Genomic DNA, 144,179 nt, shown 5'->3' with positions numbered 1-144,179 from the left:
ATCAGAGGACTATCAAACTGAAGTTGATTTTAGTTTGCAATTTGTATTGTTTTATTTCATTTTATCATTCTAATTTCGCTTCTAAGTTGTCCTTATATTTAGTGTTTGAATGAATTTTGTGTTTGCTTAGATTGTTAAGTTTACATTTCAATCATTTTATTTGCACACATTGTCATTCACATTTCTATCACTAACTCGTTCTCCATCCATCGTCAATTAAGCCTGGGGCATCTTTTCACTTCCTTCTACACATATTTTCTTTCAATCGTCAATGTCTTGTTTTCTTTGCATCGACGCTATTCTAGTACCACTGCAAAGAGGGGCAAAATGTAGACACCTAAATTTGATTAATCCAATTAATTGAATTTAGCTATCCTAAAAGCATTTTAATTAAATAATTATGCATTATTTAATTAATTAGTGTTCCCTCCTTCTAGCTAATTAATTTTAATAATTATGCTATAGTCCCACGTTTTAAATAGTTATTTGACAATCGTAAATCATTTAATTGATTAAAATTTGATCCCTTCTACTAAATAAATCAAATGCATTCTTGTCATTTTCTTCCTTTTTTCCATTATGAAATTATTTAATTAATTAATTTCATTTCCCATGTGCCTCCTAACCTTAACCCCCCATCTAACCTTATCCCTTCTAACCTCCCCCCTCACATGTGTGCACATTTCTAATTTCCTAATTTTGGGAAAAGAATCTCCATTTTTGGGTGCCTCTCTCCCAAGTAGACAAGTGGCTTACCTTCCACTTGTCCTCTTTGCTTAGCTAGGACAAGGATGGAATCTCATTCCACTTGGCATTTTGAGGATTTCCACTCGTCCTATTTGAGGACAAGTGTCTCCTTTTCAAGCATCCTCTCCTTCCATCCTTGTCTATTTTAATCCTCCCGCTTCACAAGTAGACAAGTGGCTTACCTTTCACTTGTCCTCTTTGCTTAGCCAGGACAAATGTGGAATCTCATTCCACTTGGCATTTTGAGGATTGCCACTGGTCCTCTTTGAGGACAAGTGTCTCCTTTTCAAGCCTCCTCTCCCCCCATCCTTGTCTGTTTTAATCCTCCCACTTCACAAATCATCCACTCTTTTGCATTCATATTGTTATCATGCCAGTTTGTATACTCACATCCAACCATATCCCATCCATTTTACCCTAGTTATTTGCATAAATCATCAATCATGGAGCAAAATTTGAGCATCCACAACATCATGAGAACACATCAAATTGGAGGACTATCAATTCGAAGTTGATTTTGGTTTACAATTTGTATTGTTTTATTGCATTTTATCATTCCAATTTCACTTCTAAATCATCCTTGAGTGTTTGAATGGATTTTGTGTTTGCTTAGATTGTTAAGTTTACATTTTAATGATTTTATTTGCACACATTTTCACTCACACATTTCTAGTATGCCCAATGGGACCCACTTCACGACTCAATCACAAGTTTTTTTGTTGTTTTAGTGTGTTACCTTGCAGATTTTGGATGCTTGTAGGAAAGAACGCAAGAATATAGGTAGTTTTTCACCTTGGTAGAAGTCTATTTTACCTCCAATCTGATTTTGAGAAACGGTGGATTCGCACACTGAAACGATGGGATTGACTCCCGAAACAACAGGAACGCATTCTTGCTATCGTACAAGTAGTGTAATTTCAGATTTTTACTCTTGGGTTTTATATTTTTTGTTAGTTTATTTATTTTTTAAGTGAAGTGGTGGGTTTGCTAGGAGAATTTGTGGGTTTGAGGGTATAAATAGCGGTTTTACATATTAAAACTATGAGATTTCTTGTCTGTCTATTTTTTTCCTGATTTTTATTCTCTATGAAATTTATATTTACCAACAAAGGAATGGGTTAATCTTTGAAATAATGGGTTTACAGGTAGTTAGTTAAAATAGTGAGTTTTCTCTATGAAGTGGTGGGAATGCTCTATATTTAATTTCTTGTACTTTTTCTTGAATCTTAATTTCATCAAATTATTGCTAATCTGCTAACATTTTTTATTTGATTGGATTTTAATAATGTTTGTGAAGGCTATCATTGTTTGTTGAAGATCATGATTTAAAAAACTAATGATGTTTTATGCATGATGCATGTCAAAGTTCATTGTGATTTCCAAACAGATTATCTTATATTTAGCTTACATCACATTTTGTTTAGTGCTTAAAAAGAACATTGTTTGTTGTGTTTTGAGCACTTGCTCGATCTGTAGGGTGGACCCACAGTTGCACTAAGTATCCTCTCCCCTTGCCTTCAAGATCCTGTGTGTAAGAGAAAGGTGGCAATGACACCCATTTTTATTTTATTAGCAAAATATTTTGTGGTGATTTCATCACCACATTAAGGTATTTCAAAAAAAATATAGCTTTGGGGATTTCATCAGCTCATATTGATTTCCGAGTAGTATATCTCTTTGGGTCGCTATATAAAAGGATTTTCCAAGGGGTGCCTATGGCCAAAGTGCAACTTGCGTTGAGGCTTTTCCCTATAGGAGTTGTTAGATATTTTAGTAGATTTATTTGAGAATCTATATTGTGAATGTGTTTGTGCTGTGGTGGGGGATCCAATGTCACTAATATCTCTAGCTATCTTCTTTGTTTCAATACTTGGATTTATCCAAGTGGGGACCCAACAAGTAGTATCCTCTTTCCAACCTAGGTTGTATATGTTTACAACTCCTTTTTGTTCACCCATGCCAGTAAAACATTATCACTTGGGCCAATCTAGGCCCTCATCCTTCAGTTGAGTCACACACTTTGCTTGTATATTTATTATATTTCCGTGTCACAATATATTGCCAAAAAGTCTTGTCTCAAAGTCCAAAAACAACGAGTTTATGGTCAAATAAATCATCTTCACTCAATTAGAAATTGTAAATTTATTGTCTCAAACCTATAGGATTTCATCCTAAAGAGATGGGAACACCATTCACTCGAGTTAGTTTACTAGGCCTTCGTAATGGCGGGAACGTTGTTCTTTTGTTGAGTCAGTTTGCTAGAAATCTCAAAAATGGCAGAAACATTGCTATTTCACTGAGTTAGTTTACTGAACTTCTGAGACGGCGGGAACGTTATCTGTCCACAAGTCATCAAATAGCGGGTTCAATTCCAAATTGGCAAAGTAAATTCGACCGTGTTCACATAGTGGCAAGAACTCTACCCTGCTAAGAGTCGGTTTACCTAGTCCAACAATAGTGGGTTTGCATCCATGAATGACGGGAACACTATTCTTAAGAATTAGTTTTACCATTTTGTCAAAACTGCAGGTTTGCTGTCAGAAACTATGAGAACACCAACTATAGCGCCGAGTTTGCACCTAGAAGTGGAGAGAACGCCATTTGTCATGTCATTCTACTCAAATTTTTCCATTTTCAAGTCTTCTACTTACCCAAATTTTCCCATTTGTGGGTTTGCTACTTACCCAAACAAGGTTTTAGTCCATTGCATCATCATTATCACCTACAAGGGTCCCAATTTGCATCATCATTTTTATCATCCTATCTTTTAAGTCATTATCTTGGTCATGATTTCAATCTTGCTTCGTCATTATTGTCATTTTTTTACCCTTCATTATCTCGCATCTCCAAAATCCCATCATCACTAGCTCTTTTCTTAGTAGAGGATTAATCATCAATTATCACTTAATCCTTAGGTCTAGTCATCAAATCAAACAATCAAAATCAGTTGCCTTCCAGAATATGAAAATCAAATCCAAATCAATTCCCCATCCAATTGATCTCATATCATCGATTTGATTTGCAGTTGTCATATTCATGACCTTTTTATCACTTGCACTTTTGACTACATCGTGCCTCAAGCTAGTCTATCACATCATTACAACCATTATCACCTCGAGCCAGAGGTTTGGTTGGTCTCAATTCATCCTATTGCTTGAGTGTGTCATCTTGAGTAACTATCTCGACGAATCATCTTTTGAGCTCATTCAACTCATAATCAGTTATCCTATCGTCTTGATCTTATCATTCTTTCAATCCCAATCGATCAGTCAATTAATCTGTGTTAGCATTACACTATATGTTGTCATTGATGTCAAATCATTTGGTTTGAATTAGGTTTGAATGTGGTATGTTGAACAACAATGTTTGTATGAGATGTTGTTGGGCGATTGGAGATTTCCTGGATGTCTTGGATTTTTGGAAGATGTGTTGTTGATGCTACTCAATTCTATTTTGGGGGCCAGATAGATTCGAAAGTCGAGGTTTTTGGTCCAGACATTGAAGTTGTGTAATGGCAGTTGTATAGCGTGTGGATAATGTCTTGGGTCTATTTTTGGTGATGTACGTAATGTGTTGATGTGTTCGATAAGGAACGTTGTGATTTGGTCCACTTCTCATTCCTTCCCACCACCAAAATTTTTAATGGTGACCTACCTATTTTAGATCTTTGTCTTGGCCAGCTTAGAGGGTTATGTTTTTTTGGAGACAATATATGTAGGAGTATGATCTGGATGAGTTGGTATGGCTTTTTGTGTTGAAGACATGCAAGATTGAAAGAAGCCATTCGATGTGTAAGTGTTGTTTTGCAAATTGTTATCGAAAGTAGTTCCAGTAGTGCAGACTATGATTCAGTAGTGGATTCTCTTTTATCTTTCTCTCTTCAACAGTGAGCCTTTTTCTCAGCAGTGAGCCCTTTGACAGTGAGCCTTTCTGGGTAGTGATCCCACCTGTAGTGAGCATCTTGGTAGTGAGACATTTATTAAAATCACATTAACCGGTGTTTCTATATTGATAATTAGCATTCTCTGTGGTTTTTCCCTTCTTGGGTTTTCCACATATATTCTGGTGTTCTCTTTGTCTGATCTGTTATGTGCATATGCTTTCATGCTTTATCTGTTTTGATTAATTCAGTTAGTTGTTTCAGATATGTGAATGAAAGTTTAAAGAATTTTTTTATTGTCAACTGATTTAATCCCCCTCTTAGTTTCTTGGATATTCAACAATTGGTATTAGAGCTATAGTTCCTTGATATAGAGCTTAACCACATGATGTAGATCTTGATCTGATGGCACACAAATTATCCATTCCTATTTTTGAAGGATTTGACTATAGTTTCTGGAAAGTAAATATGAGAGGTTATCTGGTTTCTCTGGGTTACAACACTTGGAAGGTTGTGGAGACTAAGTATGTTCAACCGTTGAATGGTCTTACTACTCCAAAAGAGATTCAATTGTATGAAAAAAATGAAAAGGCAAGCTATTTTATCTTTAGTGCATTATCAAAAACTGAATTGACAAAAGTTATCTGTTTGAAATCTTCTTATGAGGTTTGGTAGAACCTAAGAGACATTTATGAAGGAAATGAGAGAGTTAAGTTGACAAAGAGGCTAACAACTAAGTGAAGGTATGAAAACCTAAAGGTGGAAGAAGGAGAAGACATAGTAAGCTACTTTGAGAAGGTTGACATCACAGTTAATGATATCAGAGAACTCAAAGGTACCTTGAATGATCAAGATGTGTTTGACAAAATCTTGATGACTTTACCAGTGAGTTATAGTGATAAAATCTCAGATATTGTAGAAACCTATGATCCAAAGAAGGTCACTAGAGAGTAGCTATTTGGTACTCTGACTGCATTTGAATTGAGAAAGTTTAGAAAGGACAAAGACAAATTAGAGACTACATTCAAAGCATCTGAAGATGATCCAAATGGTGTTGAGAGCTCAGATGAGATGGAAGAAAACTTTGTAAGGAAACTAAAGAAAGGCACCAACAATTACAAAGGTTTGTTACCCTTTAAATGTTTTAGATGTGGAAATATTGGTCATATAGCTACTAGATGTACAAAAAAGGGAACAAGACAAAATTTTAAGGAAAACAAGAGAAAGTTCAATAAGAAAGCCTATTATATTAAGGATGATGTTGGCGTTTCAGATGATGAATCAGACTATGAGGAAGGTAATTGTTTCTTTCCAGTAGAAAAAGGATGTTTCTAGGTTTGATATTTCTAAGATTGTTGCTAATCCATTTCATGCTAGAAGAGACATGAATGAATGGTTGATTGATAGTGGATTCTCAAATCATATGACTAGTGATAAGAGAGTTCATAAAGCTTGAAAAGTATGATGGAGGTTCTATTAGGTTTGAAGATGATAAAACATCACAAATTGTTGGGATTGACTCAATTACTTTTGACATGGAAAACATAACATTGATAATGTTTACTATGTGAATGGTTTGCATAATAAATATTTTGGGTCTTGGATAGATGTGCGAAAAAGGATATAATGTTGGTTTTCAGGATAATGAATGTAAGATCAAGGAGTCCAAAATGGTTATTACAGTTAGAAGAAGGACGAATGGGAATATGTATCAGTTGGAAGGAGCTACAAGACACTGTTTAATATCACAACTTGATGACAATTGGCTATGGCACTGGAGGATGTGTCATATCAACTTTGACAACCTGGTGCAGATCAGTTCAAGGAGTACAGTGAGAGATTTACCAAAATTGACTAAACTAGAGAATAACATCTACAGGGAATGTCAAGTAGGAAAGAAGAAAAAGAGAACATTCAAAGGAAGAGAGTACTTGTCCACCAAATTACTGGATTTGGTCCATATAGATATATGTGGCTTGACCAGAACAAGGAGCTTGCAAGGTGAGAGGTATTTCATGTTACTGATTGATGATTATTCTCGGATGACTTGGGTTGCATTTTTAAGAGAAAAGTCTGAGGCAATAGAGAAGTTCAAGATTTTCAAGGAAAAAGTTGAGAATGAGGTTGATAGGAAAATCAAGTGTTTAATATCTTACAGAGGTGGAGAATTTATTTTTGATGAGTTCAATTATTTATATAAAAAAATGGCATTAGAAGACATTTATCTACCCCCCAGACACTGCAGTAGACTGGTGTAGTGGAAAGAATGAACATAGCTATACAAGAGGCAGCTAGAACTATGATAAAAGCAACAAAACTACCATAAGTTTTCTAGAAAGAAGCAGTTCACACAATAGCATACACTCTTAACAAAATTTTGTACTGGTGGAAATATGGGAAGACATCCTATGAACTTTGGCAGGTAGAAATCCGACAGTGAAATATTTCAAAGTATTTGGAAGCAAGAGCTATATTTGGAGAGATGGGGATAATCTTGGAAAGTTTGATCGCCGAGTAGATGAAGCTATATTCTTAGGCTATTCAACAAAGAGAAAGGCATACCAGTGTTACAACAAAAGGCTAAATAAGATTGTTGAAAGTGGAAATGTGAAGGTTGATGAAAGTACTTCAAAAGACTCAGAAATAGTGGCAGGATATGAATCTGATGAGTCTAGAGAAAAGAAAAAAGAAGAAGAAATCAAAAGTGAAGAAAAGAATGATCAAGATGCTCCGACATCTACATCCTAGACTCCAAGGTATGTTTGGAAGAATCATGTAGAAGACTAGCTTATTGGAGATAAGAGCAAAGGTATCATCACAAGAAGCAAAGCGGCTCGAGAACAAGTTTTGTTGTGTTTACTATCTGAAACTGAGCCAAAAACAAGAGAAGAAGCTTGTAATGATGAGAACAAATTGAGAAAAATCAAAGATGGGAGTTAGTCAATAGACCGGCAAACAAGAATGTAATTGGAACTAAATGGGTATTCTAGGACAAGCTGGATGAAGATGGAAAGGTTGTAAAAAATAAGGCAAGGTTGGTTTGCAAAGGCTATACTAAGATTGAAGGCATTGATTTTAATGAAACTTATGCCCTGGTTGCTCAGATGGAGGCAATCTAGATGTTCTTATCATTTTCAACATTTAAGGACTTCAAGGTCTATCAGATGGATGTGAAATCAACATTCTTGAATGGAGAAGTGAAATAAGTGGTTTATATTGAGCGACCAAAAGGTTTTAGGTTGAAAGATGATCCAAACATTGTCTGCAGTTTGAGAAAGGCTTTGTATGGATTGAAGCAAGCCCCTAGATCCTGGTATGGAAGACTAGACAAGTATTTAACTGATCAAGGATTTCAAAAAGGTTCGGCTAACAATAATTTATACTCGAAGACTGATTCAGGTAAAATCCTAATTGTTGTAGCATATGTTGATGATATAATCTTTGGAGGAATCAAAGGTATGCGCAGAAGATTTGCTAGTGAGATGTAAAAGAATTTGAGATGTCCATGTTTGGTGAGTTAAATTTCTTCCTCGGTTTGCAAGTTAATCAGAATGATAAATGAATTTTCATTTCTCTGTCTAAGTACATCAAAGAGCTGCTAAAGAAGTTTGGGTTGGAGAATTTCCAACTGGTGTGTACACCTATGACCACTAGATGTAAGTTAACCAATGATGATAAGTCTCTTGAGATAGATGCAAGTCAATACAAGTCAATGATTGGAGGACTGTTATATTTGACTGCTACTAGACCAGATATCATATATGTACTAAAGAGTTTGGTTTGTGGTATCCCAGGAACTCAAATTTTACCCTAACAACTTATACAAATGCAAATTGGGCTCGAAGTGTTGATTGCAAAAAAAGTACTACTGGAGGAGCATTTTTTATTGGCTCCCAATTGGTTGCTTGGTCAAGTATGAAGAAGGACTTTGTGTCCCTATCTATAGCTGAAGAAGAATATATTATAACATTTTCATGTTGCACGCAGATCTTATGGATGAAGCAGACTTTGAAGGACATTGGTGTAAAGTTTGATGACCCTATCTCAATCAGGCGTGACAATACCAGTGCAATAAATATTTCAAAGAATTTGGTACAACATTCCAGAATGAAGCATATATCTACTTGATACCATTTCTTGAGGGAAAAAGTGTTGGACAATGATGTTAGACTTGAGTATGTACCTACAAAGGAGCAAATTGCAAATATCTTTACTAAGGCATTGTGCAAGTATAGTTTTGAGTATCTTGAACAAACGCTAGGGGTATTACCCCTTTCTAATTTGAACTAATGTGCATTGGTCCAATGAGCAACTTGCATATTTTTATCTGGATTGATGCATGGGTGCTTCCTCTTACGGGGAGCAGGAGTGAGTTTCACAGGGGGAGTTTTTGCTCACCTTTGTCATTTTTGTCAAAGGGGGAGAGAGAGTATGTTTATATGGTTATTTGTTGATGGATGTTGTCATCAATGACAAAGGGGGAGATTGTTAGCATTGCGCTATATGTTGCCATTGACGTCAAATTTAGTGCTCCAAATTAGGTCCAAATGTGCTATGTTGAGAAACAGTGTTTGTATGAGATGTTGTTGGACGTTTGGAGATTTCTCGGATGTCTTGGCTTTTCAGAACATGTGTTGCTGATGCTACTTAGTGTTATTTTTGGGTCAGGATTGTTCCAAAATTCAAGGTTTTTGTCCAGACGTTGAAGTTGTGTAACGAACGTTGTATAGCGTGTGGATAATTTTTTGGGTCTAGCTTTGGCGATGTACATAACATGTTGATGTGTTTGATAAGGAACATTGTGATTTGGTCCACTTCTCATTCCTTCCAACCACCAGAATATTTAGTGGTGAGCTATTTTAGATCTATGTCTTGGCTGACTTAGAAGATTATATTTTTTTGAAGACAATATATGTAAGAGTATGATTTGGATGAGTTGGTATGGCTTTTTGTGTTGAATATATGCAAGATTGAAAGAATCCAATTTATGTGTAAGTGTTGTGCTGCGGATTATTACCAGAAGTAGTTTTGATAGTGCAAATTATGTTTTAGTGGTGGATTCTCTTTTATCTTTCTCTCTTCGGTAGCGAGCCCTATGACAGTGAGGCTTTCTAGGCAGGGAGCCCACCTGTAGTGAGAATCTTTCCACTGAGGCATCATTTGTAAAAATCACCTTAAGCATTGTCACCTTAACCGATGTTTCTATATTGAGAATTAGCATTCTGCATGGTTTTTCCCTTCTTGGGTTTTCCACATAAATTTTGGTGTTCTTCGTGTCTAATCTGTTATATGCATATGATTTCATGCTTTACCTGTTTTGATTAATTCAGTTAGTTGTTCTAGATCCGTGAATGGAAGTTTAAAGAAATTTTTTATTGTCAACTGATTCACCCCCCCTCAGCTGCCCAGATATTCAACAATCCAATCCTCAACTTTTGTGTTGCATTTTCATCATCATCTTCTTTCTCTTCACGGTTCATGCTTGTCACCACTTAGTCTAAATCAAGGCAAGCAACAAAGAAACTACCTTCCCAATTGAGTCTAGGATTCCTTGATCCTCAATTAGATCCAAATTGGGGTGTTATGACCATTGTGTTAGAAAATTCACCCTTTGATATTTAGTCGCTTAATCAAATATCTTTTGAAGAGACCATGGTAAATAAACTTGATGACACTGATGTCGAGGTCAATCCCATTGATCAATTCCTTCAAAATCCTGATAATGCTCAAATGGTGGAGGACATCATTGAAAGTCATATGGATATTATCTTTGCAAGTATGGTTGCTCAAGGGATAAATATTGCCTCTTCAATTATGCCAGTGATTGATAATCCCGAAGAGTCACCTCAAGCACATATTTCCCTCGTAGTGTCATCATAATTTCCCCAACAATAAACATCGCTTCCACTTTCTCATCAACAAGTTGTGATATCCTCAGTACCACCTCAATCACAGGTTCAATCATCAGTTGTACATCCTTAGCAAAGTAACCCAATCATATCAATGGGATTGTCATTGATGGGCACACTTGGCGAACATTATCAACCCTTTTATGCCAATTCGACAATATTCACACCACCTATATCCTCAAGAAGCATTACTCAGTCGATTACACTAGCAATGTAGATCATCACTTCCATACCTATGGTAATTCAAATGACTACGACTTCCAGCATGATTCATGTTACTCCCTTTGTCGACCCATTCATGCATCCATTGAATGTATCTTTAGCCTAAATGCATACCTTGACCATTGGAATGTTTGGCTATCCTCTGCCACCTCCAATGCAAGATATGGTTGGGGGCATGAGTTTCACCATTATCGCATCTTCTGCACTTCCTCCTGTGAAATCAATGCCCTAAGTTTCTAATGTACTTCCATTGTGCAATCCTTGCCACAAGTTGTTAATGTGTCGCAATACCAACCATCTGTATCGATGCAACCTGCAATATCACACCAATGGGTCAGCTATCTACAAGCGCCTTCTTCTTCTTCTTCTTCTTGTATTGAACACTTACCCATCATTAGGTGGTGCTAATTTCAATCTCCCACCTCAAAATAAACAAGGGAATCCATATCCTCCTACTTATGTTGTGGGAAATTATCTTCAAGGTGGTACGTCTCAAATCGATGCATCTCAAAATCCTTGACACCAACAACAATATATAATGAAACAACCAAATGTCACTACTTACTAGCAACATTCACTAGTTCAATCACATGGTCTTATGTATCAAGAACTACCTATTTATAAAAGATGGAAAACTATAAACAACAACCCTATCATGGTCAATCACACTAGGTTGCATCTCAAATTCCATAATATAAATCTCATTCACCATCACCAGATCCGTTTCCTGTCAATACCGAATGGGAGGAAATGAAAGCAAATCTTAAAGCTTTACAAGATATGAACTCCAATCGAGTTTTAAAATTTGAAGAGCTACACCCCTATCCATTTGATAAGTCATTTATTGCTGTGCCATTTCCTAAAGATTTTGAAATGCTAAAATTTAATAAATACAAAGGAAAGGTGATCCTAGGAATCATATCAAAGAATTTTACATGGCTAGTCAAATGGTGGCCCATTAAGATAATTATCTATCGCGGTTGTTTCCCAAGGGTATCAATGGACTTGCCTTAAAATGGTTCTCCAAATTACTATTTGGCACAATCACTTCATATGTAGACTTGTTGGAGAAGTTTGTAGTACATTACCATTATAATGTGGAAAGCGATATCTCTATGATTGACCTCTATCAAGCTAAAAAAATAAGAGGTGAGAGTCTTTTAGATTATATTCAACGTTGGAGAGCTCTCACTATACGCTTCCCATGTAAGGTCTTTGATGCTCAGTTGGTCCCACTATTCATCAGTAACCTTCATTCAAATATTTCTTATCACATTTGACTCAACTGTGCAAGAACATTCCATGATATCACATCCAAGGGACTAGTAGTTGAACATGCTTTAATTTATGAGGGGATCATCAAACTCTATAAGGATCATTCAAATAAGTCAACCAACGATAAATTGAAGTATTGGAATAAAAACAAAAATATGATCAGAGATAGAGTGACAAATTCTAAGACCATTCAAATGATTATGGATGCTAAGTCAATAGCTCAACCAACTTACGTCACTCCATCACAACAATCATATCTTAATCCCTCTCTACCAAACCTTGTAAATCCTCAACCACAAGCACAACATCCTCAACCCAATCAGACCAATGCTATCACTATTCCTCAAGCTCCACAAAAACCACACCTCATAACAACCCAAAGAGTCACTTCACCCTATTGGGGGAACCCCACGAGGCTATCTTTAAAAGGATGGAGCAACACAATTTGGTTATTGTGTAGGGGAAAAAGCGAGACTCGGCTAACATGTCCTAATCCTACCTTTTGACACACATTGTGGAATACGAAAGAGCCTAGAGGTATCACACAATTGGCTACTTCTTTTTGTGGAAGAGAGAGCCACGGGCTACCTATTAGGATTTCTATTCCTTTGTTGTAATTGAAAGATAAAATGATCCAAGTTCAATTCCTAATCCCAAAGTGCAAGTATGAACTAATAACAAGATTGCAGAATTAAGGTTAAACAATGGAAAGCTATAAACGCAAGGACAAGACAAGAATGCAAATGCGTACCCGGAGTTAAAATTTGAGTGAAAATGTTCAGGACAGGGGCGTGGGCGCCACTGTCCTAATTCTGCTCCTGAAACTGCTGTTCTGCAACCTGAAAAGTTGTCTGAAACTTGCTGTCTGACAGAAGGACCAGGGTGCCCAACGCCCCTGTCCTGGTAGGACCAGGGCACCCCACGCCCCTGTCCTGGTCTTTTGCCCTAAAATTTAGTGTGTTGTTCTGTCTCAGTCTGCTTCCGTCGGATCTGCAACTTGCGGCGTCGTCCGAATCCTGAAACCTGCACTTATATCTGAAAAGGTATGGTGGGCGGCTATATAGGGTTTTGCCTTAGTCAAACCCCCACTTTGGTGGTTTCCACCTCCACGAATAGCCAAGTTGTATTGTAAAAGTAGTGTGTGCAGACCTTGTGTGTGTGCAAGATCCTAAAATGCAAGTAAGCAAACTAGAGCAACCTAGAAAGTAAACCCTAATTGCTTGTACATGATAATGTAAATGCTCCAAATCGAGATGCAAAGTGATCTAAAGCATGAATACAAATGATATAATGAAGCTTATGCAAAGACATGAAAACAACATGAAATCATACCTAACCCCAAGGGAGGGGTACAAGCCAATCTTCAGTCGGTGATCCCTTATTGTTCTTCAATGCCTTCAAAGCCCTAAATGGATGAATGAAATTGATAGATGCTTGACGGATGGAGGTTGAATGTTGTTGAAGTCTTCAAAGATCTTCTCTTTCGCTGCATAGAAGGTCCTTGAAACCAAAAATTCTCCTCCTTTCAAATGAAGAAAGAGAGCTCTTATATATGAAACCCTAGGTCTTAATTTCAATTTTTGGCCGACCTAGAGATTGAATCTCCCGCCAATTTCTTGGGGTTAAGCTTTATTTTATGATTGGATTGCGCTCCTAAAATTTCGAGAAAAATGTCCGGGACCATGTGCATGCCGGGCGCCATGGTCTCGACAACTTTTCACCAAATTTTCAGGGTCGTCGGATATGATGATTTTAGAGAGAATCTCGAAGTTACAGCTGATTTCAAGATGTTTTGACCCCCGAAATCAAGCCCCCAAGTTCAAAATAGGACCTAATTAGGGTTTTTGATTAAATGATGTATTGGAAGAATAAAATGAAAGGGGCACACTTTAATGAAAAGGGGCCAACTTTATGATATGGGAGATGATAAAATAGAACCTTAGACCTAATTAATTTAATTAATTAAGTGCTAAAGGGGAAATGCAATGCAAAATGCAAAATGCGCCAAGGCGGGTGCTAAACTAGGTGTGAAATTGTACCACCCTAGCAAGTGCGTACAATTTACGATGCTACATTTAGCCCCCACTTTAGCGATCATATGGACACTACGTGCATATGCAAGCTAAAGTACAGAAAAGTAAACATTATTTGAAAAAGAATATATCCATAAGTCTGTCGAACGAAGCCCCCAGCGGTATCTGCAGTACACAGTTAGGAACCGCACCCTACAAAGTCGAACGAAGCCCCCAGCGGTATCTGCAGTACACAGTTAGGAACCGCACCCTACAAAACACACGTGTTAGATCACAAAATCACCTAATGCTTACTAAGGAAGGTGATGAAAATTCGAGGGTAGCTACATGCCCCCCCCTATTTCGGCTTGCTAATTTTAGTGAGTTGAAACAGGGTATCATGTTTACCACTTCGAATTGTTAAAGAATATTGATGACAAATGCTCACAAGAAGATTTGATATGAGATCAAAAACTAATGGAGAATCATTTGGTAAGAAAGAGGACTAAATCTCAATTCCAACACAACAAAGAGTGTGAGGATTTGAGAGTTCTCTAACACAAGATGAAGGATGCAAATGGAAACAAAATGCAAAGAGAAGAAAAGAAAGGAAAAAAGCATGAATACACACATTGGTGATCCATGAGAAGAATAGTGAGGGAGAAAACATGGACTTCTCGCCCCTAGATCTTGTCTAGGTGATCCATGGGAAAAAGGACATGGAAAACTAGCCCCTAGAGTCTGTCTAGGTGATCCATGTAAGGGAGGAGAGTGAGAAAGTCTAGCCTTATGCCGCTAGTTCCACTCAACCTCATGCAGGTGTGTGTAAGGGAGGTTAGAAGCACCTCATAGGAGTCTATGCCCGAGTATGCTACAACCTGTATATGTATAGTGCAAAAGCGTGACATCTCGCTCTAAGAGTCTGTGCTCTGGTTCCGAGAATGATCACCTTGCATAAAAGAAAAATGGAGACATCTCGCTCTAAGAGTCTGTGCTCTGGTTCCGAGAATGACCCATTGCTCAAAAAGTGTAATGTTTATGTCATAAGCAAAGTAGAACAAGGATACCTACCTTCATCACAAAAGAAGATACCCCAAAAATCAACAATGTCATAGATCCAAGCAAGAGAGTTTTTTACTCTTTAAGCAAGGATAAGATAGTTGAAAAGGGACATCTTGTAGTATGTGTAAAGGAGATCCTTAGAGGAGAAGAGATCTATGTACAAAAGACACCTATCCCTGAGAGGAATTGTCTTAGACAAATATAACATTTTCTAGAATAAGACAAAGAAGAGAATAAGAATGCAATACTTCCTTCTTTTGCAAGGTGAAAATGATTTTTAATGAAGGATGACGCTCTTTTTAACCCAATTGGGAGAGTGAATTCATTATGGATGTATTTTACCAAGTGCAAAATAGGTTGTAATCAAGGACTTACACCTCTTGTAAGAGAGAATCCTTGAACAAACAACAACAAATGCATACAAGGAATAACATCAAGTAATAAAGTTCACACCATCCATGAAATAGGAAAAAGTGGATCCTTAGATAAAAATAAGGAAAGATCATTGCCTCCCAAGGATAAGGACAATGAGAAGGACTGACACAATCTTCTAGGGAGAGATTTAGACATAAGCAAAATGTACTACATACTCACATGAGTTCATGCAAGCAAGACATTAGTGTATGTAAAATGCTCCTCACAAGAAGTGGGTAGGATAAGAAAGAGAATACACATCTTCTCCCATATCTAGGAAAAGAGGATTCTAAAGAAAAGATGATCAATATTTCCACACTATTACCCCATAGGAACAAGAGATAACATAGAAAAATTAGGCTATTATGTTGCTTCAAAAATATGATTGCACTTGAAATTGTACCATCACGAATGACAATGAGCCCCCAGTAAATGAGCTACCAATGTCACATAATGATGAGCAACATAATAGCCATTAATGTTATTTAAGACATGATAGACTAAATGAGGTATTTGAATATGACATGCTAAATGCTCAACTGTAAGTGAGATCAAAAACATGTATAAAATGATAAAAATTGAAGAAGAAAAGTCACAAGAAATCTTAGAAGAGGGATGAGTGTAATTTATTAGAGCCTTATCCCTGGAAGAAAGGACTTTATGATGAATAGGAGATAAAGATTCATAAGTGGATTTAGAAATTTGAGGGGAGTCATAAAGAGATTTGTTCATCGCCAAGATTTCCTTATGAGGGGAATGAGAGTTGATAGAAGTAGAAGATGATTTAGTTGAAGTGAGATCATCATCACTACTAAATATAGCATTCACACTGAGAGATGGTCTTTTAGATGCTTTGGTGGGCTTAGAAAGATTATATCCAAGTCCAAATGAATATTCATGCATGTTATGTTCTAAAGGAACTTTAATTCCTTGTTCATTTGCGCCACAACCATTTCCACTATAGCCACTCTTAGCCAGAATATGGAAACCACGACCATAACGATTAGCCATTTCAGAAAGAAAAGGTGGTTTTTCATAAGACAAAGAATCAAATTCTTCAGAATTAGAGGTGTGAGGAGAAGAAGTTTGAGAAGTGGCCACAAAATTATTGCTCATAGGTTCAGGTAAGACTGATTGATCTCTAGTTTCTTCCTTCTTTTTAACTTTAAGCTCTCTAAGAGGAACCCTATACTCACCTACAAAGGTGGGATTAAAATCAAGAGATCCCCAATCGTCTTCTGTGAGAACCTTCTCAGGATCAAAAACCTTTTCATGTGTAGATGCAAGTTGAGAAGAATCTTCTTCAGGAACTTCAGACTCATCCAAAGAATTTTGATTATCAGAGGGTGATGATTCATCCATAGGTATCTTGTTTAACGAGTCATCACTAGAAGAGGAAGGCTTAGAAGAATTCCCTTTGGAAGTAGATGTTTGAATACAAGCTTGAAAATTAGTATCACCTATCAAGGTATATGTCTTATTATTATGAATAAATTTAACTTGTCTATGCAATGTAGAGGGGACGGCTTGCATACTGTGAATCCAAGGTCTCCCTAATAACAAGTTGTATGTTAGATTTCCCGACATAACATGGATAGGAGTAGGCAAAGTAACAGGTCCCACTGTGATGGGTAAGGTGATAATACCTAATGAAGACTTAGCCACATTATCAAAGCCTCGAATGGGACGAGAGTCAGGCTCAATAAGGGATGTATCCACATTCATCTTATGCAATAGATTAATGCTACACACATTAAGGCCAGAACCATTATCTACCAGTGTTCGTCTTCTAGCAGTGTCATTTATGATAACCACAATCATCAAGGGATCATATTGATGTTGAATTTCACTAGTAGGCAACTCATCTTGAGTAAACACAATTTGAGCTTTAGGATTCATCACAGAGTTAACCAAAGACACTATATTACTAGATGTATTAGGTGGAGGAACATTCAAATCTTTCAAGGCATCTTGTAACATTCCATGTTGAGTGGAAGAAGTTTGAATCAAATCCCAAAGGGATATCTTAGCAGGGGTAGCTTTAAGTTGTTCTATGAGATCATAGTCCTTACTAAGCATTTGTGAAATACGAGGAGCTTGAGGAAGAATAGGTTGGGAAAGAGGAAGTGAAGTTGGGATAACTAGAGGAGGATTAGGCTGCCTATTATTTCTAGTATTATAAGTATGGGCAACCGCATGATAACTCTCTCTAGTCAGTTGCTTAGCATACTCATAAGGGCTCTTAGAATAACCTCCTTGCATAGTAATAATAGGTTTCTTAGGAGTTCAAAAAGAATCATTAGCATAACCACCTTGAACCACTAAGATAGGCTTATTTAAAGGTTGAGAATTTTGAGAAGGACAAGCACCTTGGACAGTGAAGAGAGGTTTGTTAGGTGTATGTATCAAATTGATTGAGGATGGTTTAGAGGAATGAACAAAAGTGTTGGAAGAATTATTGATAGTCTTCTCTTGCACTAAAATCTTATCACGGATTAAATCAATTTTAGGAGAGAGACAAGGGGTAGGCATTGATGTTCCAGTAGGAAGAGTAATACTAGGAAAGGTCATATCATCCTCTATCATCAAAGGATCTACATGGGGAATAAACTCTCTAGGAGAAGGATCAACATTACTCTCTAAAGTCTCACTTTTGAGAGGGAGATCTTTGAAAGAGATGTTAACCATCTTGCTTTGAACTAGGGTTTCCTTATAAGTAGAACCAAGTTGAGGAGAGGTAGATGCTTTATTTTTAGAGGGAGAATGATTGAGATTCAAGGAAGGTGAGAAACTATCAAGGGATTTTTCAATCTTGATTTCATCCCCTTTGGCTAGGGGTAGAGAATAATCTATACCTTCTTCTAATGGTTCATCCCAAATAGTGAGGTTGTTGAAAGGAATGTTTGAAGTATTGTCAATTTTGGGAGAGGAGATAACATTGTTTATTAATTCCTCATCCTTAGGAGGGAGAGCATCAATAGATGTGTTAAACTCATCCTCTTTCCTCAAAATATGTTCAATATGATCTTTAGGGGAGAGAGAATTAAGGAAATTGCTTTTTATTTCATCTTCTTTCTCTAAGGGATGCTTATGGGTAAGACAAAATTTAGGAGAAGGGTAAACATTTATCATTAATTCATCATCTCTAGTGGGAATTTTGTTGGAAAAGGAAATGCCATCACTAGGAAATGTAGGGATAATGTCATCTTCTTGCACAAAAGGATCCTCATGAAGGGAGTGTTTTTTAGGAGCCACAAAGTCATCAAGAGCATCATCCAACAAAGCATGATCATATCTATTAAAAGGTTTATCTTTTGATTCAAAAGGAGATATCTCTTCATAGAGGGGATCATTGAAAACAACCATGTTACTAGATTTAGTGGAAGAGTTGATAGGAATGTACCCTTGAGAGGAATCATTCGACTTATCTTTCTCATCACAACGAAATGGCATAGTAACAATGTTTATGAGTTTTTGGTAAAATGAAGGTTTGGTATCTTTAGGTTTCAAAAAATCATCTAAAGCTTCATCTAACTCATAATCATCACAAATATGAACATCTTGCAAATAAAAATTTGACATTTTGAAATAAAAATTGCATACAATGCAAAGAAACAAAACACACTCTTTCTTTTCCTTCTTTTTTTTTCCTTTTTTTTTTATGAAAATGAAACTTAAATGAAACACGCTAAATCTAGATTTAGATATAACAAATGTAATGCAAGAGAAAGCAATAATAAGATTCACGTTGGGTTCACCAAAATGTGTAGGGGAAAAAGCGAGACTAGGCTAACATGTCCTAATCCTACCTTTTGACACACATTGTCGAATACGAAAGAGCCTAGAGGTATCACACAATTGGCTACTTCTTTTTGTGGAAGAGAGAGCCACGGGCTACCTATTAGGATTTCTATTCCTTTGTTGTAATTGAAAGGTAAAATGATACAAGTTCAATTCCTAATCCCAAAGTGCAAGTATGAACTAATAACAAGATTGTAGAATTAAGGTTAAACAATGGAAAGCTGTAAACACAAGGACAAGACAAGAATACAAATGTGTACCCGGAGTTAAAATTTGAGTGAAAATGTTCGGGACGGGGGCGTGGGCGCCACTGTCCTAATTCTACTCCTGAAACTGCTGTTCTGCAACCTGAAAAGTTGTCTGAAACTTGCTATCTGACAGAAGGACCAGGGCACCCAGCGCCCCTGTCCCAGGGACTAGGGCGCCCAGCGCCCCTGTCCTGGCAGGACCAGGGCACCCCACGCCCCTGTCCTGGTCTTTTGCCCTGAAATTTGGTGTGTTGTTCTGTCTCAGTCTGCTTCCGTCGGATCTGCAACTTGCAGCGTCGTCCAAATCCCGAAACCTGCACTTATATCTGAAAAGGTATGGTGGGCGGCTATATAGGGTTTTGCCTTAGTCAAACCCCCGCTTTGGTGGTTTCCACCTCCACGAATAGCCAAGTTGTATTGTAAAAGTAGTGTGTGCAGACCTTGTGTGTGTGCAAGATCCTAAAATGCAAGTAAGCAAACTAGAGCAACCTAGAAAGTAAACCCTAATTGCTTGTACATGATAATGTAAATGCTCCAAATCAAGATGCAAAGTGATCTAAAACATGAATACAAATGATATAATGAAGCTTATGCAAAGACATGAAAACAACATGAAATCATACCCAACCCCAAGGGAGGGGTACAAGCCAATCTTCAGTCGGTGATCCCTTATTGTTCTTCAATGCCTTCAAAGCCCTAAATGGATGAATGAAATTGATAGATGCTTGATGGATGGAGGTTGAATGTTGTTGAAGTCTTCAAAGATCTGCTCTTTCGCTGCATAGAAGTACCTTGAAACCAAAAATTCTCCTCCTTTCAAATGAAGAAAGAGAGCTCTTATATATGAAACCCTAGGTCTTAATTTCAACTTTTGGCCGACCTAGAGATTGAATCTCCCGCCAATTTCTTGGGGTTAAGCTTTATTTTATGATTGGATTGCGCTCCTAAAATTTCGAGAAAAATGTCCGGGACCATGTGCACGCCGGGCGCCATGGTCCGGACAACTTTTCACCAAATTTTCAGGGTCGTCGGATATGATGATTTTAGAGAGAATCCTGAAGTTACAACTGATTTCAATATGTTTTGACCCCCGAAATCAAGCCCCCAAGTTCAAAATAGGACCTAATTAGGGTTTTTGATTAAATGATGTATTGGAAGAATAAAATGAAAGGGGCACACTTTAATGAAAAGGGGCCAACTTTATGATATGGGAGATGATAAAATAGAACCTTAGACCTAATTAATTTAATTAATTAAGTGCTAAAGGGGAAATGCAATGCAAAATGCAAAATGCGCCAAGGCGGGTGCTAAACTAGGTGTGAAATTGTACCACCCTAGCAAGTGCGTACAATTTACGATGTTACAGTTATATATTCCCAAACACAGCCATTTGATGAATCAAAGCCTAAGCTTGGTTGGTATAAAGAAAACAAGTACTGCACCTATCATCACATCAAAGGTCATTCTACGAATGTGTATTGTGAGACAATGCTTGAAGCAACCATGATCAATGAGAACAATAGATAGCACAATGACAAGAGAGATAAAATATGACAAGAATAAATTATATTCCTATCAAGATGCAAAAGAGATCAACTGGATCATCAAAAATTGTTACATACAATGTAGATGAGTCTGCTTATAAAGGCAAGACTAAGAGACAAGAGAGCACACAATGATGGCATGTGGCTCAATGAGATGCAAAGGTAGGTAGGGGTAGGTAGGAGAAATAGTAAAATATTCCACATGAGGTGGATCAACCACCAAAGGTGGAATGTAACAAGATCATGCCATAAAAGGTGGAAATTATCCTACATACACACTCCCAATGTATGCACATCTCCCTAAGTGTCTCATATGCAAACTACAATGTTATGCATGTACCTAAGTAAACTTAAGTAAAGTGTAATTATATCTGTAGACGTATAAAAATGACCATATTCCTAAATGAATATTTTATGTTCATTTCTCTATTTGATTAAATCTAATTTAATTAAATTATCCACATTCTTCTATTTAATTAAATAAATTATTCAATTTATTTGAATTAAATTCACTATACCATTTAATGAATAAATCATTTTATTCAATTAAATCCCCCTATCCACTTTTAATTAAATTCAAATTTAATTAAATAGTTATCCCAAATTGAATAAATCAAATTTATTTAATTACAACCAAATTGAATTAAATTACTTTATTTCAATTAAATCCTATTATCCCTTCATCCACTTGCAAAATCCCAAACCCCTTTCTAAATCCCTTCTAGAATCTTCTAATCGCTTCTAATTAACCTAACCCCTCCTCTAAACTTTGTCACATCCCTAAGCAAAGGGAAGTCACTTCTCAAGACCCTTAAAGTCTTTGATAACCATTAAAGGTTTTCAACCTTCAACCACCAAAACCCTTAAAGTCTTTGAAAACCATTGAAGGCTTCTAACCTTCAACCACTTAATCCCCAAAGTCTCCAATAACCATTAATGGTTAATTCAAACCCTCCCACATGGTTAAAACATTTGTTTTGACTCAACCTCTATCCAACCCAAGGGTCTCATCAGGCCATTAATGCTTTGACCATGATTATCTCTTAATCATTTGCACAAAGGTTTATCCTTGGGTTAACTCCTAATCCAGTGGGTAAGCCTAACTTAGACTTGACCCTTAGCCTTTAGATAACCATGAGGTCTTCTCAGGCCTTTAATGCCTCCAACCTCTTCTCTCAACCCAATCCTATGTTGACACTTGCCACCTTTTCATTGGTGCCAATTGTGCACATGGATCCCCAACTTTCAAACTTGGCCATTGATTAAACCATTCAATCTTGACCATCCATTGCCCTATTTATGCTATAAATAGAGCTCTCATTCCTCCATTCCGAACAATCATCCTCCAAATTTGAAGCATCATACTTATGCTCAAATACTTTCAAGTTTTCTTATATCATTTTTATGCTCATCATTTAGCCTCTTTTAGAATAGAAATTAGTCTAAATATGCATGTTAGAGTACTTTCTTTATCATTTTAGCTCAATCATAGACTAAATATAGTATGCTAGGATAGTATTCATACTAACCTCGTCATCTTATCATCTAGTTTATCGCATTTTTAATATCATACATAGCTTAATCTCCATTTCATACTAAAATCTATCAAAGCATCTCTCGTTCTCATATTTGCCATCCCTAAACCATTTTGCTCAGTGATCTGAGAGCAAAAACGTTGGTTTGAGGGACATTGTGAGATAGAGAACCATGGGACCCTCCTTGGGAAGCTGAGTAATACGTTATTACTCCATAGCTTGCACCAAAAAGTCTTGTGTGTGTGTGTGGATAAGTCATTTAGTCATATTTTCACATATTGAGTTTTATTGACCCACTTTTCCCGCATACATTTCTGGCGCCCACCGTGGGGCCCGACCCCAAATAACAAATCAGTTTTTCAAATTAATAACTTTTGCAGGTCCGCGGGAAACAGGAATCGGCGCGTCGACAACATTCCATAATGCATCTGCTCAACAGTCTAGCGCATCCAGCTCACTGTTTAGCGCGTCGGCCCTATACTTTAGCGCGTGAAGGCATTTTCTTAGCGCATGACCAAACTAATAATTTCCTGTAGGTCTCGACGCGGGTAAAACTCAGAGTAGCGCATACAGTAAACATAATAGCGCATCCGATCCCCAGTACAGCGCTTATAGTCCATCATCAAGCGCGTGAACCTTAGAAGTTAGCACATCATATTTCAAATTTTGTTGCAGAACTGAGCGCGGGAGAAAGACAAAACACAGAGCAGTGTTTCTAATTCACAGATTAGCGCATCCAAGAAACCGTATAGCGCAGAGGAACATAATTTTAGCGCATCTAGCTTTTATTATAGCGCGTATAGTCAATTCTGTAGCACATCACAGACAAAAACAAATTTTTTTTTTGTTGTAACCGAACTGAAATTTTAGACTTGTAGAAGTCCTCCAGATCACCTGACGTTTTATCTTTGTTGTTTGCTTACAGGATGCTAACGGTTTCTTGCAGGTAGAGCGGGGGATTTTATGTTAAAAACGATTTCTTTTGTTGACCTACAAATCAGAAATTTTGCTTTGTTGACCATTTCTTTTTTATAGATCAGACAATCTTTTCTTTTAAAAGTTAAAAAGAACATCATGCTTGTTGGAGCAACATCTCCAAATAGAAGTTAGAAAATCATTGTCTTGAAAGCTAAAAAGAACTTTGTTTGCTTTGTCTCGAAAGTGGAAGGTATATGCTCTCCCCTTAACTGGGTGATCAAAAATCCAGACCACTCTTACAGCTTTCCGTACTTCAAGCATTTACATCCTTTAGCAGGCCTGCCTTCCTGAGGAGTTGCAATCAACTCTTAAAGCCGTTTATGGCCGGTGTGAAGGGAACGACCTAAGTGGGGAACGACTTTGACGCCAAGAATTCCAACCCACTATAATCAAATGTGGAAAGTGACGAAAGTCCTTTTCAACGGTTGCGCGCAGTGATTAGCCTTCCCCTAGTATCCTTGAGATACGTAAAACCTTTGTTCTAAAGGTTGGGAAGCCTCCTGAGGGAGTTTATCACTGACGGCCGAACAGGAAGCCTGATTAAGAACCATAGAATTAGAAACTTTGAACCGAGTCAGTAACCAAACATTTGTAACATCACAGTGCAAGGGTGGGGAAGAATCCGCCCCCAAGATTACTCACCATATATCTCCCAAGATAACTACTCAACTGTGAAGCAATTCACTTTGGGTTAACTTCTGGCAAAAGGCAAAAAAATGGGCGCTCCCTAGGGGGTGATACGGCTGTTTGAGTTGACAGAGTATCGAGACTAGTGGGCTATGATGTTATTTATGACCCTTGAATAAAGAGTCTTTCTGAAGTGTATTACTTGTATCCAAACCTATTAAAACATTGGGGATTTGAACACATCCTCGCAAAACATACACTTTTTTGTTAGATTAGGCAAAATGGTTGTACTTTTTGTGCCGTGCTTGTAGTTATTACTTCAGAAAATCATCCATCGCACTTGAAAATTTCTCAACAAAAATCAAATACCTCAAGAAATCACTCAAACGGAAAAATCAGGGCAGTCTAGCGCATAAGAACAACATCTTAGCGCGTGGAAGACTTTTGTTAGCGCATCCAAACCTCACATTAGCACGTGAAATTAAAACAGTAGCATTTTATCCTCAGGCAAAAATAGTAATAATCCTTCAGCGCATCCACAACACAGTCTAGCGCGTCGCAGAAACCTTTTAGCGCGTGGGAATCAAGAATTAGTGCATAAAACAAAATAGTTAGCATTTCATAGGCCCAGTGTAGCGCGTAACTTTTTCAAAAAATTCAACAACAAATTTCAATAGTCCTAACTTTAGTGCCTGGAAGAAACAACTTAGCGCGTAGGAACCATATTTTAGCGCATATACTCCAACAGTTAGTGCGTGTAAAGCCCAGTGTAGCGCGTAGATTTTCCACCAGTTAAACAAAAATTTTCCAGAATCCAAACTTTAGCACGTATCTAGGGGCAGATTAGCGCGTGTGCTCATTACTTTAGCGCATCAGGTAAATTCAGTAGCGCATGTAAACTCTGTTTTAGCGCGTGATCCAAGGCCGAAAAACAGAGAGTCCAAAACCGAAATTTTTTGAAAATTTCAAAAACATTTTAGAAGAATTTTTCATCAAAAATCGTCTTTTATCAAATCAGAGTGACAAAAACAAACTATTAAAAACTTTTCTCAAGCTAAATTTGTGTCAAATGAAGTTGTCTGAATCCTAAACAAATCGCACAATAGAGGATGTCTCTCCTATCATAATCCGGAAAATTTTCATCATCAGTGTCATCAAAATCCTTTACCATCTTACGGATTTCTATCTCAAAACACTTGTTTAAAATTCTCAAATCGTCAAATCCAGTTTCCAAATCGGGAAGCTTTTATCCATATCATTTGACACGCTTTATCGTGAAGGGGCAACCTTCACTCTGATAAAGTAAGATTTGAAATTTCCAAAACAAGAATCAACTGAATCCAAACCAATCAAAGGAAATCATTGATCACTCTTGCATGACTAATCCCCTTATTCTGAGAAGAAAGAACCTCTATCGTAACATCACGTTAAAGAAACGACAACCTAGTTTTTCCAAATTCATCAAGCGAAATAAGTTTTTATACATCAATCGTCAACTCTTCAAATCTCATCGGGTATTTCTTCATCATGTCAAACGTTATATCCAGAACAAATCTAGCGAATTTGACAAGGAACCCTTGAAGACAAGAGCATACTGTCAAAAGTCTGCTTTTAATCAAACCATAAACCGCGGCGGAAAAATCAATCCAACATTCTTACCCGACGAGTGCATCACATATAACACATCTCGACCAGAACCACCAACGCCCGAGCAACACATTGAGGAGGCTTTTGTCCCTTTCATCACTGAAAGCTTCTACTAAAATGCCTGTTACTCGCTCTCAAAGTAACAAACAGAGCGAGACACCCGCTGAGTCCAGTATGAACCGAAGATTATCAAATCCTTTTGAAATTCCACCCGTAGAAGAAACTGAAATTACTGAAGCCCTTCTTCGAGAATGTCAAGTAAATCCCTCCTTCCAAAAACTTGTCGAAAAGCTCATGGAAAATGACAAAGAAAAATATCTGTTGATGCTCACAAGCAAGGGCGTTAAACTTCCTGAAGATTTCGACCCAAACATTTTTCAAACCGGATCTCGGCAATATGCATATCAAGAACAAAACAGAGAAGAAGAAACTCGCATACCTGAACAACATAACTTTGAACAACACATTCCAGAACAACACATACCAGAAATGCATATACCTGAGCTAGAAACACCAGAGCAACATATACCATTTACCACTCCTTTTCAGCTGAGAACCAATACAAGGCAAGAACTTTTTCCTCGGCAAGACAATGCACCTTTGATTGCTCTTACTTAACAAATGAAAATGTTGCAAAGGCAAATACAGGATATGCAACAAGGGACAACAGTGTGGTATTCTCTAAATGAAATCTGTCCTTATCCATTTGACCGAAGCTTGAACATGGTGCCTTTTCCTCCAAACTCAGACGTTCCCAAATTTGATAAATATGATGGGAAAAGTGATCCCAGAGATCATGTATGGGAATTTTGCACACTAAGCCTTGAATTCGCTCATGATGACACCTATTTGATGAGGTTATTCCCCAGAAGCTTGGGTGGGCAAACTATGGAATGGTTATCCAAAATTTCGCCACCTGTTAGATCATTTGATGAATTGGTTAACAAATTCATAACCCACTATTCCTACAACATCCAACATGCCATAACCATGCTAGATGTTTGTAACACCAAACAAAAGAACAATGAAACATTCATGGCGTTCCTTCAACGTTGGCGACGCATGGTCTCCAGATATCCTCGAGATATTCCTAAAAAAGAGAAAATGGAAATCTTCATTGATAACTTGAATGGCGAAATGAGTTACAGACTAAAACTTCAATGCATACCATCTTTCGTTAAATTGATTGAAAATGGCATTCAAGTAGAGGAAGCATGTGTCAAAAAGGGAACACTCAAATTCTACAAGGAAGGAACAAACTCATCAAACTACAATAACCAAAACAACACCAACTTTGACAAATCTCGATTTTGGACTCGAAACAAGAACGAAGGCAACAAAGAATCACATGATCCCAAATCTAAGCAACCAGTGCTGGCATTATCCGGAAATCCTCAAAATCCAAAAAATCCTAAAAATGCTGCACCAAATGCTAACACATATGCACCAAACACTGATCAAGGATAGCTCAACACAAATAACACCAATGATACTCAAAGCAAGAACGTGAATCCAGGACCTAACAACAATTCACGCAACACAAACAATTTCCAAAAGCGTATTTTGACACCACTGGGACAATCATTAGAATCAACATTCAGAGAACTTTTGGCAAACAAAATTCTTTCTTTGCCTCCAATCAACAATTATGAACCCCCAATCAAACCACCTTGGTGGAATGATTCACACTATTGTGATTTCCATCGCAACAAGGGTCATAGAACAAACGAATGCATGAGATTGAAACACATAGTCCAGGACATGATTGATCGAGGTGACTTAACGGTTGATGGTCTCAAAACAAATGGTGATCACGGAGCCTTTAAAAATCCTCTCCCAAATTACAACAAAGATGGAGCATCTACTTCAGATGATACACGCGGAGCTCGTATTAATCACATCTACAACAACACCATCAACCACATATCAGCTGAAGATCATCAAGTAAATGTCATCACCATCCGAGATTAGCGTGATCATGAATCTATCAATGTAACAACCCGAACTCAGAAATATGTCTTGAAAGGACATACTGCACCTGCAACTGCCACACCAAAAATCCAATATGACTTGGTTAGCCAACTACGCAAGACTCCAGCTCAGATATCTATCCTGGAATTATTGAAACTATCACCCAAGCACAAAGACATATTGGAGCAAGCACTATTGGAAACAAATGTACCTCAAAATCTGGATACAGACAGATTTCAAGCCATGGTCGCCCATATGACAGGACCTCATAACCTCACCTTCTCCGAGCATGACGATGCTTCCTTGATCCATCCACATAATACTCCTCTCCATATTGAAGTCATTGTTTGCAAACACCGAGTCAAAAGAGTCCTAATAGATGGAGGAGCCGGTCTTAATATATGTACTTTAAAGATTATCCGTGCATTGGGCTTCTCAGAAGAATCTATTGACCCTTACAAGAAAATTACCATAAAAGCATATGATGATGAAGAAAGGTCCTCTAAAGGCACAATGATATTACCTATTCAAGTCGGCCCAGTACAAAAGGATATTATTTGTCAAGTTTTAGATATTGATCTAACCTACAATATTTTGTTAAGACGACCCTGGATACATGAAATGCAAGCAGTACCTTCTACATATCACCAGTGTGTCAAGTTTCCCTATGATGGACAAGAAATCTCCATATCTGCTGATCACAATCCATTTCAACATTGTAATGCAATGGGGGCAGCCCAGGACAGTTTGGTTCCTCATAATAGAGAAAAGCAGCAATCTTCAACATCAGATCCACACACAGCAAAATCCAACTCCTTATGGGGAGACTTCAAGCAGGAAATGCAAGTCAAAGACCAAGGTATAGGAGAATACTCTTTGGAGCCTTTATGTTTGGCAAAATTGTCGACCTCACCTAGATCACATGGTTTGCCTACTACATCAACACAACTGGCTACTCAGCCCATCACTAAATTTGATGGTACCTTCATCCAATTGGGTACTCTAGCACATGAATCAGAGGACAAGGACGTTCTTAGCTGGTTATACAAAGATGAAGAAGAAAATCATAGAGCAACCGCTTTGGACATTGTTCCACCCACACACATGTATGGAAAAGGCTACTTAATCATGAAGCAAATGGGATATGGCGGTAAAGGACCTATTGGCAAACGCAAAGAAGGAGTCACTGAACCTATAGATCTTCCTTCACAACCTAGCATAAACAAAGCAGGATTGGGTTCTAAACTCACGTTCCTATTGAAGCGGCCGCCTCACCTACCTATCAAACCTCAATGGAAAGTAAAGACACCGTACAAAGAAGAATCCTGGCAGGAAGCACTTTTTGAATCAGCAGAAGCAATCCACAAGGCACGGGAACGTCAAGATCAGAAGTTACATTAGGAAAAACTTCTAAGTCATAAGAAGGCCCTATCTGCAGCAGTAGCTCATATTCAAACACCAATATCTCAAGAACAAATCAAGTCATCTCCAGATACCGTTATTTCTCCCCGAGAAAGTACAGTCTATGAACAAATCCAGCAAGTAGAAGACGGATCTGATACAGAATCTACAAAAACCATCAAAATGGTATCCATCATCAAAGATTTGTTTTCACCATACAACACACCTATTTACAGTACAGATAGAATCTAGGATGATGCCTATGAGACAGATTCAAATGAATATGAATGGGGTACCTGCTCCAATGCTACTACTGATACCTTGGATGATACTGATTCTATATCCCTTTCTCCGAAAGAACATAATGCAGAAGATAGACCTCTTGAATTTGGACCGCAAAATATCTATGACGCCCATGAAAGTGAACAGAAACATTATGAACAAGTCTATGTGGAAGATGATACCATCGAGGACCTCGACGAAATCCTAAATTTCTTTAAACCCAAAACCCAGCACGATGAAAACTCTATCCTAACACTCACGGTCGCCGAACTTGATCCACCCAATGATTCTTTACCACTTGTCTTTCCTGACCTCATCGACTGGGATGAACTTGAAACAAATGATATACCAATTTTCCCAGATGATGCATCTATTGTCCATTACTTATGTACCATAAATCCAGAAACAGGCTCTACTAGTGAACAAAATAATGATATCTGTCAATCAGGGAGTGCCAAGTCTCTCAGTCGCAAAAAAGAATCCAATAAAGAATCTAATGCTGAAAACCAGTCAATGGCAGCTCTAGATCATAAAAAAGTAAAAATAAAGGACGCATCGGAGGGTGAAAACCTTTTTAAGGCACCTAACGATGGGAGACTTGACACTCTTCCTGAGCACTTTCATGAGAGATCGCCCATATTAATTGAGCCCACTCAATCAATCAACATTGGTACCATAGAAGCAGCCAGAAATATACACCTTGTAGAATCTCTGACAGAGGAAGAAAGATCGGCATTCATCATCTTCTTTAAGGAACAACAAATCAACTTTGCTTGGTCATATGCTGATATGCCCGGAGTAGATCCACACTTAATTATGCATCATCTGTCCATCTCTACAGGAGTTAAGCCAGTCAAGCAAAAGCTACGAAAAATGAATCCACAGGTGGCACTCATGGTCAAAACTGAACTAAAGAAATTATTAGACGTCGGATTCATTCGACCCATTGACTATGCAAAGTGGATATCCAATATCGTTCCAGTATCAAAACCAGATGGTAGTATCAGAATCTGCACTGACTTCAGAGACGTCAACAAAGCTTGTCCAAAAGATGACTTTCCTCTGCCAAGTATCGACATAATTGTAGATCTCACAGCAGGCCATGCAATGCTCTCACTAATGGATGGTTTCTCAGGATATAACCAAATCAAGATAGCTCCTGAAGATCAAGATAAAACAGCATTCACCTGTCCTTGGGGGACGTACTGTTGGAATGTTATGCCTTTCGGCTTAAAGAATGTAGGGGCCACTTATCAAAGAGCAATGACCACAATATTCCATGACACGATGCACACATTTATGGAAGACTATGTGGATGACCTACTAGCTAAATCCTTCACTAGAGCAGAACATCTTGACATCCTAACAAAAATCTTTGATCGATTGGAGAAATTCCAAGTCAGGCTTAACCCTAAGAAGTGTGTCTTCGGGGTTACATCAGGCAAGTTACTAGGCTACATAGTCTCCACGAAGGGTATTGAAGTTGATCCAGCAAAGGTACAAGCCATTATGGACATGCCACCACGACAGAATATCAGTCAACTCAGATCTCTACAGGGACGACTTCAATCAATCCGACGATTCATCGCTCAGCTAGCAGATAAAAGTCTACCATTTAACCATTTGCTACACAAAAATGTACCATTCAAATGGGAGGCTAAGTGTGCAGAATCTTTTTATCAAATCAAACAATACCTGATGAATCCACCAGTTCTAGTACCACCAGTCGCCGGAAAGCCACTTATTCTATATATCTCAACAACAGATATTTCACTGGGGGCATTATTGGCACAAGAAGATCAACAAGGAAAGGAACGCGCCATATACTACATCAGTAGAACATTGAATGGCTATGAGCTCAACTATACCTTTATTGAAAAGGCTTGCCTAACAGTGGTCTTTGCATCTCAGAAGTTCCGACATTACTTGCTAGCACACACCATCAAGCTAGTTGCGAAAATTGATCCTCTCAAATATCTACTCAGCAAGGCAGCTCTTACAGGCCGATTGGCTAAATGGGTCATGATTCTCAGTGAATTCGACATCCAATACACAGAAAGACGAGCCATCAAAGGACAAGCAATTGCAGATCAGTTGGCCGAAGCACCGCTACCAGGCAAACAAACCATGGAGATCGAATTCCTAGACAGGGACGTTCTTGCTCTTTCTACTAAACAATGGACCCTATACTTTGACGGATCCTATACTCAACATGGTTCAGGGGTCGGCATTCTGTTCATCACTCCTGAAGGACACACTATGCCAAAATCATACCGGCTTATGTTTCCATGCACAAATAATGTGGCTGAATATGAAGCACTGGTCATAGGCATCAAAATGGTCGTAGAATGGAAAATCATAGAGTTAAAAGTCTATGGAGACTCACAACTGGTCATTAATCAAATCAATAACAACTATCAGACAAAGGACGACAAGCTACTACCCTACAAACGAATGGTGGATGATTTCAAATAGTATTTTGTGCACATCACTTTCGAGCAAATACCAAGGTTGAACAACAAAGCAGCCGATGTAATGGCTACAATCGCTTCGCTACTACAAATTCCTGAGCAACAGAGTCGTTATGAGTTCCTAGTAGAGCAATTGTTCTCCCCCGCCTATGACCACTCTGAATCCCATGTTATCTATGCCTTAACTGGTTCAGATTCTCCGTTATATGGACCAATATACGACTACCTCAAGCATAATATCTTACCCATTAACCAATCCCGTAACCAAAAACGTAACTTTATTCGACAAGCTGCCCGTTATACCCTTACCGCTAATACTTTATATCGTCGAGGTCTCGATGGTACTCTTCTTCGTTGTCTTGATCGTAATGATTCCAATTTGGCTTTACATGAGCTTCATGAAGGTATTTGTGGCACACATTCAAGTGGCACTACTCTTGCTAAAAAACTTCTAAGGATGGGATACTACTGGCCTACAATGGAGAAAGATTCATATCACTTTGCCAAGAAATGTCCTAAATGCCAAATCCATGGAAATCTAATACATGCACCAGCACAGGAACTGCAACCCTTTACAACATCATGGCCCTTTTGCCAGTGGGGACTGGACCTAGTTGGCAAAATTCATCCGTCATCTTCAAATGGACACAAGTTCATTATAACAGCAACAAAATACTTTACCAAATGGATTGAAGCAGTTCCCATGACCACGGTGACCGGGAAACAAATTGCCTCTTTTATCCTAAATTATCTGATCTGCAGATATGGTATCCCAAGTTCAATCATTACAGATAATGGACGGCCCTTCAAGAATCCAGATGTCCAAGAACTATGTGAAAAATTCAAAATCCAACATAGGTTCTCTACACCATATTACCCACAGGGAAATGGTCAAGCAGAAGCATCTAACAAGACAATACTGAAAATCCTCAAGAAAACAGTGAATGATGCAGGCAAAGATTGGCATGTACAACTCAATCCAGCACTTTGGGCATACAGAACCAGCATCCGCACACCTACAGGAGCGACACCATACTCATTGGTATATGGATCAGAGGCTATTTTACCCTTGGAGGTAGAAATCCCATCTCTTCGAGTCTCTTTGAAAGGCTTAATCCCAGATGAAGAGTATCGAGTTAATTGTCTACAAGAACTTGAGCTATTAGATGAAAGACGCCAACATGCTTATACTCATCTCAAAGCATATCAGCAACGCATGTGCAGAAGCTATAATCACAAGGTCATTCCCCGCAACTTCAAGGTTGGTGACCTAGTCCTTAAAGAAAATCCAAGGAATCAGCAAGATCGAGAAAAGAAAGGGAAATTTGAACCTAACTGGTTGGGTCCCTATGTTATCATATTCGTTTATGGATCAGGTGCTTATCAGCTAACAAATTCTGAAGGAGATGTGCTCGACGAACCAACTAACAACATCCATCTGAAAAGGTACTATACTTAAAGTAGCCTAGTGCACGGAAAAAACCCAAAACCAACAAAAAAAATAAAAAAAATAAAAAAAAATCAAGAAAAAGCAAAAAAAACAAAGTACACTAAAAACCAAGGGTGAAAACTTGGTAAACAGGCGCCCTTGCGAAAGAACGGCTCCTCTATCTATTTCCATACCATGTTATCCATACAAACACTATCGACCATCGCCCGACACTTAGCAAACATCCATTCAGGACATACTTAGCGTAGTCACTATCTTGATTTGTCTATAAATATCCTCCTACCACTAAAACACCATGGCTTGGAATCACTGTATATATTCACATCAAGAGGCACACTCCGCTAGGGGCATGACAATAGTATTGCAAACACTCAAAGACATCAGGACTAGATGCAAAACTCAACAGCATGACATCCAACAAACAACACTACGCTTCATCGCAAAAACCAAAACAAAGACAATTCACACAAATATCAAGGATGGATGATTTTCTGAAGTACTAAATGTTGCACTATAGCATAAAATCTTAACTAGTTTTGCATTTTGAACTTTGTGCATTATTGGATTCTCTTCCTTGTCTCACTAAATGCTTCACAGCTAGATATCATGGGGAACTTCCAATATTTTCTTAGTCTTCTGTCTGGGAGGCGATCACTTGTACTGTGTGAATACATGCCTCGCGACGTGATACGTCCAATATCACTGAAGGCTTGATTCCACTTCACGCATACAAATGATCAAATCTTGTCTGTTTACGCAATATGCACTCAGGTCGGCCTGGTTCAATTATACCTTGACGCTTGTGCTATCTTGCAAAATCAAATATCATGTAAATTTTTCTTAGGTCATTATGGTTCAATTATACCATTATGCTTGTATAAATTTTCAACATGTCCTAAACAAATCAATGCTCAATGATGATATCTACAAAGAAAGCAAACAAATGGCTATATCGGATGGCAAATGCAGGATGAGGATGCTCCAAAAAAAAAAAAAAAAAGCATTAGTTGCATATCATTTTAACATAGTTGCATATCATTTTACAATTACTTGCATATCATATCATACATCTCATTTTCAAAATATCATTCATCATTCATCATTGCATCCCTCGCATGCATATCTATCACATCATCATGGAATCTTTCTTCACTTTCATATCTTCTATCATTCTTCCAAACTATCTTCCATCATTCTTCTAAACTATCTTCTATCATTCTTCCAAACTATCTTCATCATTCTTCTAAACTATCTTCATCATTCTTCCAAACTATCTTCTATCATTCTTCTAAACTATCTTCATCATTCTTCCAAACTATCTTCTATCATGTCTTATACAGGTGGTATCCTTCTTGAAACCAGATGCTTGATCATCCATATCTTATACAGGTGGTATCATTCTTGAAACCAGACGCTCGATCATCCATGTCTTATACAGGAGGTGTCATACCTGAAACAAGACTTGCTCTCATTCCAATCAATCTAATCAATCTTATCAAACCCATGCATGCCATCACTATCTACTCTTCCATCTTTCAAACAACATTCTTCTTCTTTCGAGAGATCATTCATGCTTTGTGTGCACGAATGATCTCCCGAGGGGGCATTATCATATCAAATCTCAAAACAAATCCAATATCAGTTTCCACATCAAAACAAAGATATCAAAATCAAACTTACATCAACAACATGAAACAAATTTGCTCATCTACATCAAGTTCAAAAACCTATCATTTCATATCAACTTGTAACACAACTCAAGTTCTCAAAAACCATATCAAAACTTGTAAAACAACTCAAGTACCAAAATCACATAAACTTGTAAAACAACTCAAGTTTCCCACCCATATCAGCTTGTAACACAACTCAAGTTTCCAACCCATATCGGCTTGTAATACACATCAGGCTTCCCACATCGAACTTGAAATAGAACACGCAAATAAATCATATTTTGATCAAAACAACACATTGATATCTACATAACTTGAAATATCTTACATCAAAACAAGTTATACCGACACTCATATTGGACAACTACATAAAATCATGACAGCACGACACAAATATCGAATCTGGGGCATCACACATCAAATCAAATCTGGGGCATCACCATCAAAATATCGAATCTGGGGCATCACACATCAAATCAAATCTGGTATCACACATCAAATCAAATTTGGGGCACAACTTACAAATCATAAGAGCGACACAACAAAAATTGCATTTGATCATAAAATCACAAAAACACATCATTTTCTTTGAAATAACATGTGCACACACGTCACTTCAAAGAAGGGCAAAATGTAGACGTATAAAAATGACCATATTCCTAAATGAATATTTTATGTTCATTTCTCTATTTGATTAAATCTAATTTAATTAAATTATCCAAATTCTTCTATTTAATTAAATAAATTATTCAATTTATTTGAATTAAATTCACTATACCATTTAATGAATAAATCATTTTATTCAATTAAATCCCCCTATCCACTTTTAATTAAATTCAAATTTAATTAAATAGTTATCCCAAATTGAATAAATCAAATTTATTTAATTACAACCAAATTGAATTAAATTACTTTATTTCAATTAAATCCTATTATCCCTTCATCCACTTGCAAAATCACAAACCCCTTTCTAAATCCCTTCTAGAATCTTCTAATCGCTTCTAATTAACCTAACCCCTCCTCTAAACTTTGTCACATCCCTAAGCAAAGGGAAGTCACTTCTCAAGACCCTTAAAGTCTTTGATAACCATTAAAGGTTTTCAACCTTCAACCACCAAAACCCTTAAAGTCTTTGAAAACCATTGAAGGCTTCCAACCTTCAACCACTTAATCCCCAAAGTCTCCAATAACCATTAATGGTTAATTCAAACCCTCCCACATGGTTAAAACATTTGTTTTGACTCAACCTCTATCCAACCCAAGGGTCTCATCAGGCCATTAATGCTTTGACCATGATTATCTCTTAATCATTTGCACAAAGGTTTATCCTTGGGTTAACTCCTAATCTAGTGGGTAAGCCTAACTTAGACTTGACCCTTAGCCTTTAGATAACCATGAGGTCTTCTTAGGCCTTTAATGCCTCCAACCTCTTCTCTCAACCCAATCCTATGTTGACACTTGTCACCATTTCATTGGTGCCAATTGTGCACATGGATCCCCAACTTTCAAACTTGGCCATTGATTAAACCATTCAATCTTGACCATCCATTGCCCTGTTTATGCTATAAATAGAGCTCTCATTCCTCCATTCTGAACAATCATCCTCCAAATTTGAAGCATCATACTTATGCTCAAATACTTTCAAGTTTTCTCATATCATTTTTATGCTCATCATTTAGCCTCTTTTAGAATAGAAATTAGTTTAAATATGCACGTTAGAGTACTTTCTTTATCATTTTAGCTCAATCATAGACTAAATATAGTATGCTAGGATAGTATTCATACTAACCTTGTCATCTTATCATCTAGTTTATCGCATTTTTAATATCATACATAGCTTAATCTCCATTTCATACTAAAATCTATCAAAGCATCTCTCGTTCTCATATTTGCCATCCCTAAACCATTTTGCTCAGTGATCTGAGAGCAAAAACGTTGGTTTGAGGGACATTGTGAGATAGAGAACCATGGGACCCTCCTTGGGAAGCTGAGTAATACGTTATTACTCCATAGCTTGCACCAAAAAGTCCTGTGTGTGTGTGTGGATACGTCATTTAGTCATATTTTCACATATTGAGTTTTATTGACCCACTTTTCCCGCATACAATATCCAAGATGAATAAATAATTACACCAACACCCCCCCTTAAGTGCAACTTAGGGGAATGCACTTAAGTCTACAATGCAACTAAGCAATGCAAGATGGGTCCCAACTACGAGGCCATGTTAGGTACCCATGTATAAATGCAAATGCAATCTCCCATAAAGTGGGGAAAGAGAGAAAAAACCAATGGGTAAAAAACCCTCCCCCAAAAGAGAGATGAAAACTATATACAAAGGAAATCTCATAGAAGTATGTGAAGGACCAAATCCCTTGTGAGGAAAAATTCCCCCCCATATGAGATAAGAAGAGAGAGCAAGGAGCCCCCCCTCAAAGTAGAATCTGCACCAATGGTAGAAGCTCGAAGCTGAAAGAAGAAATTGCTCCATGAACGTCGAAAAAACCAAAGGTGTATCCATGAAGACTCCCCAATCATGAAGGGAAGATGTAGGAAAAAAAATCATGATGAATGAAGTCTCTGAAAACTGCTCAAGTGTCCCCATGTCGATGCTGAAAGTTACCCCCTCCAAAGGTGGTGTACTGATCCACACTACTGAAAAAGGCACTCCAAGATCTAGTGGAGAATGTAGAACACGATCCAAAGACTCACATGTCTCCTCTAAGGATAAAGAGACCTCCTCCAACTATTGTACATAAGAATCCACAATCATGTCAACCTCGAAAGAATGATCATGTAGAGAATGAACAAGAGGGTCAGATTTTTCTCTCGCAATAATCAAAGAAGGATCATCTTCATCAAAGAGAAGATATATAATCAATGATGTCTCCCAAATCTCTAATGTAGGACTCCACAAACAAACCTGCAATGTCTGTCAACTAGTCATCCCAAGAAACTGAAGTTGTAAGACAAGATATATCCTGTTACACTGAATCACAAGAAGGAAAAATTGTCGCACTATCCGCATCATCAGGTGCAAGAGGTGATGTGATATAAACAGGAGGAGATGAAATGCAAGGCTCAAGAACGGGGTCACATGTGAGAATCCCCAAGTTCAAGTACCCAAAGTTCTCCTCAAAATTTGAATCATCACAAGAAGTGTGATCATCATATGCAAAATCATCCTCATCAATAGGAACAAAATCTGAAAAGGAATATAACCGAGATGCATGATCCACCACCCCAATTGCAATGATATCACTACTCTCCAAGTCTCTAATGATAACTATCTCAGGTGTGAGCTCCACAATTTTCTTTGTTGCCCCATGTGTGATTTGATAGATGGAAAGAATATTGTTTGTCAAATGGGGTACACACAACACATCATTGAAGGCATTATCCCCAATGGCAATAGATCCTTTCCGAATCACATCCATGTATGTATGATTTCCCATCAAAATCTGCGGCATGGTGCAAGGCTCAAATGTAGAAAACATAGACTACGAAGATGCCATATGATGAGAAGCCCCTGAATCTAGAAGCCATCTCCCCGAATCATGACTTGAAGTAGCACGAAGAGCTTGTCCTTTTCTTGTCCCAAAAGAGCGAGTCTTACTTGTTGCTGCCATAAATACTTGTCCTTTCCCCTTTGATTGTGAGGAAATGGAAGGTGACGAATCCTCCTTCTTGTAGGCATTAGACAAATCAATGTTGTGCTTTTTGAGGATATGGAGGAGCTCATCAATCTTCTTATAATGGAAATGATGCTCCTCATGACCAACCTTTTTACAATAGGCATAAGTAAGTTTCTCCTTCTTTGGTGAATTGTCCTTCTTGGAAGAGGATGAATCTCCTTGTTGTGGAGAAGGTGGTGCTTTGTCCTTAGGCTTTGATTGGCCTTTCTTCTTGTTTGAGTTGTCCTTTCCTTGATTTCATTTGTTCCCTTGAGTTGCCACATATGCTTGAGACTTAGAAGTCTTAAGAATGCCCATGCTTATCAACTTAGTTTGTTCCATCATCAACATGTCGGTGAAAGCATCAAATGTAGGCATTGTGTAGCTTGAACCCATTGTCATCCTATGGGTTTGGAAACTAGAAATAAATGCTGCATATTCTTGTGTAAGCTTGCCCATCAAACTGAAGATCAATTGAGTATCCTTCTTATCAATGCCACAATCCTTGAGTTGTGCCCTCAACTCTTTTGCTTTAGTGACATAATGTTGTATTGTATCAAAGTTCTTGGGATCTAACATAGTGAGATCACTATCAATTTGATATCCCCTAATCTCATCAACTTGACCATACAAGTCTTGAAACTTTTGCCAAGCATCCTTAATTAAGGTACATTTCTCAATATGAAAGATGAGATCCTTTGATACATACTTTCTTAAGGTACCAATTGCCATGATGTTCTTAGTGAGCCAATCCAAGTGACCATTGGGATCAGCCTTAGGATCAGTAGGAGAAACAATAGTTCCGTCAATGTAGTGATTTAACCCTTTTTCCATTTGTTTACTCCATGCATCAATTTTCCGAGTAGAATAATTATGTAGAGTTAAGAGAGGAAACTTAGGAGAACCCATAGCAGGAAAATGAAAGAACACAAGAGAGAAAGAGTACAAGAGACACCCCCCCCCAAATTCACTCAATCAAAGTACCCCCCCCAAAAAAATAAAAAAAAAAATAAATAAAATAAATAAATGATGATTTTGGCACTTTATATGTAGTGCGTGTACAATAGGCCACTTGCAAACAATGGCAAGGTGGACTTCTGATTTTATTTTACAACTGCCCCAATAGGCTGAGAACTAAAATGCAAAAGACCAAAATGATAGATCTATGCAATACAAGTGCCAAATTGGCCAGGAAAATGAAAGAACACAAGAGAGAAAGAGTACAAGAGACACCCCCCCCCAAATTCACTCAATCAAAGTACCCCCCCCAAAAAAATAAAAAAAAAAATAAATAAAATAAATAAATGATGATTTTGGCACTTTATATGTAGTGCGTGTACAATAGGCCACTTGCAAACAATGGCAAGGTGGACTTCTGATTTTATTTTACAACTGCCCCAATAGGCTGAGAACTAAAATGCAAAAGACCAAAATGATAGATCTATGCAATACAAGTGCCAAATTGGCCAAAAAATACCATATGCTAAAGTTAAATTTCTACTTAAAATCACTACAAACTGATGAAAGTTGCAGAAATAGGGATTGGACATGTACACTCACCAAAAACTGAATTTTTTGAAAAATATATCCACCCAAATCAGAAAATAAAACTACCACGTGAAATTACATGAATACTTAGCCCATTTCAAAAAAAAATTGCACTCAAAAAGGAGCTAAAATGACCAAGATATGGGCCTTCAAAGTTGGGCCAAAAATCAAAACTGCTCAACCGAGAGGGGCTGGATTTTTTTTTTAAAAACGTTGACGCAGTGTTGACATCACCAAATCACGGGCTTAAATTTGATGGTCCACTGCCCTTCAAAAAAATCATCGCACCCCTCGCACAGGCTGTCCGTACAGTATGGAATTGACACATGGTGCGCTGTGATAGGTTTCGTACTTTATAGTCCGTACAAAAATGTTGATGTGGCTATATGTGACAGTGTACGGTCGCTTATGTGGCACTGACGTGGAAAATGGTCTTGATGACCTGGTGAAATCCGATTAGTTCGTACAAATGGCGTGTCGTATGGAGGTGTTTACGAGGATGCTGAGGTGGTAGGTTGTGTGGCTTGCCAACTGGGTAGGCCGTATGGATGATGTGGTGTAGATTGTGTGAGTTGAGTGGCTCAGTGACTGGGCTCCACATGTTTGATGAGAGGTTGTCGCGTGGCGGCTTGCATGGCACCTTGGTCATCGAGGGTTGACGCATGGGGTTGTCGGAAGTCGGGGCCTTGAGTGTCGAAAGAAGCAGCGAACGACGGGGTCGGCAACACAGGTGGTGGAGTGGAAATTGGCAGGTGGTGGGCGCGGCAACCGACATCGGATTAGAGATCACGAGCGACAGACCAAAGGTTGGGTGGTGGTACCCAACAATATAGCTGCTGCAGTCAAACCATGCAGAAAAGCAGAGACGGTACGGGGACCCCCCAAAAAACAATATATATTTTTTGATTTTTTAAAATAAACTTTTTACAATAACTTCTAAAAAACTGCGATTTTTTTTTTTAATTTAAAAAATGGAGATTAAAATTAAACTCGCAAAAAAATAATTATATATTTTTTTAATAAATTGTACCGTACAACCTTATAGGCTAAATTTTTTTCTCCAAGTCCCAAAATCGCACTTTCACCAAAATAGGTTGAATTTATAGGCAAAATTCAGGGAAACAGCCACCCGGACGCAATGGTGAGGTCAGATCTGGTCTAGGATGCCTCTAAAAGATGCTTCTCTCAGGATTTCCTCTTGACCTCCTTCAAATATCTCCAAAGGCTATGCAAAGGCGCTCCAACTGCTCTAATACCATGTGAGATTATGCTTGAAGCAACCAAGATCAAAGAGACCAATAGATAGAACAATGACAAGAGAGATAAAATATGACAAGAATAAACTGTATTCCTATCAAGATGCAAAAGAGATCAACTGGATCATCAAAAAATGTTACATACAATGTAGATGAGCCTACTTATAAAGGCAAGACTAAGAGATAAGAGAGCACACAATGATGACATGTGGCTCAATGAGATGCAAGGGTAGGTAGGAGAAATAGTAAAATATTCCACATGAGGTGGATCACCCATCGAAGGTGGAATGTAACAAGATCACACCATAAAAGGTGAAAATTCTCCTACATACACACTCCTAATGTATGCACATCTCCTTAAATGTCTCGTATGCAAACTACAATGTTATGCATGTACCTAAGTAAACAAGTAAAGTGGAATTATATCCAAGATGAATAAATAATTACACCAACATGTATGAAGCTTAAGCATTTGGTCCAATATTTCATTGACAATGGGAAAATTGCCATTGATCCTATTACAGGAAAATCTCCAAATGCTCACCTTGGAATGTACAAGAATGCCTTTCCTAAGCATCAAGGTGAAGCTATCACTTCCGAATTTGGTCAATCTAATGCAACCAATAACATCAACTATAACGCAATTATGTTTGACTACAACAACACCATTGGTTGTATCAACTATTTTGAAGGGCATGTCAATGTGATTCGTGTCAAAGGGGCAGACAACCAATGCACTTTCACCACTAGAAAGGCTCGCATGACTATTTTAGGTCCTGAAGCTCCTACCCCACCTCAAGCTCCAGTGTCCACATAATACAATATATTAGAGAATTTAGGGAAGACTCCTGCATAGATCTCCATCTTGGATTTGCTCAAATTGTCACCTACTCATCTAGAGATCCTTCTGCACACTTTTCAAGAAGCCCATGTTCCCAAAAATATTGATCCTACCCAATTTCAAGCTATGGTAGCACACTTTTCTTCTATGTATCACCTACGTTTCACCAAATATGATGTTGTGGTTCTCGATCCTAATCATGTTCACCCACTAAATATCGAAGCTATTGTCAAGAAATTCAAAGTGAAATGGGTTGATTGATAATGGTTTGGCCCTAAATCTGTGTGAATTGAAGTTTGTTACTTGAGTGGGGTATACTGTCACTGACATGCACAATCAATGCATCAATATAAAGGCTGATGATAATACTGAAAGAAGTTAAGTGGGTATGATCAATTTCCCTATTCAGGTGGGTCCAGTGACGCTGAATACATTGTGCCACGTCGTTGATCTTGACCTTCTATTTAATATCCTCCTCATCCATCCTTGGATTCATGCCATGCAAGCCATCCCATCTACCTTCCATCAATACTTAAAATTACCATATCAAGGTTGTGAAATTGCCATTTGTGGAGACTCCCAACCATTTGAGTATTGTTGTGCTCTCAAAGCCTCATTGCCCTACGCATACCATTGCCTTAGGATTAACATTGACGCCTCTCATGCTGCTTCATCCCCCTCCTATGTTGACCCTAATACAATACTTGTTGCCACTAAAGAAAATACATCCATTTGATCCTTTATTTCCCAATTGAATATCAACGATGCTTGTTGTGGAGAAAATGCTTTGTAATGAACCTTTAGTGTTGGGGCTCTCCCATTAGATCCCCATTCTCATGGAAAACCCACCAAAGACAAAAACAGAAAGAACCTACAATTTTGACATTTGGAAACACCACATTTCAATCCCATGAAGAGCTAAATAGAGAAGTTATAGAGGGAGAAATCAATCAATGTCTCTATAATGATCCTCTTGAAGATAAGGATGCCCGTCTTGATTACTTCAAGGATAAGTACCTACCATCCCACAATCTCGCTACCAGACAATGGGATTATCAAGGTGGAGGACTGGGACATGAAGAACAAGTGATCAAGAGACCTATGGACTCGACTCCTAATGTGCATCATCAGGGGCTTGGTTTTGAATGTTCTTCTAATGAAGCCTCAACTTCAGCTAGTACTTCTCGAAATGATGAAAGTAGCTTCATTGGCATCAAAGACATGAGGAGGTTTTTAAACACATGAATGACGATATAAAGAACTCATGAACCTTTGGAACTTCCAACCTTTTTGACACATATATTCTTTTGATAGACCTTCCCCTTCACCATTATGAACTTATCGATTAGTGTCAAGTTGTTGCACACCTTAGCACTTTCCAAAATGATGCAATGCTCCTAGAATTCTTAGGTGCAACTGAATGTGCATCGTATGAAGATCCAACTCCAAATATAGTCTAAAAGTTAGATTCTCAAGGCTATTTTAGGGAAGAGGATATCCTTAACCGCAAAAGTGAAAAAGAAATAAAAAAGCAAGAGTCTCTTGGTGAAAACCTCTCTGGGGCACCTCTAGACCATAAAATAGTAAAAAGAAAGGGTGTATCTTCTAGTGAAAACCTCTTTGAGGCACTAGAAGATGAGGATTCTCCCCTTTCCTTAATGGATATCATCGACCAGATAGATCTTCTACTCTTATTGATGAAACTCTATTCTTATTGATGAAACTCAACATGTTAACCTAGTAACCACAGAAAATACGCGCATCACACATGTTGCTGCCTCATTAACCGCATATGAGATTCAAGTGTTCACACAAATTCTTCAACGATGGCCTATGAACTCTGTCTGGTCCTATGCTGATATGATAGGCTTGGATCCACTTGGATGCAGATCTGGTAGTGCACCATCTTGTTGTCAAACCTGATACAAAGCTAATTTAACTAAGAAAGATGCACCCTCAAGTGGCATTGTTAGTCAAAGCAGAGCTAGAAAAGTTATTGGAAGCTAAATTCATCTAGCCTATTGATTATTCAGAATAGATCTCCAACATGGTGCATGTTTCCAAACCCGATGGAAACATTAGAATCTGTACAGACTTTAAAGATCTCAACAAAGCTTGTCCCAAAGATGAATTTCCACTTCCCAACATCAATATCCTCGTCGACTTAATAGAAGGACATGAAATTCTTTTCCTCGTGGACAGTTTCTCAGGTTATAATCAAATAAAGATTGCAGAAGAAGATCAACACAAAACAACATTCATGACTCCTTGGGGAACCTTTTGTTACCAGGCCAGGCTATTTGGTCTCAAGAATGCAGGTGTTACATATCAACGCGCTATGATAGTGATCTTCAATGACCTTATGCACAAGATATTGGAGGACTACGTGGATGACATATTAGGCAAATCTAAGATCAAGGTTGAACATCCAACCATATTGGAATGCATACTTGAGTGTCATGCGAAATATCAACAGCGCCTGAATCCAAAGAAGTGTTTTTTAGTATTACATCAATAAAACTCCTTAGCTTCCTTATTTCTGGATGGGGAATCGAATTTGATCCCAAGAAAGTCAAAGAAATTTTAGAGATGCCTCGCCTAAAACATTGAAAGATTTGTGAAGCCTGCAAGGAAAACTATAAGCAATCATAAGATTCATTGCCCAACTTGCAGATAAGTGCCAACCTTTCTTTCATATCTTGAAGAAGGGCATGGTGTTCAAATGGGACATCCCTTTCCAACAAGATTTTGATAAGATAAAAGAGTATTTAGCTAGTTCCCCAATATTAATGCCCCCATCCTGGGCAGGACCTTGTTATTGTATATTTCAGTCACATCAATTGCACTAGAGCCATTACTCACCCAACATGATGATCAAGGAAAGGAGCATGCCATATATTATATCAGTCGTAATTTGGTCAATTATGAGCTCAATTGCATGCCCATGGGGAAAGCATGTCTGGTAGTTGTTTTCTACACTTAGAAGCTTCATCACTACATGTTGAACCACACTGTTCACCTAATTTACAAAATTGACCCTTTAAAGTACCTATTGACAAAGACAACTCTTATAGGTGACATGGAAAAATGGGTCATCCTTCTTAGTGAATTTGACATTCAGTATGTGGACCAAAAGGTTGTTAAGGGATAGGTTATCATAGATAAATTGGCTAAAGCACCACTAGTAGATGCTTATCCTATGGTTATTGAATTCCTTGAGGAATATGTTTGCACTGTCTCAACTTAGCCCCCATGGAAACTCTATTTTGATGGATTACACACATAGAAAGGATCTGGGGCCATTTTTTTGTTCGTTACTCCCGAAGGAGACCTTATTCCAAAGTCTTTCAAGTTAACCTTCTCATCTACAAATAACATTGCTAAGTATGAGGTTAGATAATAGGTCTCAAAATAGCCATTTAATGGAATATAAAGGATTTACAAGTTTATGGGGATTCTCAACTAGTCATAAGACAGGTTAATGGTGATTATAAAACCAAGGATGATAAATTGCTACCTTATAAATGGATGGTCAATGATCTCAAAAAGAACTTCTAGTCTATTGTGTTTGACCAAATTCTAAGGGTACATAATAAAGCCGCAGATGCCATGGCTACTATCGAGCCACTTCTTGATATGGAGTCTAACACACTCAACTATGAATTCTTAGTTGAGTATCTCCTTCAACCTACATTTGAGACATCTCACATGGAGATGGTGTGTAATATTATTGGTCCTTAATCTCCCTGGTACCAAGACATATATGCATACCTTAAAGATGGTACCCTCGCCCCAAACTTATCCCATTTTGAATCCTAAAACCTTATACGTCGAGCTACCCATTTTACAATTATATTAGATAATCTTTACCCTTGACGCTACCATGATATACTCACTCGTTATCTCAATGCCAATGAAGGTAGTGCACGCTGGATCAATGGTGCTCATACGAGTGGATATGTTTTGGTCAAACAACAATTGATAGTGGGATAATATTTGCCCACTATGGAACATGATTACTGTGAGTTTGTCAAAAGGTGTGTGCCCTGTCAATGAAATGAAGATTTGATTCATGTCCTTGCACATGATTTGCAGCCTATTGTAGCATCATGGCATTTTTCTATGTGGGCTCTCAACCTCATTGGTAAGATTCATACCCCTTCCTTTGATGGCCATAAGTTTATCATTGCAACTACTGAATATTTCACCAAATGGGTTGAAGCTATCCCCCTCACTTTCACTATCGGGGTATAGATTTCCAAGTTTATCCTTTGTCATATTCTTTTCCGCTATGATGTTCCCTCCACTATTATCACTGACAATGAAACCCCTTTTAAAAACTAATAGATGGGCATGTGATCTTTGTTCTACTTTCCATATCTAGCATCATCGGTCCACTCCCTATTATCCTCAAGGAAATGGCTAGTTGAGGTAACCAATAAGACCTTGTTGCATATCCTCAAAAAGGTTGTCAATGAAACTAGTCGTGACTAGAATGTCCAGCTCAACCCTGCCCTTTGGGCTTATCGCACCAGCATTAGAACCCCATCTTGATCCACCCTATATTCCCTTGTATATGGTGCAAAAGTTGTCTTACCAATCGAGGTCGAGATCCCATCTTTACGCATATCATTGAAAGACTTTATTTCTCATGAAGACTATCGAGTGGCGATCCTATGATCAGCTGTACATTTATCAGACCTGACTCAAGAAGTAGTATTAGAAGAAAGTTCACTCCCATGAGTTTGAAGTTGGTGACTTTGTCTAATGGGATAATCCTAGAAATCAGCAAGATAAAGAAACAAAAGGAAAGTTTGAGTCAAACTGGATTGGTCTGTATATAGTTACTACTAAGTATGGTTCGGGGGCCTACTAGTTATCCACTCCAGAAGGGGAACCTCTTCATGATTCCCTCAACATCATGCACCTGGAACGATTTTATGTATAGTCTATGGTAGGATGTGTCATGTCCCCATTCAAGACCTCAGAACAATAAGATTCAATATATGATTAAATAAGTTTTAATAAAATATTTAAACTTATTATTAATAGAACAAGCACGATATCACAGAACCATCAAGACTGTTACCAGTCCATCATCCATATTCTCAAGATTAGACATGAGTATTGTTATGCTGATAGATAGATTACTCATGGGGGAAGACTAAGTATATACCTGAATGGAGATGATTACAAGTTGATCCGTCGATTTGTATTCACAGTCAACAAGGCATCGGTAGAGATAATCCTATAGAACATTAAGCTGAGAGCCGAGATGCCATCCCATGGGACACCCATCATACGCACAAGACATATGTTATCTGTTAAGATAATAAACATTATTCATAAAGGTCTCATTATAATATTGGTTATGGTTTAGGAACATTCATTATCATATCGATTATGAAAAGATAACAAATCAACCTCTTATATAAAAAGATATGATCATAGTTAAGATCGTGATTAAATAAGTAATAGCATTGCAACGAACTTGTCAAGAAGAAGAGGCACGACCTTTGGAATGAAGAGTTACCACATCTTCAAAGGAGGCATGAAATTATATTAATACATCTGGAATCCATTTGCAAAGGAAGGGGGAAAGTTTATTGGACAATATTATTCCAGTTTGGAGGCGTGAGAGTTACCCAAGTCGAAGGCCCAAAATTGACAGCATTCACTAATCGGAGTATATCTGAAATAGCCCATCATTATGGCATGTTAATAGCGTCAAGATCAAAAAAAGGGATATTCCACATTGTTGGAAATATATATTTCCAAATCTGAAAACAACAATCTATTACTTTGAGCAATACTGTCATATTCATTCATTGCATGTTGATTTGATAGATCAGAAACAACATTCCAGACCATCATTACTAGTCAACCATAGCATATAAGTTAGATCATATCCTCAACAATTCTAAGGAAGTCATCTTTGCAAGTTTATAGAATTACAATTGGAGCAGTATATCATCAAACTTCCTGGTGATCGGTACAAGTGATGTTGAGCATATATTATTAAATATCAAAGGCACCCACTGTCTAATGGTCATAATTATATAAAGAAGCCATCATCACTTGCTAGTCTTACTATTAAGATCAACCGAGTATACTTGAATAATAATCTCATCATTGATATATATATATATATATATATATATATATATATATATATATATAAAATAAGTCCTCTTGCATATATTTGCTTGATTGAATTAGAGACAATAGTGATCTTGTCTAAAATATTACATCTGTTGCATTAACACCAACATTATAAGTGGTATCATAGAGTAACATCCCCTGCAATATTTGAGGTTTTGAAGAGAAGAATTATCTTGCAATTGATTCTTATAAGTGAAATGTCCCTATTTCATAAATCATCACAGAAGGGGACATTACAGTGGTTGGGCTATATATAGTTACTACTAAGTATGGTTCGGGGGCCTACTAGTTATCCACTCCAGAAGGGGAACCTCTTCATGATTCCCTCAACATCATGCACCTGGAACGATTTTATGCATCGTCTATGGCAGGATGCCCCACTTTTCAAAAAGACAAAAATACAAAAAAAAATCATAAAAAAGAAAAAAATACAAAAAAAATCAGAAAAAGCAAAAAATCTAAAAAAAGAGTCAGAAATAGTGAAGAGAAATAAATTTGCCCTATTGTGAAAACCACTTGTTGTGGCACCTTGGGCATGTACCCATGGTGAAAACCTAGAAACAGGTAATGTGTGTAAAGGGCATTTCCATTATCCATTAGCTCCTCACGTCCACCTTACCTGGCATGGTATCTTTCGTTACCCACCTTTATCAACATCTCCTCTGCATCCATCTTTCCCAATGCAGTATCTTTTTCTACTTGCATCCCTCCTTCTATGCCTTGCATCCATTCGCCTCACCTTGTACTTCTCATCCTGAGTTTTTGTGTGATTGTCTCTTGTCCATAGCTATTTGTACATAAGTGTCGGTTCTTTGTACATAGTGTCAGTCTTGTCTTGTATAGTCATTGCTTTTCTTTACGGTTTTTGTGTCAGTCGTATAGGTGTGTGTGCCTTGTATATAGGTGTCGGTTCTACATTCGCATGGATTGTGTCTTCCAGATCATGTCCCATTAGCTAGTTCTTCAATAATTATCCTTGAGCATCTTTGTCATCGTGATCATATCAAGTACCTTTTGTTGTCCAGTCTCGTCGATCCCTCATCTAATCATCAATCTGCACATGATGTATCCTTCCTCTAGTCAGATAACATCAAATCCTCATCCATCAATTCTCCTTTTGGCAAAAGATATTTCAGGCACTCTTGTTGGCTTTGATTCTTTTTTATCTTTGTTTATCTTTTCGAGCTTCTTGGTTTTGTCTCCTCCTAGTCACCAATATCCTTCCTATCAAAGTGTTCTATGAATGATGAAACTAGGGGCAAGGTCTTGGTTTTGCTTGTTTTGCTTGTGTGTGGTTTCTTGATGCGTCCCTTGTTGTTCTCTTATGATGTCTTGGCAATCTCATGTTACACTAGGCCATATCTTCTACTTGTTCTTCTAGCATCATTTCCCTCAAGGTTCCATATGACTTGTATGGTTTTGTACTAACCTTTTGCATGTTTGTTTGTTGAGTCACTCCATGCATTAGTTGTGAACTCACCTTGGTTCCTTGTACCTTGGTGCATCACATATAATGCTAAATTAAAATAAGTGCTCACTACATTAGCAATTCGTTCCAAGGGTTCTCACACTCCACGATCTCTTCATCTACATTTTTTGTTGAATTTTGTACAAACGATAAATGTGCACGTCTGTGCCTCTTCTATCCACCATGGTGTCCTTGTTGAATATCCCTAGAGCATTTTACATTCATCATCATGGTAGTTCTGCATTCACTGCATTTTCATCTTCGAATCTATCACGTGCATCCCATTCTACATCACAAATGGGTTAGCACATAATCCATACATCACATATCATTACTCATCCACATCAACCCAACACATCCTACATCACAAATCCATCAATGCATAATCACATCATATAGCATAAATATCGTGCACACACATTGCATCCTGCATCATACACATGTTAGCACATCATATCATATGCATCCATACTTACATCATGATCCATACATACATGGATCAAAACATAAAAAAGTGCCATACACATAATGGGTCGAATCAATCTCCATCATATATATATCTCAGATCATCAAAATGTCTGTCAAAACTATATGTAAAAGTTTGTCTGTATATACATCATATATAATGGAATAAAGTACATCATTACATCATTATAAATAAATGAATGGATTATACCACTCATGCTCAAAAATTGCATCTGGTGAAAAGAATTAATGCAATCAATGAATAGTGTCATGTGTATGGTACATCAAAAACAATTATCTGCATCGTTTGTACAAAATGCTCTGGGAAACTAGGTTGGTCCCTATCCTGTAGGCCCCTACCCATGGGATCCTTGTGCAAATCCTAATGTTGACAATATGTTGTAACCACTCTGTTGCAAGTGGGTCCTCCTATTAGATCCACCAATGCTTCGGTTGGATCTCTCTATTGGATCCCCTGTTGTGGGAGGAGTTGGCTCATCTAGCTTGATGGGGTGCTATATATAACTCTCTCTGATGAGGGACTGTAGTCTCATATCGTGCTTGGTACCACCCTACCCGATGTGATAACTCCCGAATATCCTCAAGCTGTCACTTGATGACTATGACCAAGGCTCCCTCTCCTCCTCCTCCTCCTCTGTCGGTAGATTATCGTGCCATGTCCCTCTCTTGCTAGTATCGAGAGACCCTATCATCCATCCACTATCATGCATGGTCCACGACATCCCTTGTAATTAGGGTTGTGTCCCTCTCTTGCTACAGTTTGTCCCTATTAGCCTATAGTTTGTCTTGCTTTCCTACCAGTACATCTCTCTCCCATCTCAGGTTGTCCCTCTTTGCAATGATCAATCGTATCCTCTCCTCTACCATGGCTAGAGCCTCCTAAAACGAATATATACGGGCTACCTGATTAGGTGGTTCCCCTTATCCCCCACCCCTCTCCTCCCTTCTGTACCTCTAGGGATTTCTCTGTGTTTGGGTCCCTTGTCCTTGTCCCTATGTCTATGCCCTTGTAGCCTATGTGGGTACTTGTGCACCATCGTCAATATCCATGGCTTGGGCTCTGTCTCCGCTTCCATCCCCTCTTGTCTCTGCTCCTATCCCTACTCCCTGCATTCCTCTGCCCTCTCCTAATGGGCATCAATGGTACTACAAGAATCCCCCTTGCCCTCCTCACAAATGTGGTTGTTGTTGCCACTGCACTCCCTCGGGCTAGTTAATATGTGTCCAGTCTGACCCCCCTAGCCCGTGCTACCCTCCTTCGCGCCCCTAATGTCGCTAATCCTAACCTACCAATTGGTATGGGCCTCATCCCAACCCACCATGTTTTATACCCATCTGTGACACTTGGATCCCACTCAATCCAACAAAGGACCAAAATATATAGCCCTCTCTCTAATGACCCATCTGAATCAGTGAGGTGCCTCTGGTACATCTTGAACAAAACCAAACTGTCGCTGGACCCTATCGGGTCTATATCTCTCTACTACATACTCCCACCTATCGATAATGTACATAGGTGTAATAACATATGGTATATGTCTAGGATCCTCAAGACAACCTGCCAAGTCCATATATGGTCATCATGTAACCTGTCTTACATCTAATCTATCAAAAACAACCCTCCAATGGTCTACATCCTTAGTCTCCTCACAGTGGAGCCCATCGTGATAGCTATATACAACAGGAAGATCTGGTGTCTTATCTGTCTTCCTTGTTGGTCATGTAATCGTTATATGCTCCCACACCCATACCTGACCTGTAACAATGTTACGTATCCAAAACTATGGCCATGGTGATAGCATATGTCATGTAGCTCTTTGTACAACTCAGTCAAAACCAAGGTCCCCTAAGCCATGCGTTGGCCTCCATCAACTGCATCTATCACAACCTATATCATGCCTAGTACAACTGATCGACCACCTTTGTCCTATAGAATGAAGCCGCTGACCAGTGTGCATACAAAAAAGTAAATGCCTCTGTCGGGAGCTGCCTGCCTCAATGCCTGCTCTAGTGACAATTGCCCATGCCGCAACTCCACACCAACTCTTACCAACCTCTAAATAGAATCATCTGGTGGTTCTCTCTCTACGATAACTCGCACTTCCTTGATCGACGGTCTAAGGATTTGGTACACATCCTTGCCTATCACTATGATCTTCCCTATAGGTAAATGGAAGGTGCAATGTCGCTCCTCCACCTCTCTGCAAGCGTCATCAACATCATCATGTGGGATCTAATGTGGGGCATCCACACTAGATGTCCTAGTCCAATGGTGTCTATCCTCGCCCACTTGTTAGATCCAAATTGATCAACCACTCGAAGAACCACTGATCGCCTCTCCTAGCTCACCAGAATGTCCACGCTCCATTGCACCCAAGCAAATCAACATGTCAAACCTACTAACCTATATATTATTTTCTTCTTAGCCTTGTTCCCCCTTTCTTTTCATTTGTTTATGTCGTTCCCGCCATTTATTCTTTTCTCAGCCTGCGGGAATATGATCCCACCAGTATCCAGTTGCGGGAACACGTTCCCACTATCATCCCCTATGCTTTTGCTAAGGCGAGAACACAATCTCGATTCGTGCTTTTTTTCCCTCTACCCTAGACCACAGGAAGGCAATCCCACTAGTCCTTGGACTGCAGGAGCGCACTCCCGCTATTATCCTGCACATACCCATTGTTGCGGGAATGTGTTCTCAATTCTCCTCCTAACCTAGCCTAGCCTACCCACCCCCGCTCCCTTGCACTTCGATGCACATTCTCGTGGGACATCAACCCACGAGAATGCTAATTTTCCTACTAAGGATCATAAATGCAAAAAATGGCATGAGAGGTCCTAGTTTTTTTACTCACCTGGCGATCGGATCATTGACGATGCTTGACGCTCATTACCACATCTGCATGGTGCCTTAGAGCCTCCCTTGCCACCATCTCATCCACTGCTCTCAATTCTCTAGAATGCTCAAAGGAAATTTAAAGGCTCTCAATTCTCTCCTATTTATCTCTTGTGTGTCGTCAAAGTGAATAGTATATTTTGAAATTTGCTAATATAGGGCCCTATTTTCACCATCCTGATCCCTTCGAAACCATTTTCCTCCCCATTTTTTCTTACGGACTCCTTTTTTAGTGTCGTCTTCACTTATTGGTTTCATTTCTTGTTGCCTTTCTTCCCATCTACCAAGGCAACCTTTCTATTGAGATGCTGCCCAAGCCTGTGTTTCCCATGCACCTTCTCGAGGGAGCATCACTAACTCATTCACCATTCGCCATTAGTTCAGTCTAGGGCATCTTCCCAGATTTCGCCCAATCATTAGTGTCTTGTTTTCTTTGCACTGACAATATTCTAGCGCTATTGCAAAGAGGAGAAAAATGTAGACACCTAAATTTGATTAATCTAATTAATTGAATTTAGCTATCGTAAACGCTTTTACATTCAATAGTTACACATTATTTAGTTAATTAGTGTTCCCTCCTTCTAGCTAATTAATTTTATTAATTATGTTATAGCCCTTTTTTAATTAATTATTCAACAACCATAAATCATTTAATTGATTAAAATTTGATCTTTTCTATTAAATAAATCAAATGCATAATTTGGTTATTTAATTCATTTCTTGTCCTTTTCTTCCTTTTTTCCATTATGGAATTATTTAATTAATTAATTTCATTTCCCATGTGCCTCCTAACCTTAATCCCCCATCTAACCCTTCCTCTAACCTAACCTAGTAACTAACCTTGGGTTTTAAATAACCTTATCCCTTCTAACCTCCCGCATCACATGGGTGCACATTTCTAATTTCTTAATTTTGGGAAAAGAATCTCCATTTTTGGGTGTCTCTCTCCCAAGTAGACAAGTGGCTTTACCTTCCACTTGTCCTCTGTGGCTTAGCCAGGACAAGTGCGGAATCTCATTCTACTTGGTATTTCGAGAATTGCCACTTGTCCTCAAAGTGTCTCCTTTTCCAGCCTCCTCTCCTCCCATCCTTGTCTATTTAATCCTCCCACTTTTCTTCACAAATCATCCACTATTTTGCATTCATACCATTATCATGTCAATTTGCATACTCACATCCAACCATCTCCCATCCATTTTAGCTTAGTTCTTTGCATAAATCATCAATCATGGAGCAAAAATCAAGCATCTCCAACATCATGAGCACACATCAAATCGAGGAATAATCAAATCGAAGTTGATTTTGGTTTGCAATTTGTATTGTTTTATTGCATTTTATCCTTCCAATTTTGCTTATAAATCATCCTTATCTTGAGTGTTTGAATGGATTTTGTGTTTTCTTAGATTGTTAAGTTTACATTTCAATAATTTTATTTGCACACATTTTCACTCACACACCTATCATAATACTACACTTACAATCCTTCATTTCCATCCCACATTTCTCTATCTAATTCATCCACCAAAGCCACTATAAGCTATTTGATTCAAAATGTTTCATCTTTACAACAACAATTGGCTTCCATAACCCAATCCAAACCCAATTTTCATACATGTTCTACCACTAGTCCACTTTCTCATGAAATCCTTCATACTCCTCTCCCACAACACATTGAGGTTACCTGTTTGGAGATGTTGGAATCAAGGAACACTGAGAGGAGGGGCGGGGGGGGGATCAGTGTTCCGCAATGTTTAACTTTACTAAACTGATCACTTAACCACATAGCATGTATGAAGAAAAGAAAGATGCATAACATTAAGCAAGTACTCATAATACCAAAACACCAATATTTTTACGTGGAAACCTGGTTAAGGGAAAAACCACGGTGGGATTGAGACCCACAATATTAATATACCTTGTTAAAAGTATAATAATATTACAAAGGGGAATACACATGCATTCAGGCACACTGCCTAAAGCTCACTGCTCAAATACAAAAAGGGCTACAACCCTGAGGAAGGCACACTACCTTACAGATCTACTACAATAGATAACTAAGATGGTTGAACTAATAAATAGCATCTAAAAATGCCTAGAAATAGTTTCGGTTAAGCTCATATATCAAACTGCACACTCTGCAACACACTCTGCTCTGATATGATGTTCTGCTGCAATCTGGAGCACAATCTTCCACTCGCGCATGAAGAACTACACACACTTGATTACCAACTCTCACAACATAACCACCGATCACAAAAATGACACTACCAGTCGTTCTTATATATCCGCAACATCAAATCAGATCTTCTACATGTCGGCCCAAAAACACATAACACGCAAATGAAACCTATAATATCAAGTTGGCTCAATCTGATCTCCAATACACATGTGGACCAAAACAATGTCAGCTAAGACATAGTCTGGATTCAAATCACCATCGCAAATATGAAACACCATCAAGAATTACACCTCAATCATCCACAACACGCTAAAATCACCAAGAATGTCGCATAACACGAAGAACATCACCGGACCAAGGAAATCTTCAATAACACACACAACGATCAGTGCGAACCACCAATATGCATAAAACACGATCTAGAAATATTCACAAGCAATGTGAATTGCACTACAACCGCAACAACTTGGATTACTAGAATCATCATCATCTCTTTACTGGAGCTCAAGAACACCAACATAATAGGCTGTCAACCTTAAAGATTCACTTGCGGACTTCCAAATCATGAACCACCAGAATTGAGGACACACCCGAACGTCCCAAATACTGTCAAATCCGCACACAAAGATATTGCAATTATGGAGCAAGCGAAGCACAAACTAGAACACTGAACAACTTAACCATAGTACTGGACCTCACAGCTCAATCAATCATCATGTGGACCACTGAAACTTATGTTGAATCAACTAGAGATAAGTATCTCTAAACCCATTAAACCGCATCAACTCAATTGCAACACACTGACCAAAATAACTCATTTAATCTAACTGCAACACTGGAACATAGAAGAATATGTTGACATCAAAGACAAAACATTATTCCAACAAAATTCTCAACAATATCCAATAGGAGAAATATAATGGACAAGGTGACCCCAAACTCATGTGAAAATATTTTCAACTTTGTGTAGTGATTCTTTATATGGTCACAAACTCATGGTGAAACTATTCACCGATACCTTTAGAGAAAAAGCTTGCAAAGGTTTTGCTCCTTATCTCCTTATTCAATTGATTATTTTAAAAAATTGACTAATGCATTTGTTCAACATTTTCAAAACAATATTGGTCAACAAATTACTTTGACTAATTTGATGCATTATAAATAGGGTGTTAAAGAGGTGACTAATTTTTTTGGTAGATAAAAACATTCCTATTACAGATTGCTTATCTTGTACCCGATGATGATGCTCAAATATTTTTCATTAATAATTTGCAAGAAGACATTAGATAGAAGCTTTTGTTATTTGATTATGCATCTTTTACACTTATGCACAACGCTTCATAATTATCAACTTCAAGTGAGTCAATATGAACCTTCTTCGTTTTTTACTCTAATTGAAAAGAATGAAGATGCTCATCAAAAATTTCAAAATTTAAAAAACAAAGCAAGAATTTGATCAACATCAATACCAACAACAATTCTTCCAATTATATTGATTCTCAAGTGGCAGCCACAACCTTCGTTGTAGCTACCTTCTCATCAAAATTTAGACATCGCAATTTCACTCCTTTCCAAATCATTGCATAGCATCATGTTCAACTTAATTAATTCCAATGTAATGAAGGTTCCTCCCATTCGCCCCGTAGATACTTCCAAGCCTAATTGCCAATACCATTGTCAAGCTAGCCATAATTTTGAGAAGTTCTATAGATTGAAGCATGAAATTCATGATCTTATTGATTCCAATACTATAGTAGTGGATGGTGTGAATGATAAAAGGGAATAAATTTGTGGCACCTCCTAATCAAAATTTGCAAATCCTTCCAATCCTTTGCCTTCTCACTCCAACGTTGTTGAGCTTAAGGATCCAAGCTCTATAGTTGCTAATGATATTTATAGTGAAGCCAACAATGTTGTGACCTTTATTAAGCAACATAAACCTAAGTGTGACTCTTGCATCATCTTTGACTCGAGAGATATCATTAGAGCACCTCATGAACCATTATGTATGGTGAATGTTAACACAAAAGAACATCTTTGTACACAACAATTATATTAAGATACATATGATAAATCTGATGTTGTGATTAAGGTGCATCATGGTTTTACCTTTATCGTTATCCCTAACTCAAACCAATTCTTTGTAAAGTTGGGACACCCTTGGCTTGATTCCATGAAAGTTATATCTTCTACCATTCATAAGTGTTTGAAATTCCCTCACAATGGGTGTGTTATAATGATCAATCATAGTCTTCTAAACTCTTAGCCAATCGTGGAAACTTCACCCTTGATTAATTTTGGCCTCAAAAACCTCATTCTTTACAACCTTGTCAAGATGTCCTTTTCCTATCCTATTAAAAGTTCAAATCTGAAAAGATATTGACCTTAAGTAAACCCAATGATTCTTCTCCCATGGATATTGATATTCCACCTTCGCATCCCAAACCTAGACTTCAATCTACCCCTCCTACCTGCAATTTTGCCTCCTAAATCATATAAAGGTCAAAGAGACAAGTTCCCAACATCTTATATCTCTCAACCTAGTGAGGTTTCTTCTATTCCTCCTACAAAGAATGAAAAAAAATCGATGTTAAGCGATCCCCAACCTTCACAAGCTTGGCCCACAAGCTTTGAGTCATAAAAAGAGGCATCATAGTGTGAGAGAACACCAATAAAAACGTCTTGCCGAGGCTCATGAGCTTGCTTCCCAAAGTGTTTCCTCTCGTAGGCCATCTAATATTGATTTAGTCCCATTGGCACAACTTCCACCTAATCTTAAGGAGCTTTATCTTAATCATTCTTATACAAAAATGAAATTGCCTATACTAAATGATTCTTCTTCATCATCTCCACACATGAGATCTTTTATTGTGAACATGAGATCTTTTATTGTGATTAATTTGGATGATGTTGATAATAATAATATGGATACTAATTATTCTAATGATATGTATGAAGTTATGTATGAAGTTGAGATCAATAATTAGTTATCTAACTCTAGCTATTAGTGACACGCATAATGATTCATCATTACAGTGTGTTTCTTGTTTGGAACTAACGATAGCTCAATCTGCCATACCCGCGTCTCCTCTTGCATCTTGTCCACCATGTCCATGCAAACTGGAATAGACAATATGGTGAAAACGAAACTCTACAAAGCTAATAGAAAGATGCCAAATAAAATCAAAACAGACCAAAATTCAAGAAAACAACCTGGAAATATTTTTTTGGTGATGATGATTGCCAATTTGCCCGTGTGCTTCTTCACTACTAGTGATGGAGGAAACACACTTGGATCACAAACTAAGATTTGCCTTTGAAAGGGAATTTTATATTTTTAAATGACGACATTGCAAACCAACTTATCAGCCCTTATTAGAGATTGGATTTGTTGTAGTATGCATGAATAAATGTAACTACAGGGCGAATGTTTTTTTAAACTTTATCGAATAGCGTGGCATAGAGAACCATAGTGCAGAGAAGATATTCAACAGTTTAAACATATATCGACCACCGTGAACAAAAATCCACAGAAACAAAGAAGCGAACCATAGTGCAGAGAAGATGTTCAAATAAACATATATCGACTAACCTAGCTAAGTTGTGAACAAAAATCTACAGAAACACAGCGAACTCTCTTCTGTCATAGAACTCTGTTCTAATACATACGCAATAAATAAAAGATTACTCGATTAAGCAATATAGACACAATTAGTACATAACATCTGGTGTCCGCCATATGCTTCGAAGGGTCCTACGATTCACAGTGATCACGAGTTATAACATAATTAAACTTGTGCAGGCTTGAAATGCCAGCATAGCATCACTACACGGCAATCGGCAAAACAAACGATAGTAAAAACACGGCATTAGTTTAAGGTCATAAAAGTGGTGAGACACTGGAGCAGACACAATGACAGACAAGGACTTAAGTTCGGTATAGTTTTTAAATTTTTTTCTAGTTTTTCAATCTATGAAATAAAATGATCATTAAAAAAATTATACTTGTGTCCTATAATTTTGTAATTCAACATTTGCCCAAAAACGGGAGATATCATAATGAATGGCTCCGATTCCATTTAATCGTGTGCAGGCATAAAGATAAATTTTCTATGGTACGGCAAATCCATAGCTGCTCGGAAGCGAGCGACGGCACATAAATGCTGCCAAACAGTTCGTCCTTTGCTAGTAACAATTGTATGTATAATTCATTAAACATTTTGGTTCCAACGAAAATATACTGAAATTGCTGAATCCCATTTTTGTTATCATAAAGAATTATGCTACCCTCAAATTCTCCGCAAAGAATTTCATCAGAGGTGGACGATCATGACAATCACAGATGAGATTAAAGTACCAGTAACCAACAAGTGGCATGGTAACACCTCTACCATGAAACATAGGATAAGACCATATGCTTGACCATGACTAAAGAGGGAATCTTCACGAAAATTCACCGGTCTTAATTTTCTGTAGAGGAATGAATGGTGATCACAGGTAGAAGCCAATTCACAAAGTGTAAGCTCTTCCTTTATTATGGCAAAAGCATATAGAACAAGCACTTTTGCACTTGAGCCAGTCGTCAGAATGGAAATTGCCAACCAAGCAATATGACAAAGCTATTTCCATGCTTTCTTTCCACGAAATTGCTTTGAAGAACTTTTTCTCTTTTTGTCATTTCGTGAACGTGCTATCTTTGCCCGTTTAGCAGCCAATGGCATTCCCTTCTTCCGTTCCTTCTGCCGGTTGCTGAGTCCTCCAGTCTAAACATGGAGACAAACATCAACTTTGTTAGTGTAATTGTAGAGAATGTAAAACAAAACTAGTTAACTCGTTGATGGTGGGCATATAATCATAAATAAAGGGTCAACAAACATCAGTATGGAGGAGGCCCAACCTTTTTCTGCTTTACAGCTGTGCGAGAAGCAAATTTCAATCTATCCTCTCGTCCAGCTTTCACAATAGCCAGCCTCTCCTCTTTGTTTTTCCTTTTATGTATATTAACCTATTGATGATGATAATGTCAAAAAAATGAACACGTCATAAAGGAAGCAAAACAAGAGCCTCACTCCCAAGACAAAAAAAACATATCTAAGTTCACCAACCTCAAATTTTGCAGGATTTACAGGGTGCTCACTTAGATGCTCAGAACTGGGCAATTTTACAGACATTCCTTTTCCACTACCAGCTTTCACCATTCCATGCTCAGACATTGCTTGTTTTGCCACATTCTTTGCCTATTATAGAGTCAGCAAATATGTAAATAATTAAAAAATTATACTAGAATAAACTACAATTTCTTTTAAAAAATAGAGACAACCAATAACAATCACCTTCTCTTTCAAGACAGGACCTACTCTTGGAAGACAGATCTTAAACAAAGCCATCAAAATTTAATTCATATCATTTCTCATTTCCATATTCTTCCTAGACAGCAGAGTATACAGTGGATCTTGATAGAAATTGTGCAGCCTAGCAAGAATCAGTAGATAATGAACATCTTTGCATCATGTATTTGCGACCTATGATGGCTTATAATTTAATGCAAGCCAAGCATAGCACTAGAATATAGACACGAAGCATTTAAATTTCAAAAGAATGTTGAGAAATTAGAACAGTTGACATTATTTTGTATAGCCATGATGATGCAAGCTTAACTGTCTTAAGTATTTGAACATTAGTATATACTCCTATGGAGCTCGTTGACTCTAGAAAACACCTTAGATAATTGGATGTTAGATAGCATGTCGACCAAGTATCACCTCACAGACAAGCAGCATTCGAACTTTCAAAGCAACTACTATTATCCATTTCCTCTATGGCATGAGCTAGCGTGAACAAAGCAGCTAATAATTTAAGGAACCAAGTTTACACGATCTCTGTGCCAAAATATTGTACACAGGGTCCTCAGCTGACATGGCATATGAGGCAAAGTTTGGGGGACGTAACCAGATAACACATAAATCCGTTCGCAGCCATGATACCATATATGGTCATCTCTACTTATAGTTATGAATCAGGTAAACAGTAGCACCATAATTATAAGTTCCCCTTTTATCTGTCATGTAAAGCTACAAATAAATACCATCCTACTAACAGTACAGAGAAGTTTCAAAGAACATGTGACCAAAATAGGCCCATACATTATGAAATTAAAGTGAACAAACAATTTACAAAGACATTAGATGCACAAAAAACTACTATTTCTTAAAGTCAACGATATAAAAATGTAATAAAAGTAAACACTAAAAACATATATAAAAGTTGAGGAAATGGAGATGAAAAAATTCGTAGTCTTCAAAACAAAACACATGAACAGCAACAATAAAATGGACTTGATTGATGTGAGAGTACTAGTAATACAGCCTCCATTGTAACTTTGATGTAGCAGGATCACAAGCAGCCCTCACATATTGTCCATGCAACTAGAATAAATACATAAAATCCAAGCAGCTTGCAATATGCAACAACTTTACCATAGTAAGTAGCATACCTGAAGTTCTTTGATGCGTTGAAAATCTTCGTTTGAAAAAATACCATCGTCCTGGCCCACAAAATTGACAAGACTAGACTTTACAGTTTTTTCAGCAGTAAACCTCTTCAAAGCCCGGAGGCTCTGCCCTGATATATCTTTATCTGTTTTAGGTTCACTAAACTTCCTCTTTTTAGTTTCTGACTGTAAATGGGAAGCCTCGCCCTCTATATCAGAACCATTTTCCTGATCAGATTCACTCTCTCCGTCAATGGATAGCTCCTCCTGTGAAGACCCTACTTCTTTATCAAGGTCTGTGTATACTTCATCTTCTTCACAAGCTGCTTCCTCATTATCTGTGTCAGACCCCACAACACTATACCTGCTCTCATCTTCATTTTCATCCTCAGTTCCTTCCTCATCTATGTCATCACTTACATCTTTATCACTCCCACCAGATGATGGCTGTACATTGCCTTCAACTACATCATCTTCATCCTCACTTCCACCTTCACTGGAAGAAACCTGATCTTCAAGTAATAGTTCAGCACCAGGGATGTTACTAGAAACAACCTTTTCTCCAAATGCTCTAGGCTTTGACATTCTATCAACCATGCGCCCACGATCTTTCTTGTCTAATAATGTAGGACAGATCTACAAGAAATCAACAGTTTTTAGAAAAATATAAACAATAAATACAGGAGCAAAATGCATAGCCTGGTCAAAATAATGGAATACTTGTCTGAATATGCCAATAAGGGAACGAGCTGCCGCTGATACTGCCTTCTCATGTGATTTTTTATAAAGTACAAGGTCCCGAAGTAAATCCTCGGTCATCAACTGGATAGAAATAATAAAAAGCAAGTCATTCAACACATTACTCAAGCCTTAAACAACAAAATCCAACTTGACAAGAATGAGCATTAACTTTCACTAGTAAAAGAATGCAAAAGGCAATATTCTTTAACTTCATGGCTAAAAAATCAGCAACCTGGAATAAACTATCTTTACCCTAATATTCTTAGCCTCTAGTCTTGACTAACAAAATCTAGCTTTAGACTGTTGTGCATCAGATTTAAGTTTTAACTAAATAAAATAATACAGAAGGCAATATGATTTATCATTTAACTTAATGAATAAAAAGTCGGCAACCTAGAATAAACCATCTCCATATGCATATAGATTCCTCATTTACCAGACTTGAAACAAATTTATCCTAAACATGATTTTTCATGTCAGTATCTGCGTGATGTATTACAATTACATGAAGCTCTAACTTCCAAACATTAGAAACGACAGGAATGTAGAGTGTTGTATGACCATGAAATGATTGATGTGTCAATATGTGAAAGTTTAAAGCATGGATGTTTTTCTGATGGTGCATGTTGCCAGTTGAGTGGTACAAAGAAACATCTGTCTTGGACTGGACCTTACAGATTTATCAAATTAATTTACAGTTTTGCCGATCCATAATTTCTACCAAAATCAGTTAGAAACTAGGGAATCAAACACCTGATCTACTGTGCTACTTGGATTTCCAAATGACAATCAGAATTGGAAGGAATTAAAAACTGTTCCACAAAGAAATGAAGTGCCAAAGTGGAAGAGACGCAACACAAACACAAGATTTATCTTGGTAAAGCCGCATTGAGGATAAAAAAACCAGTTGGTAGAGATAATTGATCAAGTAGGCTAGTACAAAGTGTATTACAATCTTTATCAAGCCTATTACTAGTTCAGCTTTTTACTTCTAAGAGATGCAATTCTTCAATTATCCACCTCTCGATACAGCTGCTCAAGTATCCGCCTCATGGTCTAGAATAATCTAAATGGAATTGGAAGTCAAATGATCTGCTGTTCATGTCAAAAAAAAATTATTTTCACATTGGGACAAAACCACCCCTTTTCATCAAGTGGCAATTAGAAAACTACCCCCTCTGGGAGACTGTCATTCTGCAGGGAATTTCTTCTTCAAATATGAGCTTTCCTCTAGGATTCGATATAGATCACACTATGCTTCTTAGAGAACTTTTGGTCCCACAAAAAGCTACTTCAGAAGATGGAAGAATTTGACCCTCCATCTTTCAGACCTTTGTGCGCAACTAATTCAAACAAAACTCCCTTCCATGCTCCTGATGAAAACCAAGTGATGCTCAACACTCAAATACCTTGAGGTAGAAGCTAGTAGTGCTCTTTGTGCATATGGGCCTCTTGTGCTTGATTGGAACAAAACTCTTTGTCAAGCATATCACTAGTATAGTTTTCCGCTTCAAGTTTCCACTTTAGAAGATGAAGCCTTTGCACTATGGTCCAAGGGATAGAAATTATGTAGAAGAAAACAAAAACAATGCAATTCAATACACAATCAAATGTGCAGATTTCCTTTAACATAATGTGCTACTTTTATTCAAATACAGAAATGAATAGGATAAACAGGATGTTAAGAATTGTAAGGTGAGGAATGAATATTCATGTGACTAGAAAAAGGTAGACACATCAAACTAGTTTTCTTCAATAGACAATCAAATGTGCAGACGTCTTCTAGAAATAATGTGCTACTTTTATTCAAATACAGAAATGAATAGGATACACAAGATGTTACAAATAGCAAGGTGAGAAATGAATATTCATGTGACTAAAAAGAGGTAGAAACGTCAAACTAGTTCACCTAAACTATGTCATTATTTGTCTTCATCCCCCAATGTGAAGGATCAAACCATAGTTTGCAGACTCGGACTTGAAGAGTACTTGACAAACCCAAAATTTTCAACTCAACAAAAACTAAGGTTATTGGAGGGGCAAATGCATTTTAACCCCTGTTTTAACCTGCCCCAACACATTTTAACTCACACTGGCACGTTTCAATCTCGCATCGCGATTTTTATCTCAGAATCATGGGAAACCTGACAAGTTTTCGTCTTAAATCCGACGATTTTTTCTTTGCAACTCGTCTACATAGACTAGCGGGTTAAACTTGAGAGTACTTGCCCAGCCAAAAAATCTGTGAGCATTCGCAGGATTTTCTATGGATCAAACAATTACATGTAAAACATTGTTACAAGACGAGAAGAAGAAATGGTTCGTGTTCCTAAACTGCTTAATGTTCCACCTACTTGCCAATTGAGTTTTCTAACAATTGGCATTCCACTGATGAAGAAAAAGTTTGTCACAGATACCACATGTGAAGGATTGATGACTATGTAATGTTCGCTTAGAAGTTGCACTTAAATATGTTGAGCCACATACAATGGTGCACAACACAATGACTTGCACTAGCACTAAATGATTGCAGATCATGCACATTAACGCCAAAGGCTATAAAGGTGTGCACTAGCACTAAATGATTCTAGATCGTGCACATTAATGCCGAAGGTTATAAAAGCATGTGCAAGGTTAGCTAAGGCATACACAACTACACACTGATTATTTACCCATTCTTGAGAAGAGATGCCTGTAATGTCACATTTTACCAGCTTTAAAAATAAATAATAAATTAATTAAGTTATTACTTTTGTCTTAAGACAATTGATACATAATTAATTATTATTTAATAAAAAGTCATTTTTAACATTAAAGTCACTTTATAAATATTAAACTATTTAATTTTTAATATTAGTGGACCAGTTACCAAATGAATTATTATATAAGGTGGTGGAAGAAGGCTATGGGCATCATACGGGAAATATTTTATATACGGATATCAAGAGCTTTGGCTTATATAAGGATATCAAGAGCTTTGGCTTATATAAGGATATCAAGAGCTTTGGCTTTCACACAGTGGGAGGATGGAAACCCTCCCACGTGTAGGGTTGGACAAAAACCCAGCTTGAAACTGGAGGTGGATTTGCGAAAGAATTGACATTTAGGGTTTCAATGAAGGACAAATTTGTGTAGTCTCCTCTGGAGACAAATTTGAGGTATTTGGTTGGATTCAGAATAAGAAATTAATTGAGATATTCAGATTACAGGGGTCTGTTAATATCAGAATAAACTTATTGTCAGAGTTACTTATTTTGTTCTTTGGAGAAACGGAATTAAAGCCAGGAGATTGATTATATTGGAATGATTTTTATATTCACAGTTTGTTCTGTTGGGGAGATCACTTTGAAATAGCGATTAAAGACTATTTAAGGAGCTCGGTTGGTATCAAATTCTATTTCACATTGAAAGGCTCTCATCAGGAGCAAATTGTGGGATTCATTAGTATTACTGCTCCATTACCAAATTTGGAATAATTTGGTTGAATGAAACAAATAAATAAGTAGATGGTGAAGATTTACTGAATAATTGAGTAGAGGTGGTAACATGTTCGGGGGCTTTGTGGTAATTGATTAATATCTATTTTCATATTTGAGGTAGGAGTCGGGTGCTCCATTAATATATTTTTTGATACTCCTTTATTGAGTTGTAAAATATTGAATGTATTTGAAGAGCAGCTCCTAGCCTGTGCCTAACAAAAGGCAAGCCGTGGGTATCATTGCCTCTCTCTGCGATACTACTTTCAGGATAGACTTAGTCGTGTGGAAAGATACGTGCGCACAGAACATATTTCATATGAAATCGTAGAAGTCTTTAGTCTCCAATGGCTTCAGATATGATGCAAGCACATTGCAAGTGCCAAAGAGGTATGAAAGTCGGATGCCTGAAAGTGTCATTGTGAATGAATCAAATAACTGCTACCCCTGTCTCGGAGCTTGGTGTTGGAGAATTGATTTACATGTACGACACTCATTTCACTTCTTCCTGGGTGTGGGTCAAACTGTGCACAGGGCATGGAAGTATAAGAACTGTCTCTACAAACAGAGACAGAGGCGCAGTACAAGCCACTATTTCTGTTTGTGGATCCCTGCTATCTGGTCTACAGAAGCACACATGTGGGAACAGTTTATGTTGACTTGGGCATTGAAGATGGATAAATCCAATGAACTATCAGATAGAAATTCCCTAAACACACCAATTCGCAACTCCGCAAAAAGCACTTCACGCAGCTGTTGTTATCATACCAGGTCTCTTATTAATTTCTTATGCCTCTTGTGGACTATATTGGAGTAATTTCCGAGTTGGATGCGTTGAGAATGGGTCTAAAACTGCAAAATACCATCACTTTGAACATTCAGTTTATGATGCATTTTCTGTAATGAAGCTAATCTTCCAGTAATACACCTATTTCCCTTGCAATTGATATCTGTTTTTGGTATTGTTAATAAACACCAAACTTCTGCAATTCTGAAATTATATCTCCAAACCTGCGAATAAACATCTCAGAAAACCATTATTAGAGAGTAAATAAATACTGTCATATGCACATATACAACTGTTTGACAAAATGTGCCTCAGCTTAGTAGTTGGATAAGGAAAATTTGCCTTAAGATTGTCAGGGCCACTTACAATGCCCCATATCAGGTATTTAGTGAGGTATGAAAACTAAACATGGAGCTGCAAAATATTGCACCACTTCACCTAATATATGCATTGTAATACCGTAGCCACTCTAAACAAATGATGCAAACCTTGCAATGAGCATTGTGGTTCTATATGATCTCATCTCACACAATAGTGAGCAATGCTCAAGAGCCAAGCTTGAAGAATGTTGAGTTGACATTGGCATAAGCATAAGAGAAAATTATAGCTTAAGAAGTTCCACAATTAATATTGGTTAGAAACCCAAGTATTGTGGGAGATCAAGAACAAAGATGTTCTCACCAGTTGTGTGCAAGACGGAGTTTCCCTGCATTATTTCTTGTATATGATAGAGAACAACACCATAACAATTGATATACAAGTAATAATGTGGCAAAAGCCCTTTTGCATATAAACGTCACTAAAATGTGAGTCATACTTGTTGGTGTACGTTTTATCATATACCGAACATTAGAATAAAATACCTCAAGGTTATTCTATCCTCTCCTGAACAAAATCACTACTTGTGACAAGATTGCGAGAAAGACCACAAGGCCACTCCAAGGTCTATATGTGCGAACAAGCGACTTTAGTGGGGATAGCTTCTTGGGTAGTGTATGCTGAAAATCTCAAGGGGGACTTATGCTTATCAATTGGTATCATTCACAAGTTAGACTCAGGCGAACTTATCAATGACTGCTCTTTGTTTTTGGAAATTCTGATTTAGGATTTTTAAAAAAAGATAAAAAAGGATGAGGGTTTGGGAATTCTATGCTACTTTTAAGCTATTCTTATGAACTCAAGAGATGGTAAAGACTAGGTGAAACTGGTAACAACACTTTGTTTCGCCACACTTGGACAACTACGCAAAGCGGGTGCAATCTTCTAGGGTTGTGCTTAAGATTTTCACACTTATGCCAACAATCAAACAATATTACTCAAAGCAAAAGTTAAGCATCCACATCATAAGCTAAGGCTAACTTTACACATTGAATGAAAATCATCCATCCAACAAAAGTATGAGCAAGATTTCACCAATCTAAACTTACCAATCCTTCATTCATCTAACTTTAAAAACAAATAACTTAGCAAATTTAATCTGTGTTGAAGGGAATATGCAACCATGCAACCATTTAGCAATAAAAAGATTTCAAGACGATACTGATAATGAACTTTTATTACTCAAAAAGCTCTATGCAACAATTTCATAAATCTCTCCACAAATAATGAAATGAGAGAGTGGATTTATATAGAGTTTTGAAAACAAAATGAAAGGCCGAGATCGATCTAAGATCAACGGTCAAGATTAAGACAACCTGACCCTAGATATAGTTTCCTAAAACAAGATACAAGATCAACTGCAAATGGGACAAGTGGCACGAGATGCTATTTTTTAGGATTGAACCCCTTTCTTCTGATATTCGATGAACCTGGACACAATTCGATCAACTTCCTCCATTGTGACATGTGGCAATATGTTGATCCTTTATTCTAATCCTTCCAAGTCATCTGCACATAGAGCAAAAGTGATTTCCTAGTCTAGTTCTTGCTTCTGAAAGGCATCTCTGATGGACAGGAGATTCGATGCCTTAGCCAAATTGCTCTTCAAGACTGGTCATGTGATGGCAAAGAAGATGTTTTGTGTTCTGACCTTCAGATTCTCCAACTGCATATCCCTTTCTCAGATAGTTTATTTCCCGAGTATCTCTGCAACTATAAGGAAAACCTTGTCCTGAATTGCCTTTATCTGTCCTTCTATTCTATCAGCATCAACTTTCACCTTTTCCAAGACCTCATTTTGTGCAACCAACGTCCAATGCCAACTATTGAAGTCATAGGCAGCCCCTGCTTCAATTATTTTTCCATTAACCAATTCTTGTGATGGGATTCCTTTTAGCTCTCTAAGGCATGGGATAATTCTATCTTAGATAGTCAGCCCATACTTCTGCCATGTTCTCAATCCTAGAAAGTAGAGAAGAGGTTTGTTCATATGCTGATGATATTCCTTCCATAAATGCGGCTGCTTCTTTCCTTATACTTTCCATCCAATCTTTAGTCTCTTTGGTTGTCACTGCTTCTTCCTCACAACCTATGACTACCTATTGTGAATTCAAAAGTGGGAGAGCCTCTGGATTTGCTTGATCAAGTGGCTTAGTAGTCAAATTTTGAATATATTCTTTTAAGCGCTCAACTTCTCTCTTATATTCTTTCTTCTTTTCTATCTCTTCATCCAGCTTTGCCTTCATGGAAGCAACTGAATTGTCTAAGTCCTCTTTTACTTGGGTCTTTGTGCTTGGGCCTAAGTCAAAGGTGGTGATCTCATACTCATGGGGAGCAATATCTCCCTTTGGTACTACAATCTACACTGTACAGTTTCCTTCTTCATCTCTCTGGATGGTGGAAAATCTCTTGGCTGGTTTCTTTATTGCAACTCGTTCTAACCTTGCCAAGAAGCCTTCCATATCATCCTCTTCTGCATCCTCTATTACTGGTGTCTTTAGTTTCAATCTTTCTTTCAACCAGTCAAGAACAATGGGTTGCTCAATGCCTTCCATCTTCTGATTGCCTTCTTTACACACAATACCTCGAAGGGCGGAAATCATTCCTTCTTGAAACTCTCCCTCTCCAACATCCATTTCATTTTCTGACTCTAGGATTTTTGTGCCAGTAGGAGACGGTGGTTGTTCATCCTCTTGATGGACTGATTCTGCATTCTCCTCATGAACTGGAGAAGGAATCCTTACCTCAGCCAATGACTCATCAACAGTTAATATATATTTTTCATTCTTGGATGTGGCAAAACAAGATGGTTCTAGCCTTTGTTTCTTCTGAGCAGGTTCTTCATTCTCAACTACCTTCCCCTTTTTTTTTGCACTTTCACTTGGTCTGGCTCTTTGAATTGCTTCTTCATTTGAAGAATATCCTTTTGCTGCTCCCATCAGATTATAAGTCAAAGATATGTTTTTTCCATTTCAGCCTGTGACACTGTTGATCAACCCACCACCTGGTATACTGCATAACTGAGATGGTCAAGTCCTAACCATTTGATAGGAGAAAGAGGTGCATGCTCATCAAAGCCAAGCTGAGTATATTCTCCGTTATCTTCTAACTGATCTAGCACGAGAAAAGTGGCAATCGGTAAGGATGGCCAGTGAAACCTTAGATTCTGATATAAGTAAACTTTGGAAACTGGATAAACCAAGATCCGTACTTGCTGATAAGACTTTTTGATTTAGGAGAAAGTCTCTTATGAGTACCTCCCTTCAATGTTCTTGTGATGTACATCGGGAACGCATCATAGGCTCGATAACTCTTCTCCTTAAGCTACAGCTAAGGATAACAATCATATGATCGGAATTCATTCTCACCACCTTTGCAAATCAGCCCTAAATACCTATAAGTTGCAGCCAGTAGATAGATTATGTAAGAACTCATGTAGAATGTCTTTGTCCTCTCCAAGTTCATCAACTGTTCATGACGGTCGTCGCTGACTATGCAAGACCAGTTGAATAACTTGGTTCCTGAGGTGATTTCATCTATGAAATAATACATCCATGTTTGAAATGGTGCACCTTCAGGGCTGCCCATTATTCTATTTAGTAGTAGGATGATATCACCATACTCCTCCTTGAAGTAAGGACGCAGCAGATGCTTTGGCACTTTCCCCCAAGGTCTTTTCTTCTCTAACCAAGACTTGTTAACATTCGTAGCACAAAGCTCAGACTGACTGTCATAGATCCTCTTGGCTTGCTCCTTAGTTTTATATGAGGCCTTACTATGGCATGAAAACGTAACGTTATTTTCAGAATTTAATTCTGATTTTTAATTCTTTTCCTGAAAATTTCACTTTCAGCCTGTTAAAAGGTTAAGTTTCTACCAAAAAGCAGACTGAAGATGAAGGTTTTGGTCAAGAAATTGATAAAAAATTGAGAAAAATAAGACATAAAGGTGAGGAAATTCACTCAGATTGAGTTATTGAATCCTCTTTATGACTGAAATTTACCTCTGCTTCTGAAAATCTGTCTTAAAATTAGAAAAGAGTGCTTAATTTCTAGACCTCCAACACTTAGAAGAATCTATTTCTGGAAAATTCTTCTTTAAAATTCACAAAACTTGAGAGAAAACTTTGTTAGCCCCATTATTGTATACGGGAATAAGAATAGTTAATTAAGTCGTAATTGGGTTTGTTAGTTGGCAACCGAGGGGTGGCAATTGCGGTGCGACGGTTGGCGCTCGCACCCCCTCGGTATCTTTATATACTTCCGAATGTAACTTGTGAAGGACGCGAATTATGAATGGAATAACATATCTGATACTTGTCTGATATCTATGACATTATTTTGCATTACGTACTTTATGCTTTAAGTATTCACCCGAGAGGGCAAACATTTGGTGCCGTTGCTAGACGTACTCGAGAACGGAAGACACGGATGGCGCACGGACACGATGGGCCTACCCGTTGGTGAAATAAACCCAGAGGCCGACGACGCGCGAACAGAACTATACACAGGAGAAGACACGGCAACGAGAGAATTTTCAATTCTGCTCCAGGTAGCCATCCAGACCTACGTCCGACGAGAGGCGGCGGAGGCGGAAATCCCACTAAGTGCCGTGTGGACAGCTCTGGGGGTTAGCCCGGCAGTAAACCGGTTGATGAACCACCTCCCCCGGTTGCTTGCACGGGCATCGCTGGCACAACAGGCTCGCCTGAAGGAGATTGCCCAGGAAGAGCGATGCCAACAGATCCTTCGACACTACGAAGAAAACAACCGACAGGAAACGAAACGGGATGGCGCCAGGCCAGGAGGGAATTGAACCTTGAACTTTTTATATTCAAATAAAAGTGTCATTGACACGAGTTGTATTTGAGCAGATGAATTAATAAAGACGTGTTTTGATTTATGTATTGTGAGTTATGGAAATGTGCGACAATTAATGCCAAACCTATTGAATAAAGATAGAAATAAAAAAGCAGAAATGAACGAGTGGGAGGCCGCGTAGAGGGCCTTGATTCTGGAGCAGCAAGTAGAACGTAGACGAAGGCTGAGGCAACTTGCCGAAGGACGACCTGCCGAAGGGTGGCCCGAGGGGAACCAAGGAGGTGTCACGGAGGGTGCAGAAGCCGACGGAAATTTCTACGCGTCGCCAGAACATCGTAGGACGCGGAGCCACGAAGAGTTTCTGGAAGAAACAAGGTTACGGCGAAATCTAGTCGAGGAGACTCGGGATCAGTTTAGAAACTTATCCCTTACACCAAGGAGTGAAGATCACCAATGGGAACCAGGAGTGGGCGCGGGTGAGAGCAAAGGGGAGGGCAACTGTACGGGTGTAGGTGCCACACACGACGGGCAAAACACCGTACCCCTAGTCGCCCATGCAGGACACACCACCGACGCCGGAGGAAGCAGCGCAGGGCCACAGACACAGGCACAGCCAACCCTAGGAAGACGACCCGAGATGGCGAGTAAACAAAAATTGCCAAAGTTCACAGGGGACGGCAAGGAAGACCCCTTACGGCATTGCCGTACATGTGAAACCATTTGGTCCGCCAACGAAGTGACAGACCAGGATGACTGGGTACAGCAGTTCCCAACCACGTTACGTGGAGTTGCCATAGATTGGTACTCCGATGTAGATAAGCAAAAAGTGGCCACATGGGCCAACCTACAGAAGGAATTCACGGAGGAGTTTCGGTTGCTCCGTGATGACAACGAAATTGTAATGGAGATATACAGTACCAAACAAGGTACCAAGGAGACAGTATGGGCATACAGCAGGAGACTGAAGGAATTGTTGGGTAAAATGGAAAGCCAACTGGCAGAGGGCTTGAAAAAACGATGGTTCGTTGAAGGATTGAAATCCTCCCTACAAAAAAAGATGAAAAGTGTACCCCCGACGTCATATGACGACGCCTATAATAGGGCGATGGACCTAGAGAGCGAATACAAAACATCAAGGAAGAAGAAAAGTAATAAATATTCATCTGACGATGATGAAGACTCTGACGAGGAAAGCAGCAGCGGTGGCGAATCGAGTAAAAAGGTGCACGCTCTCCAAAAGGACATGGAACGAATGCTGAAAGAATTCAAAGCCATGAAAGGGAGTACAAGTAAGACTGAAGAAAATGACATGTGGTGTACCAACTGTAGGAGTGATGGACACACCAAGGGGTCCTGCCCCAAGAAGGCTTTCTGCGACATTTGTTAGATTGCGAGACATTTGACAAAGGAATGTCCCTACAATATGAAAACCAGGAACCAACAAGTTCTCTTCACGCAAGAGCAGCCGGTCGTCGGAACTTCGCAAACCGCCAACAATAATGCATCATTTGGCGTATACCGGAACAACCGGCGAGGGGGGAGGACCAATAATAATAATAGGAGCCGAATCCAATATGATGCAAAGGGACGGCCAATGATCCAGTGTCGAGCCTGCAATCAATGGGGCCACTTTGCCAGGGAATGAACCTTAGAAGAAACTCCACAAAAACTATGCAAATGGTGTGGGCCTGGAGACCACGATGATGGAACTTGCCCAAAGTCAGGAGTGAACTTGCTCAACATCGACAGGACGGAGGAACGGGTATTGGCAATCACACGGTCAAAGGCAAAGAAGGCCACATACCCGAACCCTCGCACGGAGAAGCAGCGAGCACTGGAGGCCAAGGCTGAAGTGGCGAAATGTTGGCACAAGGGAGCACCCAGGAAGCGGTAAGTACTTCCCGCTCTGAGGCGGAGGAAAATATCCTTAAGCAAATGCTACAGATTGAAGTGTCGTGAAGATGAAGGACCTCCTGGAAACGATGCCGCAATTACGTACGGTCCAAGTAACCCTGCATAGTCAGGCGACCCAGAATACGGATGGTTCCGGCAAAACACCTACAGACCCATTGGTCCTGACACTATACAGTGGTCGGCACCCGACGGTGGTAGAAATGGGAATACTGGGCACCATTCTGACTGACACTATTGTCGACGGCGGGTCTGAAGTGAATGTGCTTCCGGAAGAAACCTGGAAGCAGCTTGGCAAGCCGACACTATGGCCGTCAACCTTCAACTTACTGGGAGCGGATCAACATGGTATCAAACCCCTTGGAACGCTCATGGCGCAACAAGTGACCATCGGGACACAACCATTTGTCCTCGACTTCGTGGTGATTCCGCTCGCCAAGAAAGGATACGACGCCATTCTGGGCGGAGGGTGGTTGGTGGCAGCCAAAGTGAATCACAACTGGAAGCGTAACACGTTGTCAATGGAGAAAGCCGGGAGAAAATTTATTATCGACCTAAAAATACAACTTGTGAGTGAAGAACTCGCGTCAGAGTCGGAATCAGACGGCGAAGGCAGAGTTGATAGAGGAAAGTAAGGGAACGGAACGAGGAAGGCGTCCTCGGAATCCAAGGATGTTCTGAGGATGAGACCGATTCCCTTAATGGGCTCTTCCACTGGCAAATGGAGGACTACGAGCTGCTGTATGGGTGTAACATGTTGCAGGTTGACGAGGATCGGGACGAGAACGAATTTCCGCCAGCGTACGGGGAATACACCGAAGGGGATGCCCTGGTCAACGAAGTACCAGCACACAAGTTTGACATGACAAAACCAATCTAGTACGAAGAGTCCGTAAAACCTACAAACCTCGGCACAGAAGCAGAGCCAAGGAACATCCTGGTTGGCGACGAATGGAATCCAGTCCTGAAAGCCGCCGCGTTTAAAATATTCATGGAATACAAGGATGTATTCGCTTGGACGTATAAAGACCTCAAAGGGGTGCCGCCAGAACTGTGCGTACACCAAATTTCACTCGTACCTGGGGCCGTACAGAATGAATAAAAACTATGCGGTGAGAGTGAATGATGAAATTGAACGTATGCTCGAAGTCGGGATTATTTTTAAAGTGCAGACCAGCGAGTGGGTGTCGCCCATAGTGATATCCCTTAAAAAGGAGGCAAACCAGATCCAAATCTGCATGGATTTTAGATGCCTTAACGCGGTCACCATAAAAGACCCGTTTCCAATACCATTTACGAATAGCATCTTGGAAGAAGTGGCCGGTCATGAAATTTATTCATTCATGGATGGATTTTCTGGGTATAACCAGATATCCATCACCGAAGAAGACAAATTAAAAACCACCTTCATAGTGGAGGATGGCGTGTACGTGTATAATCAAATGCCGTTCGGATTATGCAACGCACCAGCAACCTTTCAACGGATAATCCTTCACATATTTGAAAAGATGTCAGTAGGGAACTTCAGGGCGTTCCTTAACGACTGGTCCATCTACAGTAACCAAGATACACATTTGGCCGCACTTGGCGAAGGCATGGAGAGATGCAAGCGAGCTCGCCTAGCACTCAACCCCAAAAAATGCAGATTCACGGTGCCTCAAGGGAAGCTGTTAGGACACATAGTGTGTAAGGCTGGACTCAAGACTGACCCAGACAAGATTCGGGTGATAGTGGAAATGGAGGCACCGACAGATGTCACGGGAGTCAAATCCTTCCTAGGACACATAGGGTATTACAGGCGATTTATCAAAAATTTTGCTCGAGTATCCTGCCCTCTGGACAAGCTGACAAGGAAAGGTGAACGGTATACATGGGGGACGGCTCAGGAGGAGGCCTTCCAAGAACTGAAGTCACGGTTGGTGGGTGCGCCAATCCTAACATATCCTGACTGGGACAAAGAGTTCCACGTACACGTTGACGCATCCAACTTTGCCATAGGGGCCACACTGGCGTAGGTTGGCAACCACGGGCTAGATCACCCGATCTACTTTGCAAGCAGACTCCTGTCGAAGGCAGAGAAAAATTATAGCACCACAGAAAGGGAAGCCCTCGGGATGGTGTACTCCGTCCAGAAATTTCGACATTACTTGCTGGCCACCCCGTTCACATTTTATGTGGACCACCAAGCATTAATGTACCTGGTAAACAAGCCAATTATCCAAGGACGAATCAGCCGATGGCTGCTATTGCTGCAGGAATTTACATTCAACATTATAGTAAGACCTGGGAAGAGCCATGTGATAGCTGACCAGCTGTCGAGAATCCAGTCAGGAGAACCAGCCGAAGGAGTGAATGAAGATTTTCCAGATGCTCACTTATTTCGCATCGCGGTTCTCCCCGCCTGGTACGCAAGCGTGGGGGAATACTTGTCGACATCACGGTTCCCGAGGGAGATGCCACCAGGAGAAAGAAGGAAACTAGTACTGAGGAGCAAGACATTCCAACTCATTAATGGCCTCTTGTATAAAATGGGGCCCGACCAGATCCTACGGCGATGCGTCCTAGAAGAGGAAATTTCGGGCATCCTAAGGGAAGCACATGAAGGGCCTGCAGGTGGACACATGGGGCCCGACACCACGGCCAGGAAAGTTCTGTTGGTAGGACTGTGGTGGCCGACACTACATAATGACGCCAGAGAGTGGGTGACGAGCTGTGATACATGCCAACGGGCCGGATGGCCATTAAAGAGGGATTTTATGCCCCTCAACCCATCGAATGCCCAAGAACTGTTTGAGAGATGGGGATTGGATTTCGTCGGACCATTAAAACCAAGTAGAGCTTGACGATGTAGATACATTGTAGTGGCAACAGAATACTTGACCAAGTGGGTGGAGGCACGGGCCTTACCGGACAATTCGGCGATCAATACAGCAAAATTCATCTATGAACACATCATTACGCGGTATGGGATTCCAATCCAACTGATAAGTGACAGAGGAGGCCATTTTGTAAATCACATAATCCGATTTCTAACAACAGAGTTCAAAATCTTCCACTCCTTATCAAGCCCCTACTATCCACGGGCGAACGGGCAGGCCGAGGCGACCAATAAAATAATCATGTCGGTGATTTATAAGTCTTGCGGAGTGGAGAGGATGACTGGGAGGAGCGCCTATCGTCAGTACTTTGGGCATACCGAACAACTTACAAGGTAACTACTGGACAGACTCCCTTCCAGCTAATGTATGGACAAGAAGCCGTGGTGCCAGTTGAATTCATGGTGCCAAGTCTCCGGATCACCATCGATAATCAACTTGGCGACATGGAAAGCCTGAGGGAGAGACTGTACGCTTTGAACAAATTGGACGAACGAAGGATGATGGCTCAGTGGGCGACAGAGACAGCCCAGCAAAGACGGAAGGTTTGGCACGACAAGCATCTCCGACGAATGAAGTTTACTCCTGGGCAGTTGGTGTTAAAATTCAACGGAAGGAACGAAATCAAACCTGGGAAATTCTAAGTGTGTTGGCTAGGGCCCTTCAAGGTACGCGAGGTCAATACTAACAGGGCAATTAAGTTGTGGACGCTGGACGGGGAAGAGATACCAGATGCCGTCAACAGGTCGAAATTAAAAATTTACCACGAACGGAGGGAGCCCGGACCATCCAGTCAGGATGCTTAATAGACTAAATCTGATAGAAAAAACAAAAAACGTACGTTGACCGTACCGTACGGAATTTAAAAAAAAATGAAAGTGGGCCCACCGTACGGTGTGCGGTGGGGCCACCGGCGGTGGTCACCGCACACCGCCAACCACACAAATAAAACGCGCCCGCACACTCCCGCAGCCGCACACATAAAACGCAGCCGCAGCCGCACACTCTCGCAACCCGCACACACCCGCAGCCCGCACACGCCGCAGCCCACACACGCACAGCCGCACAAGTCCGCAGCAGCCGCACAAGTCTGCTAGGGAAGGTTATTTGGAAAGCGGCAGATGGGTTTTTATTTTAAAAAAAGTTATAAAAGCAGAATTGACGAAGTAATCTGGGACTAATGGACATAAACAGGAACAAGGCAAATTGGCGGAAATGGTTGCAGCCGTTAGAAGACAAGTTGCAGGGAGGGCAAAAAGAAACCAGTGCAAACACAGGCAAATGGATTTTGCCATCTGGGGTGCGCATTGCAGGTAGTCTCGGTATGAGCACTAGTCAAAAAAGCAAGAAGCATCGTCCCAAACCCTTGGCGACAAAGGACAAAGATGAAATAACGGTAGATAATATTATGTTCGAGGGTTTGAATGGAATCGACTATCAGAACTGGTGGGCAAAGACACCTCAGGATGATTTAATAAAGAAAAGCCTTCGCCAGGCACAGGTACACTGGGCCGTCCAGATGCCAGTTTTTTCGATAAAGGACTTTGAGGTGGTTTTGTGTGCCATGATTGGCAGCTATGACAGACATCGCAACCAGTCGGTATTTGATTATCAACATCAGAGGATAATAGTGTCATTCACGACAGGGGAGTTCACTAGGGTATTTGGCATACCGAGGATAAAAGGAAAGAAAATAGACACTTCACAGAAAATATCCCCAGAAAATCGTGCCACACTACTGCAGTTGATGTTGCGCAATAACCTTACCCAAGGTGAGAAAGATAGCCTCAAGAGTGCAGGCAAGAGTCGAGGGGTGAAGAAACAATTTTTCGCCAAGGGAGTATGGCGATGCCTGTTGTCGGTGGTGAAGAGTCGCCTCACAGGTGCCACCCACGCGTCGGACATAGCCATTGCATAGATAGTGTTGATGAACGGGTTGCACAATGGAGTGGTATACGACTAGGCATCACTATTGGCGGATAGGATGGACAAGTTCATGACGCTGCAATACAAAAAGTTCTACATGCTGCATCACGCCATTGGATTATTCCTCGACGCAGTCCGCACGCAGATCACCCCGGGCTCACAGCCATTGGAGCCGCAAGGGCGTGTTGCACCAGGCCAGCCGCCCATATTCTATTGGTCACACTTGGACGTCTTGGCACATGGCATGGAGGCACGTTTGGGCACAAAAAGAAAGGCCGCCATGTCCGATATAGAGTCTGACACAGAAGAGTTTGAGGCTAACGATGCAAAAAGTGGCAGGGAGGAATTCGCAGACACCTCCCAAGTAAGCGAAGGAAGCTTCCGACTGACAGGGAGAAGAGGCGACCAGTTGCCTAAAGAGGGGGTAGTGGAGTCTGCAGGTACAGTAGGGTCTACTTTAGCATCACAGGTGCAGGTCCACTTTACACCAGCCCGCTTACCAGAGACTTGTCAGTTGGCGGTGCCGCGGTCCTTTGGGACAATGAGTGTAGTCACCACGGTACCAGTTCCTAGCTTCGGGCAGCCTCGGGTGACAATAGCCATCACACCACCACGGGTGGAGCCCTTGGCGAGTGCAGAGACTTCCATGGCCCACGATGTGCCAGAGGCTTCCATGGTGCACGAGGTGCCGGATGTGACAGGACAGGATGTGCCAGGGTTGCCTGGATATATGCAGGAGGCAATGACGACAGCAGGCACTCTTCATGATGACCTCACTAACTGGTTGAGCCGTTACCAGACGGCACCCGTGGCACCGGGAGAGGCCACTCTATCCCCAGGGCGGACCATGTATTCCTTGGATGTCATTGATCTCAAGGAAGGGAGTTCCCCGAGCAGCAGGGCAGTCCAGAGGGTTGCCTCACCCCCTGCGGTGGTAGTAACCAGTCCGTACAGAACAGAGGGGGTGCCTGTGGGAAGTCAGCAGGGTGCAGAGTTGGAGCAGTTTATTACCGAGATGACTCTGGGAGCACAACGGCTTGTGTCATCTGCCACGATCTAGGCCGATGCGACCATGGTTGAGCGGATGGAAGGGTTGTTGACCTTTGCCCGCACCGGATGTCAAGCTGAGTTTGAGAGGTGTTTTGAGTGTGCCGGGTGGCCGGACACGGAGAGCCTGGCGATGCTGGAGGCTTGGCGCCTCACTGAGGGGGTTAGCGAGACCTGGATGCAGCCGTTGGTGAGAGAGGTAGAGCAGGCCTTCCGTGAAGGTTATCTAGAGCTTCGGAGGTCACAACAGACGGCAACTACAATTGAGGCTTTGAGGGTGGCAGCAGTAACAGCTCGGGAGGAGCTGTCTACCAGGTTTCGCGAGCTAGAGGCTACCATGGCACAGAACCAGGCAGCGGTGGACACTTTAGTAGCAGAGAAGTCTGCCTTGCTGATACAGTTGGAAGAGGAGAGGGCCTCGAGGGAGCTGTTGGAGACTCGGTTGGTCAATGCCCTGGAAAGTGTGGACAAGAAGGATAAGGAGGTGCTCGAGGCAGCCTATATGGTAAAGACTGCTATGGAGCGGCAGATGGTCGCGGAACGGGATCTCAAGAGGAGGACGAAGCAGGTGTATGAGCTCCGTGGGCGCTTGGCGTCCACTACTACACCACCACCGGCACCTTCTTCATCAGGGACGCCTTCTGCACTTCCTTAGTTTTTTTCTTCTTCTGGATTTTTGCGAGCTCCATGTATTCTCCATTTTGTTGTAAGTCGCCTGGAGACGACTTTTCTTTTTGGGGGGGATGATGTTAGCCGCATTATTGTATACGGGAATAAGAATAGTTAATTAAGTCGTAATTGGGTTTGTTAGTTGGCAACCAAGGGGTGGCAGTTGCGGTGCGACGGTTGGCGCTCGCACCCCCTCGGTATCTTTATATACTTCCGAATGTAACTTGTGAAGGATGTGAATTATGAATGGAATAACATGTCTGATATCTATGACATTATTCTGCATTACGTACTTTATGCTTTAAGTATTCACCCGAGAGGGCAAACAAACTTCTCTTCAATGCTCTCCAAAATCTCAACCCGATTAATGAATTGTGAAATGAATTGGTTGAAAGTATATAGAATTTAGGGTTCTTAAATTTACAAGTTTTTATTTTTGTTTTTTTTGTTTTTTTTTAAATTATTTTATTATTTTTTTTTTTGTTAAGTCTTATTTTCTCTCAAAATCCCATCCTTATCAAGGAATCTTCTAGAATCTTCCAAAATTCTTGAATCTTGAAATTTTTCTAAGTGTTGAGAATTGTTTTTTTTTTTTAATTTTAAGTTTGGAAAATAATTATTTTCCAACTTGCTGGTTTGATTTCATGTGAAATTTTTGATCAAAATTTTATCCTCCTGGCATGGCAAATTAATTGTCCTTATGTTTAATGGATCAAATTTTAGGTCTTTGGCTAGGCATCTTCACATATTCCATTTATGCCTAGATGAATCAATTCGTGTTAGTATTTGATCAATCTTGTTTGGACAAGGGTTTGGTCAATGAATATGTCATGATTTTGTGTTTGTGTTTTGGAACAAACTTATTTCAATTTGCACCTTGGCATGCTTCATGTTAATTGGACAATCATCTTTCAATTTGCTTTAACCTCTTTTCCTTTAGGTGAACTTGAACTTTGTTTGTCTTGTCAATTCATGTCTTGGATCAGACTTTGGAAGGATTTTTGGATAGTCATGCTTTAATCTCTTCTAAGCCTTGGACAAAATTCAGACAATCATCCACTTGTATTTAGCGGATTAGAGAAGTTTGGACAGTCATGAGCCTTCTTGTCATGATGGGCATGTGTGTTTGGAAGCTGTCTTGACATATGCCTGCTGTTCATAGCGAATTCCAATGGTGATCGGACAATTTGTCTTGCTCTTTATCATGTCTTTTTGGCAAAGTTTAAAAAAAAAAATATTTCTCCTCTTGCAGCTTTGGTGAAGTTTGAGAACCTCTCTCCAAATTTTATCTTGCTTTATTATTAAGGGTGGATTTTGAAGGTGTTTGGGACAGTCATCTTTGGCGAACTTAGAAAGCCCTTCTGTTATTCCAAACTCCTTGTTTTGCTTCTCATATCAGACTCGAAGTGTTCAAGACAAGCGTTTATTTCTTTCCTCTCATGGCGGACTTGGATAAGATTTTGTAGGACAGATTTCAAACTTGAATGCTTTCTTCTTGGCAGGGCGGAGTTTTCATGCCTTTGGACAAGTTTGTCTTGTGCTTGGAAGATCATTAAGAAGACTGTCAATACATGTTTATTTCTTTATATCAGACTTGTATAATCTTTTCTCTTTCAAAGCGGATTTAGAGATGATCAAGGCGAACTTAGAATCTGATAAGATATGAATGTTCTATTACTTAGCAAACCTTCAATCTGCTGTTTATGGCGAACTTGGAGAACTTTAGATATGTCAAACTTTTTGATTGCTTCTTTCAAACCCTTGGGCACGCTTTGCTTCTTACCTCCATGGCAGATTCTATCTGAAATTTGATGATTTAATCAAACTCTTTCATGCTTGGAGCTGCTTAATCTTCGTGAATTCTGAGATAGACTTGCACTTCAATCCTTGCTTGGCAAATAAAGAGATCTTTAATGAAGCAAGACTGTGTTTTATAACTTCCTAGGCAATTTCTAGAAGCTTTATTGCTTTATTCGAATTTCTAGAAAACTCCTCCAATCTTAGCGAACTTGATCTTGTGCTCGTTTGGCATTGTTTTATTGTTTTAATTGCTTTCTTCTAGAAGGCGAACTTTCCTTGTTGGAAGCCTTGGAAGCTTCTTTGAATTTTAGAAAGCTTTTATTTGCTTTCTTCTAGAAAGCGAACTTTGGTTTCCCTTTCATCTTTACTTTCGCATACCAAATCATCACACTTTAATCTCTACTTGCTATCTTTTCATTTGTCAAGCGAGTTTTAAAGTGCCATGTCATCATTTTATTGCCAACTTGGCAATTCTTACACCAACTTTGCTTTATTCCTGGAAGGCTCCTAAGCGAACTTTATACTTGTTATGCCAACTTGATGAAGGCGGATTTGGATGGTCTCCTTCCATACATACCAACTTGGAAGGCGGACTTGGATGAGACCCTGCCAAGGCAGAATTTGGAGTGTCTAGGCGGACTTGGATGAGTCTCTGCCATGTGCCCATGCTTTATCGACGCCTTGGTCCATTTGGACAATCATCTTCTAATCTTTCTTCATACTTTCATGCCTTAGCTTATTTTCAACTTCATTATGCTTGATTAACCCCATGTAGGAGTTTAATTAACCTTGCCAAGAGTCAATTAACCTTTGGTAGAAGTTTACCATCTGTTTGGACAACTTCCTTATGCCTTGGCGAACCTTGATCATTCTTGGATATTTTGGACGGATTTGACTGATCATTTGCCATTACACTTGTCTGACCTTGATCCTTGGCAAACTTTGACCGATCATTTGCCATCTTCATTTCTTCAACTTAGGTGAAATTTTTTATGTGCCATCTCCTACCGTTACCTTTATACTTGATCAATAGTTCATCTAGAACAAAACCCTAATTAGGGTTTCCACTTTGCTTTTTACCCTTGGAGACCTGATTTTCGAAATCTGAGAACATGGGCACTGATCATATGGCTGATCTTCTGGAACAAAACCCTAATTAGGGTTTGCATTTTGCTTTTTACCCTTGAAGACCAAATTTTCAAATTCTGAGAACATGGGGTAGTAATAATATGGCTAAAGATCAAAACCCTAATCTCGGAAAAAAGTAAAAAAAAAAAAGAAAACCCTCACTTTTTATACTTAAGGCAAAATTTCTCGAATCTGAAGACATGGGCAGAACTGAAATGACCTAAAGAACAAAACCCTAATCTCAAAAAAAAGCAAAATTTTTGAAGCCCTGCTTTTTATACCTAAAGACAAGATTTTCAAATTCCGAGAACATGGGCAAAGATGAAATGCCCTGAGGAACAAAACCCATATGCCACTTTCAAAGAAGCAAAAATTTCTAAAACTAGCAAGTTGTCAGAAATGACCCAAAGCAATTGTGATCCTCATCCTTCAGACCTTCTAAGCACTTTGACAACATTCATACATGACTTCGAGCATGATTTCTTAAGTTGGCTCAAGATGACCTCATAACTCTAACTCAAAACTCTCTCAGAAAGTGGACTTATGAAACTACAAAGCTAGGACAAAAGGCGATGTGTGAATTAGGTCACAACAATACTCACTTAAGTAATCCAATAAGGCATCATTACGATTGATACCAGCCCATAAGGTGCCTAAGAGATTTCACAAACAACTAAAAACTCTCTGCAAGACCAGTTTACAACCCACCAAACCCTACTTCGATACTATCACAATATAAAAATTCAGTTCACAATTAGCTTCCAATGTAAGAGATACAAGACTCTATGTCCATTCTCAGATCAACCTCATACACCTTGTTTATGATTATCATGCCTATAGGATGCTTAAATGACCACCAAGGAGGAAAGAGAAGTTGAAAAAATGAAATTTGGAACAGCAGAGGATGCTCACAACTACACGATGAAAATGCTACTTCTATCAATATGAAATCGCTATGTCATTTTGAATCATCTGGGTTAGAATTTAGAAACAAAATCATCACTTACCATGAAGAATTCACTTCATAAGTCTTTTTAACCTAATTATTCCACAAGACATAACTTTTGCATATAGACTCAAAACAGGATGCTGTTTTTCTTAAGTTGCACAAGTTTTCAAGAGTAATCCAAATGTGCTATCATATTCAGGCATTGATTCCATATAATCATTGTTTTTGACCTCGCAACACAACTGCATTTATGAGACCCACAATGACAAAGACCAATCCAAAAATGGCATCTCCTCTATCACAGAATGTTCCAAGACATCCTATACCATCTCAAAACTTCTCAAGCATCCAAGAAGTAGGCCGCTGTCCAGACATATGCCATAAGTACAAAAATTGAATCCGTTTTTGGGTCAATTGCAGTGCTTTTTGTGTATATGGACCCTTGTGCATAATAGAAACAAAACCCCCTCACACTTACTAAGCGATGCTCAACACAAAGTGTCACAAAGTGAAGGCAGCAATATTCTACATTGTTCTTTTATTGAAACAAACCCCCTCACATCTTTAAAATAATGCTCAACACAAGTAGGGTTATTAAGTAGAAGATGGTGAAGATCTATCGTGTATTCAAACCCAAATTTGTGTCCTTCCCATTATGAACTTTAGCTACTTCTTCAACCCCGTGTGTTGCATATAATTTGCTACAGTGATTTCCATGAACCATGCTTAATATAACCTGCTTCGAGGAAAGATAATCCTTGCATCTGAAAGTCATTTACTATGTTATGAAAATTATTACAAAATCATTGTTCTTATCGCATCAATGTGCAATGAGGGCCATACAAATTACAATGTTTACAATGAATTTGAGAAAAGTTTGTGCACAATAAAATAATTGAATCCATCAATGCTATGCTCTTGGCTGTCCTTATATATAATACACAAAGTACCTCCCTTGCCATTACAATAGGAAATTGTTTCCTTTTCTTAGCATATCAATCAAGTGAGACATGCTACAACATTTGCATTGCCATGGAATATAAATATGCATGCTCACAACACCCAAAAACATGTCAAGTGCTTCCCATGCTTACAACGCTTAAAAATTGTCAAGTGCTTCCCATGCAATCAATGGAAATTTGCATGCTCACAACACCCAAAAATACTTCATAGTGCTGGCAATGCTTAATCAAACAAGTATACATGCTTAAAACACTCGTACATGTGCCATAGTGCTGCCCATGTTAGCAATATCATTCTTTAGCCCTACTTGCCCATACAAGTGGGGCAAAACTGTGCTTTTGCAACATTAATTTGCTACAAAATACATGTCTACAACTTTGAAAAAAAACATTTCCTTCAGGCTATTCATGTTGCTAATCTTTTAGTTTATATTGCTAGAAGAGTCAAACCCTCATTCAACTTATCCATAAACAGAATGGTGAACCGTGATACCACACACTGCTCATCAACAATGTATTCTACTTCAATAACCCTGCAAGAAGCTTCAACTAAGACTGTGTCTCCATCTCTATAGGATACTAAAACAGCCTCAACATGTTCATAGCAATTGCAAAATATAGAAAATAGACTATAACATTAGTATATCATTCAAAAGAGACATCCACAAAGACTGCATTGGCTCTCAAACATGTATCTCAACAAGTTAGAATTAAAATTACATCAATAGCATATTTAATATAGGTTAGGTAAATAAATAAATAGGTGTAACATTTTAATAGTTAGTAAATAAATATATAAAACAAATGTTGGTTTGGGGAATTACTTTACTGTAACATAATTTGTAGTTTTGTACCTGAAAAGCAAGATTAATGAGCCAATGCAATATAAAATCAACGTGTCTGAGAATCCCAAAAATATCAATGTATCAATTTTCACTATTGGCTGCAACCATGGTGTAATCTGTGTGTATTTGCTGTACCAAATTCTATATGGCATCAAAGCACTAAGAATTCCTGAAGAATGAAGTTGCGCTAGAGAGTATAATGGAGGAGAATTTTGAATGATACCAACATATTTTGAGTTCATTATTGTGTGTTTAGTTAACACGGCTGCACTGTGCAAAAATATTGCTTGCACAAAGAGATTCAAAAATGTTGGAGGTTGAAATGTATGTTTAGATAAGTGCAGTCGATTCTAAGTTCTTTTTAGGAGGTTATCTTTGCTCATTGTTTGTGGAAGGCTAACTTTGTGGCAGATCAGCTGGCAAATTTTAAATTAGATGAGCATGGATCCATCCTCCTGGTCAGGTTTGGGAGACTTTCTGGCAACAGACCTTCGATTGTCTCTAAAGTCCTAATTTTGTTTCATTTTAGTTTTTAAAATTAAGAATAAAAACTAATTTGTCGTCATTAGTTTCTAAAATAAATAATGAAATACAAAGTGGAAAAAGGCAGAATGGGAATTAATCGACAGTGGTAGCTTTATGACAAATGGATGAAATGATTTCCCACTATAGATCATGCTTGTGGTAGCAACATAGATGGATGTCTGGGGGGGTGTGCAAAGAGTAATTAAATTGGCTGGTTGTGGTTTTTCTGCCATGTTCTATGGTTTCCATTGTCTGCAATTTATTTGTATAAGGATAAGCTAGTAATAGCCCATTCTAGGAAGGGAATTGACCTATGCGGATTGCCATATAGAGGTGTTGTTCCAAATCAATGGCTTAGGAAGTGTTCACTCTGGATTAAAATTCTCATTGTGTATTTCCAAGCGGTGATTGGTCTAGAAGGTGTTGGCACTCATCTGTGTTTCTACAAAATTTGTGCAATTCTGCTCTCATGCTTCTATGACCCTGAGTTGACAAGCAATACAAGATAGCTTATGTTAGAGTTTCATATGTTCATCGGTGAGGATTTGGTCATATGCATTGATCTTGATGTTATCCATGTCATCTTATGTATATCTTGGTCTCTAGATTATCCACATGAATTTCCCCTATGTGCTTAAATGCTAGCCAAACCAGCACCGGTAGTGGAGGAGCATATATGCGGAGCAGCTTCACATTGGCATCATAGGCAGAGAAGTTGGCGGCAGCATGGTCATGGGTGGGACAAAAAAGGAAGAGGTGAGGGGACTGGTAAGCAAGGAAAGCAATCATCATATCATAACATCGGTTGCTTCCGGCCGGCAACTATTAATGCTTGTCTAATTGCCAAGTTTTGGTGTTATGCGTGATCCAATTGGCTTCTTTGTGTTCTTTGTTGTGACTCATTGCCCACCACCTGTCACCTTGGTGGCAATGGTAGGTCTGATGTCTCATCAATAAGGCTTGTACGCTGCAGGTAATAATTAATCAATACATTAAATGTGGTGCTCTCGTGGCTTGGGTGGAGGACCCTGAATGAATTTTCAACACAGCTATGCCTATTGTGTTTAGCATGTAACTTCCATTGGTCTTGCACTCTTGGATTTAAATGCCTTTCATCAACTGCTGTTGAACTCGCCCCAAATACAAAAAATGATAATGCACATGCCTAAGGGCATTTCAAACCACTAAGCTTGCCATTTTTAGAGGTTTCTACCTATATGCATGGAGCAACTAGTACAAAAGGTGTACCTGCAGATGGGTTTGACTAGTAATGCATGATGTCAATCCATGCAACCTTCAAGAAGCCTTGCTCAGTCTTTATGACAATGGTTAGGTCTTGTGCATACTATAAAAGGTCACACCTTAGGTGACCTGAGTTTAGGGATTTCTTCTTCTGCTGCCAGAAATGGAAATTTTACATCTGATGTGCATTTATTGGATCCCTGGTCACACGATGTTAAATACTCTTAAAGCCATGTGCAAAATAATCGAAGGGGATTTTAAACTAGACAGTCCACCTCACTTGGCTAGTTAATGAATTTAATGCAAAATATGTATTGGGCATGGCTTGAGCTAGTATATACATGTAGCACAGACACATTTCATGCTGCTACAAATCTGCTCATTGGATGTGCTGACTTGAATATGCTGGAAAATTCTTTTTCTCTATACCTAAGTACCAATTAATGATCCAAGCAGCTTTCTCTCTCATGCAAGTGCATTCTTTCTGTTTGCAACAATATGCTAACTATGTCAAATTTGAAATCTGATGCAGGCTGATATGTCACTTGTATCTACGAAATGTGGCTGAACTGTTTTGTAGTTATTCATACATGAACAAAATATGTATTCCAAGTTGGTCTTTCAGACAACTTTTTGGCCGCATGTGTCTAGGAATAGTTTAGGGCATCAAATGATGTCTGTCAGTTTTGTAAGGGCCAAGGGCATTTTATAAACCAGAGGAAAGTTATTCATGCAAGGAGTTGTTTGCAACTAAATTAGTCAGTCAAAGATGCTTCACTTAGTGCACTGTGTAGCCTCCCTCTTACATGTTCTTATATGCTCTTACACACATCACATATTCTCTTACACATCTTACAATGTCATAGATGTTCTTGCATATATTTCAATGGCATAAATATCTTACACGTCATAATACAATTGTCAATTGTTGTAGTGTATCATCCCAAGGAATCTCAAAATATTAACACACTAAAATATTAAGTAAATACGATATTTTCCCAAATTTACAAGTTGTACAACACCTAATACTAACAATTGCCAGGAATGTTCATGTAGGTGATGAAGAATTGATTGAGATCTGTGTGTCGGCATTAGTTATGTGTTAGATATGCATCTTCTTCAAATCGATATTATGGAAGTATCCAGTGTTCAAAGGTTTCTGGATAAATTCAAGAATGTTCAAGATGGCATTGCTGTATCATGGTCGTTTTTGGGTCAGCTATTTTTAGATGACATTTTAGAAGATCTATATGTGGAGATTTTAAATTTTGGGAAGAAATAAATTTAAATTTTACAATTATGTATTTTGGGCTTGCTTTGATTGCAAGCAAACTATTTTTAGTATAGAAACTTCTAAATGGATTTTATAATCTTGAATAAATAGCATGTAAATTATAAGTGCTATTTTCACTTAGATTTGTAATTGTAATTGCTATTCAAAACCTTCAGAAATTATTTTGTGAGCTGCCTTCTCGCATATATGTATAGAAGCTCTTAATTATTTCTCATTATTGCTGAGGACGCAATAATACCAGAGTATGGAGAGAATTGTATTATAAGACAGTGGAAATGTGTGATTGTGCCCTTTGGTTTTTTGCCCTTGTTCTGTCCTTCTGTGCCTTGCCATTCCCATGCATAGTGGGTTTAGGAGTATGGTGAATAAGAGTTTTTCCAAAGATTCACTTTTCTATCTCTGATCATCATCTCAAAAAGATATTCACTTGCTCATTCACAGGCTTTCTCAAGGTGGTAAAGGCTATTTGAGGTGCAGATGAGCTTTGTAATAATGGCAGTGTGAGGTCTCGTGTGTCCATTATGTATGACTTTCTGCAGAAATTAAAAGGTGTTGTAGTAGGTTAGGGCAAGTTTGGAAGAAATTCTCCTCCATCCTAGTAAAGAGCTTGTCAAGGATGCCGAAGGGAAGCAGCGGATTCCTCCTACAATGATACAACATAAGAAGGATTTTGCAGGGATGGAGGGAATAGACTTGTGTTTTGTGAATGCTAGAGTTCTAGCTCTAGAAGAACATGTCTGTCCCCTACATGTGTATTGCAAGGATACAAACTTAATGCTGAAAAATATGGTAATCTCTCATCATAAGGATTCCTTAGAAGTGGTCAGTGGCTTTACACTAACAATTCTGGACAACAATAGAATCATTCCAGCTGTCCAGCATGCTGAGAGGCAATTAAAGGAATCAAATTTTATGGAATTGAGAAAGTTACAGTTCCAGATATGCTACAATTGCAGCTAGTGAATGTGCCTGATAATGGTGCATATAGCAGGGGTTTCAACCATTGGAAGTCTCCTCCAAGGAGTGCAGGTCTGGAGTACTCTGATGTAGTTTTGTTGTGGCTAATGCTTGTCTTTGTTTGATACCATTCAGTATAACCGTCTAGTATAGAGTTTTGGTTTTATATAGCACCTATATATGGGTGATTTTTGTTGTTTTTATTGGTTGTTATGTTTCATCTGACTCCTGTGGCTGTATAGGGGTTGTTAATGCACTTTTAGCTTTGTCATCATCTCTATGTTTAGAAGGGCTGAAGACCCTGTGTAGAACGCCAATTAAATTATCTAAAAAATATATTGCAACAAAAAGTTAAAACAATGTGAATTGCATTAATGCAAAGTTTAGATATGGTACCAACGGCATGCGAATGCACATTTCCCTTACAACATTTAGACCAACAGCAATGACCTGTCAAAAGTAAAATATAACTTGAAATTAAATGTACAAATCCTCAAAAATACATTGCTGGCAAAAAGCAATGGCCAACTAGAGTACTCTCTCAAAACTTATGTCCATTTCATTGAATTATCAATTCCCAACATGTATGCATGTACCTCAGTACGGGCTCGGTCATGTACAAATTGATTCACCAATTGCTTCATTAATGGTTCAACAGCATCAGGAGGTACCTGGTATTCCCCCAAAAAAGGATTAAATAATAAACCAACTCTCTGCTATCAAGAACAAGTCAAGCATAAAAATAACTCCAGTGACAGCAAACTACATCTTCAATCAAGGTGACATACCATATCATGGCAGGCCTGAACTGCTGCTGCCAAAAGTTGTGTTACATCCCGTTGATGAGGCTACAGAAAACATGTTTTAGCCCTCAGCTGAAAGCTCTAGCAGACCAAAGGAAACATGAACATGTGAAATTTAACTTTGATAGCAGTGACCTACCTGAACATACTTTTGAAGAAATGGATAAAAATTTAATAAAATCAATTGATGGAGCCCCACTGCCCGAGCAATCACTTTCATCATCATCATTTTAACCTAATATCCAATTAAGAATCAGCAAAACTTGAATTATTTTAACATGCAATCCAATTAAGAGTCTGCACAACTTAAATTATTTTAACCTGCAATTCATTCAACAAATCAGTTAAACATAAAGGAAAAATGTCATTTGATACCATTTCAGAGCCTTGTAAATTTGTGCCAAAAGGATTATCACTATAAATCCAACCATTAGAAGATTCTATTGCTTCTAGACAGGGAAGCAATTCTGATAAATGAACTGTATGCTAGGAATTCAAATGCATGCTCCAAAGTGACAATAAATCATATTTTGAAATTTTAAATATGTATAAAAGCACTGGAATAGTCACATAGCTATAATTTTAAGATTTTACAATTCTTCTTTAAACTGCATATCTACTTTGACAAATCCTCTTTTACTCAAATATCAGGCAATGTTCAGAAAATTCTGTCCATGGTTTACTAAACTTGGCAACCATCTAGACATACATTTCATACTAATAGAAATCACTTCATTTGATGTTAGTGAAAAAATGCTGCTAAAGCTTAGGGGTTAACTCCTAGACCGTAAACAAAATGCTTCCTGCTGATGATTTGAGTTTAGCCATAATATAAGTAACTAGAATTGAAAAGGATAAGCTACATTAATTATTTCTTTACTCTGCCTATGTCTTTTTCAAGCTTCAGCCAGAATACATACATAGCTTCCACAAAATGTAAACCACAATGCATGGATCTTATAAGTTCAGTATAAAATTTTCAGTATTGTTAAGCCTAAGCACAGAGTTTCTCATAACAATAATGAAACTACATGCCTGATGTTGAGAGGAAGGTAGTATGGCATTGACTCTTGAATGTTGAGGTACTCAAATGACAAGTGAAGTTGAAAATCAAGCTCTCAAGCATGTGTTTATCAATAGGTTACCAAACTCAGACTTATACAAATCCACAATGCATTTAGAGAAGAATACATAAGATGTATTTTGTTTGGGAAAAATGTTAAGGATAAAAAACCCAAGAGCTAAACAAAACTCGTGAAAAAAAGTATGATTTCATAACATTAAAAATGTATGTATCACATGCGAAAAACACATAAGAACTAAACATCCATTGCCATACACCAACTATTCATAAGCATCTAAGTTAATACACCAACCTCAAATCGCTCATTACATGTCTGAAGGCGAGAAAAAAGCTTTTCAACAAAGGCCTGACATAACACACAAAAGAGAAGACAAATTAAGTTGGTTTACTAGACTTTAAAATAACTCAAAAACATCCTAATCAATAACCAGGATCACCTGTGCATCTTTCAGATGTCGAAGAGGTGAATAGCTACCCCAATCAACACTCTCAGATTGAACGCGATTTTGTTTTTTGAGACCACGCATAACCCGTTGTAATTTTGCTTGTTTTTTCTTTTTGCTTTTTGTCGTACCCTTGTGATGTGCCTGTAACCAAGACATGATGTGTTTCACCAACGAAAGAAATTAATGTCAAGTATACAATTCTATAAGAGTCACCCAAACCATCCATATATCCACATACAAGTATAGGCCAATTCCATAGATGCTCTTTCTCACCTTTGATTGTACTTTAAATTGGGAAATATTAATGACACAAATGAAATGGAAACAGCAGTAATAGAACAGACTGATGCCACAAAGCCTACATTAATATAGTAAAAGTAGCCTTACCCTCTCTGTTTCTTGTTAAATCATCAATCAATTAAGAGGAAGAAAACACATTTTCCTTTAAATAAAAATGATCTCGATTCTTTGCATATTAAATTTGGATTGTGTTCTTCTAGAACTCCACTGATAAAATTGCATTGATATATATGACTCCCAAATTCTCCTAAGCAATTTTTTTGAATTTCAGACAGCAAAAATGAACACCAAAGAAAAAACAATGCAAAATAATGTTTTAACAGATAACCTGTAGCTCCCTTTTTCCATAATATGCAACTACCATTTTTTATATGTTTCCACAGGAACATGTCCATGCCTTGTATCCTAGGGGACACACCCTTGTATCCATCCCATTTGAGGCATCCCACAATGAGGTCCACACTTGAGACTGGGAGAAAAATAGTCAGACTAATAAAATTAAAGTCTGAAATTAGTCCTAATCTGTTTGAATTGAAATTTGCACTGAACACCTGAGTAGCAATTTTTCCTGTGATTCCACAGGCACATGTCCATGATTTCAGTATCCTAGGAGATTCACCCTTGTTCCCATCCCCATGGCGAAGCATCCTACAATGGGGTCCACACTTGGTACTCAAAAAAGCAGTATCCTAGGAGATCCGCCCTTGTTCCCATCCCCATGGGTAGGCATCCTATACTGGGGTCCACATTTGGTAATCAAAAAAACAGTCATACTTGAAAACCTAAAGTGCAAAAGTGGCCCTCATTTGTTTGAACTGAATTTGAACTAAACAACTTAAGTCTAAACTTAACCCTAATATGTTCAAGCTGAATTCACACAAACCCTAATGCCGAAAACATTGTTACGATAATTTATATATTAATTTTTGCATTAATAATCTAGCAACTCTGTAAAACTATACTGACAACTTTCTTTACATCATTGTGTCATGTAATGGTAAAGGTTAAGGTCATTCTTTAGATCAAAACCTAGCCAGCTTAACTACTCAAGTACAAGACTACCTTTGTGGGAACAAAAATACTTTACTGTTTTTCTTGCCAGTGATAATATGTTTTTATATCGACAAACCCAAAATGAACCCAACCCCCATATTTTTTTTATTGAACCCACGAACCAAACCACCGAACCTGAACCCAAACCTGGACCGGTAACTTAGATTTAATGAGAAATATACTCAAGCAGTAGAGCAGTTGTCTTAACCAACTGGATTTTTCATTCAATATTCACGTTTTCCTAATTCAAATATTCTATCATGTTGCAGCACAATTTTATAAGCAGCACAGCATGATAATTTCTTCATTAATGGCTGTCATTTAATTATTAATTATGCAGCACAAAATAAGTTTTTGGTTTTTTAATTTCTATAAGCATAGGTTTTGAGATTTACAAATCACTCTGTGGGTGACACCAACCCATTAGTTGAATTTTGCATTGGAAGTCCTAAAACTGGAGGATTTAAACCCTTTCATTCTTGCATGCATAAAACACATCAACACACAACTCGAAAATATTTGGCAGACAGATCAGAATAGGAAACCTTGTAGACTGCTTCTCTGCTTAGAATCACTTGAGGTTTCTGCTTAGCGATATCTTCATCACCACTTGAGTCTTCATCCTCATTATCTTCAACATTCTGTTCATAGCCAAGTATAAAAGAGAGTGCAGCTACCATGATCCTGCATATCATTCAGTATAACACTTAGACTCAAAACAGCACAAGCTAGACAGAAGACTAAATTCATAATGAATAAATAATGGGCACAACAAAAAAATTCCTACAAACATACTTGGAGGATTTATGGAAACAAGCAATACATATAGCATTCCCAGTCCTCTCATCAAACCACACCTTGCGACGATGAAGATCACACAGTACTGCAAGAGCGCTCTTTGCCTTTGATTCATGCTCTTCCTATAGCAAGAAAGAATGTTTAGTTGTGCCAAACGCTACCGACAAGGTACCATAAAATCATTTTCAAAACCTAAGACTTGTGACTGGAGATAATAAAGAATATTACTATAAGAAACTAAGATAACTGAAATCCATCTCTTATTACATCTATAGTCAAAAGTATTTCATGTAGGAAAAACAATATACGAGACCATAGATCTCACCTGCAAAAGTTTAAAGAGAATACTCTGCAATGCACAATTCTTAACATCATTTTTATGTTTAAGATTCATGCGTCGAACATATTGGACAATGTGAGAAAATGCAAGGTTCTTTAATTCCCTGTCCTCAAGCGTTTGAAGCATCACAAAGAGAGGTAACGTTTCTGCAAGTTCGATCGTCTACACCACAAAGATCAAAAGAAATACATTAAGGGGAAATCCTTGGAAAAAACCTCAAAATTTAATGTATGTACAGCTGGCATACAAAATACGAATATGCAGTCTGCCTGTTGTCCATTGAAATTGAACTAAAATGTGATCATTGCAAACAGTCCCGTCATTTACTACTGAAAACAAAGTTTCAAGCTTTCTACAAGCTGTGTGCTGCCTCAACCACAATAATACAGAGAAACCAAGATGAAGCAAGCACCTGAGGAGGGATATGACCACACACTCATGAACTAGAACATCACATATTTGACAAAACCCAAATCATAGTACTCACCAAAAAATTAAAAACTACTAAATTCCTAGCTAAAAAATGAACAAAATGAAATGCCATGTCTCATATAAGTAAACTACTCCGACTCCAACAACCAGAACAGCTTAATTTCTAAATCTGTAAATAATTTACTGAAACCATACAAACCTGACAACATGTCTAAACACTAGGTATTAAAACGAAACAAGGTTTAAAAATTAAGAAATCCTAAATAATGCTAAAATCCAATAAGCTGAATGCCTGGCTCCTTTAAAACATTCATCTGGACTTCTCAGTTTAATGTCCCCATTTGGGATTTCCCTTAATTTAATCCTGAGACAACCATTCAGACTTAAAGTGAGAACTGGAATATGAAATTTACCCAAACTGAAGACATTTCATTATGATATTTAATTTAAATTTTTAAGAATAATTCAGAAGAATAGAACTTATCTTGATAGCTTTCCCGATTTATATACTTGAGAGTAGTTCTTCTATATCATAAACATCTGCTCTACTAAAAGAGATCCAAATCAAGAACAAAGATGTTACTGCCTGTAACTTAATAACGGTTCTGATCTGATCTGCTGCTCTTATTGAGTGCTTTCCAATGCATTAAGAACATATATCTAAGATCTTCCTCCCCCAATGGAATGAAATTCAATCCTCTTTAAATATCCTTTGCACGAAATGGTTGCAACTTATGGTGAATAGTCATAACCTTTGTCAGTGATTACACTTCCTTAATATCGCACCTCTCCATAGCAAATCGATTTAACTTAATCTGCATATGTATGTTTGACCATCTTAAGATAATTCACACTCGATAATTGTCTTCTTCTCTCTTCGCATTACTTTATGATTTAAGATTAATATAATCCTTTTTGACCGCTAATTTCTTATTAACCAATGCATTGTAATCCATAATTATTAAATCGCATTTTTTCCTTTATGATTAATGTAATCGCTCGTCTTAAATCGATAATCTTTGCTATCATCAGCGATGCTCAGCGTTAGTCTTAATGGCATAAGAAATGATTGATGGTATCACTTGTCTTGTTAGTTTAGTCAATATTTCAATCCCCTTGCTTAAGTACACGTCATTGCCATCCAACTCGTTGTCTGCTCCTTAACTCGATATTACTTAATATGCCTGTAAAATTTGTTTGCAGTATTAATGCCAAACATATAAATCCACTATCAATGTGAGGAGGTCTTCAGCGGCTATTTTCTTATATAATTTCTCCGCTATTATTCATAAAGCGATGATTCATGACATACGATCCCTGTCCCCTTCTCTGAAATTGACTGATTTGATTGGTCTTATATATTCCCAAAACTGAAAGGTTAGCATCCTTTGGTAACAATGAGACACTGCCCTTCGTGATCGCATTTCTTCATGATTATTAATTACATTAATAACAAATGTTAATTGCTGTATATAGATCACTGATACTTCCAATCGTTGCATTATGAATAATGATAGCTTCATCTTCTAATTACACTAATCGCGTCACTTGTATTCATGTCTTAACCACATTGATGGAAAACTTGTCATTGATGTCAAAGCAATTTCTATGATTGCTTATATAGTTGCTTATATAGTCAATGATCTATATGTATATAGATATACAGTTGATGATTGGTCTTTATACAGTAATGAATCCTCAGATTGTTCTGTAGTATATGTGTTAACAGTGGATACAATAAAAACTCTATATCCTATAATACAGATATCATATACAGGCAGTATACAGATATACAACAACAGATAGTGTCACTGTGCCAGATATTATACATATATATTATATCGAGATCATATCTTTGCAGATCAAAATTCAGATCAGTTTTTATGACAGATCATGGTTCATCACAATCAGCATATAATCACTTATACACAGCAGTGATACAAACTCAGTATAGAAGACGGTATTATTAGTTACAGTAATACCAGCAATCAGGATAATAACATTCATTAGAGAATACAAACATGTGGCGGTTCATACATATACAATACATACAGAGATTTTTATAACAGCAAGGTTAATACACGTAAGCAATGTTTGAAGAAAAGTCATTCTAAATCAACGAAGTATTAGACATAGAAATCTGTGGTGAAATAAAGACAGCACTCAAAAATAAATAAATACGACAAAACAATTTAAAATAAGGGGCCCACCTCCTTATGCTGGAGCCCTCACTAAAAGACAAAAGTAATGGGGCCCACCTCCTTGTGTCAGTTCCCACTAAAAGACAAAATCTTCCTGCTGAAGAGAATGATAAAGGTGCAGCGTTTAAGTTTTCATAAAGGAAACAAATATTATTAAAGAAAACCGATAGTCATATTTTAGTTTTGATCAAAATCATAAACAAAGATAAGACAATGACTAATCGGTGGTCAAACAAAGGTAATTGGTGGTCAAATAAAGTTTATCGAGGGTCAAACAAAGCTCTCAATAAACCAAAAAATACTTATCGATGCCTAAACAAAATCGTAACCAAATCAAATAGAATCGTCTTTAAATCATAACATTCAAATAAATCATAACCTATAGTTATGAATGGACATCATCGGTGATTGTTAAAAAGACACGATCTTTGTCAAAAGGTATAAAAGAGTTATATAAAGAGAACGATAGAAAAGAGACGGAGATGGTAGATATAGTGTGCTGTGTGTTGTATGATACGTATATGCTGAAGAAAATTCAGTTGTATTGTGAGAAAATAAAGTGGATATATGATGAGTGAAGTATCAATCAAACATATACAGGTTTGCATATGAAGCAGAAGACATATTAATGATGATAAAAGAGAAGTGTATGCAGATACAGTGAGTGGATTATACAGTGTTTTACGCAGATCTGAAAGAAGACTATAAGAGGATCATTTGTGGGTATCTAAGGAATATATGTGAAAGAAAATATTCAGATTTACACAGCAGACTTAATAATCATATATCAGATTTAGAAGTGAAGACTGTGACTATTTTAGTAGCAGATTTTCTTCAGATTGTAGCAGATTTGAATTTGGGTGAAGTTGGTGCTTTAGCCTTGTGGGTGGGTGCTCACTAAATCAAAATTGGGGAGTTGGTGCTTCATCAAAGGGGTTGGTGCCTCTTGTAAGTTGGTGCTTACGAAGTTAAGGAGTTGATTCTTCTTGTGGGTTGATGCTCACAAATCAGATTAGGGGTTGGTGCCTCTACAAGTTTGTAAAAGAAATCTATTAAGAACTTATCTACCGTGGTTTTCTCCCAGTTGGGTTTCCACGAGAAAATTTGTGTCTCTTGTGTTTCTTGCAAATGTGTATGATTATTTAAATAGCTGCATAGTTTGATATCATTTTAAAGAATTGAAAAGAATTTAATAAACTGATTCACCCCCCCCCTCTCAGTTTATTTGAGTGCTCTTCAATCACCGTATATTTTGTGTTTATAATCAAATATCATTTCATTTATTTATTTTGTATATGAAGTCGCTGCATCTATTATGTAATTCACTGCTCTTCTTATTATGTCTGAAGTCGGCTACAATACTAATCACCGCACCTTATATTTTCTTATGTAGTTGCTCATTTATATCTTCAGGGATTGTTTATCCTTGGTGATGTCGTCGTGTTCTATTGATCACACTTTGCTCATTTTGAACTTCAGCCTTTGCACAATGTTTTGTGATATTCTGTATCAGTGTACATGCTAGCTGCCTCCACGGGGCGTAGTAATCGTTGCACGTATCATATTATCTTTGTGAGTCGCTGTAATTATAATCGTAACTTCACTTGATTACAATCATTGATGGTCCTTTAAAGCAGTATCCTTCTTAAGTGACATTAACAATGCATCCATGTAGCGTATCTTTGTTAGGATGGATCAGTGATCCTTGGGAGATATCACCATTCCTCGTATAGCTTGCTTAATACAACCTGTAATGTTAACTTATATTTCTTTATTAAGTAATTCTTTTTCATCTCCATAAGAAGACCGGTTCATATACACTTGGTAATTATCCTTTAAAACTGGGCATAACTTGTTTCCCAAGGGAGTTTGTCATGCTTAGGGCGTTGCATATATGTTTCATGTTTGGCTAAAGAGTAAAGATCTCTTACTATAAGGTAAAGTCCTCTTCTCTTTCTATCAAACTACTTCCTGTTCATCATTTAATATTTTTTATTATTCCTAGTACACCATAATCAAATTATTTGGTTTCAGCTGCATCAATTTATTATAAAGATTATACAAGGAGCTTTCTCAATATCAACAATACTTGATGAGGCTCAGTTTGGGGAGATCACACTCAGCCCTTTGTGGGAAGATTCTAACCCTATCAAAAGTGAGCAAAAATAAAGCCTATGCCTTGCATAATAATTACCTGGATCCTGACATCACGAACAATGCCTAAACCGAACCTAGAAATCATCTACTAAAACAAAGGAAAATGAAAAACATCTGAACCAAATCAATAAGGGCTTAAACCCTAACCGATCTCAAAACTGCAGCAATCCTCATCACTGGATCAAAAATAGCGTAAATGTGGAATCCATACTGAAAAAAAATACATTTTTTCATAACCCAATGTAAGAACAACCTAGAACCCTAAACCTGAACAAAAAAACTAATTAAATATGGAAAATACATAAAATTTATAGAAACTACAAAAACAATTTCAAAACAAAAAAGCTACAAAACACTAAACACTAACCCTTATAAACCTAAACCACATAAACCCTAAAACTCAATGCAGGATACATAAGCCCAATGCAGCTTGTTGAAATAGTAGCTAGCTCGGATACCTGTCTATTGTATTTTAATGTTGTCAATGACAATTAAAATACACATGTATTATCTCTCATGCAATTCGAACTATTTTGGGCTGGACCCAAACATATGTAACGTGAAAACAAATAAATGTAACTTAGGGCTAGGCCCAAACATGTGTAACGTGTAGGCAATAAATGGAACTTAGGGCTGGGCCCAAACATATGTAACGTGAAGACAATAAATGGAACTTAGGGCTGGACCCAAACTCATGTAACGTGAAGGCAATAAAATGGCAAATAAATAACTTAATTAATATGCAAGCCGACTTGAGGGTTTGGCGCCAAAGGTTGGATATAAATCAAACATTAAATGAAGTCATTAATCATCATCTTATGCAAAAGTTATCTGCTCTCCAAACAGCGATCTCTCCTCCACTTATGCGAACTTGTCCAAGCTGATTGTGTGGCGAAGTTGTCAAGATCACCATGCAAACTTGACAAGGACTCTTCTTGTGCGAATCTGGTCAAGTCTTCCTTAGACATATGCTGCTGATCTTCCTTAGCCATCTGCTGTTGATAAGGGCTGCAATCTTCATTGTTATGTAAAGTGAGATCGTGATCTGCTAACTTGCTGATTGGACAGCAATCTGAGATAAGTTCGTTGTCTTGTAAATGCCTACATTTGAAATAATACATGTATTTTGAGGCTGGGTTTTTCACCTCCAAGAGGGAGGTTTCCCAGGGTATTGGTGTCTTTTGTCTTGTGTTTTCATTGCTGTTACTGTTCATTTACAGTCTATTACAGTCTGATTACTTAAAATTAACATCCGATTGCTTAAAATTAACACAACTAACTTTAAAGGCAAAGTACCATGAGCAGGCAGAATGGATCCAAACCGGATTGTGAAATCATTGTTAGAACCCCAACCATGCTTGTGTGCTTCCAGAGGCCTGCTCTTCTATTTGGCCTTCCACAACAAACCACGAGGTCAAGCAATTAATCTTTTCCTTGGATGGATTCAAGAAGTTTTATGCAGTTTGCTTTCCACTCATCAATGCTTCCAAACAGCTTATTATCAATTTGAAGAAAGATTGTCAAGAAATTCTCAATTCGTTGGATGAAGATGATGACAGAGAGGAGATTGAAGATGCAGTTTTTCACTCTGATTTTATCTCTGTTGTAGATATTCATTACAGCAATGAAGCAATTTATTCTAAAGTTGTCTGGAAAATTCCAGCTGCAGATGATATCATTGATTGCATGTCGTCTGCCATCTTCCCATTGGTGATAGATCTTCCTTGTTGTGATGTCCCCTTCTAGTTGACATCTGTCGGCTGAGTAGATTAGCCTATCACTGACCCTCGTAGGCTGATGAGGTTAGTTAGAGGGTCTCCCGGAGATTGATTCTTCATCTTCAGAGTGAGCATTACGGGACTGGCTTTCATTTGAGGTCTCCAGGAATCCGTTCGAGACACTTTCTATTTTTAGAAGTCCTGCTATTTTTAGCCAGTGGGTTGGACAGTGGCAGAGTATGGCTTGGCAGTCTCCAGTCCTCACAGCAAGCAATTCTGATGGATACTTAGAGAGATATTAATATTTAATTACTTTAATTAAATATTAAATGGCAAACTTTAATGTTTTAATATTTTAAAGTCACTTTAAGTTATAACTTAAGTGAGGGTCTATTTCTCATCGGATGGGCCACTTTTATATTAAACTGAAAAGAGATTTATTTTTGAAGCTTCAATAGTCAAAAATAAATATTAAAAGTTAAAAACATCATTTAATGCCAAATCGTACTTTTCTTGAGAATAGCGCCAAACCCTAAAGGGAAGAGATAAAAGAAGTTTTTAGGTCTTCTTTTCATTATGTGAAGATTTGATATTGAGTTTGCTCTGAGGAGACTTTGGCTTGAGGGTTTCAGCAGGGGTTTCTTCTTGCAGATGATCTGAGAGTATCGGTACAGGGAAACGGTGGATTTCTGTGCAACAGCATTAGAGGCTGTGAAATATCAGTTGATTTTGCTTTCAGTTGGTTTTATCCAGGAACCAAGATTGGGCAGATTAGAAAGGGTTTTATTCATTTTATGCAAAGGATTGATTGAGCCACAGAGTCAGAACAGAGGCAGAAATAAGTGTGTTTACTGCTGGGGTTTTTGTGCATGTACGGCCTGCATATCTGCCGTACCTTTCTTCCTTGAAAGGGTACGATTTTGTTTAAGGAGGAGTCCAAAAATTCTGAAATAAATCCTAAAGGAGACGCCTAGCTGGTAGCTTCAGTTTGAGCTGCTAAACTCACCATTCCGGGTAGTTTGGACTGATAAATAATCTTGCTGTCATTATTTATTGCTGTACGGCAGCAAGGACAAATAAGGGGTTTCATAAATTTGAGGTATTTGACAATAAATCTTCCAAGTCTTGTCTGATTTCTTTATTAAAGGTGTTTATGCAAATTGGATGTAATAAGGGTTTGATAATCTTAATTTTATGAAGTTCAATTAATTTCCAGCTCTTTCCAATGTTGTTTTTTGCATACTATTTGTTCAATACTAGCTTTGTTGTTAGAAATTGCAAAATACAAAACATAAAACGCAACAGGTTCAACTAATCCTCCGTTGTCTGAGTTAAGAACCCTTGGTAGGTTCTTACACTTGTGATCTGATGGCACTATCGTTTCAATTTCTATTAATGGGGAGAAAGATGTGGAGGGAATCATATTTTCAGCCAACCTGAGGCTCAGTTGGAATCTCATCAATAGAAGAATAAAGAATGCTGAAAATCTTTCCGGTTGGAGGCCCTCTGGAAGCACACAAGCATAGTTGATGTTCTAACAATGATTCCACAATCCATTTGGATCCATTCTGCCTGCTTATAGTACTTTGCCTTTAAAGTTAGCTGAATTTATTATTGTGGATAAAGGTAGAGTTGGTGTGGGCCACGAGGGAAATGAATTGCAGGTAACTGGGGTTAGTATAAACGTGGAGGACATGATGGGCTGCCAAGTGAATGCAAGAGATAGTTTTCTTGTTTTACAGGAACCAGTTAAGTGGGGTAAGAGGAGTAAGAACCATGATCAAGTAATACAGAGTTGTTATGATGTTTTAGAAATACAGAACGATTTGATGGAAGAGAAACTGAGAGGTAAACGTCACATGGATCCCCTCTGCATGGTAATTTTAATTAGCGTAAGAATTCTGTCGTGGTACTATTTTTTTAGACATAACTGGGTGGAGAGGCTAAATTTCATGTTTGTATGACCATATTTACCCTTTTTTGGCATAGAATACAATCAACAATCTGCGAACTCAGTTTCCTCTAATGGGGAAATTTGCAGAGAGGCTCAGAAATTGTAATGCAAGTGTAATGCCAAAATATAGATGACATATAAACTTGTTCTTTTGTTGCTTCCCTATAAGTACTCAATAGAGTAACTACGATTAAAATATACAGTTCAGCAAACTATCACACAAACAAACACCTCGAAAACCAGAAACATAAAACCCGGCGGGTATGCACTGTGAAAGTCTTAAACACTTGCTTCCAGAACCCTTTTTTCTAAACAAATACTGCAACTATAGATGCACGATAAAGAATGAGAGTATTGACTTGCCTGCCGATTCATGAGAAGAATCAGAGCCTGTGTAATTTGCCTTCGTAAACCAGAAGGAAGCGAATGCCCGCTCGCCTGCAGCAACTCAGCAAGCTCTTTGGGAAAATGAGCGAGATGCTGAGGATAAGAAGGCGCAACGTGGGCCAAAAACAAAGTCAATTCTCCAAGCTCCTTGGCTGCGCCGGGGTCGCCACCCATGGATGCCGACTTCAAAGCGGCGTGTTGCCGAAATACAGCGAGACATGACTCAAAGTGGCGTACCAACAATAAAAGCTCACTCTCGTAGCCCTGGGGATCACATTTCATGCGTGATTGCAGAGACGGTAGGCTTAATTTCTCAGCACTCAGCCCGGATGCACTTAGGTTTGTGGATGCATCGACGCCTCCTGGAATTTGTAAGACCACCATTTTTGGCGGCTGCAACCAAATCGTAGCAGACCGCAAAATTTGAATTTATAAAAATTTGAGCTGAGGAAATAGGGGTTTAGGGTTTATTCAATTTACAAAAAAGGAATCACTCGTTTCAGGAGTTGTATTGATTTATTTGGAGAACTGTGTATCACTATTGCATTGGATTGTTTACTGTTAATGACGGCGGACGGAGAAAAATTATGTGAAGAAAACATTCTGCACTGATACAGGCTGCTGCTCTTGAAACTGAAAAAGGTTTAAATATGGTCTGTTTACTGTGCAAAGGAAAATTGCAGTGAATATTTTTCTACTGTGTATTGAAAATTAAGCAACTTGTGCAGCTATAAATATAATGATCGTACAGTTGCCTGCTCATCGAACCTACAATATTGTAGACGGTGTTGTCCGAATTGAGGATGTAATATAGTTATCGATGTAAAAAATTAGGTTAACATTAAAAAAGTAGTTACGCATTCATGTAATTTCTCTAAATATAAAATATAAATTTTAAGATGTAGACTTTTTCTATATATTTGTAAAATACAAATTTAATTATTATTATTATAAGTTCAAAAAGTAAAGAGTGAAAATATAAATTTAATTATCATTATAAATTATAATTCATTTGTGACTTTAAAAAAGTGGGAAGGAGTTAAGTGTGATTGATACATCTTGAAGTATTATGGTGTTAAAATATATTTTTTTAAGATTAAGCATAAGATACTACAATTTATAGAATGTTAAATATGGTACACTCCTCTGCTCTGAAGCCTATGAAACATTATCCTAACTCCTCAATATAGTGTTCTGACTTTGCCTTTCCTTCAAAGATGAATGGGGATCGAGGTTGCAATGGTTGCAGTTATGTGAGACACTCCCTTAGGTAACTCTAGATGAGCTTCTCAGTACATACGAGCTTCAGCCTTTGCAATGGATCGTGCTTTAGTTGCGGCCTCTGATGCGCAAGGTTCTGTGAGATGCATGAGCACATTGACTCCTTTGCATGTAGGCAAGAATGAGCTACCATTACCTCCTTTCTTCGGTCTTTCCCCTTCTCCCACTCATGGAATGATTCTAAATCTAGGTGGCCCAATTTTATTTTCATGATCTAAAGTAGTTTCAGAGGTGTTTTTAAGTGGGGGTATTTTTTATAAGGAAGAATATCTTAAGGATCATGCCCTAATATGTAGGCTCACTAAAACTTGGCCAAAATTATGTGATCTACATGCATGGATTTCAAATTTCTAGCAAGAGGGCTTGTAGGAAGAACTATGCATTTACCCTTGTGCTAAGGGTTTATTTATCCTTGAATTTGATTCGCTTAAAGATAGAAGGAAGGTGTTGGAAATAGGGCCATGGTTTCTCAACAGTGACTTTTTATGCATGAAACCTTGGTTCTCATCTTTTGAACCTCTTTTGATTCGTTTTCTATAGGTTGCCTGTAGGTTTGACCTCCATATCTATCATTGTAGTTTTGGGAGTTGGAGAGCTTGCGCACTAATGGTAATAGCTTGGTCAAGTACATTTGCTCTAAAGTAGAAACAATCAATGTTGGCAACAACAATGAAGGAAAACTGAGAGGTGGGGGTGAAGATCAGTTTTTACCAGATTAAACAATTTAAGCACAACTTCGAATAAAGATAAACACAATAACAGCAACACACATGACACCAATTTTTTTGACGTGGAAAACCTGCTTAAGGGAAAAACCACAATGGGAACCTACCCACAATAAGATGATACTCTTCAGTAGTATGTGTAAATATTGCAATGGGGAATGCACATGCATTCAGGCACATTGCCTAGAGCTCACTGCTCAAAATATAATGACCCGAAAGGCTACAACCCTTAGGGAAGGTTCACTACCTTACAATAACATTCGGACTACAATCCGGTTTAGATGAACTGAAAGAATAGCATCTGCAAATGCTAGAGGACAGTTCCGATTAAGCACAATTGTCTGCTCTGCAACACACTCTGCTCTACACTTCACACTGAAAGATAAATTCGCTTATTAGCACATACACCACTTTCTGATAATGCAGACACAACACCCATACCACAATTACGTGAATATAGCACCTATTTATACAAATCATCAACCTTGACTACAAGGTCGGCTCAACCCTCAACACCTAATTACAAAATATCACATGATACATAAATCAACTACCAAACCAATGCAATGCCATAACCGACATGGAGTGGACCCAAATCAAATCCTCGAACACGCAACACCATCAAAAATCTTGCCAAGATCAATCACAACACACTACACCACCGAAAATGTTGCATAACACGAAAATATCACCAGACCCATAAGATCTTCAATAACATGCACAATGATCAATGTGGATCACCCAAAAAAATAGGACACGATTAGGAAACACCAAAAAGCACATTAGAATCATCTGCAATAGCTGCACCAGCACCACTTAATCAAATCTCCATCAATCAACGCCTTGATACTTAAGAACACTTCAACAACAGCAACTGGGACAAGAAAGATAACTTGTGGAGCACCAAATCACGAACCATCTGAATTGAAAATAAACACAAACATCCCAAACACTCTCCCAAATCCACGACTCAAGATATAATCATTCTGGAGCAAAACGGATCAAACACCAAAACACTGCAACATTGAACACTGAACACTCAAAAACCAATCTTCATACCAGAATCCATAACTCGATCAAATCTCCACATATCATCATGAAATCATCACCGAATCAAGTATAGGAACTTAATTACACAAATCCCAAATCCGCACAAACACATTTGCAACATACCAACCATATCAACTCTTTGCAGCCACCAAAACACAGGAATACATAAATATGTTAATATCAATGACAACAACATATCCTAGCAGCAACAATCTCCAACAATCAATTATGAAAGATCAACTTGTGCCCATTAATGAGTTGAAATGAACCTTTGCAATGGTCTTCACATTGAGTTTAATCTGAAAGTGGGAAACAAAATTTGTAGGTAGTGTGTAGATTGTGAGAGGATCCCTTTCAAATAGGATATTTGTCTGTTGCCAACTATAAAGGGATTACACAACATCAAGTGGCCCTTGCTTGAGGGGATGCAACCTCTGATCACAAAGTAGTCTTAACTCAACACATCATCAACAATTTACTTTATTCATCTTTAACGGTACATAAAAGATAGTAGTAAATTCTATAATTAATTAGAAACCTAGGCAAAATCTAGTTTGTATCACTTATGCAGAAGATCTCCCAAAAGCAGGCAAAATTGGACTTTATAAACAGTTTGAAAGAGTGGGCTAATTACATCTTAGAAACTTATATACCACTTTTCAATCCTCTCTAGCACCAAGGATGACTTATTCTACTGTGAAATTAAAAGCAATAATTTAAACTAACAGGAGTTACAATACAAATTAGACTATTATTCAAATGGTAAACAAAAAGATAGGAACATGCAAGAATTAATATGCACGACTTAATGAATCACAACTTCGCTATCATATGAACTCCTCAATATCATATGTATTTATTCTTCAAAGACAAGGTCAACAAAGCTTCATAATAGTTGTGTTTTGGTCAATATCCTCTAACTTCTTTCACGCATAGGGCACATTTTGCTTTGGTTGTGGGTCAACCATTAATCCTTAAGCTACAAATTAGTATCTTAGAGAAAGCATCCATTTACATCAGCGCCATTTATAACATTATGATATTATATCAACCATGAAAATCTACATAACATATTCACTCATCACATGTCATATATCATCTATTAAGTTAAAACATGGTTCGGTATGTAGCCTTAAAACATATAAAAATCTTGTGAAAGCAAGAATAAAATAGATAAAATAGTACCAATTGCAGGACACGTCTCTCCCCCCAACCACACCTTTGCTTTTCCCTAATAAAACCAAGGCTTGAGATTAAACTACAACACATCAAGTCTAAAGTATACTAACTGCTGATACCTATACCTTCTATCATATAAAAAATTGTGTTCAGTGATCTTCTCCCATTGCTCTCTTTCTTTTACCATATTTGCCAACTTCCTTCCCGACCAGTGTGGAACTGGATATAGGAGGAGTGGGGGATGAAATGTGAGGGGGATCCATGTGACCTTAGTATCCAATTAAGCCTTGATGTATCTCATTTCCCTTGATTCTAGTGCAATGTAGTTGTAAATTGAGTGGGGCTCGTTCCTATTGAGCTCAGGAGTAACCTCCCTCCATTAGTTGTATCAATGTACATGTATGTCCTTACCTAACCCAACCATCAATACCCTTTAACCTTCTATAATCCAATATCTTACATTGAACAATTTTCTCAGCGACTTGTTTATTAATGAGATCAATGCATTAATCTACAATCTTTTTTGGATTAATTGGTTATGCTCTAATTTGTAGAGGATGTGACTTTTCCCTTTTTTGGTATGCTTGAAACAACTTTCTCGTTTCTTGTTCATTCCTAAGGTAAGATATAAGGGCCTTAAGTTGAACATATCCCACATATATGTGTTCCAATTGGCGTTATAAGGGACAAGTAGGTTGTAAACGTAAAATTCACACATACATTTCCCATGTAGCCCTTGAATAGGCAATTATAAATGTTTTTGGGTGAAATGATGAAAATATGTGCTTCACTAATAATTTGACGAATTTGAAAGAATAGAAATATTTCTTGCAAATACAAGGAATATACCCGGGTTGGTGGCCTATAGCTCCTTAGTTGGTTTGCTATATCAACCATCTTTTCCAAACTATCTGACAACTTTTTCACCTCTGAGTCCTTTTAATCCAACTCTGCCTCATATTTGGCCCTGATTGCTTCTTTTTCCCTTTCCCATTGTTGTCTATACCTATCAAATTTTAAGTGTGCATGCCATAGATCAATTACAAGGGTTAATGTTGTAAGTAGTGGGGGTTGCCACACAAGCATCTAATTCCTCATCAAGAGGCGGCTCCTTCTTTCGTAGCTCTTCTATAGCTAGATTTGCTAGCTTATATAATCATGCTCCTTCCTACTAATAGAGTATCGATTGTGTTTCTAGATCCTTAACTTTGACTTGCAATATGATTTCTCTTTCCTTGTAGCCCTTCAACTACTCTTCCAAGTCCTTAATTTTCCTGAGTTTTTTACAACTCACTATCCTCCTCTTCTCCCTTGATAACATTCTTTGCTCCAATAAAAATGTTAGGTCCAACATCTATCCTAGTATCATCATTGTCAAATCCTATAGGAGAGATGATCTCCATTATACCATGAGCTTAGTATGCCCTTATCTTTTTTCTTAGCTATGCAAGGGTCATCATCATCTATTTCATGCTCTGAGTTAGCTTGGTTATGAACCCTTTGTGCATTCTCAACTATGGTTTCCTCTTTTTGCATTTTCTCACCCTTGGTTTCATTTCTTTAATTTCTAAACATATATTCTCTTTCAGAATTAGTTTCATCAGCATTGAAAATATCATCCTATTTCTAAAGCTTTCACTCTCCTACTATCCCTTTTTCTCTAAGGCAATGTGAATGTCTCTCTTGTAGCTTTTGCACTTTGATCTTTTCCTTTTTATGCGTTTGCCTCCAAGTTTTCTTTTCAATCCTGATTTCTTCATATTTTTCTTCGTGCTTCTACCCCCCAGGTTCCTCTATAGGTATTTGTTTCCTAGACTCATTCTCAGGTTTTTGCTTCTTGCATTCCTCCCTAAGCCTATGTTCCTTGGCCTTCTATTCAATTTTATGTTTCATGTTATTGTTTTTTATTAAAGAGAGAGAATTAGGTTCCCTTCTTTTTCTAGTTTTGGGTGGAGATTGAGGAATGGGACTTCCAAGCAAAGACGCTACGAGCATTTTCTTAGATGTTGTGGGTGAATTTTTAGATGTAGTAGATAAACCTCATTGCAAGTCCTCACTTCTATGTTCTTATTCCAATTATTCTCTATTTTTCTCAGTAGGGCTAGGGGTAGGTGATGTACGAGGTGGTAGGTTATCCCCAACATTTTTTTGGCACATTTCCTTCAGGGGTCACAATTTTTTCTACCTTCCTAATTTATTCAATATTTTATTCAACCCTATCATTTTCATTATTACTGGGAATATTTTGAAAGAGTTTGTTATGAATTTCATCCCAACTCTTGAACTCTTCCCATGTAACATTTGGGAATTTAACATATAGGCTTATTTTTACCAATTAAACAACTAGACGATTGTGTGAGAAGGATAAATATGTCCTCTTCCTTCTAGACTCTACATGAATCCTACTGAGCATATGGTGCAAATAGTTTTGAATATTGACCAGTCTATTGTGGCATAGATGACTTAATAGTTTAAATGGGCAATGTAAATAAGGGAGTGTCTCCCATCACAAGTAAAATACCTGATAACGGTTTGTTGCTTTTCTTCGTAATGGTGGAAGGGAGATGTGTTTGGTCCCTTAGGATGAGGAGTCAAAGCTCTCCCTTAGACTAGTGAACTTCGACCTCGTTGAGACTACATCTAGGGACAAAGGATATTATTCTCCTATCTTTGGAAGACCATATACTTTTAAAATTGTTGCCTCAAATGCTTCCACTCTCAACTCTAAAAGTCTCTGCAAATTGTTCAATCGTGTGGTCATTATACTCCATCAACCTTAAACAATAGTGAATCCAACCAGACCTTTCAAAAAATGAAAAAATTCAAGTGTTTGTTAGTAACAAATTGTGGTCTATTGGTTCTCTCCTTATAATGTCGTTATCCATTTTCATTGCCCAAGCTCTTTCTTTTGCAATCTATAATTAAACTATCCTAGATTTTACTATCTCACTCCACCATATGTACTACTCTTCATTCTCTAAAATTCACTTTGTTTTCTTCACTTTACTTAAGCTCTTTGAAAAATGACTAATAGCTCACAATTCTCAATTTCCTTTCTACTTTCTTTCATTCTATTGAACAATCAAACAACTATAATGCTTTTTCTTCTTTCACTTGTGCAAAATGAGTACCACAACTTGTAGACACCTAAGTTTGTCTTGTCCTAATTAAATAAATATTTTTATTTAATTAATTATTTTATCCTAAGTCTTCTATGAATTAAACTAGAAATTGCACCTTAGTGTGCAATGGGTACGCCGAAGAGGTGTGGAAGGTCAATTAGGAAAAAAAATGTGTGTATATTTTTGCATGCATTTGTATAGAACATGATGTGAATTGGTAAGACATTAAACAAATAACATTATTTTTTTAACAAAGGTCTCAATGGAGAAGTGGTAGTTTTAAATAAATTATGCATCTGCCTACAAGGATCTAAGCATAACTGAAATAAACCACTAAATCATAAGATAATTATGATCCATTACCAACAATGTCATATTATACAATTTTCAATTGGGAGAGGGATGGAGAGAAGGTGGAGATGGATGGAGAGGTAGAGATAGATTAATAAATAGTGGTGGAGAGTAGAGAAATAGAGACGAACAAATAAACAAAGATAAGTAGATATAGACACAGAGAGATGGAGAGAGGGGGTAGTGGAGATGGAGAAGGAGAGATAGCTTAATCGATAGAAATGGAGAGAGTGAGTAATGTAGGTAGAGGGATATATAGAGAAATGGAGAGAGATGGGGAGACGTAGAGAGATATGGATAGAAAGAGATGGAGAAAGGAGCGAGAGGAAGATATAGGGAGATAGATATATAGAGTAAGAGAGATGGATTAAATAAGAGAGAGAGGTAGAGATAGTGATATGTAGATGGAGAGTGAGGAGATATAGAAATAGATGGGGCAATAGTGAGAGAGAAAGAAGGTGCGAGAGGCATGTGTGTGTGTGGTCTAATAAAATCAAACATAAGAAATAAAATGAAACCTATTAAAAAGTTTCAAAGTTAATTTATAATTTACCTTTATTTAATTCAATTCATACATATGAATAATAATAATTATTAATTTTAATTTATTTAAATCTTTCTAATAGAAAAAATGGAGCGAAAAGGGTAGAGCAGAATCCCGAATCATTTGTTGAAGGTTGGGAGGGTGAGAATTGCACGACACTGACCTACAGGAACTCAGGAAATTTGAATGGCAATGAGCGGGAGCACATCCAAACAATTGATGTTTCTGAGGAAATTGAATAAGATGTGGAATTCCTCAAGGATTTGGTGATTATTTTCAGGTTCATTGGGGTTAGATCGGATCGCAAGAGGATATGCACCTATGGATCAAGGATACATGGCATACGCTCTAGATCACCAAGTTCCTACCCAGAGGGTTCTTTATTGTTATTTTCGCAACCGAAGAAGAGCGATAGAAGATCTTGTAGGGTGGCCTTTGGACTATTGATTCTAAACCCTTATACATACAACGATGGCATAGGAATTTTAACCCGCTCAAAACAGATCCCTATGACAAACCAATCTGGATTCAATTAAACAACCTCTTGATGGAATACTGGACAAAAGAAGCACTCGATAAGATCGGTAGATCCCTCAGCACCCTGATGGACACTGACGTTGATATTGCTCAAGGAGACTCTTACATCTATGCAAGATTACAATTAGCAGCAGTTAGAAGAATTCCCACACGTGTTAATCTTAGTGCTCATGGAATGGTTTGGATTCAGTCGGTAGAAATAGAGGAAGAGAAATTTTATTGTTTGAATTGCGATAGAAGGAATCATTCCACAAGCAAATGCAAGATCCCAAAGAATGAAAAGAAGGTATGGAGGCCAAAGCAAAAAGATGATTCTGAAAACCGTGGGAATTTTCCCTGCCTTGAATACAAAAAATTGCAAGAAGAAAACCATGTCCTTCCCTTGGTGTCAGATGCATAGAATGCACAAGATGAACCGAAGGCCGACACCAATAATGAGCATCTAGACAATGAGGTTGGAGATGAACAAGAAGCACAATCGAAGAACGATGAAGAATCAGAAGCGGAGTCAGATAACGACGAACTAGGCATTGTGGACAAAAGGAGCATTTGTCAAACTGTGATCGCAAATATGGATAGGATTAAAATAGGTGGGGGAAGGAAATCGAATAAAGTGAAGAGAGAAGAGGAGGCAATTGAGAAGGGCTTCCTTAGTGTTTCTGACTTTCCTAGAAGGAAAAGTACCAAGGGGGTTGAGGGCTCCCTTGGGAAGAGATGAAGATCACTACATGGAATGTCAGGGGCCTTACGGCTCGTGACAAGCTCTAGATGTTAAAGCAACATCTGGTCAAATTAGCGAGTGATATTGTGATGCTTCAAGAAACAAAATGCAGTGTGGATGAGGGTGACAAGTTCGTAAGTTATTGCAAAGATTGGAATGGATTCTTCCAACCGGTAGTAGGTCGGGCTGGGGGTTTGGGGTTACTACGGAAATCAACCACAATTGGCGTTGAAAGTTTCAAAGGAGGCAACAATTGGATATCCTGCTCAATGCATAGTAAAACTAAACAATCTGATTTTGAACTATGAAACATATATGGGCCCACATAATCACAGGAGAAAACGGTCCTATAAGAAGAGATCTGCCAATTGATTTCGGCAAGTGGAAATAAAAAATTAATAATGGGTGGGGATTTTAAGGCAATCTTAGATCTTATTAAAAAGAATGGTGGCTCAAACAAAATTACAAAGGATATGATGGGGTTCTGGGATTTTGTACAAAGAATAGAGGTCATTGATTGCAAACCGTCGAAAGGTTGGTTCACCTGGACCAATAGAAGGAGGAGGATCTTCAACATTTCAAAGTGATTGGATAGGTTCTTGATTGGTACCTACTGGATGAAGTAAGGGATTCAAATCTCATTGAAAACACTACCATGCAGTGTCTCAAACAATTACCTGATGCAGTTGGACATTGGTGCAATAATTCAAGGCGATAGCGGATATTTCAAGTTCCAGAACACGTGGTGGAGGGACACTTCATTAAGGGACCGATTGGAAGAATGGTGGAATCAATGCAACCATTTTAAAGGTATGCCTAGCTTTTGTTTTCTAAAAAAGATTACGTTTATTAAAGATCAACTTAGAGTCTGGAATAAGGCGGTCGTCAAGAATATCTTTTCGAAGAAAGAAATATTAGAAGCAGAATTGGAGGCCCTCAATTTGAAAGTCTTTGTTAAGGGCATGAATGCAGAGGATTTTAGTCATGAGAAGGAGTCGAAAGAGATGTTGGTAGAAGTCTTAGCCAGAGAAGAAATTTAATGGAGAGAAAAAGCTAGAGAGTTGTGGATTAATGAAGGAGATAAAAACATAAAGTTATTCCATGCTTCAGTCAAAGTGAGGAGAGCACAAAACCAAATTAAATAAATTGCCTCAAAGAATGGCACACGCCCCAAAGACAAAGATAGAATTGGACAGGTGGTTGTGGATTACTTTGAGAAAATCCTAAACTCAGATGATAGAGTTGATGAAAATCTAAGAGAACAGATGTTGGAAACCACCCCTAAGTTGGTTACGCAAGAGGACAATCTTATGTTAATGGAGCCTTTTACAAAAGAAGAGGTTAGGGCTACGGTTTTTGGTCTTCACCCAGATAAAGAACCCGGGCCGGATGGGTTCCCTGCAAGATTTTACCAAAAATGTTAGGAATTCATTAAATTGAACCTGTGTAAAGTAATCAAGCAAGTAAGGGCCAAGGGGAAATTTGGTGGGGAGATAAACAACACAACTATTGCTATCATACCAAAAAAGGATAACTCCAATTCCTTCGAATTTTTTTGGCCCATTGCCTTATGCAACACTTTGTATAAGATAATAACTAAGGCCATTGCTTGCAGACTAAAGAAACTATTGCCAAAGCTAATATCCCATGAACAAAATGGCTTCATACCGGGGAGGGAAATAGCAGACAACATCATACTCACTATGGAAACCATACATTCCATTGTCACTGATAGGAAGAAGGCCATGATTGTGAAGCTTGATATCTCTAAAGCATATGATAAGGTTCGATGGGAGTTTTTATTCAAAGTGTTGGGAAGGATGGGGTTTGACAAAAATTGGATTAGAATTATCGAACTGTGCATAAGCTCCCCTCGTTTCTCTACTATTGTCAATGGAGCACTATATGGTTTTTTCCAGTGCAAGAATGACTTAAGACAAGGTGATCCAATTTCACCTTTCCTTTTTGTCCTCATGGCTGAAACTTTAAGCAGACATATTGCCAAGTTAAGAGATGTTGCGACTTGGAAGGGGGTCACAATACATAACGATTTGAAACCAGTCACCCACTCCCAATTCACAGACAACACAATGTTGTTTGGTGAAACTACCATCAAGGAGGCATAGATAATTAAGGAGGTGTTGGAGCTCTTTGCAACCATGGTCGGGCAATGCATTAATGTGAAAAAATATAATTATTTTTCTTCAATACTAAAATGATAACCCAAAGGAGAATTGTGAGATTGTTGGGCTGGCAGATAGGTTCGCTGCTGGCAAAGTATGATCTCGGGGTCCCAATGTTCTCTAGAGCTTATCGAACTGAATTGTGGGAAGATTTAATCTCAAAGTGCAGGCATAAGTTGGAGTTATGGAAACATAAATGACTCTCACTACCTGACAAAATTCAACTCATTAAATTAGTGTTGGCGACAATGCCTATCTATGCCATGTTTGTTTTCAAGTTATCTACTATAGCACTATAGGCGTTGGAATTTTATTTTTTTTAAATTCTTTGGGAAGGAGCCAAACAGGTAAAGAAAATCCCTCTCCTCAACTGGAATTCAGTTTGTAAATAAAAAATGAATGGTGGGGCTGGGTTGAGAAACATGGAAATGTAGAATCTTGCTTTGGGGACGAAGCTCATATGGAAAATGTATAGATCCCCTAATAAGATTTGGTGTAAGATCATGCAAAAGAAGTATTTGGACAATGTAAATCCTAGAAGAATTCTCACAATGATGAGCACAAGTGGTGGGTCTATGGTATGGAAATTTATGAGGGAATGCAGACATATAATAGTGAATCATTTAACCTAGAAAATTGGAGATGGGAAAAATGCAAATTTCTGGTTTGACTCTTGGGATGGACACAAAAGCATCAACAAGTATTTTAGCCAAATTGAGTGGATGAAGGAGACAAAATCAATATATGGAGAGTTTGTGGTTGATTGTGTTAAAGAAACATATCCTGACAGTGGCATTTATGAATGGATTCCGATTTAGATTGAGAACATGACAAGTGACGACCAAAGAAAATTGGCTAACATTTTAAGAAATAGAAGAATTACCATAAAAAATGTAGAAGATAAAATTGTATGGTGTGCAACACAATCTAGTGAATATTCAACCAGATTGGGGTACCAAATCCAATGTTTAGAGAATGAGGATAGGGAGTGGCCTACTCATCTTTGTTGGGACAAGATGGTAGCACCCAGGGTGAGAGCCTTCTTGTGGACAATATTACATGGAAGAATACTAACGGGATTATGGTTGAAAACTTATGGCATTTGTGGGCCAACTATATGCGTATTATGTAAACAAATCAAGGAATCTACTAATCATTTGTTGTACGATTGTCCCTTTGCAAAACAATGTTGGAATTGGTTATGTCAGAGTTTGGAATGGTCCTCCACAATGGATGATTGTCTAGCTAATTGTATCAAAAGGTGGTCGAGGCTATATAGGAATTCGGTATGGGGGGTTCTATGGAAGATTTCTCCATCCATGTTGGTATGGCAAATCTGGAAAGAGCGAAATAGAAGAATCTTCAGAGAAAAAGAACTTCTGGTAGATAAGGTTATTGACAAGATCAAGTGGGCAATAAGTGAAGTAGACAACACAAAGTCCTATGGTAGGAAGATTGAATTCGTTTCTGAATGGGACAAGAAAATACAAAAAGAATGGGGATCCCTAAAACCCCATAATATAAATATTATTTATAAGGAGGTAAAACGGTCTCGGGCTAGACGGGAGGCTCTGGGGGATGGATGGATTAGGTTAAATTTCAATGGGGCTGCCAAAGGAAATCCAGGTGCCAATGGCTATGGCTGTATTGCAAGAGATGAATCTGGCAAAATGTTATTCAATATATGTGGAAACCTAGGTGTGGCCACCAATAATGAAGCGGAGGCTATGGTGCTTGCAAGAGGTTTGAAGCATTGTTTTGAATTGGCCTTAAATTCTATTTTGATAGAAGGAGACTCCCAGATACTGATCAATGCAATAAAAATTGAATCATTGTCCAATTGGAAAATACAAAGGATATAGGAGGATATGTTGACTTTCTTGAACAAAATACAAAATTACAAAGTAAGTCACATTTTTTGAGAGGCAAATAGGGTCGCAGATCATGTGGAAAATTTGGGTGTAACTTTGAGGGATAAAGAAGAACAAGTTTTTAGAGTCATACCACAAGGAGATCTAAACTAAATCCTAAAGGATGATACTGTTGGCTCAGATAGGAAGTGCAAGAAAGGCATTGACTAGGCCCTGCCACAAAGGGTACACACACCTAGAATTCAAATTGTGATTTGATTTTAGGTTTGGCCTCACAAAAACCACAATCGAATTCTCTGTGGAGTCGTTGCCCGAGAAGAGATTTGACAAAATGGAGGTGGCTGCACATGCTCGGGATTTGCTACAGATCCAAGGACGGATTTGGTATGATGTGGTGCTCAGTTTTAAGGTACAAGGAATAAGTTGTTTCCTATTTTTGACAAAGCTCTCTAATTGACAAGGATGGGAATCCTGCAAACTGAAGAGAGTAAGATTATGGAGACATTCTCAGGATTCTTGCTATATTATGTTTGTCTTTCAAAGCACCTGGTTATAAATATTTGGCCAGAGAATTGCTTTACTAAAGCAATTAAGGGGTGTGATTGCGAGAATGGTGCACCATTTTGGCTTGAGTTGTTTGTGTGAGGAAGAGTCAATCCGGCAACAATGTCGAAGGATTTCCCATACAGATGAGTGGACATGGGATGAGGTGTGGAGACTGGCGAGTGGTATTTTAGGTGGCAAGAGGCATTGGTGTGATAGTCTTGTATACGAAGCAGTGATCTGCCCCATGGTAGATGTTCTGGACTCTAAAGAAGTCTACATCTAGAAAATTGATGGCTTTGTGAGAGAGGTGGATGTTCAGGTCTTAGCCAATGCCATTATGGACCTGGATTTGGGTGGGTGGACGAGCATCCTTGACTATTACTTTAACCCCACCCATCATATTCCCGAACCCCAGGAGGAGAGCTCTGATTTTGAGGATGAGGAGGCCATGGAGGCAAGGGCAGAGAGAGAGAGGAAGAGGAATTTCATTTCTAAGGCCTGAGAGGTGTTTTGTGTGGGAGTCATGAATTGAAACCTGGGTCTATTTAGGAGATTGCTAAACTCTGTGGATAACTAGCTCACTGTGGCTTTAGCGGTTCATGTGGTAGATATCGAGGGAAAAGACTGGTAGTTATCCTCCATTATCTGGAATAGTATTTGAGTAGTTGCCATATTATCTAAGCTATCTATGTAGCCTCTGATGAACTGTATGTACATGAGGTATCCCCTTTTGATAACACTTATTAATAAAAAAAAATAACAATTAGTAATCTTATTATTTCAAAAAAAAAAATTAACACAAAATATTATTATTTATCTACATAAGTTTTTTTTAAAGTTAAATAATAGTATTATTAAAATGTCCATATATATTTAAATTAATTATGAATTATTTGTAATATAATAAATATTAAAATAAATTAAAATTAAAATAAAAAAAGTTTTAAATATATAATTTATTATTTATACTATACGTATTATATATTATAATATAATAATAAATTATACATTTAAAAAATAATTTTCGTTGTTTAAGTTTATTTATATATAATATTATATTATTTAGAAATTTTTAAATATTATTATTTATCTACATACATTTTTTTGGGGGTCGGTAATATTGATTTTTTATTAAATATAAGGAAAGAGAATAACATTACATATACTAGGCCTGATCATCTCCCAAAAATCCCATATTCTCACAGACTATCTATTGCTTACTAATTTTTACACAAATGCTTCAAAAAGCCATGCATATCAAACATTCTACAAGCAACTAACCCCTTCAAGGGGATAAGACTTCAAATCTAGACACTTCCCCCACTATTTTTAACAGTAAGAAATCCATCAGCCATATAACAAAAATGGATTTCAACAGGTTTACACTTGGAATCATCCCCGAGCTAGTCAACGTCTTGCGCTGCGCTTCCTCCTAGGAATGATAGTCAGGAACCAAGGCCTTCGACTTCCCCTAGAGACTTGATACTTCCTTATTGCTGCCTCTAAAGAATTCCATTCTGCTTGAATGTGGTTCAAGTAAATATTTTGAATTACCATTATGGGCCAGCACACAAAGGGGACGAAACCCAGCTCCTCCACCACAATCTGACTATCAAAACACTCTCTATAATCAAACCCATATCCCGGGTAAGCCCATTCTAGAATAGAGTCAATTCCAGTTAGTAAATCTTGTCCAAATAGGGAATTCATGACCCAATGAATGTCACCTACTGAAACACCTAATTCAAGACCCCACGCCATGATCATCGCTACAATGTCAACATCTAATTTCCATTTATGGGTTGCATGCTGAAAAAAGTAGCCAAGCGTCCTCTACACTACATTCACCACGTCATCAGATGGGCATTTGAGGAGGAGTTTGGGCTTGGGATTCTCCACCGGCCCATATAGAGCCTTTTGCTGCTTCCGCGACTTTAAAGTGAAAGTGGCCTCCATCTTTCAACCCAATCTGCACCTGCACATAAACACAAAGACAAAGAAAAATAGAGATTTGAAGAAGGTCTTCAATCTTAGCTTCCTTAAAAAGAAATTCAGCTTGTGTGAACTATCGTTCACATAAACACTGGGACACCAGGATATAAATGTGCTTTGCTTTAGCCATCATATCACCACCTTCACATAGAGTGTGAATAAAATCATTAAATTCACTTGCTTGGTTATAATCCACTATCCTCAACTCACTTCACCACCGCCACTACCATCATTAAGGCATACTCCTTACGAAGGACATGCTATATATAACTACCCCTACCAATTTTTTCAAATTAAATCATAGAAAATAACAATCGAGAGACCCTGTTATAATCTTCTATTAAAAAAGTTACACGTGTGTCCCCAACACCCCTTAACTGCCATCTGATTTCCTATCCTTCAGAATATTTTGAGTTTAAAAACTTCAAATCCATACAAATCATCCATTTAAAAGAATCGCCTTTTCCACTTGAAAAATCCTCTGACACTTCCCGTCCTTCACACCACCTTTCCTCATGAAGAGTATTCGACCTCTTGGCTTGCAAACATATATGTTGGGTCATCATTATTTAAAGTGATTCATCTAAAGTTAACTCACCATCAAAAAATTCAAATCTTGATTCCTCCACTTGGTTAAAAGACAAAGCCCATTTAGATAATTTGTCGGCCACCTTATTACCCTCCCTCCTAACATGACTGACCACAACATCTTCAAATGAATTCAAATCCTCTAATACTAGTGATAAATAGTTCTGAAAATGCCAAGCCTTAATTTCTCCATTTTTGATAGCTTGGATTGTGATCAGCGAATCCCCTTCAGATGTAATTTTTTAACACCATGATCCTGAGCACACCAAATTGCAAACAAAGCTGCATATGCTTCATCTTCATTATTAGTTCCCTTCCTAATATGTTGGGCCCCTAATTTCAAGAAATCACCACAATGGTCCCTTAGCACCACACCCACACCAAACAAGCCCATACTATATTGCACAACTCCATCAAAATTTGCTTTGATCCATCCCCTATGGGGTGGATTCCACTCTATGGATGTGTCCCTCTTATTACTCTGCTTATTATTATTCCAAGCCCCACGTCTTATTTTGATATTTGGCCATAGTTTTTGAATTCTCTTATCCTCTAGAGTGAAAGGGGCATTCATGGATTCCATTTGGGATTCTGCTGCCCCTAAAGTGTCTTTGATTGCCTGACCAATTCTTCTCACAAGCCTCCTATCATCTTCTATCTTATCTTGAAAGATCCTTCTGTTTCTTTCCTTCCAGATTTCCCATATCACTAGAGATGGGATAATATTCCATATGCTTGAGAAAGTAGACTACCTATTTTGCCTTGGCTAGCTTTCAAAGACATCTTTGAGAGATTTTTGTAAAGGGCCATGCCAATTTAACCTCCCCTTTACACTTAACAACCAGTTTTGAGCTACTTTGTATTGTAATAAAAGATGGTCAATATCCTCTTCTGCTTCCCCACACATTACACACTTTGTGGGCCCTACCAACCCCAAATGCTTCCTTCTTTCACCTGTAAGAATTATCCCTTTGATAGTCAACCATGCAAAAGCTCCTGCTTTGGGGAGGTAGTGTTTGTGCCAAATTAAGTCGTTCACTTTTGAACGGTCTTCCACCATACCTTCCAAGATCTGATAGCCTAATTTTACTGAATATTTACCATCCATGGATCCACACCAAACCACTCTATCTTGTTCTTTCATGGTAAAAATCTTCCTCTGATCTAAAATCTATTTTAAAAGAGATTGTTGAGCCTCGTGACTGATAGATCTTTCCAGCACCATTCCTCCCCCAAAACACCTTGTTTAACCTCCAAATAATCTCTGACTCAGTCACCCCAAATTTTGCATAGCTATGTCTTTATATCAAAAAAGTCAGCCATATCTTTTATTGTAGGATAAGCTGCCCAAGAGTCATCCCAAAATTTAGCTGAACTTCCATTCCTAATATTCCATGTTAGATGGTCTATTAGGACTTTTCTACAACTCACTATGAAATTCTATATTGCAGATCCCTTTGGCGGATTTTTTATCATAAAAACTTTGTGGTCTTCGATAGAGTCCAAATATTTAGCCCTCATAACCTTAACCCATAGCTGGTTCGGATTAGCATAAATGCTCCAGGTAAGTTTTGCTCCGAGAGCCTCATTCATAGTTTGCCAATTCCTTAGGCCTGCACCCCCCTTCATCTTCGAGCTACAAACTTTCTCCCTAGCCAATAATGGATTTTATCCTGCTCATTTGCTCCATTCTAGAAAAATTTTCTCATTTTTTGTTTGATCACATTTATGATTTTACTTGGAATCTTGAGGCACATCATAGAGAAAATTGGGATCGCCGAGACAACCGTTTTAAGCATTAAAATTCTACTAGCCAATGTCAGCCATTTACTTTTCCACCCCTCAAGTTTGTTGAAGGAGCTCTCCACCAAATTTTTCCATAATGCTAATTTATTTGCTCCTCCAAAGAGAGGGATGCCTAGGAACTTGCTTGGTAGGCTTCCCAATTTCATGCCAAGTATTCCACTAATCTCCCTTTGTTTGGAGGGGTCTGTATTAAAAAAAGAAAATCTATGACTTGATCTAGTTCACTCTTTGACCTAACACATGCTCATATTTATGAATGATCCATTTTATGACTCTATCCTCCCTTGTCGCTGCCTCTCCAGCCAAGAATGTGTCATCTACAAATTGAAGATGGGTAAGTGGTTCCACCCCTTCTGCAATCTTCACCCCCTTCCATCGGCCTACCCTACACTCTTTAGTGATCAATCTCCCCAAAACCTCTACCATAATTATGAATTAAGAAGAGGATAAGGGATCACCTTGTCTTAACCCTTTGTTTGATGGGAAGAAACCCTGTGGGCTCCCATTGATGAGAACAAAAAAGAGTGGGGAATTGATGCATCTATCTACCCAAGCTATCCAAAGTGGATCAAAGCCAAATTTAGTTAAAACTTTTAAAAGGAAATCCCTATTTACCTCATCATAAGCTTTTTTGATATCCACTTTTATCATCATTTTTTCCCCTTTTGATAACCGAATGGAGTGAATTGCCTCATGTGCTAGGATGATTCCTTTGTAGATGGATCTTCCAAGTGCAAACCCACTGTGTTCTGGGGAAATAATCTCCTCCAAAACCCGTTTCAATCTATTTTCTATCACCTTTGATATTACTTTATAGATTGTATTACAAAGGGATATAGGCCTACAATCATTGAAAGTAGAGATATTCTCCTTCTTTGGTATTAGTGCTATGAATGTGTTATTGAAATCTTGAAGGACAAAACCACCCTTTCTTGATTCCTCCACAAATTCCCAAATATCTCTAGCTAGAATATCCCAGAATTTTTGAAAAAAGAGGGCAAGAAAACCATCTGAGCCTGGAGCTTTGTCAGAGCCCATACCAAAAACCGTTGATCTTGCCTCCTCCATTGGCACTACACTCAATAACATCTTATTATGTTGTTCCTTCACACATGTAGGGACGATATCCATAATGGTCTGCAGATCCTCATCTATTAGCACTTCTCCATTGAAAGACTTAGAAAAGTGACTAATGGCCTCCCTGTTAATAGCTTCATGATCTGTTAGAAGTTTGCCCTATATATTCTTAATTGAGAATATCTTATTTTGTGTTCTCCTCACCTTTACTGACGTGTGAAAAAAATGGTGTTTTTATTGCCTTCCTTCAGCCAAGTTTCATGGGATTTTTGTCTCCAAAATGATTCCTCTCTTGCTAAAATTTCAGAATACAACTTGTTAAGTTCCTTCTCTTTCAAAAAAGATACTTCATCCATGCCTTGTAGGATGACTTGTTCATGGAGTTTTTTCAACTCTTCTTCTAATTTTAATTTCTCATTAAAAATCTTCTTGAATGATTCTCTATTCCATTTCTTTAGTTGTTCTTTAACAAATTAAAGTTTTTAAAAGAAAGTGAAAGCTTTATTACCTGTCTTTTCTTGGATGTGATTCCGCCATACCTCCATCAGAGATACGAGGTTGTTGTCCATAATCCACATTTCTTCAAATTTGAAAGGACATCTATCTGGAGCTTTTTCATCTTGTATTCGAAGATATATTCGGTAATGATTAGACCTCGTAAAAGGGAGAATATCTACAATACATGTCCAGAGACTAGATGACCAATCACCAACTATAAAGAACCTATCCAGGCTTTCATCTATGCTTAAAAATCTGCTTCTTTTATTGGTCCATGCGAATTCACCAGACTTGAAAGGAATCTCAATTAAACCAGATTCTCTAATAAAGGAATTGAAGTCATTGTTACTTTGTCTATTCCAACCAACTCCACCCATTTTATCTAAAGGTCTAACCAAACCATTAAAGTCACCACCTATAATGAAAATATTTTCAGTGTCCTGTTTAAGACACTCAGATAGATCAGTCCATAGCTGTCTTTTTAAAATAGTGTTGTTTGCACCATAAACATTGATCATATAAACATGCATATAAAATTGTTTGGAGAAAACTCTCACCCATTGCCACCAATTACCCTGTCTCATGATTGTGACATCCACCAAAGAGTCATTCCACATAATAGCTAGACCACCCGAAGCTCCCCGAGCTTTCACTAAAGCACATTTCCATTTTTTGAATCTTCTATGAAAAGTAGCAAAATCCTCTATCTTAATTTTGGTTTCCTGCAAACAAACTGTATCCAATCTAAACTGATCAAGGCATCTCTTGATCAGTATAATATTTTCAGGGGCATTGCAACCCCTGACATTCCACGAAAGGAGCCTCATTGCCTCTGAGAAGAGACCACATCGCTTCCCGATCTCAGTCTGAGTTTACTCTAGCCAACAACACTTCCTGCAATTTCCAGTCTAACTCTGTCGGATTTAGGTCCTCTTTTCTTCTTTTCCCCTACTTTCACTTTGACATTTTGAGTTGGTGTCATTTCCAGAGATATATTTTCCTGATCCCCTCCGAGAGCAAGTAAACCTAACTCATCCTCCCATTCTAGGGCATCAGATGATTCTCCCTTTGAATCCGATGATATCAAATCCCCTCCATCATCTTTAACTCCTTCAAAAGATGCCTCTAGATTTCTAATGGGTGAGATTTGGATATCTTTGAAAACCGTCTCTTCTAGGTCTTGACCATTATGAATTGCTTGTAAAATTTTCCTTCTATCTTGGATTCAAAACTGTAATTGATCATCTCTTATAAATCCTCTATCCATGTTTTCTGCCTGAGTCTCTGGGACTATTGTCTCCTCATCATATTTATAATTGTCATGGATCGCGTTCAAAATATATTCATCGACAGGTTTTAGATGATCAACATCCTGGATGTTCTCCTCTTCTATGTTTTTATCCGAAACACTTTTACCCTCTTCAGTAGCCCAGGGGTTCTCATCTATAATGCTCTCCCAATTTTGCCTTTGAAGATCATTTTTTTTATGGTTGGTATCCCAAAACAAAGACTCTATCCTGCGAACATTTGAAAATGTCTCCAAATCCATCCTAGAGGACTTTGACTCAAACATTTCATCAATAAGCCCTTTTATTATACCAACTTTATGTATTGTGTCATGCTCTAAAGCGCTCCCCCGATTGTGGTTGTGAAGCACATCCCGGTCCAAATCTTCCCAATGATGTTCCCAGCTATTAGATTCCAAAAGACTTATAATTTCCTCAACCAAAAATTCTTGTTCTTTAAGCTTCCCTTTATCCCCTATCTTGCAACCCCCTTTTGGATGAGAAAATTATTTGCACTCTGGCATGACTCCATCAATTCTTCTAAAAACACCTTTTGAATCCAAATACCTGACCCTATTTTGATTTCTAGGGTGTCCGGTAAATTGTGAGCCGGATTCCATTCTATGTAGATCCTTGAAATCAAGCCGAAATTCAAAGAGTCAATGAATTCTTCTCTTTTCTTGAAAACCCCTAGACTTTCATCTATTCTCCTTAGGGTTTCTATATCCTTAATTCTTAGGGAAACCCTGGAAGTTTTAGCCATATTGGAACCCTACTGAGAATCTCTTCCTTAGGGTTAAAATTTGGTTTCCACTTGATAATATTAAAACCTTTCCCATCCATAAAGAAAGGGTCGTTTTCCAAAATCCAATTCATGTCCTGGGAAGAGGGGCATATAACTAGAAATAAACCATTTTCTAAAGTTTTAAGTTCCACTCCCTGACCCCAGATGGAAACACACCACGCTTTGATCTTAGAGAAAGTCGACCATGTGCCCCCCCATTTCAAAAAAAGAGCATGTTTGCTAAGAAATTTTATGTTTTTACTCCATTCCTCATTAGAATTTTCTATGTTCAAAACTCTACTATAGACTGAGTTCGGGCATACCTCTAGGACTTTTGCAGCTTCCGCCGAAGGTTTTATCCTCCAGAAGTTCTCCTGCACCATTTTAAAGTTGATCTGCTGCCTGTTATTTAATGCTGCATAGCCATCAAATCTTGCCTTTCTCCAGTCCCTGAAGTTTTTTGTGGTTGCTCCAGCTGTAGGCCTTCTTCGTTGAGAGGTCTTTGGACCCTTCCATGACCATGTCTGTCTTCTGAACCTTGATCGATCATCTCTAAAATTTTCACGGTTCCACTTTCTATTCAAAGGCCATTTTAGATTTAAACCACCTCTGTAATGAAAGCCTTCATGCCTTTTGAAACCCTGCCAAGCACTTCCATCCGCCATTGCTTCTGCCCCAATGATATTTGGTTCATCTACATACATTTTTTAAAAGTTAAATAATAATATTATTAAAATTTTCATAAATATTAAAATTAATTATTTATATATTATAATATAATAAATATTAAAATAAATTAAAATTAAAATTAAAAAAATCAAACATATAATTTATTATTTATATTATTTATTACAATATAATAATTAATTATATTTGTTGTTTGTGTTTATTTATATATAATATATATATTTTAGATTTTAATAATTATTTCTTATTAATAAAAATATATTAAGTAATTACATTATATTAAAAATGTAAAAGAAAGTATAATTAGGTTTTAATTTCATTCAACGCATAAATCATAGCAACAATTTAGTATTTTTTAAAACAAATACGAAGTGATTTAATTTTTCTTTAAATGCTTTTTTTTGCTCCTTTTTGCATGGGAAAATTTGTGTCATATCCTTGGGGAAGGAAAACAGCGAGTGGAAAACAACCTGTGAAAAATGACAGGTGGAAAAAAATGACGACAACAAAAATGAACGACCAAGACCGTTTTGGTCATCTTGCATAGGTTCTTACCAATTTTTTATCATTGATTTTAAAACATAGTTTGTCCTTCTCAAATAATAAACGCCTTTGGCGAAATAAATCTTTATTTATTTAGTTAATTCATATATTTTCTTCTAGCCTTCCCCTATTTAAATAAATATTTTTATTTATTTAAAATATCCTTTCCCTAAATTAAATATATATTTTATTTATTAAATTGGTCCCAATTCTTCTATTAATTAAATAGATCTTTAATTAATTCACTAGCTTTTTCCCTCCATGACACATGTCATTTATCTCTTAATTATCTTACCTACCTCCACATTTAATTATTTTCCCTACCTACCCTTTAATCATAGCCGACCATTTATTCTTTCACCTCTTAATCTTATCCCTCCATTTTTAAGGTGTCTTCTATATAAGAAGATACTCTCATCATTATCAACCCTAATCAATGTGTCTATCAAGCCTTCAACCAATCAAACGACTTCACAACCACAATCTGTTCTTTGTTGAGCTCTTGTGCACATACAAAATCTGAGAGCAAATATATCAAACAAGATCAATGTAGATAGGAGACAATTTGAGATCAAACCCTATTTGAGGTGTGAATGGTATTTTTATTTTATTTGTTGATTTGCATGTTCTTAGGTTTATTCATTGGTGTATGGTGAATGCTTTATTGTTGTTGGTTACTCCGTCATTTCTTCCATATAGATAGGTTGTGGTAATGTTTAATTTGTTTATGTTTGTTTCTTGGTTGTTATTATTTGTTAGCTTAATTTAAGCTATTTGTTGAACTTGCGGTTACAAGTTGTTACACAAGAATCATCATATTTGCATGTATAAATATATGGTATCTAATACAAGAGACAACCAATTAAGCTATGCACTTATGATATGGTATCAGAGCGAGCAGATCATGTGCCTTTTATTTTGTGAGTTGCAGATGCCTTTGGTTCAGACAATATGATAGGGGGCTAAGGATGTCTACTTTATTGCCTTCATTGTCTTTAGTTAAAATTGTTTGTCTTGTGACTTGTTTTGCACAAACCTTTCCACACTTGTAGAGGTCATGTTTTGTATGGTCTTTTGGAGTGAAGCACTGACATCCTTGTGGTTGCTCAAGGAGGAGTTCAGTCTGTGAAGAAATTGAAATTGTAGATTGAATGTAATTGTGCATGGTAAAGCCTCATCACATTGTGGATAATTCATTGCCTTTGTGCACGATAAAGCCTTATTTCTTATTGGCTTCAACATCTTTTCTCTACATCAACATCACCATTCTAAGATGTCCTTTCCTTCCAAATCAACAATTTCATGTTTGACAGTGGGCTCGGCATATTCATTTGCAAAACTTCACATTCTATAATCACATGGAGAGTTTGAAATATGTATGTGTTTTTCTGTGGCAATGATGAGCATTTGGTTGTCCACAAATAATAGCCCTACCTGCAAATGGAAGTGATATTACCAGCTTGGTATGTCGTTGTCATATACAGTTACATGATCCAAGATGAACGCGTTCTTTATCCCATAGATGTTCCTTTGATTGGTGATCGATGTGGTTAGTTCATCCTCCAATGCAGTGGATCCATATTGGGGCGTCAGAATTACAATGTCTTACAAGTCGATTGTTTGAAGCTTGTTCTGACATGGAGCTACACACGTAATAAGAGATAAGTAATCTATTATTGTTGCCTATATTGTCATGTTTTTAAAATTCTCTGAGGTGACAAATAATTTTCCTTTTGTGCAAGCCGTAACTTATAATGAGTGATCTCACTTATGATAAATATAAATATGTACTTTTCTAGTGTTCTGGGCTGCAAAATCATTTGAATAGTCAAGAATATTGTTTAATGGCAGAAAAGTTCACAAAGGAAAAAAAAAGTAAGCTATGTTTTGAACAAAATTGTATAATTTTACAAAGGGGGGTGTTATTTTTCTTCTTTCTCTAACAAAATTTCTAGTAGCTCTTCGAAATTTCTTCTTCCAGATTCACAATTGTTATGCGGAAATAATTATTCTGCTTGGAAAACTAAACTTAAAATTCAACTTGAGTTTGAAGAAGTTTGGGATGTGGTCAGTGGAACCACATCACGCCATAAAACAGACATTGATGAGCAAAAGAAATTTGATCAAGCCGACAAAAAGGCGAAATTGATCATTTTGTTCAGTGTGTCTGATGATGTCTAGCCCTTTATCCACAACTCGTCCATAACCAAAGATGTGTGGGAAAATCTCAACATGGTGTATGAGGCAAATAATCAAAACCAGATCTTGAATTTGTAGAGTCAGATACATAGCCTGAAGATGAAACATGGAGAACAGTTAGAATCCTTTCTCAAAAGGATTACAGAGTTGAGAACTTCCTTACAAGTGTTGGGAGAAAAGACTACGGATGCCTTTTTTGTGCCTATTGTTTTGTGGCCAGTGCCTCCTAGATATAAAGTTTTTGTGACAACTTTGAATGTCACAGACAACACCCACTTTTGAGAAGTTGGTGGATCTAATTCAAAAAGATAAATCTCTAAGGCACGAACATGAGGAGGAGGATCATGCCATGACTACTCATCATAAAGGCAGAAGCCTATGAAGCAATTTGGTGGACCGCCCGAATCTAGTCATTCATCCAGATCTCAAAAGAAGTGTCCAATCGATGACATAATTGGACATGATGTGAAGAATTGTTGGTACAACTCCTTCAACAAAGGATTTTCCAACAAATCACATTCAAATAAGCTTTTTCAAAGCGACAAACTGTAATGGGAACTGAAGAACAAACATAAGAAATAAAGCAATGTTGTTGAAGCAAATGATTCTCCAAACAAGGAATACATGTTGTCAGCCCACACTTCAAAAGATGGTTCACAATCCACCTCTATATGGTATGCGGATTTTAGTGCTACAGATCATATGACTGGACAGAAGGAGTGGTTTCACACATTGAAACCCCATCACGGTACGATAACTCTTGGAGATGATATCACTCATGCCATCAAAGGTATTGGTGACATCTCTTTGAAGTTTAGCATTAATCATTGCAGGGTTACTAATATTTTGTATGTGCCAGGACTTACCAAAAATCTTCTTTCTATTACTTAGTTTCTTGATCATAACCTTAGCATTGAATTTGATTCAACTAATGATAAAAAGGTCTGCCTTATCATAGATAAGTCTAAAAATGATAAGGTTGTTGCTGGTGCTATTGAGGTTGGTAGAATGTTTAGCCTTGATACAATTGTTCATAATCAAGCCTTAGTGACTAAGGACAATGATCTTGATGAATACTAAGAGGGGGGGGGTGTGAATTAGTATTCCAAAAATCTCTGCACTAAAACAGTTAAACAGTCTGAAGACAAACCGGTAAAACAATTTAACAGACAGACCGGTTATCACACATGCAAACCAAAATGCAAGTAAATCTTTCACCCACAAAAGCAATACAACCATAACACAAGATATTTGATGTGGAAACCCAAATGGGAAAAACCACGGTGAGATGGAACTCACAAGTCACTATCTACAGAATAGAAACCAGACCAGTTAAGGTCTTACAATGTTCTTCACCAGAACAGATCCTGTTAGGAATCTCAATCTCTGTTAGGAGATAAGTTCGATTAAAGACTACCTTGCTAGAGGATTTTAGATTCACAGTGGTGAACTACCTTGTTAGAGGATTTTACAAAGGCTTTTGGGCCTACCCGGTTAAGGGCTACAAACTTGTCAAAGATGTGAGTAATCAACAAGTGTTTGATCTATCTAATAGCATAGACTGCTTGGTTAGATCCAATATAGTTCACTGCTAATGCATTCCAGCATTACTTCAGTCTTCTCTATCTCTCTCTCTTAGTTACAACTCGATCTTTTCTAATAAGATTGCTCTTACAACAACTCAACTTAAACCCTAGCACAACATAAACCCTTTCAGCAACAACCTAGAACCCTAGATATGATGTCCTTTTAAAGGAATCTGATTTCATGTCGGTCCAATAGGATTACATTACAATTTCCTAGGTTCAATGAATCTAGACATACTTAGTAACACGACACAAAAAGCACCGTCAATCAAACGGTGGATTGGTAACTCATCACAAAATGTCAGTTGGTAACTCATCAGAGAGTATTACCGGTTCATACAAAATACCGGTTGTCGGTTTGACAAAAATGAAGACTGGTAAGAATGTGTTATGCCGCTTTGTTCCCTCGTACCGCTTGAGATCTACGAACCGCTTGGGGTCAACATGCCGCTTCAGACCGGGAAACACATTTTGCAAAATCACCCATAGTCTAAAGACTAGAACACAACATACCAGTTGGAACAAATACCGGTTGAGCTCTAGCTCATACATATAAAGGGGATCTTAATACAAGTGTGTGTCCATCAATGACAATCACAACATAAACATAAAAAATGCCAACAATATCCCCCTTTGGCATTGATGGCAACACTTAGGAAAATAAAATTTTGACATCTAAGTGTTTTACAATAAAAAACATGCCATTAACAAAATTGCTACCCCTAAGCATATACACTATCCCTTAATCAATACAATGTATAGCAATTTTGCATACAAAGCATAAACATTGAGATATCAGGGCATATAACATATATCAAAACATATATCAAAATTTTAAAGCCAAATACTTCTCCCTATTCTTCTCCAAAATAGATAGAGTACTTCTCCCCCTTTGCCAACAATGACAAAGTACCGCTGAACAACCCTGTTTCCATTAAAATAATAAAAGTTTATGACAACAATGAATAGTACTTGTCAAAAGCCAATTTATAGTCCTGCAAAATTGTTTCATGGATAGAGACCAGGACTCGAGTAGGGAGGTGGCCACTTCTTTCTCTATTTGCATCTGGGATACCTGTTCCTCCATGGCATCAACTGTGCTCAGCTCCTGCGTAACTGTCAAGGCATCCAGGTTCAGATAACACTTCTGAAGAATTTGCAGATGTGGAAGTAAAACTAGTTGTAGCTCCTGCAAATCCCTAAATCGTGTACTGATCTCTTGCTCCATTTTGGCTGACTGGATCTAGAACCGGTGAATAGTTTGCCCATAAGTTGCAAAGGAATCATAGGGTGGCTTAAATGTTCTCAAGTAGGACTGTAAGTCCGTTTGAAGCTTTTGCTTCTAACTTAGCACATCATCGCAAAATAGATGGGGTTGACAGATTTTGCTTAGTAGCAAGTTTCCCTCATCCAAAGCGTCCCTTACATCCTTTTGGTCTTTCAGAAGTTCAGACCGGAGCTCGTTCAACTTTTTCACTAAAGCAATGTTAAGAGCCTTTTAATGCTCTTTCTTGACATTTTCCTCAGCTGCTTCTTCCAGACTCTGCACTTGATCATCCACTATAGTACATAGTAGTTTGAGCTGTGCTAGTGATGATTCAGTGTTAGGAAGATTGCTACCAGGGATCAAACCGGTAAGTGTGTCTACAACCGCTTGAATGATATCTTGCTCCTTTTTCCTTCGTATGATTTCAAGGCATTCTTGAGCAACCTTGATGCTCTGCATAAGCTCCGACTCATTGGCAGACTGGAGATCGATAGGACTGGAGATATCAGCCGGTTTGGCTTGACTCCCGGTTGCCTTCGGAGTCTCCATCTGTGTGCTCTTCATTGCTTCTGCTGCCTTGTCTACGTCTTCCTTCTTCCTTTTCTCTGCTTCCTTCTTCTTTTCTTGTTCCGTGTCTTCCTCTTCTTTATTTTTCCTCTCTGCTTCCTTCCTCTTCTCCTCTTCATTCTTTTCTTCCTCTTCCTTTTTCTTCTTCTCTTCTTCCTCTTCCTTCTTCTTCTTTTCTTCCTCTTCCTCTTCTTCTTTCTTCTTCCTATCATCTTCTTGCTTCTTCTTCTCTTCATCTTTTCATTTCTCCTCTTCCTCTTTTCTCCTTTTCTCATCTTCATCCCTCTTCTTCTTCTCTTCCTGTTCCTTGGCCGCTTCCTGTGTGTCCTTGGCTTGCTCACTGCCCTGTTCGGCTTGTTGCCCCTGTTCTGTTCCTTCAGAAGGTATGTCCTGAGTGACATCTTCTATGTCCAATGCATCGACATCAATAGTGTTGATTGGTTCTTCAACCAGGTTTCCTTCTTCATCAAAAAATTCATCCGGTTTGGATACAACCAGTTCTTTTTCCGCTTGGAGGTTGGCCATACGTGCTTTGTGAGAATTGATAGCATAATCCATATGCTGATGAGTGTCTTTTTCAACATCATCAATTCTCCCCTCTAACAGCCAGAGTCTTCTTCTCCTTGTGAAGAAGAGTCCTTTATTCTGATCCAAAACATCAAATAATTCTGAATTTGAGAGGTCGGGAAAGTACTGTGCAAAGACTTTCTCCCTAATCTCTTGTTCTTTCTCAATAGTAGTGCGCCATTTATTATCTAATGCTTTATATAAAGAATCCGGTGTCTGGGATTTTATCTCTGATGGTGACCGGTCATTTTTACACAAATAAATAATGATTTCTTGTAATACTTCTTCTTTCTCCTCATCACTGAAACCATCATAATAATCAACTAAATCATGAAGTAATTTTCTCCTAATATTCTTTATTGTCCTTTGATAATGTGTCAAAGGTTTGTATGAGGAGATATCAATATTTACCAGTGCGGATGCTGCCGGTTCATTCTTCTTCATCTTCTTTGTTTGTCTGGCCTTCTTTGGCTTTTCATCAGACTCAGTCTCTTCAGAGTCCGGTTCATTTGACTTAGTCTTCCTTTTCCTTTCGAAGACTTTTGTCGGTGCTACTTCCGGTTTCTTCTTTGCAGGTGACCGCTTGGTCACTCTTGGAGTTGCAATGGTAGCCGATGCCGATGCCGCAGGCACTGCCTTGGCTTTCTTTGCAGCTGGTTCTTTTCCTTTCTTAACAGATGGTTCCTCGGTCGGTGCAATCCTCTCCAAGTAGGTTCTGGTCCTCTTAGCCTTAGGATCAAGACGCAAGGCAATAAGGGTTGCGGCATACCCTTCTAGCATATCATACATAACCTCATAGCCCATTGGCTCCACTTCGTCCATTCTAGGCTCAACAACCTCCATTAGGCATTTGTCCACCTGAATGGTGAAACAGATGTCATCTTCATATTTCTTAACGATGTCACCTAAGATCCTCACCCTTTGACTCATCTTTCTTCTGAACTCATCAAAATATTTGTTCAGCACCTCAGGGTAACCGGTTCCAATGGCTTGTATACTTTCCTTGATCTGCTTGGTTACCGGTTGGTCAAGAGACCACTGGACATCTCCTACTCCAGGAAAGTAGCCTTGGAAATAGAAAAACAACCCAACCAATATTTGCCCGAACTTGAATCTTAGTGCATTATCTTGTTTAATCAACTTTAGATTAGACAGGAGTTGCCTCTGCATACCGATGCATAGGTCAAATGATGTGTCCTCTTTAATCATCCGGTAAGCGGCATGTACCGCTGCAACAGATATAGAATTAATCCTGCTGGCTGAGAATGTTCTATAGCCTATCACCATGCAGGCGTATTTCACTAGATCATCCTTGATAGGATTAATTGTCATACCCCGTGAGTCACTTGTTGAACCGGTGAGCTTGGCCATTTCCATTTTGCTTACCGTTCTTAGGGCTGGCACTTCCCCTGTGTTACAGAAACTGGTGACTGCATGAATTGCCTGTGGCGTTATATCATGCATTCTTTCCAGGTACATCTTGTCACCATGGACTCTGCTCAAAATGATCTTGATATGATCCTCCATAAAATCTTCCAGAAAGTATACTACATTATGGAGTTTCTTCTTCTCTAGGATACTAAACTCCGGTTTGATTTTCTTGTCCTTGCCGCAAAATAAACCTAACTGGGTGTGAATCGCTAAAGACCCTAGGTCTTCTATTTTGCAATCAATATAATCTAAAATTCCCTCTTCAACTATGACTCCAACCAGAACTTGTGATAAGGCATTATATTTGGACTTCCTTTGAATGAAACTTTCTGACTTAATTGATGTACTAGAACTGGTATGAGATGCAGAAGCCATTGTTGAGTATTTCAAGAACACGAAAAATACCTTTACAACGCGAATTTAGGGCTTCTTGATTCCGCTTCACTCCACTCTCCATCGGTTGCCAAATCACCGCTTTGTGTTCTCCACGACCGCTTGCAAACTGAATTTGAATCTCCTTCAAGACTTGTCAACTTCTTGAAATCTTAGCTTAAATCGCCTTTTCTTCGCTCTGCACTTTAAAAAACTTTTCTTCGCTCAAAAACAGATAGTGAGAAATGATTTGAAATATGCTTTTATACATGTCTCTCACCTACCACCATTAATGCTCCTCTATTAGGGCGTAAACCTTAATTTGCCTCTTTTACCGTTTCCAGTCTTCTGCCAAGCGACATGTATTACATACCGGTTAAGGTCTTTTACCGGTGTAACCGGGGGTTCACAATCATTTCGCCGTTTGCTCCCCCTAAGCCTCTTTGGAGCTTAGTTTGTCAATTTCGATATTTCTACACTAGGTGCAAAAACTGGTTCCTCTTCCAATATTGTTGGTTTCTTCCTCCAGGTTTTGTTCATGTCCGCTTGAACTTTTTCAACATCAACTTCTCCTTTCTGAGTGACCGGTATATCATCAGATATACTCTTTATGCTTCTGCAGAATCTTGCAATGTGACCCGGTTTGTTGCAGTGATAGCAAACCAATCTAGGTGCTCTCCAAGGTCCATTGTTCATGTTTCCATTCTTCCTTCTGCATGTAGCAGCAGTGTGACCGTGTCCATGACAAATCCAACAGTTTGCTCTCCATCCTGTTGCCGGTTGATAACCATTGTTACCTGACTGATAACTGTAAGCATTAAACCAGTTAGGGTTCTGGTTCACAAAAGATTTCGGACCAGCTCCTTGGGTCCTTTGAGGATATCTTCCGGTGTTGTTCATGATAGACCTGCAATCAGATGCTCTATGCCCAAACTTGTTGCATGCATAACAATCACCATTGAACTTATTGGATCTAGGTACATTGTTGATAAAATAAGGAAAATTATTGTAGGCTTTGCTCCTACATACATTGGCAATGTGTCCTTCTTTAAGACAGTTAAAGCAAACAGGTTTGAATTTTTGGTTACCTTTTCCTTTGAGTGTCGGTTGCTTCTTTGATGCTTCAACATTTGTTCCTGAGGATCCTCCTTCCTCATGTCTAGAGAAACCAAGTCCATTGGTATTCTTTACTGGTCTAGATGACTCAAGCTTTTGCTCTAACTTGACAGTACTTTTGCTAAACTTAGCAAGTATTTCCTTTGACTCAGAGAGTTCTTTGGAAATAGCAGTATTTGTCTCCATTAGGCTTGCATTTTCAGAGATGGCTATGTCCAGTTTTCCTTGCATGTCTTCCTTTTCCATTCTTCTCTCATGAAGGCGAGCAGTTAGTGCACTAATCTCTTATTTCAACTTGGAGATCTCATGATCTCTGTCCTTTACAAGATCTTCAGCTTTTCTCCAGTTCTCAAGCTCTTGACTAAACCGAATAGTCAATCCTTCCAACTCCTTTCTCAGATTGGAGTTTGAATCATTCAGCTTATTTACTTCTGCAATCATGGCTTCCATATCTGCTTCATCTTCAGAACTACTTTCAGATAGCTCCATCAGCTTCTCTGCATGTTCTCTCCTTTTTGCTTGAGATGCCTTGTATTTGATCATAAGATCATCATAGGCTTGCTCAGACTGAGTGAGTCGTTGAGTAAGTTCCCTTAAGGTGTATTCTCCCATATCTCTTTCCAAGTGGTTAAACTTATAGAAAGGTAGGGTCTGATACCAATTGATGAATACTAAGAGGGGGGGTGAATTAGTATTCCAAAAATCTCTGCACTAAAACACTTAAATAGTCCAAAGACAAACCAGTAAAACAGTTTAATAGACAGACCGGTTATCACACATGCAAACCAAAATGCAAGTAAAGCATTCACCCATAAAAGCAATACGACCATAACACAAGATATTTGATGTGGAAACCCAAATGGGAAAAACCACAGTGAGATGGAACTCACAAGTCACTATCTGCAGAATAGAAACCATATTGGTTCAGGCCAGACCGGTTAAGGTCTTACAATGTTCTTCACCAGAACAGATCCTGTTAGGAATCTCAATCTCTGTTAGGAGATAAGTCCGATTTAAGACTACCTTGCTAGAGGATTTTAGATTCATAGTGGTGAACCACCTTGTTAGAGGATTTTACAAAGGCTTTTGGGCCTACCCAGTTAAGGGCTACAAACTTGTCAAAGATGTGAGTAATCAACAAGTGTTTGATCTATCTAATAGCACAGACTGCTTGGTTAGATCCAGTATAGTTCACTGCTAATGCATTCCAGCATTACTTCAATCTCTATCTCTCTCTCTCAGTTACAACTTGATCTTTTTTGATAAGATCGCTCTTACAACAACTCAACTTAAACCCTAGCACAACATAAACCCTTTCAACAACAACCTAGAACCCTAGATATGATGTCCTTTTAAAGGAATCTGATTTCATGTCGATCCAATAGGATTACATTACAATTTCCTAGGTTCAATGAATCTAGACATACTTAGTAACATGACACAAAAAGCACCATCAGTGTGTCGGCACCGTCAATCAAACAGTGGATTGGTAACTCATCACAAAATGTCGGTTGGTAACTCATCACAGAGTATTACCGGTTCATACAAAATACCGGTTGCCGGTTTGACAAAAATGAAGACTGGTAAGAATGTGTTATGCTGCTTTGTTCCCTCGTACCGCTTGAGATCTACGAACCACTTGGGGTCGACATGCCGCTTCAGACCGGGAAACACATTCTGCAAAATCACCAATAGTCTAAAGACTAGAATACAACATATCGGTTGGAACAAATACCGGTTGAGCTCTAGCTCATACATATAAAGGGGATCTCAATACAAGTGTGTGTCCATCAATGACAATCACAACATAAACATCAAAAATGCCAATAGATCTTTCCATGCTTTGGCATCGTAGATTTGGTCTCTTAAGCACTAGTTATTTGTTGAAACTTTGTAAGAATAATATGGTCAAAGGTCTTCCTTCACTTGAGAAGTTGAGTGTTGTTTGTTCTAGCTGTATTGCTGGAAAACAACACGAAGCACCTTTCTATCCCAATGAGCATTGTGCAAGCCAAGCTTTGTAGCTGGTGCATACCAATCTATGCAGTCCCATGCCACCTAGTCACCATGGATACAAGTGCTTTCAGCTTTTTGTTGATGATCATATACGAAAAATGTGGGTATTTTTTTTGCAACATAAAGATGAAGCTCTTTCCTATTTCAAAGAGTTTCATAATCAGGTAGAGAAAGATACGAATCATTGTATTCGTGCCCTTTGCTCAGATCGAGGGGGGAATACACTAGCACCGAATTCTCCAAAAATCTGAAGGAAAATGACATTCGACGTCAATTGACTGCATCATACACATCCCAACAAAATGGTGTTGCAGAATGGAGAATAAAATCATCGTGAAGATAGTACATAGTATGTTGAAAGATTCACAAATAGAATGTGCAAATTGGGCTGAAGCTATACACACTATAGTTTATCTTTTGAATCGTGCACCAACCAAGGCCCTTGATGGCATCACTTCAGAAGAAGCGTGGATAGAGGTAAAATCTTCTATCTCACATCTTCACATTTTTGGATGCACTACTTATATGCACATTCCTAAACATAACATAAAGAAGCTTGATGAAAAATCCATGAAATGTATACATCTTGGCTATAGTAGTGAGTCTAAGGTATATTTCCTTATGGATCCTAATACAAAGAAGATTTATATTAGTAGGGATGTAATATTTGATGAGAAGAATGATGTAAGTTATCCTCCTACATCTTCACCTACTGAAGATAGTGCTCCTATATTCAATATGGATGGTAAAAAGGATGGGAATGTTGATAGTCAATCACCACCCACCCATGTCACAAAACCATTGCCAAAATGGTATACTAGTACTATTCGAGATTTAAAGCTAGATGGAGTTATACACACTTCAACTTTAGGTTCGTGGACTCGCAACATGGCTCATGATGAGGTAAAATTTGCACTAATGACTTTAGTTGTTGAAAATTTTGAGCCATCTACTATTCAGGAGACACTTGAATCAAAGCCTTGGAAAGAGGCTATGGATGTAGAGTATCAACCTATGATGAAAAACAACACTTGGGAGCTTGTTGATCTACCACCTAGTAAGAAACCAATTGGTTGTAAATAGATATTCAAAACTAAGTATAAAGAAGATGGTAGCATAGATAAACATAAGGCTAGACTTGTAGCCAAGGGTTATGCCTAGAAAGAAGGTATAGACTATGAGGAAACCTTCCCTCCCACTGCAAAGATTAAAATAATTAGAATGATTTTTGCTTTAGCTACGCAATTTGGTTGGAAATTGTACCAAATGGATGTAAAAAGTGTCTTTCTTAATGGAGACCTTGAGGAAGAGGTATATATGATCCAACTGGAGGGATATGTTGCACCTAGTAATGAAGAAAATGTGTGTAAACTTTTCAAGTCCCTATATGGTTTGAAATAGGCTCCTAGAGCCTGGTATATCAAAATTGATGAACATTTGCTAAAACATAGATTCACTAGGCATCCATATGATCCAAATCTCTACCTCAAAGAACAAGGGGGGGGGGATATTGCGATCATTAATGTATATGTGTATGACTGAGTCATCACAAGTAGCTTAGAAGAAATGGTTAAGTCAACCCAAAATGATCTCAAGAAGACTTTTCATATGACAGATCCCGGGCTACTTCACTATTGTCTAGGTTTAGAGGCATGGCAAACAAAGCACCATATTTTTGTGTCAAGATAAAATATGCCAAGACACTGTTGGCATTTGATGTTGTTTATGTGATGCTCCGGTGAATATTGATGATATTTGATGCATGTAGATTCTTAGGAGTTGTCATTGATGGCAAATCAATTTTCTAATCTTATCTGGTATGGAGTTTTGGTTAATCGAATGTCTTGAGTAAGTTTTTTGGTACCAAGTCTGTCCGGTGAAGCTCAATGTACAGTTTTGTGGGCATTTCTTATTTTTGGTGAATCAGATTATGGTTTCCATGATAAAGGTTAGTTGTTCAAGTATCAGAAGCAGATTATCATGCAAATCCACCCTTCAGTATTGCTTCCTAAGCCTTTTTGAAGGTCAGATATCTGGTAGAGCAGTAAAACGGTGTTATCTTCATTATTATTGGTGTAACGTGTGGTCCAAATTTCTTGGATAGATTTCAGTGATTGGTAATGTGTTCGAGATAATCTATGAGACCCCTAGGAAGCATGTGAACATGTATTTTGGGTCCGGAATATGTTTTGAAAAGCATTTGAGCCGACTTGCAGCATTACAAGTTTCATATTTTGATATTTTGTGAAGCCAACTTGTGGGAGATTAATTTTGCTAGTCTGGATATATAAAATTAACTTGGTTAATGCATTTGTGTGTGGAGATGCTATGTGAGATGATTTTGGGAGCGATTGAGTGGAGTTTAACGTGCACAACTTGAATTGTGTTGATCTGGTAGGTAGAGCAGGGCAGAACATAGCAGTTTATCAAAACAGTGTAGCAAATCAATTTGTGCCTAACCAGAACTGATATTTGGCATAGTTAGATGATGTTTTCCAGTTCATTGTTCATTGTAATCATTCTGTAATTATTAGTAAGGTAGCGAGCCTTCCTCTGGGGTTATAGCCCTGTTATTGTAATTGAGTAGTGAGCTATAAGAAGTGTGCCTAATACAAGTGCATTCCCTTTTGTAATATTGTTTTCCTACTAGCCATAGTGGAAAAATATTGTGGGTTCAAATCCCACCATGGTTTTTCCCTTTCTGGGTTTCCATGTAAAAATATTGGTGTTATGGTTATGTGCTTGTTAGCTTTGTGTTTCTGCATTTCCGTTTCTTATTTGTGCATCTGGTTGATTAACAATCAGATTAACAAATTTATAAATACTAGAACACTAATTCACCCCCCTTCTCAGTGTTCATTGATTCCAACAATTGGTATCAGATCCTTATGCCTCGGAAGAAGTGTAACAACTTGAGGAAGATCGGAAAGATTGAATCAATGGACTCCAGCTTGCAAAGACAACTTGATGTGGCACTTGAAGATCTTGATGTTGTAATGAAGGAAAAGAGTAGCTTGAAAAGAACTATGAGTGCAGCTGAAGACTTCATTGAAACCCTGAAAGATCAAGTAAACACTTCTTGGGAAAAGAGAAAGGAGCTGATGGACAAGCTGAAGGAAAAATAAGAACAAACTATCGACAGTCAAATCCTTCAAGACAAGACTCATGAATGTGAGAAGCTGGCTAGGGAGAATGCAAGTTTGAAGAATGAGATTCAATCTATTGTTATGAAGCTGACTAAAGAGATCAAAGACTAGAAGAAGAATGAAGAAAAATTGACTCAATCCTTGAAGGATAGATCTAATGAATGTTGTAGATTGACATATGAGAATGGTCAGTTGAAGCTTGAATTGGTGCAAACAAAGAATGATGGGCAGGAACTTGAAAGGAAAATCATAATTCTGAGAGATGAGCTGACTACTGCTAATGAGTACAAAGAGAAGTTCAAAGGTAGTTTAGCCCGGTTGGATGAGTGCTGGATAGTCAAAGACATGGGAAAGCCACAAGAGGACTCAGATATAAGAAAGGAGAATCCTTCGGTTCTGGACAAAGCAATGTAAAATCAAATCATTAGCAGAGCAAGAAACCTCTGGTAAGACAACCTAATGCCTATAAATTCGATGGTAGATGTTTTATTGGCAACAAATATGGTCATATGGCAAATCAATGCAGAAGTAGGATGAATAATGGAATGATGAATAATGTGAACAATGGTCCTACCTTTATCGGTCAATGTTTCATATGCAACAATTCTGGTCACAAGTCAAACATGTGTAGAGTAGTAATGAATAATTTTTAGAATAAGAGATGATATGCTTGTGGAATGTTTGTACATATATCTAACCAATACAGGATGAGACCAAATCAGATGAACTTTAGGCCTGTGCAGAGAAATGTTATCTGTCATGCTTGTAACAAAGTAGGTCATATTACAAGAGATTGCAGAAGCAATAATGCATTGGTGAACAAGAACAAATCCAATGAGAAATACAAAGCAAAGGTAGATGAAATCAGAGATTAGCACAAGAAGATGTGGGTAATTAAAGAAGATCAGAATGTGCAGAATGACTCCACACTTGAATCCAGTGATGGAACCTCATCCGGTAACTAGGGATTTTTGGCCTTGGGGGGAGTTTTTCATGCAAATTAGTAAAACCCCCTCTTCAAAGATCTGTAACTGGTTCGAGAAGATTGTCGAAGATCTAGCTTGTGTATGCATATATTATCCAAAAGATCTCATGGAGATTTAAGGTTTCAGTAAGCGATTTCATGAAAAACAAGGCAACCGAAAGTTTAAAGGTTGAAAAATTTATTACAACTTAAAATTAGGTTTCCAGAGGTTAAAAAGGCATTTCAAAGGTTCATTCTTCACAATGCAAATGAGAAAATAGATTAGAGTAGCGTGCAAAGGTCATTTGGCAGCTTAAATCTGTTGGGTGAATATTTTGTCACCAGCGTACCAATGACAAAATATATTTTTCACACACAACTATGTTGAGACAAAGTCTCTCCTCTCATCAAGGGGAGGTTCCCTGGTATAATTTTGGTATTTCAATAACTTGAAAGTAAATTCGGGGGGTAAGATCAAGGTGCATAATTCTATTTTTTCAGAATTAACATATATCCCTTCACTTGATAAAACTTCTTACAAACTAAAAAACTAAGTACACTTGCTTACAATGATTAAAATATATCCCTAAATCAACATAAGCACAAAGTCTTATGTGAGTACAATCCAATTTCCAATCTAATAACTATTATAATTTTCAGCTCAAAGTCTTCAAGTTATAGGTGAAACTTACATTAACCAAAAGTAATTAGCAGTAGTACAAAGCCTCCTGCTTAATCACCGTATCGCAATAAGATTTTTCAAATATGAAAGATAGCTCAAAGTCTATATTCACAATTAGAATGCTCCTTTAATAGCATAAACTAAACACCAATACCATCAAGGAATTAAAGAACATATATATAAGTAATGAATGAAAGAACATTCACTCATATACACAATTTTTTGCCCAACTCAAAGTTTGGAAACAAAGAGAATTGTCTTCTTTATTTGCTTGATTAATTTTCACAACAAAGAGCTCAAAGTCTCACTTGAGGAAACAATTCGACAAAGTTTTTTCTAAGCATATAAAAGATAAATATATATAAACGAGGTTCCTCCTTTTATAGGAAAGGAGTTGAGGAAAAAGTGGGCACAGTTAAATAATTCAACTGCAGAGTCCCACTTGACTGCAACTACTACATAAAATAAAAATGCAATCAACACTAAGTAGAATTAATGTAGTTGCATCTTTTCTTACTGCAAGAAAATTTGCAGTAAGAAAAGATGCAACTACATTAATTCTACTTAGTGTTGATGACACTTTATTCCTCTTTCTTATCCTCATTGGTTTTATGAAATTCCTCAAATATGGCCAGCGTGGCTTGCATCTTTGACTCGTTTGACCCTGAAGTCATACCGGAAATGGCATGAACATGAGAGGTTGATTCTCCGACTTCCACATAAGCTCTTTTAGCTTTCTTCAAAA

At 38.1% G+C, this 144,179-nt stretch overlaps 2 protein-coding genes across 2 annotated transcripts; both read right to left on the bottom strand.

The window, feature by feature from the left end:
• Positions 1–59,706: 59,706 nt before the first annotated feature.
• On the bottom strand, positions 59,707–104,936 carry LOC131066382 (uncharacterized). Its single transcript, XM_058001135.2, has 15 exons — positions 104,127–104,936; positions 95,287–95,463; positions 94,959–95,083; positions 94,709–94,847; positions 92,802–92,951; positions 92,657–92,710; positions 91,420–91,515; positions 91,266–91,325; positions 91,074–91,148; positions 90,874–90,927; positions 62,865–62,966; positions 62,148–62,780; positions 60,760–60,891; positions 60,552–60,659; positions 59,707–60,417 (listed from the first exon to the last, which is right to left on the bottom strand). Exons 1-15 carry the CDS (start codon positions 104,532–104,534, stop codon positions 60,274–60,276), a joined length of 2,457 nt encoding a protein of 818 aa, XP_057857118.2. The 5' UTR covers positions 104,535–104,936; the 3' UTR covers positions 59,707–60,273.
• Positions 104,937–120,115: 15,179 nt separating this feature from the next.
• On the bottom strand, positions 120,116–125,048 carry LOC131874424 (uncharacterized). The gene is made up of 3 exons (XM_059217802.1): positions 124,232–125,048; positions 123,262–123,866; positions 120,116–120,235 (listed from the first exon to the last, which is right to left on the bottom strand). The coding sequence occupies exons 1-3, from the start codon at positions 125,046–125,048 to the stop codon at positions 120,116–120,118; spliced, it is 1,542 nt and encodes a 513-aa protein (XP_059073785.1).
• Positions 125,049–144,179: the final 19,131 nt, after the last annotated feature.

The sequence above is a fragment of the Cryptomeria japonica genome, chromosome 3 (assembly GCF_030272615.1).
Source record: "Cryptomeria japonica chromosome 3, Sugi_1.0, whole genome shotgun sequence".
In the NCBI taxonomy this organism is placed as follows: domain Eukaryota; kingdom Viridiplantae; phylum Streptophyta; class Pinopsida; order Cupressales; family Cupressaceae; genus Cryptomeria; species Cryptomeria japonica.
The sequence above is the reverse complement of the archived record's forward strand: the minus strand, read 5'-3'. Positions and strand labels throughout refer to the sequence as shown.

Bases quoted from the DNA above. Each gene is read 5' to 3' on its own strand.
- LOC131066382 (XM_058001135.2), bottom strand. From the start codon at position 104,534: ATGGTGGTCTTACAAATTCCAGGAGGCGTCGATGCATCCACAAACCTA. The intron at 95,084-95,286 runs GTGAGATCTATG...TTCTTGCTATAG, and splicing joins TTCTCTTTAAACTTTTGCAG to GAAGAGCATGAATCAAAGGC. The intron at 90,928-91,073 runs GTACATGCATAC...TACTTTTGACAG, and splicing joins ATGACCGAGCCCGTACTGAG to GTCATTGCTGTTGGTCTAAA.
- LOC131874424 (XM_059217802.1), bottom strand. From the start codon at position 125,048: ATGAGGCTCCTTTCGTGGAATGTCAGGGGTTGCAATGCCCCTGAAAAT. The intron at 123,867-124,231 runs GTAATAAAGCTT...AACTTCTAACAG, and splicing joins TCACATCCAAGAAAAGACAG to ATCATGAAGCTATTAACAGG. The intron at 120,236-123,261 runs GTAAATAGGGAT...GTTTATGTGCAG, and splicing joins TCAAAAAAGCTTATGATGAG to GTGCAGATTGGGTTGAAAGA.